Source organism: Ylistrum balloti, unplaced genomic scaffold (assembly GCF_031769215.1).
Source record: "Ylistrum balloti isolate Yb309-2 unplaced genomic scaffold, AGI_CSIRO_Ybal_v1 Utg369724, whole genome shotgun sequence".
NCBI lineage: Eukaryota > Metazoa > Mollusca > Bivalvia > Pectinida > Pectinidae > Ylistrum > Ylistrum balloti.
Window position 1 is genome coordinate 3,328,588 of NW_026781942.1, and position 144,179 is coordinate 3,472,766.

At 35.2% G+C, this 144,179-nt stretch overlaps 7 protein-coding genes and 1 long non-coding RNA gene across 8 annotated transcripts; 3 read left to right on the forward strand and 5 right to left on the reverse strand.

Moving 5' to 3' along the window:
* Window positions 1–10,812: 10,812 nt before the first annotated feature.
* On the reverse strand, window positions 10,813–31,560 carry LOC132565556 (rac GTPase-activating protein 1-like). Its single transcript, XM_060230203.1, has 21 exons — window positions 31,500–31,560; window positions 30,906–30,987; window positions 30,490–30,692; window positions 28,969–29,111; window positions 28,572–28,740; window positions 28,005–28,167; window positions 27,646–27,748; window positions 26,955–27,054; window positions 26,466–26,511; window positions 25,746–25,843; window positions 25,320–25,373; window positions 25,042–25,106; window positions 24,226–24,289; window positions 23,770–23,881; window positions 23,484–23,589; window positions 22,344–22,476; window positions 19,828–19,945; window positions 18,647–18,734; window positions 17,176–17,208; window positions 12,143–12,237; window positions 10,813–11,388 (listed from the first exon to the last, which is right to left on the reverse strand). The coding sequence occupies exons 2-20, from the start codon at window positions 30,985–30,987 to the stop codon at window positions 12,162–12,164; spliced, it is 1,956 nt and encodes a 651-aa protein (XP_060086186.1). The 5' UTR covers window positions 31,500–31,560; the 3' UTR covers window positions 10,813–11,388; window positions 12,143–12,161.
* Window positions 31,561–38,012: 6,452 nt separating this feature from the next.
* Window positions 38,013–47,323, forward strand: LOC132565454 (actin-related protein 2/3 complex subunit 2-like). The gene is made up of 11 exons (XM_060230094.1): window positions 38,013–38,167; window positions 38,605–38,639; window positions 39,677–39,735; window positions 40,768–40,821; window positions 41,631–41,676; window positions 42,003–42,189; window positions 42,575–42,668; window positions 43,048–43,174; window positions 43,688–43,788; window positions 44,044–44,147; window positions 44,483–47,323. The coding sequence occupies exons 1-11, from the start codon at window positions 38,094–38,096 to the stop codon at window positions 44,505–44,507; spliced, it is 906 nt and encodes a 301-aa protein (XP_060086077.1). The 5' UTR covers window positions 38,013–38,093; the 3' UTR covers window positions 44,508–47,323.
* Window positions 47,324–55,034: 7,711 nt separating this feature from the next.
* Window positions 55,035–55,920, forward strand: LOC132565577 (uncharacterized). Its single transcript, XM_060230222.1, has 2 exons — window positions 55,035–55,131; window positions 55,646–55,920. Exons 1-2 carry the CDS (start codon window positions 55,035–55,037, stop codon window positions 55,918–55,920), a joined length of 372 nt encoding a protein of 123 aa, XP_060086205.1.
* A 5,761-nt stretch (window positions 55,921–61,681) lies between these two features.
* LOC132565531 (octapeptide-repeat protein T2-like) lies at window positions 61,682–62,272 on the reverse strand. Its single transcript, XM_060230181.1, has one exon. The coding sequence runs from the start codon at window positions 62,270–62,272 to the stop codon at window positions 61,682–61,684; it is 591 nt and encodes a 196-aa protein (XP_060086164.1).
* A 7,536-nt stretch (window positions 62,273–69,808) lies between these two features.
* LOC132565532 (circumsporozoite protein-like) lies at window positions 69,809–70,216 on the reverse strand. The gene has a single exon (XM_060230182.1). The coding sequence runs from the start codon at window positions 70,214–70,216 to the stop codon at window positions 69,809–69,811; it is 408 nt and encodes a 135-aa protein (XP_060086165.1).
* A 31-nt stretch (window positions 70,217–70,247) lies between these two features.
* On the reverse strand, window positions 70,248–71,078 carry LOC132565533 (circumsporozoite protein-like). Its single transcript, XM_060230183.1, has one exon. It carries the CDS (start codon window positions 71,076–71,078, stop codon window positions 70,248–70,250), a length of 831 nt encoding a protein of 276 aa, XP_060086166.1.
* A 2-nt stretch (window positions 71,079–71,080) lies between these two features.
* LOC132565534 (uncharacterized) lies at window positions 71,081–72,016 on the reverse strand. Its single transcript, XM_060230184.1, has one exon. It carries the CDS (start codon window positions 72,014–72,016, stop codon window positions 71,081–71,083), a length of 936 nt encoding a protein of 311 aa, XP_060086167.1.
* A 9,407-nt stretch (window positions 72,017–81,423) lies between these two features.
* On the forward strand, window positions 81,424–91,940 carry LOC132565570 (uncharacterized). Its single transcript, XR_009554926.1, has 2 exons — window positions 81,424–81,479; window positions 91,486–91,940. It is a non-coding gene; the product is annotated as an uncharacterized LOC132565570 (long non-coding RNA).
* Window positions 91,941–144,179: the final 52,239 nt, after the last annotated feature.

A 144,179-nucleotide genomic window follows, 5' to 3' on the forward strand; every position in this document is an offset into this window, starting at 1 on the left:
TCACATGGTGTGTATAAGGAAGGAACTTTTCTGAAGGAACAGATTCTAGTGGTTCAGGAGAATAGTGAAAAACAATGTAGGTTTCACATGGTGTGTATAAGGAATGAAAGAGACTTTTCTGAAGGAACAGATTCTAGTGGTTCAGGAGAATAGTGAAAAACAATGTAGGTTTCACATGGTGTGTATAAGGAATGAAAGAGACTTTTCTGAAGGAACAGATTCTAGTGGCTCAGAAACTGTCAAAAACATGTAGGTTTCACATGGCATGAAAAAAGAAAAAGAACCAACTTTAACTTGTCGGGTATTTCATTCAAACAGTTTGGTTTATTGTTGCTTTATGTCCTGTTAACACCATGGATCAGTTAAGGATGTGTCTAGTTTGATTGGTGGAGGAAAGCCAGATTTCACAGAAAAATAAACACTGACCTGTGGTCAGTACCTGTAGACTGCCCCACGTAGGCCTCAAATCCACGACCCAGAGGTGGTGGAATAATGATAAAGATGCTAAGAGTCCACCTTAGACCCCTAATTTAAACAGAATATTGTTCTGTTTCAGGGACAATAACTGTGTCTGATATGATTGACTACTGTTTGTTTCGTGTAAACATTTTGTTGCATCAATGATGTCGGTATTGTATTCATTCTCAACTTTCTGACTGTCCTTCACTATGTACTAAACATGATAACTGTCATTGTTCTGACGTTTCAGCTGATATATCACGTCTGTAATGCTTGGTTCTTATGAGGAATTTTATATTTTCATTTTTCCTAATAATAAAATCTTGAACAAGTAGACACAGTCTAAGAGAACAAATATAACTGTTCTTAGTGACAGGCAAGTAGCCTATGATTGGTATTCCACTGGAACTGAATCAGTGGTCTTTACAGTAGGTGTTTATTATATACAATTGACCTTTATAGGTAGGTATTTATTATATACAAGTGACCTTTATAGGTAGGTATTTATTATATACAAGTGACCTTTATAGGTAGGTATTTGTTAAATACAAGTGACCTTTATAGGTAGGTATTTATTATATACAAGTGACCTTTATAGGTAGGTATTTGTTTCATACATACTTTATAGGTAGGGTGACCTTTATAGAAAGGTATTTGTTATATACAATTGACCTTTATGGATAGGTATTTATTATATACAAGTGACCTTTATAGGTAGGTATTTGTTATATACAAGTGACCTTTATAGGTAGGTATTTATTATATACAAGTGACCTTTATAGGTAGGTAGAAAGGTATTTGTTATATTATTATATACAAGTGACCTTTATAGGTAGGTATTTGTTATATACAAGTGACCTTTATAGGTAGGTATTTATTATATACAAGTGACCTTTATAGGTAGGTATTTGTTATATACAAGTGACCTTTGTAGGTAGGTATTTGTTATATACAAGTGACCTTTATAGGTAGGTATTTGTTATATACAAGTGACCTTTATAGGTAGGTATTTGTTATATACAAGTGACCTTTATAGGTAGGTATTTGTTTCATACAAGTGGTCTTTATAGAAAGGTATTTGTTATATACAATTGACCTTTATAGATAGGTATTTATTATATACAAGTGACCTTTATAGGTAGGTATTTATTATATACAATTGACCTTTATATGTAGGTATTTGTTATATATAGGTGACTTTTAAGGCATGTTTGATAATACTTTATAAGATAATGGAAATAATTGTTGTCCATTTTACAATTTAAGTTAAAAATATATTTCTTTAAGTTTCAAACTTCTGATTCATCAAATATGAAAAAAGCTTGAATGGCAATACTGTTGTGTCTCTACCTCAGCAGAAGAAAAAATACTTCGATCTTAGCAAACAACAGCAAAGTAACTGACAGAGGGGAGGCAACTCCATCGGAGGTTTGGTGAGGCATAATTTTTCTATTTCCATCTAAAATACATAATAATACACTAGTTTTGAAGCCTGGCCTTTGGAAATAGCAGTCCTGAATATTATAAATGGTTTATTTTTTATACAGTTTCCTAAGTTAAGAGCAATTACAGATGCTGTTAATATGAGGCTTTTTCAATTCAAAAATGAATATATGAACATTAAAAGCACTCAATGGCCTTGGATGATAATGGATGGTACTTTATATAAACTGTATAAGCGGCTTACACCTTCCCAGTTTATACCATCCGTACTCTCCATATTTTGTGTCATGAACCGATTGCTTATAATTTAATCAACGGTGCAATGTTTTTTACATTTACAACAGATTCTTTTCTTTGAAAATGTCTTAAACCTCCATATAGTCCAATCAAACAAGACGGAAAAAGATGTTTTTTTATATTATGAGGTGATAATATAATTGGCCAATGGAAGTGTTTGTTTCAAAAACGATTAAATTATACTAAATTACCACAAAAAGGATATCACAATTTATTACTGTTTATTCAATGTTACGGTTTCACCACCATTAATTGAATGGTACCCACGAGTAATTTACACATGATTTTAATTGGCAAATTCAGGTAAACAACAAGTATTCACAATACCAAAAGTATTTTTTGCAGCCTTTTTGTGGTACAGTTGTACCGTAAGTATGGAAAGTACTACACCATTAAAACAGGGGAAAAAATTTAGATTTAAGAGAAAAACGATTCCCAGGTTTCTTGTTTATACAGTGTACCATGGTGTGGATTCTGAGAAGATGTAGCTGACTAATTCTCATCTTCCAACACATGTGAATGTTGTAAAAAGGAAGGGTTAGACACTAAAGAAATTTACTCAGGTCAGCAAGTCTTTAGATGACAAAATTAATCAGAACTTATAAGAGGACGACTATGAACACAAAATGAATGCTGATACTCTGAGTTCAGAACAGACATGACCTCCAAAAATGGGTTTTTGAACACGACATACCAGAAAAAGTATTGTAAAAGAAAAATTTCCTTTTAATACACAAAAAACAATGACGTTTTTTTGAAAAAGAAGTTGATTAATTTTATTGAATGTTAATGTTCTAAGCAATTAATTTTTGATGTGTACATTTCACTTTGTTTAAAAATTTCTTGCAACCTATATAATCAACTAACACATCAATTCAAACCAAAGGGTTTCAAAAGATGCAGGTTGATGCAAATTATGTAGATGTTTTACGGCCATTCCAGTGATCTCATTGTGAAATATTCTAGTCCTTTGTGTGGTAACAAACTTGATGTGCTTGATGCTCATTAGTTAACCGGTTGTTATATACCTTGTTCTCTTTTTGCACAAGATTTACATGGTGAGTGTCATCAAAGAAGCAGAAGACACTTAATCTTCCAGAACCCCTGGTCTAATTCTGTGTATTTTTCAGGGGTCTGCATGTAAATCTTTCTTTTGTTCATATTTCCCCCCAATTTCAGTGAATATGAGTTTGGATTATGATGCTGTTTACATGGTACTTTCCAATGGACAATTTTGTTTATATATGTCAGACACCAGAGTACACCTATCAAACATTTTGGTCCAATTGATGAAGTAAAGTCAACCCAAGTGCAAAACTTTACTTTTTTACATGAAAAGATCTCATTTCATTATCTACAAATTCCAAAATTCTGACTGAAATCTGTAATACGTTCTTTAGAAACTTGTCTGAAACCAAAATTTTCACCTGTTTGGAGAAAGATAATTTGTCACTGCCAATTTGCCATGAACTGGATGTGACATCATTGGGGCAATATCATTTAATGGCAGTAGGAGAATTAACATGTTTATTAAGCCATATTTAGACCACTGATGTCGGCAATCTCTACACGCCTTTTGAATATAATTGGAAAAAGTTGTTTCAGACAATATCTAGAGCCATTCCAGACATCTGTCTATTGTGTTTATAACTTTATATATAGATATTCATCTTTTTGAAGAAAGGACACATAGTTGAAAGCTATAGGCACAACTACAATGCATGTTTACTGCAAGAGTTTTGATTTTCCCCTGGACTAAATTTTCACAGTTTAAGCTTTCATGGATTGGTGTTTCACATCATCAATGTAAAGTATTACAAAACAGACCCTTATTGTCTGGCTAATTCCTGCCTCCACATGTTAGTGAAAATCATAATTTAAAAGTTATGCTTGCTGTTTTTCATTATTTTGGTAAATTTTTTTATGTCCTTACCTTACTTGGGTAGCTTCCAGAATAAATATATAGACAGAGCATAACATTTGTTATTACAGCAAATACATTATATATATTGGATTAAATTTTCACTGGAAAATTTCGCAGTTGAAATACAACTGCCAAAAACCACCAAAATTAGAACCACACAAAAATAACAAGTTTTACAGTATACTGACATTCTGTGTTGCATTTACCCGTAGGTTGAACTAATCTGTACGACACTCTGATCTAATAAAATAAATAACATAAAAGAATTGTCTGGTTCAAGTTTAAGACGTTCTGCAGAAAAGAACTATTTCAATCCAAGGGCAAGTTTCAAAGTAACCAACCATTCTCTTACAATATACATAAATATTTACAACAAAGCTTAATATTTAATTCAACAATATTAACTGTTAGCTCGGGAATCAGCAATACATATTTAAAACCCACAATTCTTAAACTTTAGAGGGCATAAGTTTGTTCTGATGAAGCAGCAGGGCAAAACATGTTGATGAGTGTAATAATTGAAGAACTTGAAAGCTGATGTGGTTGTTTTACCCTGAAATATTTAATTAGATACAAAAATAATGTTCCACCCTGGAAATAATGTCTGTAAGTTAATCAACAAGTGTGTGATAGTCTTTGATCAAAATCAAAACTATGTATTTTACTCCTCTAACTTTCTCTAGTTATGCTCAAATTTCAGATGAGTCCATTAATGAACATGTTTGTATATTACCAGTTTATTTTCCCATATTTCAATTGATAAAGATTCCTACTGAGTTTTTTTTTCTATTTCTGTGTTTTACGTCTCACAATCTGGTGAATCCCTCTTCCTGATTTTATGTATATATAAACTGAAATAAAAGGATGCGTATAATAATGAGTAACATTGACTATTACAAGGTAGCCACAGAAAGTATAATGTTTAATGTATTTTAACACATGCATCCTCAGTGTAATTGTAAACATATCTGGCTGACCAGATGTCCCTCTTATCATGTCATGCAGTCAAAGTTCAAATTTTAGGTAATTGCTGCTTCCATACCAGTAAGTTTTGTGATGATCTCTGTAATATCATACTAGAAAACAACTTGTAAAGACACTCAGAATGACCTCTCTAATTCTGGTTTTGACAGGTTTTACTTGTGAATACACAGCACTGGACCTTTATTCAAATCTGCACATAAGAAAGTCTGAACCTAATATCACTTAGTGGTACATAGGCCTGTTTATATATCTAACAGAATTTTTGAAACTTGTATTATTTATTTCATGACTGTTTAACGAATATACAGCTATTAATTCTAGTACACTTTGAGAAAGGTATTCAAACAAATTCCAAAACGCCTGGATTCCTGGCTAAATTTTCGCCATTTCACAACATTAACCAACTGCAACATAAAAATAGATTTTTTGCAATAGTTAACTCATCCCGGTCATGATTGCGCTTGAATCCATTGGAAAATTGTATTTTCCAGATTTAGACAAAAAACGAGATTAATTAAAATTTCCGTATCTATATCAATAACATACGATGTCGAATTTCGATTTTTAAGTGCTGTTGAAACAATAGTTGGCTGAAAATCTTTGCTTACCGTACAAGAATAGGTGCATGAACATAAACAACTCGATCACTGAACGTTACTGCCAGGGAACCTAATACAGCTGTTTTCATGCATAACAGCGGAGGTTGACCTTAAATTCGACTGTGTTTACATGTAAAACTATTCCAAGAAGTCACTTACCTGGTACGCTCGAAATGTAACGATCATTTAACTGTAAATTGCACTCAAAATGTGGTCACCTACAGTCCGTGGTGTTCGCCATTAAAAAACCGAGGTCATGTGACCACGTTTTTCTTTTTATCAACAGGGATTTGTATGGAAACAGTAGCATATCTGGAAGCTGACGTTTATTTCGTGTTTCCTGTAGTTAGATAGTAAGTTGTGCAGAATGATGTCACACTTAAGTATCATTTATCTCAAGTTTGTTTCAGTCTTGAACGGGATACAAAAATAGCTGACCTGTAACAGTACACGTCTAAAAATAGCTCAGAAGTTTAATAATAATATTGAAATCGAACACAAACTAAAAATTGATTCTTCACGTCCCTGTATTTCCGGATTATGATTTCATTAAAATAACATTACTAAATCTCACAGGAATTTATATTCATACTTGAATTGTGAAATAAATAGAGAGTGTTAGTGACATAAATACTGATGAATCAATTACAGGTTAATATAAGTAATTATTACAGATCACCTCCAACTGATATTCAGCACCTGTAACTCATATTCAGCACACATTATACATAAAATTTGTGCTAAGAATTCTGCTGGTGGATAACAAGCCAAAGTATCACACCAACATTGACGTTTGTGGTGCCTCACCAACTCAGCAGGGAATTTCAAGACAGATTAGGACAGTTACAAATGTTAGAATCTATATAAAATTGTAGAGTCCTTTTAATATCATATTTTAGGAAGTTGGACTAAACCAGCCTTGCTATGTTGTAAACCTTTTTCTCCAAATGAACTGCTGAAGAATTTTCATTTTGAACATGCTAACTTTGTGGCAATTTCTATCTAATTTTGATATTTTTTTAGTTAACACCGAAAATATCACTGTATACTACTTTCAGGAAAAAATCTTTCTATATCAATGGTATTTAGAACCTGAGTTATTTTCTGTTTGACACATAATTTCTATGGTAAATCGTTTCAACTTATTTGTATTATTTTTGTTACAAAAGGAGCTTCACATCTCTCAGACCAGTTTATGCTGCATCAGCATGTGTACACTAACTTAAGCCAAGAAGTCAATGGTGCACAGGTAGATAATAAGAATAGATAACATGCTGGAAATGCTGGAAGTAGACGAAAAAGACAGAATGAGTCTTGCATTGATTGGAAATCCTTACAAGCTTTACCATCAATCCTCGGTGGGTAAGGATCTGGGAATTTGGTGGTTAAAAATCAAAATTAAAAACATCTAGAGGAGACACATTCCGATGCAAAAACACTCTGCTGGGGGGTTTACTTGGTTTATCGCAGTGAAGAACCAGGGTCATTCCGAGTCTCCTTTTAGTAGTTGGTGACTAACTCACTGAACAACATACCAAAGGCCCATTACATGCATCCAGAGCATTAGGGTACCAAACGGCAACTACATCAGCAAAGACCAGTCCGTTGCTCAGCTTCTTGATCAACACCATCCACCACGACTTATCACAATTATCACCTAAGCTAATGCTCTATCAAGAGTTATCTTGGCTCCCTCAGCACTAGGAGTGCACCAGAATACTATCAGCAGAGCAACCCACAACCCCATTGTATACCATTGAGGAATGAACATGAAAAGTGACCTTGGATGTGATGAAAGGGCAATTAAGCATCAGCACGAGGACTCGGTTGTATCTTATACAAGGTCCAAAGCTCCTTAAGATAAATGTGGAGACTCTTTCAAGTGATATGGAGGAAGGGCCAAAAAACTAAGTCTGGCTGCAGAGAGCTGGGGTAATATTTGTGCCACAGCAGAAAAAACTTGTTGAACATCAACCAGTTCAGGACAATGTGTAATGTTGGAAATGAAACAATAGATTCATCTGTACAGAAGGAAGCGATACCCGATTTCCGAGGATGCAATGGGCAATACCACTCAACTTATCAATGAAGCCAAAATTAATCATAATGACCTTATTTGGCTTGACCTCACCAATGCCAATGGACCTGTACCAAACCAGCTGATAACCAAACACTCCCGACACAAGCATGTCTCTGACCGCATCCTAGGGTTTATCGAGCTATGACTGTAACATCAAACTCAGATTTACAGTTGGAAAAATCATAACATGACAAGCACTGGAAAAGGGAATAATCACTGTATACATCATCTCTGCAATATTGTTGGTGATGGGATTGAGCTTAATCAGAAGAGCTACAGAACATCTAAACATGGTGGCTATAGACATGATGAAGCAGTTAGATGGGCAAGCATGCAACTCAAATGCTGTAAGTGAAGGATCATCAAACATCAAGAGACTGCAAGTCCAGAAAGGAATGAAGATAAACAAGACCAAGCAAGGAAATTAAGAAGATATTGCTAAAGACTTTCGCATGCACAGACACACAAAGTGATTACTACATACATACACATACCTCCTTAATTAAAGTGAGGGTAATAACTATCATTGAGGATAAATGTTCAAGTAGAGGCTTCAGTGACCCCATTATAGTATGAAACCAACAACATTCTCATGATGTACCCATTTCCCAAGTTTGATGCTAATCATGAAGTGGTGACCAAAATATGCGTTGGAAACCTGTATGTTCTTTTTAAGAATTTACAGTCAAGGTCAAGGTGATATACATATGTAACACAATGCCTCTCTGTGTTCTGGAAGCTATGGCAGCACAACGTAAGACTAAAAATATCATTATATCAACTTATAATTCTTCATATCCATGAAAAATGAATTCAACTTTCAGCTTTTGATTTTTATGTCATAGGAAAATGTAAGGGTTAAACTTCTTAAACAATGCTCACAGTGACAATTAGCCACTGTTATGGTCACCAATGTTACAAAGAAACAACAGGTTATTTACCTTGTGTAGCCACTGTTATGGTCACTCATATTACAAAGAAACAACAGGTTATTTACCTTGTGTAGCCACTGTTATGGTCACTCATATTACAAAGAAACACGTTATTTACCTTGTGTAGCCACTGTTATGGTCACTCATATTACAAAGAAACACGTTATTTACCTTGTGTAGCCACTGTTATGGTCACTCATATTACAAAGAAACACGTTATTTACCTTGTGTAGCCACTGTTATGGTCACCAATGTTACAAAGAAACACATTATTTACCTTGTGTAGCCACTGTTATGGTCACTCATATTACAAAGAAACAACACATTATTTATCTCAAGTTTTATTTTCAGATGGTTTCATAAAACAATTATTTTTCACTTAAAAATTTCTTCATGATGTGATGAATCGTTGTTAAAATCAGATTTGCTTCTCATTAGAAATCTCTCTTAATATTTTGAACATGTTTGTTCTATTTAAAACAATTCAGAAACATCAAATGCTTAGTTTATAGTTCCGATTGATGTTGGCACATTTACTTCAAATTTATAGGTGATGACAATGAAAAAATCTACATTTTTAGTGACGAGATTTCAAAGTAATAGAATTTACAGTTAATACATGAACACACACATCATTTACACAATATTTGTGACCCTGTAAAAACAAAATTGAGTGTCAATTGTAGGATTATTCTGACAATATAAAACCAAAATGGATTTGGCATAGGTAAACACAAATTTCCACAAGGCATGGCAAAGTTTTTAAAAAATTTTCTAAAAAATCACTGGTCACACTACAAGTTGTAAAAGTCTTTACTTGCTGGAAATGTTTAAACCATTTACACCATCATATAAAGATCTGTCATACTTTGAAATTAATATCAAGCATATTGTACATACAAATTATCCACAGATATATAGCATATCTTTAACTAATAAATACATGACATGATTAAATAAAAGTGATCCTAAAAAGACATTTTGGAGTTATCACAAAAATATACAAATATTTCACAGATCTGAGCATATATATACAACAAAGGTTACTAAATGTATTCCAAATATAACAAGATTTGCTAACAGAATTAGAACATACTATAATGTCTATTTGATACAAGGCTCACAGGGTTTATAACGTTTCAAATAAGGTGCATCATGTACTGACCTTATGAACTTTCCTCTGCAAGAAAATACCGTGTAAAATTTCGACTAGATGTTGATGTAAATGAATTGTCCACGGCATCATTCACAACCATTTATATACATATTTACAAGAGATATGACACAGCAGACATGAAATGACCCTGAACAATGCCAGTAATATCCTGGGTAACTACAACCAGTAGTACCTGTGGTGTGTACACTGACATGTCAGTCGATTTAGATATCCTGTCATTCAGCCTTGCTGCATATAGCTAACAGATAGAAAGTCCAGGAAAGGTAGAGAAGAAAACAAAATGGTGATGGTTTCTTTACAAAGTGAAAAAGAAAAGAAAATGTCAAAATCAGATATATTTGACTGAAATACATCATATCATTTGGAACGTTTACAAATTTGGCACATTCCTTATCTTGGTTTGTGACATTGAACCTGACAGTGAAACTACCTTGCCTTTCAAAAACACAAGTGAAGTAAGCAGGTCAGCCACATCTTTCAACTAAATCATTTGAAATAGCAGAAAATAAGTCCCCACTACCTTGAGTACTTGTACTGTTGATATTGTCAAAAAGACAAGATCATGCATAAATTGGATGTTCAAATGCATATGCTACACTTGAGACATGGATTGTATACACACAAACTATCTGTATCCATTACGTGTCTGTACCTGTATACAAAACACGAAACATGTACAAGTGCTAGCGATAGGGCTGCTGGGATGTTTAGTCAAGCTTTACACATCAGGATATTTGGTTTCCATGGAAAAATATATGGATTAATGTCATCTTCAAATCTTATGATTGTTTACAAAGTTTAGAAAAAATTAAAGATTGACAGTTCAAAGATGAAACTTCATCTTCAAGTGATTTCATAGTCATGAAATAAAATTTAATAACATTACCAGTATTCATTTAGAACTAAGAAGTGTTGAATTCGTTGTACATCTATTATGGACATTTGTACCTTCAATAATTCACTAAATACTATTCAAAGGTAATGCTTAATGTTTAAAAACTACACTTTATTAAAGCTTATATAATTTTATGCTCCATAAAAAGGTTGTAAATGTCAGTCGTAAAGGCTTCCCATTATTTAAGTCTTAGGAATCCAATATATACATGAGTTTAAACTTATATTTACATATGAAATACAGGTGATGAATATCATCATTCAAATGTTTGTTTGTGGTTGTCTGTCACTTTAAATATTGTACCTGACACTGCACAATGTGAAATCAGCCATCTTCAGAAGTGTAGAAAAATTCAGAATCAATTTTTCACGTTGATGATATGGAATGTGTACATATCCATCAACACTAATCAACTGTCAATTTTAAAAAGCAGTTCAGACCACTTTGTACAAAGATATAACTCCAGAACACATTACTAGCTAGTTTAACATCAGGAAATCTCAACTGTCAGGCACCATGCATGGAAAATTAGTTTAACATTGGAGAGGAAAAGAAATGGCTGGGTTTCTTGTTGATGGTTCGACTCTTGTTTGAAAATCTGAAAAATGATAAAACAGAAAATTTAAGAAAATATTAAAAGTATTACTGATTAATAACAATTTCTTTTGATGAACAAATATATGGTTTCTTGTGTGGTTTTTTGTTTTAAAAAAAACCCAAGGAAATCGCACAGAACATCTAAATATTGTAAAATAGTTACTTTACGTGGGAATTTACTTTCACTGATTTGAGGGTACTCTTAATCTGTAAATTTATATATAGATGAAGAGACAATAAACATTGACATTGTTTATGTGTTTCAATAAGAAAAGTTATTTGAATACAACATATCCTTTACAACCTCTAAGCTGGATTCTCTGCTGATTCAGACTGCTACAAACATTAAGAACAAGGTGAACACTAAACCATAATATTTACTACCTCACTCGAACAAAATAAGAAAAACAAATAAAAAACATAGTATGATTGATCATCATAACTTCATTTCTGTATTTATCTTGCAATAGGTCCAGTCTTGGAAATATGCCCACTGATACCTACTTCTTTTCAGAACAATAAGGATACACTAACACAATATTGCATTATTCTGTACAAAGCCAAGTCAAATTGTTTGCAAGTTTAACAACATTTTGCTGCAACCCCCCATCCACCCCCTCTCCGAGCTTCTCTTGACTTATTACAGGATCAATGCAGTACTAAACACAACATTCCTACAATCAATACGATTCCTATTACAAACAATAAACACTTTGTCATACAAGTAATGGCTATGTGGTGGTTACAGAGCCTACCTGTGGCCACCACCTCATCTCACAGACAGGTCTCACTCACAGACCTGCGTGGCATCACCAGCGGTGGCATGAGTTTGGGCTTCATCTTGGTGATTCTACAACAAACACAGCGTATCACAAACACATGTGACACCAAGGAACCTAGTGTCTCTCCGCCGGGTGGAAAACGCCCTCAAACCATTGTGATCATCTTTTCATTTATTTTCAAATACAATGAAATCAACAGGTTTTAATCCTTCAAGGCTTTGATTGATTCGACTGGAATTTAAAAACTTCCAACACTTTTAACTGTGATGTGTAGTTTGTGTTATTCTTACAGGCTGTCAACCAAGTCTTCTTAATATAGGAGGAATACAGGAATATTTTGGTTTTTTGCTAGTTTTGAGGCAAAATATAGGGGTTTTCCAAACGAAAATCATTTCATTCAAAGGCATTTATACTAAAAATTCCTACCTTCACTTACTGTTTCTATATTAATCAATGATTAAAAACTACCTTAAAGTAACCATTCATTTCAACAGCATCACAATCCAGGCAGAGAGCTGCTGCATAGTTCATCATCATCATCTGAAGGGACACCTAAAAGGCCAATATCCTGTCGTACTGCCTTGCAAGGTGCCCATACAGGCGATAAAGAGATGCACTGAATCATTTTCTGGTGGCTGGTGATGCTGTTGAAGACTTAAGAATTATCTAACCTGTAAAATAAAGAAGCCAAAAGTAGTATCAAAGAAATGTTTACAATCTCTTCATTTATCAGCAACAAATTTCCTGAAAAATATAGGAAATAATGGAGGTCTTTAAAAATAAAGGAAAATATAGGAATATAGGAATCGGTTGACAGCCTTTTATTATCATCTTATTGGTAAACAAATACAACAGTTGTCTGTGTTGGAAATATGTTAGAAATTGAAGCTTACATTTACAAGTGTTTGCGTCTGTAAACATATAATATCAAAATCATTTTTTTTAAATGTTGTAAATTTTACACACCCCAAAATTAATCCAAAATACACTAATAGATGCAAATTTACAAAAGATTGTTCTAAAAAATTAAAGATTTTACGGGAGTGAGATGAAAGGAACTGGACTTTATGCTATGTATTAATCAAAAATCGTTTCAATCATTTGCTTTTGAATTACATGTATTAAAAAGAAAAAATACACCTGAACAAAGCAGTATAGTACAAGTACAATTATGTTGATGTTGTTTGTTTGTTTTTTTTTTATTTGCTATCAAAGCCAACAAAGTGAAACAAATGAACAGAATAATAAATCTGCATGGCTAACAAATAGATAGCAGAATGAATTTAAATAACTCTAGCAGTATGAAGTTAATCACCAGCTCAAGTCTATTTAGTATAAACATATTGTACCAAGTAATGTTTTTCAGATGTCAGAATTAACTGTCATACATGTTTTGTTGTATTGTAACAGCTAAGTAATCAGTAACATTTTTTAGTATCATACTTTGGTTAATCAGGAATTAGCATACGAAAGGCAAACTTTTACTGCAATAGGCCATCAAAATACATGTCATGCAATAGTATTACCCAATACAGGGTTCCTGTTTACCAGATATACTATTTAATCAATAAATGGTAGGTACACAACCTACTACGAACTCCTACAGATTTGATAGCTGTATATGAATTACCTACAATGCATGGTGATCACTTTGGTGAACATTTTGATACCGTGAAATCTCATCAGTCTCAGAAATTCCAGATATCTTACGATTCAACTTAAAATAATCTATAACAAATTGGCTGGTCCTATACAGAAACTGATATACAGGAACTGTATACTATTTCAATATCAGTGGACTTTCAGATTTCAGATGTATTAACTTATTTTTTAGACAGGAATTTCAACTGCATATTTTGTTTAATATATCCTGACAATGTTAAAATGAAAGCATATTTAACTACAAATCATTACTCTGGTGTTGAAGATTTGTATGTTTCTTCCTTTTCAATGGATGAATTCAATCTGACATTGAAATATTAGAATACCAGAACATTAAAGTCCTTGCCACTTGGCAGCAGGTATCAAATATTTGTCCATTCTATAAGTAGTATATAGGAAACCCTGACATTGACTTTAGAGTCACATACCATGACCTCATCCAAGGTACCTGTGTATAAATATTTATCATTACATCCCTAAAGAAATGAAGTAGCTAGAACTGGTAATAGTTATTGGAAATCAGCTTGACAGAGCTGGACATTACAAATACAACCTAAATAATAATGACTAGCCTATAACATATATTCATCTGATCATAAAGCCAAAGTATTCAATAAGGAAAGGACCTTCAGTCTAAAGACTTTATTTACTTCATACATCGGTAACGGTTATTCCAGTAGAATATCTATCACACCCCTAGAATCCAGATATTGTAGCGTCCATAGACTTCCATCAATAACTTGTACAAGTGATAGACAGAAAATCTAGCCCATAGACTAAACTCCTTTGAGTCATGTGGTCAAGTAAATGTTTTACTGGGTAATGGAATAGCCTTAAACAGTTACTTGTGAATTTAAGAAATTGCATAATTTCAAAATTAAAAGATTTGCAAAATTTCAGTATTTTTGTCATGGTTAGAAAAGACGTGTAGATGTGATACCAATGACAGTAAACATAGTATTGAGACATAGAAGATAAATGATTTGAAGGGTTATTGTTAGATTTGGGCAGTAATAGGATGTTCGTGTCTTTTCAAAAACTAACTTGATACAAGGTGTATTCATTGTTTTCTACTTACAAAAAAATCATTGCAAGTCCCATTATTTAGGTTTAAATTACATTTTCAGAAACATTCTCCCTCTGTTTATTTCAAAACGTTCCTTATTTCAACATAAAATCCCACTTTCCAATATCACATTCCAGCATTCCTTTTACAAAACATGTCAGTGATATGCCAGTATACATGGTTTTTTTCAACAAGAACTTGTTCCTCTACTCATGACATGTACAGGTAAAAACAAATACTGCACTCTCAAAATTTTAAAGAAAGCATTATGTAAACAAACCCCCCCCCCCCCTTTTTTTTTTTAACAAATTTGTCAAATCAAAAAGTAATTGTCTGGTTGTACAAAATGTAAAATGTAAATTCAAATAAATCAATTTTCTCCAAATGATATATTTATGAAACCATGAACAAGTTCTTGTTTATCAGTTGAACAGAATCTATTTTTTTCTTTTTAATATTTTCTGAATTCCCCCAAATGAAAATAGAATGCGAAATTCTGTTCATTGATATAAATTTCCCCAAAAAGTACATAAAATATGACAAATGATATCACTCTCAACAAACGAGAACAAACAATATTTATTGATGATACCTTCTTTATCCTGGTTTTTCCTTATCTATGTTGAAAACCACCCCAATTTTAAGTATGGATCAGATAAAAGTCTACTCATTATCTTTTTCATTGATCATTCTTTTGAAAATAAAAAAAGTTGTATAATATGAAATACAGGAACTTCAAAATCCATTTCAAATATTAAAAATTTAGAAAGACAAATGTTCTTTTTTGTTAAAAAACCTTGGCATCCTGAAGGTTGAAAGTGGTATCATTTGAATGATGATAAATAAATGATGTTACATGATGAGAGACAATGTTACATGAAGATTACACAAGTTGTCCGTGTATATGATGTGAGTGTAGTAGATCCACCAAACCCATGCCATCGCCGATTACTGCCAAATCTACAGATCAAGCTGTACAGACAAATCATCAAACATCACAGAGAATCCATTTATCAAAAAATCTTCAATGAATATTGCAAGTTTCTCTTTAATAAAAACTTTGTAAAGATCATTGTACAAAACATATTTATATTGGCACAATATCTTAGAAGTATCTGGTATTGAACACAGGTGTTGGTAGTTAGTATGCTGTATACCGAGAATATTCACTGCTATTTCACATTCCATACTATTAAAGAGAATGATGGATAGTCATTTCTCTTACCCTGGACTGGTATATGCACTCTTTTTATGGGTGTGAAATTTCCTTGTCACACCCTAGGACTGAGACAGGGGAATTTCCCTTCCCATTCTATGATGTCACATCACCAGTGTCAAGCACTGGAACAAAAAATTTACCTCATAAGGTCAGTAGGATAAGAGAAAAATAATCTTTCACACTCTTGTTGTGAGATAGGGTGTGATCTTTACCCTTGGAACCCTTGAGAAAAGACAACTAAGTTGCAAACACTAGGCAAGCCTTGTGCTTGCAGACATAATCATCTTTCACATCGAGATGAGATTCCCATATTGTACCTCCAAAGGGTTGAAAGATCCTAATAACCCTGGTGAAGGGTCAAGTGATTAAAAATGATTTTCTAAGATGGCAATAAGTGAAAATTTCTCGGTTTACAGATCCACCATTATATAAATATAGATGTGAGCTGTAGCAGCAAGAGCAGCACCATTACCCTGTTAATAGTAGTATACAACAAGCTACTAGTAGCTAATATAACGCTACAATAAATATGCTGTGAAATGTCTTTAAAAAATCAAATGCACATGAAACCTCAGACCTGGAAACTTACCCTACAAAACAGATTCACCTTAGAGCTAGTAATCAAATATTACTTATTGGAGAGGAAAGGGAATCATATTCTTTACAATATTTGAACAGTTCCCATTTTCTTCTATGGTAAGGAAAAGGAGAGAATTTCACTAAGTATGTCATCAAGAATATAAGGGGGTGAAGCCACCATCAGATGATTTGATCACTTTTTTCTTCAAACTCATTTACCAATAGTAGCATATCTGAAAAAACATCTCTCCCTCCAACTCCTTCCTCACGATCAGTTTCAGAATATCCCAAAACAAAATGTTTACTGAATTAAAAATGACCCTTTCCCATACCTCTATGAAACTGATTATCATGAAATATACAGAAGAAATATTTTCTAATGAATGTAAATTCAGACAAGAAGTCTCTACTACACACAACATCTGTTTTAGCCCCGAGCCACTACCCATTCCACACTAGCAGAATATAAACCATAGGTACCTAAGTGATCCAGTCACATAGGGGGCTGCTTTGCTGTAAAGTAGTTGACTATCATTACTTCAGTGTCATTATCGATTGTCTAATCTTAAAACATGCCTTGCTTCTGTGTAACAGCTATACAATTCTTACTGGATTTTCATATGTAACCAACTTGCACAAGATGAGACCACAACTTATGCTATGAAATACAAGTGTATTAGAAACAATACATACATATTTAATTTAATGAATATACACATCATGACATATATAATGTAAATGATTTTCAATAACTTTAGTTTCATATATTTTTAATGCTGATATGACATGTATAACCATGCTGATGAGTTACCTGTCCTTCTGCCTGTATTGTGAAAGAAAACAACATCTTAATCCAATCTAATTACCATTAAAACTTTCTCCCCTTTATAACATTCTCAATACTGTGCACAACTGGTCCTATCAACAAAATTAAAGCTTTAAAGCTCAAAAATATTTGCAAAAGCCCAGGACAACCCAATTTCATTTTAAGGTCAGATTGCTATAAATATATATTTTGTAGCATTTCAATCAAAGCAGTGCACAATTTTTGATCCCTGCTAATAGAATAAAACAAAATAAACATGGGGGCCCACATAAATTTACCCCTACCCCTAATTTAGCACAGCTTTTTTTTGACAAATGGTAAAGGGTGACCTTTGACCTTAAATCTTGACAATCAAGATCTATTCAGGTACAGACCTTGGCGTTGTGTTGCTTTAGTGTGAATCTGAACTACCTGCTGGTAAATCTGTTCAGGGATTGCATAGGAACCAAATCTATTCAAGGGTTGATAGAATATCTATTACATAAGCTTTTTATTTCCAAAGTAGACAAGGTTAACGTTTGACCTTGACCACCAAATTCTAATCAGGTGTAGACCTTGGTGGTATGATGTGAATATGATCCAAATCTGTTCATGAGTTCATGGAATATCATGGAAACGATGTTACCATGGAGGCTTGAACATTAGCACACCAACGCATAAAGTGATTCCTATACCCCTTCACCTAAGTGGGGGGTATAATGACTCAAAACACATGTGCACCAAGTTACTACATACAACTTTGACTTCAATTTCATCTTTACTGTATAGTTGACAATTTCGCAAAAAAGCCTGTGGCTGTGCAGAGTTGACTTAATAGGATAGAGAAGGTTCAATAACATGTAAAGACCATATTAAATAAGCAGTTTGAGTAAATATCTAAATCAAAATCTTTCACACAGCTTAGTTTATCTCCAAGGCATGAAATCCTGCTGTAGAGTTAAATCATATTTGCACTCTCTATTCACTGATGATTCTGGAGTCATGTAACATTTTACTTGGAGTATGAAGTGCATACCATTTATTGGCCAAATTATACAAAAAGAAAAAAAAAAAAAACAATATAATGAAAAGCGTGATGACATTCACACTGCCCAAAATTATGTTGAGTGTAGTGGCAATACAAACCTGGGTGTGAAGGAATTTTTGCCCCATGTTCTGCTCTTGTGCTCGTAGGAGCCAGGTGTGTGGATAGGACCTAACATGCTGCCTGGCACTGAAACCATACAAAAGTTATATATTATCATAATGACCTAGCAATGATAATACTTCTTTGATGGAAATTTTGGTGAATGATTGCTTCATTACAACAAGAAAACTCTGTCGTCCATATAATACTTACATGTATTCCAAATTAACAACAAATTCTCTGCTATATTAGGAACAGTTTAGATAATTTGTATGCAGAACAAATATTCCAGGTTTTGTCCAAAAGATGAGAAAGTTATAGTCATCTATTTAGCTGCGAGGGATAGAAAACTGACCTAGAAGAGATACTGTTTCTACCATATTTTCCAGATTATAAGCAAACTTTATTAAATGTTTCACTAGAGATCTTGATAAATTGCCCTCCATTTTCTGTTATATTAACAAACTTGGGTCAGTGCAGCTTATTTGTGGATCAAATAAAAAATATCTCTAAAAACAGACTCTTTTGCTTATATACTGGTGTCTTATAACTCAGAAAAATGGTACTGCATTTACTTAAAAAAAATGACTTGGCCATGACCAGATACATATGTGTACTTATTTTCAGATATAATAGTTTTGTTTACTCAGTTGTTTTAATGTCTGGTCCATGTTTCAAGCGATACATCACAATCATTTTGATATTTCACACTCGGATAAAGCCAGGGTGACTAGCGTGAGGATGTTGTTATTAACTTAGCATTGGGTATGTTACCTTCAACCTTCTAGTGTCAGTTTAAAAACAAAATGTTAGTCAGAAGTGAGGATCCTGCAATATAGGTGTATTTTACAATCTGGTTTACCTGCCTGTCTCTCTGGTGTCTATCATAAGTGACTTCATTGTTTGACTGTCTGGTATCTGTCATAAGTGACTTCATTGTTTGGCTGCCTGGTATCTGTCATAAGTGACTTCATTGTTTGGCTGTCTGGTATGTCATATGTGACTGACCTGCTCTACTCTTGACTATCATTGCCAGTTAGCTCTTGGTTTTCTAGTGCGTGCCATACATCACTTACCTGCTCTGCTCTCTGGCCTATCTCTTTGTGATTTAGCTGATTGACTTTTTGGTTTCTTGTTATATGTGACTTACCTGTTTGGCTTTCTGACATGCATGACTTACCTGCTCTGCTCTCTGGTGTCTGTGGTGTGTTGAACTGGTTAGGGTAGAGGTTTTCCTCATCAATGTTAAGAAAAGACTCCCAATAATCTATTGGGATCTCAAACAGTTTCTCCATTACCTGTGGATATAACAATCAACTTATTGAATTTTTTCAACATGAATTTAGAACATTTGCAAATTGTTATCTCAAAATGTCCTTGAAGTTAACTGGTAGCAGTGATCTCCACCAAAAGCTATGATCATGAATATTGTAACCTAACTGTGACAGCATTCCTATTAATTCTGTACAGCAAGTTTTTCCATTTGGCCTCATGAAATATAAAACATGAGCAACTTCAAACCTCTCTGTTCAAGCATTTTATACTCTACTATAGGACAGAATTCATGTAATAGATAGTATTACCCAGATAGTATTGAATAATTGATAAAATAAGAGCTCTCTCAATTTTTTTTCATATCAGGAAGAATTGTTTTTCCATATTTATCTGCTGCAAGTTTTGAAGTCCCACAGTACACTTTTTCAGAATAATGTAAAATCATATTTTCACACGGCTCTATTTCTGTGGCTTTTCGAGAAAACACTATTTCATGAACACTTGATTTCCTGGAAAAATATAGTTCAACAAGTACTAATTGTAATGGGGACCATTACAAATGTCCCCCAAACGACCCCTTCAGCAGTAAATGATCACAATAATCAGACCTGCAGTCATGCCAAACATGAACACACCAATTTTGAATGGAAATGAGAACGTAAATTTTTAAAACATCAGAAGAGAGGAAATGGTGATGCTTTTAGTTTGGTAAAAAGAGAAGTGTCCTAACCTCAGTATGACAAAGAGTTTATTTTGTGTCTGCTACTTTCAATATCAAGTACTTCTCAATGGTCCATTTAAATATATAGGGCAAAAGGCGTCACAATAACACCAACCACACTTTATGCATAAATGGCATTTATTTCTTTTTCACAAAGTACAAAGAATCCATCATATTTTAAGCTGAGATGTATTGGGTTGTTTCTTTGTCTTTATGTTTTATTTTTCTTTAAGTAGTCACTAAGAATTCCAGCTTCAGTATGATCTGTTTCACAAAGTGTCAGTTGTGTCCTCAGGAAAGTGCACATACATGACCAAAATAAAAAATGGACTACGCCATTTTGCTCTGAGCGCCACCTAATATATATATACCAATTTTCACAAAAATTGGACAATATCTAAAATTTGGCCAACACGAAAATAGGATAATATCTAAAATTTGGCCAAATTTTGACCACAGCTGTCCGCTCAGATGACCGATTGGAAAAATTCAAGTGACCTGCATTCCACCTCGCATGTATGAATATGTGTGTGAAGTTTTGTTAAATTCCATGCAATAGTTTTTGAGAAACGCGTCGGAAACCTCGCTGGCGGAAGAAAGTGGAAGAAATAAGACTTTGTTTGGGGAACATAATAAAAGTTATACTAATTAGACATTTTGTGATCATATGAATTCAAGGATTAAGACAAGATGAAATCAAGGAAAATACAGAGGGCACTTAAAGATGCTGTGCATGAAGTATCAAAAACAGGAATAAAGCAGGAGATTATTATAATATGACTTTCTGAAACATAAAGATAATCTATCCTACAACTGGAAATTACCACGAAAAGGAATTTTCTATAAATAACATTTATCATCATGACTGATGACACTGTAAACTTGCATTTATGACAAAATTTGGGTGAGACTCAAATTTCAAAAGGTGACCTTGAACTTTAACCTATAATGCATTTACTTATCTAAGGTAGATAGGTCTAAACAAACATACATATGAAATTAAAATGTTGAAACACTGGTTGATTTAAGTTATCACAAAACTGAACAGTGACTAGGGTATGTTGAAGTTGAACAAATTCAGAGACAGATGATATGTTTTGCCAATACAAGGTGGGCTAAACTGTAGATCCTAGAGATACATATGCAAAAATATTGTGCAATTTTTCTTTTTATTGAAATTGGTTCCAAAATCAAACACACATCATTCGCAGAAACTTGAGAATTATACATCCAGTAACTCTCAATGTAAGAAATGAACACATTATAACTGTCAAAGTCCATGAAGGCTACGCGTTATAATGTTACCAACCATACGACAGCATGAAACACGTCATGGTGTAATTTTAAAACAAACTTCTTCACATAGGTGAATGAAGATGTGTGTTGTAGGTTTATTTGTGGAGAAGTCAGGTTGACTTGTTGGAGTCTTTCCTATAGATAATGGTAACTTGTATGTTATAAACCCCCCCCCCCCCCCCCCCATAAATTAATGATTTTACTATAAACAGTTGTCAAAATAGAACCAGGACCATAGGTTTGTTTTAGAATCAAGGTTAAAATTGAATCTAAGTCTGTGAATTAAAGGTAAGTTAACAGAAAAATTACAAATAAACTGACATGATCAATCTTATACATTGCCCTTTCAGATGACACCAAACCATTCTGCTGCACTTTTGTCAAAAAAATCTTTTTGTCCTTACCATGCTCTGGTACTTAGTCTCGTTGATCATCATGAGGGGTTCTGGCTCTGGCACCGAGTAGCCAACTATGGTGGGGCCAAATACCTTAGCCAAATTACTAGTCGGCATCTTACACTCATGGCACTCGCCCACTCTGAAAATCAACACCATACAATCATAGTCAAATGTTTTAATCCCTTCCTACACTCATAAGAATCACAAATTCTGCTTAGGAATACATTATACAACTAATGACAACTACATCAAAATGTTATTAATATCAATGTATGACTTTAACAAGAGGTATATAGGGCCTGTATCGCTCACCTGGCTTTTTTTGACTAAAATTGCTTATCAAAACTAAAGGAAGGGAATTCTATATATCCAAGAACAAAACACAAAATATATCTATTTTCCTAATGAACCTTAACTCTCTGCCCTTAGGGGGTCAGCCAAATCATTCATACTTCAGGCCAAATCATTCCTCAGGCATGTCAGTGAAAAACCAAAGAAATAAGTTTGAAATTCAGTTGATTCACCAGTCCATTGACCAAATGAAGCAAGGGTCTCCCATCCCAGGTAGTCGAGACTCATAGTAATACAAAATTGATTTCCCCATCATCCAAGAACTCTTCACACCAATTTGCGACAAAATCCAATCATTCCTACAGGAGGAGTAGGATTTTAAAGAATTTGCTTTATTTCCCCTATTGACACCATCCCTCCCGCCCCAGGGGGGCAAGACCCTTCTTTTATACAAATTAATTTCCTTTCCCCCAGCAATGCTTCAGACCAAATTTAGGCAAAATGCAATCATTCCTACAGGAGGCACAGGATTTTTACAGAATTTGCTCTTTTTCCCCTTTTCAGCCCCACCACTTTGAGTCAGGAAAGTTAAAAACTTTAATGCTGTTATTGATGAAACAGTGACAAATATTGAGATTTACATACAAATAAGGATTATGAGAACTTAGCTTAGCTGTTGACATCTACTTATCAACTACAGAAATATCTCTTTTTTTTTCTGGTGAATATCCAATTGCCAGTGTTGGACAGCATATCAATCATACAAATGATTGGGGGTGTACTTTTATATCTTAAAAACTTATTTTGCTGTCTGATGCACATATCTTATCTTTTAACAGAATCCTGTAATTATACCTGATGAGATGCAGGATAAGGAAGGCCAGTGTGTCCCTGTTAGACTGTGGCAGCTGACTTATAGCTTGGTATAATTCAGAATCACCCATAGCACGGTCTCGGTTCTCTAAAAGAAAACAAATTTGCTACATATGTTAAATTGTATATTTGAGTTGATATACAATGTATGATACTGAGAAACTCAAACTCTTCTAACCCAGCTAGACAGTTATGACCTTGGAAGTTGCTTTAATGGAAGTATTTATTAAGACAACACTACACTTTTCAGTAGCAATGATAGACCCACCTGCTGCACTCTTAAAGTCCTTCCACAAAGAAAAAGTGATGACAGGTTCCTTAAGGCCTCTCAGGAAATCCTTCAGACAGCCGCACACCACATTGATGTCATCAATATGTGACTGAACAGACAAGAGTTTTATTCATACACAAAATAAGCTGCAGGGTCTTAGTTTACAAGCAAAGTAATTTTAATCACCACCTTTATAACTAAATCAAAAAACACATTCCAATATAAGTCAAATAGTTTCAAACAGAATTTTGTTTTCAAATTCTCTGCAAATGACTGTGCACAAGAATCTTACTAATGACTTTTAAAGTTAAACTTCATTATCTGACCTCTCAGTAAACTGGTATCAATGCAGGGTCTATTTGCATGATGAGACATATAACAATACTGTCCTGATATTCCATCAATGTGAATATTTACAATATTATTTTTTTCTAGTCTGTTAAAGTTACTCACCATATTTGGCACTCCCCTCCCTTTGAAGAATTCCTTTTTCAATTCCTTCACCTGTGATTCAGCTCTGATGCAATAAAAGAGATATGAAATCACATTAAGAAACGTAAGAGACTTAATGTACTAATGTATACTGATTGGATGTGGATATAGTAGGTTACAATATTGTATAGCTCTGACACATATCTCTTAATCCTCTACCAATTTACCAGTTATTGGTCATAAAATCAATACTTTTTATTAGGTGAAAGAATCTTTGTGAAGAGCTGAAGTTCAAGAGTCAGCAAGAAGCTTGCTAAAGCAGAAACAGCCATGTTTGTTTATGAAGAATTCTAAATACTGGAGCTGGATTCCTAGCATTTGTCAAGCTGTCTTTTTTTAATGATATACACATTAAAGCTTTGTTTAATTAAGAGCTTTTCAAATAAATTTGTGAATCAATTTTAAAAACACATTTTTTTAATATTTCACATATTAGTGGAGATATTTGGGGCTAGCAGAATATTGTTTCAGGCTAATGGATTTTAGCAGGCAATTAGCACTGGTTGAATGTATTTTTTTCAAAATAACATCCCTATCTTTTATCTGAAACAATGAAATCAGGGAAAATAGAGAGTGATAGTAAAGTTATTCTAAAAAAATGAGACATCCTAACAAAATAAGAATGGTTTGTATTTCTAACCCTTAAATACCAAGAACATATTTCACTGAAGACCCTTTTTGCTTTCATCAAAATTTTCAAATTACCTTCTCAAGTGAAAGTTCCAGGTTTATTAATTAATAGAAATATCTTTTACAATCACAAGCTTTAAGCCTTACCCTGGAACCCTGTAGATTCCCACTTCTGTGAGTCCTCTTGCCTCCACTTCATTTACGCAGTGAACCTGTAATAAAAGAAGCAAGACAATTCTGATAGGTTATTTATTTTAAAAGTTTTAAAATCAAAAGTTTAATGAACAGGAGCAAATAAAATTATGATATAATTTTCCTTCACAGAAACTAGAATTCTGACAGTGCTCTTGTGATACATATACATGTAAATATATGAATAAGTGTTGTATGTTAAAGTATAGTAAAAGAAAAGAGAATAGCCTTACCACAATCGCTGGAATCATTGGCGGGTCAATAGGAGCATAGTCATTCAACAGGCCCTGTCAAAGAAAACATTCAAATATAGTTCTTTTGTGCAAAATAACTGAATATCCTTTTTGTTTAATATTTGATAGATTCAATAAGATTACATTGCAAAACTATAGCCCACCTCTGTTCCCTGGGAGAGACAAATAATATTTTAATCAAAATTCTTTTTTTATCAATACTGTGCTAGATACATCACAAGCACAGTCATATGCTACATTCTTCTTCAATCATATTCAATATTTAATACAGCTGAAAGATTAGCAAACCAAACTTAAATCTGTCACCCTCTTACATGAAAACTTTTTGATTTTTACAGATATATATAATTGAATCAAACATTTGCTCAAATCAAACAAACACAGATTCTAAAAGTTACAACTTACACCAGACATTTTTGTTGTTCCAGGTGTGCTGGGACAGCAAGGCACACATGGTAATGGAAGATTATCTTTACAGTCCGGATGACATGTTGCTTTACAGTCTACAAAGAAAACATAAGGCAAGTAACATCAGAACCTGAGTCTTAGTTGGACAAAACAAATATAAACATTTTGTATTCAGACTAGTTTTCCATCTCAGTACTAATTTCTAACAAGAGTGGTAGCAAGGATTTTCTTAAAATAGAAATGGTGACCTTGACACAACAACACTGTAAATCAACTCATGTAATATCATGGTCCTTTATATTATGTGAAGTTTGATAAAAATTCATTCCAGAATGAAACTGGCAGTGCTGAGAAATATTTTCTAAAAACAGAAATAGTGTCCTTGACAACCCGAAACTCAAACTTGTCCAAGATATTATGGTCTTTTTTTATGGGTAGATGTGAAGTTTGATCAATTCCTCACATGGAATGAAGCTATAAGGATACTGACAAGGATTTTCTAAAAACATGGTGGTGACCTTGACCCCTGAAATTCACACTTGTTTAAGATACAATGTTCTTAATAAACAAAGTTTTTTTTTATATTCCTGAAGGAATGAAGCCATTAGAGTCCTGACAAGAACAAGTATTGTATGTGTATGTAGAAATAGAAGGATCCTACATCCCCTGATATTTGTCATGTAGAGATAATAAGCAGGTATTGTTTATATCACTTACCTTTACACTTCATTGCTAGCTTGCCAAATCTGATTCTCTTTCCACACTGAAAAATATAACTCATTTTATCAAAAATAATCTGGTAAACCAAAGATGCATAATATACAAATATATAAATGAGGATTAACATTTGTCTGACAATTTTACTGAACAAGAAATACTGCAAATCATATTCATTGACATTGATATACAAATCCCTCAAACTTCCTCCATTCAATGATATATATATATATATAATGAAGTCAGTAATATACTCTTTATTATAATTTCCACAAGAAGGACACACATATTTTGTGTGCAGTTAGAAATTTTATCATATTTTCCAACAATCCTAGTGCTGAGTCTTACTTCAACATTATATGATTGACCCCCTCTTTCTAATTCTGGGTATATAAAGGCTTTGTATTAGTGAACAATTTATTCAGACTTTTATTCAAAAGTAAGTTCTTTCTTGTAAAATTTGTGAGATGTCTATTCAACAATACATACTGGTGCACATGTCTCTGGTTTGATGACCGTCTTAGAGATAAAGAAGTGAATTCTGTTTAAACCTCGACCAGCAGAACTGGCTTTTCTCAGACGTGGTGTTCTGTTAACAAAGAAATGAAATAAAACATTTGTATTTAACAAGTTCAAAATACTTATTTTTTTCTTCCAATTTCAACAGACTTCTTTTCAAAAGTATCATATAAAATCTTCAAACCTCATCATGTTAAATATTTCTGTTATGTAGTTGTTAAAAACTGAGGTTTTCAATTTAAAAGATTTACTGCCTTCATAAAAATTCAGGCACTTAGCTTTACTATAGAACTTAATTAAGGTCTCATAAATTACAAATGACATTAAATTAAGTTAATCATTACTGAAGCTGTGGTTATCAAAACAATAGTCCTAAACAATGTGTCAAAGACTACACTTAGTAGTATGTGTGCCAGGTTAAATTTAAATACCCATTTTCCCCCCAAAAGCTTTCTGAACTAGAACCCCAATTCATAAATATACTAAGGTTTAGGCATAAAATGAAGAAATGAACTTGTTGAAAGAGTCTTATATTCAATTTACAATACATCTGAATTTCTTAATGAAGTAAACATACACTGAATTTGAACATTGTGAAAACTCTGTATTGTAACTTATCACACAAATCAGACTGGTTGTTAACATGGATGTAAATACTCACTTTGGAGTAGTTCCCTTGAGAATTCCTCTAGATTTTCGTCTGGAACTCTGATTTCTGTTGCCAGGTGTACCCAGGTAAGAATCTTCAGATTCGGGTTCACTTTCTGAAAAAAGATGATACTTTATGACATCCTTACAAAATTTCAGTTAAGATGAAATAAACAAGAAGTTCTGTTTTCATAAATATGAGAACTGTAGTTATACAGTTTGATCATTATAAATACTAGGATTATTCTTGTCATTAAAAGGTTGACATGCAACGGGAGGCAATACATTTCAATATTTAAAATCTAAACTTTCATATAAAAGAAAAATTATTTAAGAAGTCAGCACAGATGAACCCTTTTTATTATCTCTTACCAGCATCTCTATTTGGACTATCCAGGTGTTTGTCCAGAGCTGGTTCACTGAAGCTTTTGTTGAGCGTTTTTGTCTGCGGGATAACCTCAGCAACAGCCCCCACAAGCTTACCATCAGCATTAAGGGTGACCGTTGTTGTGGTCACTATGGAGTTGTTTTGTTCCTGTATCATTGAAAAAAAAACAAAAATTCTCAATCTTCCTATGACACTCTTCCAAACTCAAACCAGTGAGTAATGTTTCTGATGCTCTCTAGGAAATCCAGTTATAAACACTTCCTGGTGGTAACCTTGATACACTGCTAAACAGAACTTTGATTACCTGAGCCTAAACCTTTTGTTCTCCATTAAAAAATGTAAAGCAATTTTAACAACATAAAATACATTATTGGTACCTATATTGTTTTAATTACAATGCAAATTTATACCAAGGATATCATTATTTCTACAATATCACCACAAAGAATTTGACCCATGGCACCTGGCTTCCTAGGCTAAAATTCTGAATCAAGTTTACTAGGACTACATTAGAATAAAACCTCTGCAAGCAAAGATTTAGTTGAACCTACATCTTCATCACTCCTCCTTCGCTTCACAGGTTCATCTTCCATTGGTGGTGCAGAGGGTCGCTTGATTTTCCTTCCACTTCGGAGATAAGATGTATCAAGATCATCTTCTGTTTTATCATAAACAGAATCACCAAGTATGGAGTGTGCTGACTCATTTATTGTCCCAAGTCTATGAAGAAAGAAAACAAAATTGTGCACTGATCTTCTGGAACAAATTTCAAGAATTAGTTTCAAAATATTGGTCTTACTGAAATTTTACTTGGCAGAGAAACAGGAACAAAGCGAGATATTCCACACACACACAAAAAAAGAAGAAAAAAACATACTTTCTGCAATGAAGAATACATTGTAAATATGACTGCTATGTGAGTTAATGCAGAATTATCTTGACTTGTACCTTCTTGATGGAGAATTGCCCTCTAATTGTGATTGGTAAGTGTTGTGACTGAGGAAAGCCAATTTTTCTCTGTCCTGTTCATTCAGCATACTTTTTCTATTCTTATCTGTCAGTAATTCCCGAATAAGAGCAATCTGTCTTTCCTGTAAAGAAAAATAGTGTTTAAGGCATTTTCTGAAAGTGTCTTCAAACACTAACTTAACACAGCGAACAATACTTGCACACTAAAACATTATTGAAAGTTGATCCTCATTATTATCCAGGCATTTAGTAGACCCTCAAATGAGTTTCATTCCTAAATATGAAATTTAAATGTCAATTCATATTTAATGACATTTTCTTTTTAATTACCAGTGTTAGCTACAGATACCTTATTTGTTTATGTACAGTCGAGACTTGTTATCTCGAAATTCAAGGGACAGTGAAAATATTAAGACTTACCTGTCGTTCAAGTCAAATAAAGTGTATAAATAATGTTGCTGATTTCAGTTTCCTAAATGAAGAAGGGCTACGATTACAGGCAAACAGTGTATTTGAATCTGTTATTTGAAATGGCAGTAAATAAACAAATGAATTTGTCCTACTTTCCCTTTTTATTTTTTATTCATGCCAATAGCAAAACATGTAACTCCAAACAAATGCAATTGTACTCGTGTCGTTCCCTCCGCAAACATGTACAATACCCTTACTGACCAAGCACATATACATCATACATTTTACAGAATGACATTGAACAAAATTTTAATTCGTTTTTGATATGTTACAAGAAACAATGTATGAAGCCACAGATCATATCAATATGACTTTATTATGACTAAATAAACATATGAAAAGTGTGATACTAGAAAGTTTTTACCTGTTATAGAAAACATTGTACAAGCATTAGACAAATCGCACACAGATAAAGACTCTATCAATGAAAAATACTTTCAGCACTTCATTGTCCAAACACTAAATCTGACAAAGTGCACAGCCCTTAACAACTTCAAAATTGGTTTCTTTTGGAAATGTGGGTATCAGATTTCGTCAAAAAGTTTGTACTGGTTTCAGTTACGTTTTTATCGTTCCAGATGACGCAAACAAGCTAAATGTTGTCGTCTTGAATAAACGCACTACTTTTTGATAGTGTACAAATTAGTCACTGCTACAGGATAATGTGTGTTCACCGGAACGATATGCTGACAATTAGCCACGTGTTACACACAGGTGACTTTCTACTCTTTGTATATATTGACATATTTCGTCAGAAGACATGCCAATGTTTTGATAAATTTTAATTGATTAATTTCGAGACAATAAATGACTTTACCCTTGCTTTACAAATGAAGGGACTGACAAATCGCATCTCAAGCGAAATTTTGATTCATGCAAATTTGAGTCATCTGAACTAAAAATGCAAAGATGCAGAAGGAAAAAAATCCGGACTTGAAAATCATTTTGACTAAAATGGAATTTCAACTCATGCCATTTCGAGGCAAGTTTTAACTGTATATATCATACATCTTAATATTTATCACATACCAATTGGTCTCGTTCCGATTCTAAAAATCTTCTGTGTTCCGTTTCTTTACCAATCTGGCTTCTGGCATGCTTCAAAGTAGTCTGTAGGGAGTCATTCTCTTTTTCAAGGACAGAAATTCTTTCGTGGAGTCTTTCAAATTCTGTTTCTAATGAACACCACTTCTTTAAACAGTCTTGTTGATTTGATACAAAACGTTGGAACTCTGAAAAAAAATCATCATTGGTCCGTTAAACAATGCAGTGCTGTTCCTATTTCAGTATCTAGCTGCCTGTATCAACATGATGATGAAATGGGAAGTACACAGAGCTGGTCTTTATTTCCATGTTTTATTCAAAAGTAAATGCAACACATCTTCCACTTTAAAATCACAAAGGTTAAGAGCTGAACGATTGAACAGGGATCATATTAAACATACCTGGTTCTATTCCAACCTGTAACACTTTCGCATTCCTAGACAGGTCGTCAAAGCTGGCTATGAGTGAAAGTTTGGCATCCATCTGCGGAAAATGGGTGTTGGAGTTCAGATTGTGATGCGCAATCAACTAAAAACCATTGCAACATATTTTCTTTTCTGTCTTTCCATCCAACAATGATTAATTTTATAGTTTATAGTTATCAGAATTTATCATATTAACCTTGGTATTTTGTGTCTGATCACAACAACAGGGCTTTGTTACTGAATATATAACAATCACTGTAATGTCCCTGTTTATATACAAATTACCTCATTGTAAAGTATCGTTGAACATGATTAACATTCGAACATTTACACGAAATGAGCTCGTATCTGCCCTCATCAGGGATAAACACAGCTAAATCTTTTATCTAAAACAAAGATCATCAACACTGTGTAGCCTAGTGGTCTATCATCAACTGGACAGTGATGTTGATGTTCGGCCTCAGAAAACAAAAATACATCTGATGTATAATTCATATTAATGCGATTTTTCCACAGATTTACTAGACCTGAAAAGTAACATCGCTTATACAGTAAATAAATGTAATATACCTTTCTGATTCAGCTGAAAATAACAAATAAACAATTAAATTATCCTTTTTTTCGCCATCAATATTCCCCCTTCCTCTTGCCGGGTGTTTTTGAACTGCTAATGAATTGTCCAATCAAAACCGTAGTTGCAAATGATTACGCCACCTGGTGGACTGGCGCGTGAACATGCCCAGTGTTACCTCCCCTATTTAGTAAAGATAAATAAATAGATTGAAAATGATGCAAATAAATTAACTAAATAATGATAAAGATATATATATATTTTTACAGTTTTTGCTTCAATTACGATCATGAAATTAATCGCATCTGTGTAAATAGAAGAAGGCGTTAACTAACGTTGTTCGAAATTCCCAAAACAGGGGCGTAGCTAGACCAGCAGAAAATGTGTAAGCCCAGGCGAGTGGTCTGAATTTCATAATTTTAAAGATGTTTTGAATCGTTTTCTGAGACAGTTTTTTATTGACTTAACAACAAACTTCAACCCCTGATATTTATTTTCAACCTTAGTTTTGTAATTTTGTCCGACATACTCTTTGCACGGATTTTTTTATGTGTAAGCCCGGGCTTTAAGTTGTTTCTATGGAATATACACTCGTGCAAAAGATATATTTTGAGCAGGAGTAATGAGTGTTGAATACACTCGCATCGATATCATCCGAGGTTGGTACATCACCTTCCACAAATAAATGCAATAAGCAATATTTACTTTTTAATCCATGACAGTATGTTCTATTAGAAAATTTATTTATTTATTTATTTATTTATTTTTGACGGACATATAGGAAACTTTTTTTTTCAAAGCTTATCAATTTTCTTTTGTTGCACAGATTTCTAGACGAGTTTGTTTCAGACACAGGTATATTTTCCAGATAGTCTTGTCATAGGGAAACCTACCCGTTGCCTGATGACAAGTCCACGTTTCAGTGACGTTCTCTAACTGCTCGTGTCTATAAACAGGTAACCTACAATTTTCATTTTGTTTTCTTAATCAGCTATATTGTTTAAAATTTATTTTTTCCACCTCTAGTAGTTATTTACTACGACTGATTAATTAAACATTATATATAACACAATGTTGTTTAGTATTACGTATAGTTTTTTCATACCTTCTACGTTCAATGGTCGAGTTCTGCTGTCTGTTAGAGGACCGGAGGCTGTTGACAAAATCTCACGGCTGATTTTATTTTTTGTTTTAAACAAAACCGACATCCTCGCTAGTTTTAGGGGCTATTTTGACACTTCTCCTCTATTTGGTGTCAGCGGCCAGTGGTCAGTGGTCGCGTGGGATCGTGTCATGTTTAGTTAACACCAATTAGACATAGCAACAGCTGCTTGCCAAGTCATTTTCACACTTCTTTGTTAAACTTCTTTTCTTGTTTTCGTTTGATTTGTTCAAGTCAGTAACTAGTGTGCGTTTTTCATACCACTGAAGTTATGGACAATATAGAATTTGGATTTTTATTCCTACTGTTTCGACGGAAAACTTCTTGAAACATCAAGCCATGATTGTGCATGTAATGTTTCATTTTGTGCATGGTACGATGATCGCCTTCGGTCATTTTGGATAATGACACTTGAAGTTTGTTAGGCTCTACCAGTATTTCTCAAAAATAAGAAAGATAAAAAAAACACTAAAGAGACATTTTAAAATCTTTTTAGCATTCCACACAAGCAGGGTGGCTGACAGTGGCAGTTTACATTTTGATTTTGACATTTGAAGTTTGTCGCAAGTTTTAAGAACAAGTGTAGGGATCTTCTGCAAATTGTATGGGAGTCATCACATGTTCACGATGGGTAACATTAAGTTATGTATCCACATTTCACCGAGTAACACATTGAAGGATCGTTGCATGTCATCCAGAGAAATAAGGATAAGATGTTCTACCAAATAAACACAGACTTGTGCCTTTCTCGGATAACGCGGATACACTGTAAATGCCACGGACAGGGAGTGCTGAGGAAAACAAAGTGGACGAATACATGTATTTCATTTGGTTATTTTTTACATACTTGAGACTAACCAAAACAGCAAAGTAATCACACATGAAATTTGAAAAAGACCTATGCAGTATTTCTCCAGAAATAGCGATAACAAAATTTCAAAGTCAAAATACCAGATGGCCGCCTGTCGGCTACTTTGTTTTGCTGATCAGAACCAAAATCAAATGTTCACAATTATCGAGCAAGGGAAACATACATTTGAAGTTTAAGAAATATCCGTAGAGTACTTCTCAAGAAATAGCGATAACAAACTTGCAAATTCAAAATCAAAGATGGCCATCTGTCGGACATTTCGTATTTTTGGCCAGTTCCAAAATTAAATGAGCACAATTAGGGACAAAGGGGAACTTACAATGAAATTTAAGAGCAATCCGTCCTGTATTTCTTAAGAAATAGCGATAACAAACTTTCAAAGTCAAAATCCAAGATGGTCACCTGTCTGCCATGTTGGCCCAAATCTCATGGACACAACTAGAGGCCAAGGACAACCTACATATGAAATTTGAGAGAGATTTGAGACGACGGACCACGGACGTAGGGTAATTTGAACAGTCCACCATCTGATGAGTGTGGGCTAAAATATAATAAAACTACTAAATTAGGTAAAACCCGTCCACTGTAGACGCCATATTTGTATTACAATTACTAATTCACCGCACTTCAAGAAATAAGCAAAAAATGCGTCGCTGTTTTATCGATTATGTTGTAACCTGGCGATTGATTTTATAAATAGTCGGAATATGTGGTTTGGATTAATATGAGAACGTATAGGCTGAAACAGAAAAACAGGGAAAATGTCAATTAGGCTGCACCACTGGAACATGTATAGCAAAATTGAAGGCTCAAGCGAAGTTTAAAGTTGATTAGTTCCAGGAGAAAAAGAAGTGACCAATCACAGACTGATATCTTCCTTTTGAAGATTACAAACCAGCGACAACCAACTTCAAACCCATTACAATATACCATTATGCGACCTCGAAATTCGTTTGATGTGCAAAGGATCAAACTAGTCTTTTCGTCTTGTCCACAAGGTGTCGCATATGGAACCATCAGTTTTGCCATTATATGTTCCAGTCGTGCAGAGTGCGAAAGTGATCATAACCCTGGAGTATCGAGGATGGTTCCAGGGGTGCAGAGAGCGAAAGTGATCATAACCCTGGAGTATCGAGGATGGTTCCAGGGGTGTAAAGAGCGACAGTGACCGTAAACCCTGGAGTATCGAGGATGGTTCCAGGGGTGTAGAGAGGGATAGTGACTGTAACCCCTGGAGTATCAAGGTGGTTCCAGGGGTGCAGAGTGCGAAAGTGATCATAACCCTGGAGTATCGAGGATGGTTCCAGGAATGCAGAGAGCGAAAGTGATCATAACCCTTGGAGTATCGAGGATGGTTCCAGGAATGCAGAGAGCGAAAGTGATCATAACCCTGGAGTATCGAGGATGGTTCCAGGGGTGCAGGGTGCGAAAGTGACTGTAACCCCTGGTGTATCGAGGATGGTTCCAGGAATGCAGAGAGCGAAGGTGATAGTAACCTCTGGAATATCGAGGACCATTCCAGGAATGCAGAGAGCGAAAGTGATCGTAACCCTTGGAGTATCGAGGATGTATGTACACTTACAATACTTAAAGGCATGGATCTGAAATATGAGGTTCCCATAAAGAAACTGATATGGACAAAATACATACGATGTTCCATACAGTGTGGGGATCCCGCGTGACTTTTTAGTATCGTACATTTGATTAGATTAATGTCTAATAAAGTGGTTTTTTAAAAGAGATACTCGATGAACGGATTTCAGCTCACGGCATACGCCAGAGTACCATACAAATTTCCCCCCACAAACACGGTGATATGTTGTGTTAAAGGTATCTTTTTTATCTACCGTTTATACATTTCGACACATAGATCAAATTATCTTCATGTCACTATTAATAGTTTTAACCGTTAAAAAATGATTAAAACAAACATTTGGATACCTAAAAAGATAAAAACAAACTGATTTTGAGTTCATTAAGTATGAAAGTTCTCGGTAAATTATTTAATTATTGTTTTCTAAATGACTTTCACCTTTGACGATGCCATGACAAGACGGAAGACTACTTAGTCGTTTCCATTCATCGTTGATTTTCGAGCAACTATCATAACGTAATTTCTTCCGGATAGAAACAGTTATATAACATGTACATCACAACAGGATTCCATACAGTATAGAAAAAGTAAGGAATCCCATATACACACATATGTGCACACACACATGTAGCAGCACACACAAAGACAAGGAAAAGTTCATACGCACACTCCACAAACATATATTACATGTATCAGATCGTGAAAAAGTACCGGAAGTCATTTGATTAAGTTTCTAAACTAATAACACACATATGTATTTAGTAGTCTATTGAATCAAACCCTTAGTAACAAAACTGCATTGTAAAAGACACCCGTGAAACATTGAATTATATATAAGTAGAAATGATCCGAGCTTAATTTACATACGTAAACTATGCAGTCGTATATATCAGTATCAACAGAGACCAGCCTAAGATTGTACAACGAAAACACTTATACTCTTTACCAGTTGTGAAGTGTCAAAATTTGAAATGACCTCTGGTTGCCCTCTGGGATGTCTTAAACAAATCCAAAGTATTGTGTGCGCAGTGAGGACTCTTCCTCATCTTGTCCATAAAGATGAATTTTTAGTTGTGATAAATGAAGGGTTATCCTAGAACTGACTGACAAACGGACATTTGACGAAACAGTAGACGCCTATCATCGAAGTTGGTCCTTGTGGTACTAACTATATCGGTTTGTCTATCTACAATTTATTATAGATTCTATTTATTTCACAACAATTAAAAACGAGTGCCATTAATTTATACTTATCAGTCTTCTTGTTGGCCCGGATTGAGGCATTTCAGGGGTCTTACTGAGGAAGGAGACGCCATTCCCTTTTGCGTTCAGTTGGGGAATTGAACTCCGATCACCTAGGTCAAAGACGAGAACGTTACCGCTGCGCTGTCCGACACCCACTTGTTATCTTTTTTAGAAGTCGCCGATGGATCCTTCCCAAATTTCATAATTATGTAACTTCTTGTCCATTTGTTGTGCTCTGTGGATTTTAGGACAGACCAGAAAAACAAAATTGATGACAGGCGACCATCTTCGATTTGATGGTCAAATATTACTATCATTTCTCGTAAGGAAGTTTCAAATTTCATATAATAAGGAAAAGAACCAATTTTCAAAGACCAAATAATGATACGACCACAGTGGGCGCCAATGGTACAGAATACTGCTAAAAATACTAAGGACATCAACTATTTATTGGCGGATATTTGTAGAATCAAAACGAAACTAGAGATGAATATATTGATATAAGTTTGGTGATAAAGCAAACCAAAGTGTTAAGAAATCAAAACTGAGGGAGAAAAATGTCTGTACAAGATTAAAATGATATTGAATCTCAATACTGGAAGGAATTCATGACGGCATATTTCAATATCTTGGTAGTAAACCCATTCAATTTCCGAAGATGTCATTTGAAAACTGCGGAAGGAGATCTCCAAATAAGATTGACATGGTGAAAAAGCAAGAGGTAGATGACTCCTCCAAAAATGATCGAACCGAAATGTTGTTCAGGAAAACAAAATTCTGTGTCAGTTATAAATCATACAATGTTTGAAACAGGTTGGCAGGAAACAAAATGGATATCTCTGCTCAATCAACATAATGTTGTCTTGTCTTTAAATTGTAAGATTTTTTGTACTATGTCCCGGTACAAGGACCCTGTCTTTTGTCAGCGAATCAGTCGCCTACCTCGTTCTGATACTAACGCCCCCAACAGACATACATCTGTAATTCTTAAACGCTTGTTTCAATGGTAGTAACCAACCTGCTGTCTCAATGTATAGAGTGTATGTCTGATTGTGTGTGCCGTGTCAATAGCTGACGTGGATATAACGCGAAGATATTTTCATACACCAAATTTATCTTCAATTATTAATTCAAATCGGAACACATATTTCTTATACAAAATATCATCGCATTTACGTGAAAATTCTATTCCTCGGCGATTTCCTCGAGCCGAAATCGATTGATCATCACTTAAAAACGGCTTTCACTAGATAATAACCCAGATATCTTATCAAATACTACTCTTGGGGCATTATGCGACAATTTTAATACGATCCATTGCTGACCATGAGAGTGGGAGCAAAAATACATTAATTGGGCACCGACTTTGCAAAACTCGTGAAAGCATCGGTAGTTCTTAGCTTGCATTGAACTTTCGCGTTGTTTTTCCTCGGTTAACTGTGCTACGTGATGCAAACAAACTGGCCAGTGTTTTGTTCAAGAAAATCAGTCTTTATGAGTATAGACCCTGTTCAGGTTATTCGGTTATATGATTCATTGACAGGTAGGAGATATCCCATATTGGGCCCCGTTTCCTCCGTCGAATAATTTAACCAATAGAAACGTCCGTTACATATTGACTTCAGTGGTGAGTACTTCCTTTCCAATTTTGCTCACACACCCAACTTTGAAGTCTTCGGCATATAAATTTCGCCCCAGAACTGCCGCCTTTCCATGCAATCATGATTTTGCTGGAAATACAGAATCGTATTGTAGAAGAAACACTCACACTGAAAATCAAGAATGCCTTAGAAGGGTAAGTAATTGAAATATTGAAAATATTAGTCACCGGTGTTAAACTGACTTCCGTCTTCATTGAGGACAGTGTCGCCGAGCTAAAGAATATACAACTGAAGTATAACAGCAGATAACCATCGATACGATATGTTATTGTTGTTATGCTATTTAAAACAATGACAACTATCCTACCTAGTAGGTTTTCTTTTATCGCCTGATTTTACACCGTCATGAAGTTATTTCCTTCCCTTTTCCTGTTTGTTTCTGTAATATGAAATTTAACACGGCCGATCACATGATTATGTTCAGTGCATACACAGACTTTGCGTGGAGATACTCTAACAATATATGCACAGTATAGGTTTTATTATGAAATTCTCAATTCTGCGATTTATTTTTCACGTTTTTTCTCTTTGTGCGTGTTAAATAATGGTATGAAAATAATTTTCATTTCAGTGGTAAACCTGAAGCTATTGACATAACTATTGCAGGTAATGTATAATTTATCTTTCAGACTGAAGGTTTCTGACTATCAATCTGTGATTCTATTTCTGTCTTGGTTGGGGTTAATTATCAGAATTTCTCCTTATATAAAAAATGCCAAAGTTTAGTAACTTGTGTATGGGTCACCATTCAGGCAATGTTTTATACAGTATACAAAGGACAATAGTTGTGAATCATTCATTGATGGAAACATAAAGCGTTCTACTAACATTCATATGTGAAAAAGTAATAGAATGTTGCCAATTAAGTATTTCTACTCATTTTTCTTAACAACTTTACTTTTCAGCATATTTACAATGGCCAACACTATACAGTCTCTCTCTAGACTTGTTCTTGTAAGCCTATTATTTCCGCTAATCTCATGAGAGTTTACTTTGTGATAGATTTACAAGGATAACTCTAGAAAGGTTCAGTACAGTGGCAGTCATTGTAAATATGCTTGAAAATAAAGTTGTATGGAAAATTAATGGAAATACTTAGGCATCAGTGTGAATCTGCTACCTTGGTCTCTTTACAGCAGTGACCTTATTAATTTGACAATTTTCCTTTATTAGTGGCATTTGCATGAAATATTCCAACAAAAGAAAAAATCTAAAATACCTGAGAAGAACCTAGCTAGAACACATTGTAGCTTCACATTACTAAAGGAAGTATTTCCTTATCAGCCATTGACACATATCAGAGAAAATATGATGTCAAATATTCCATCAAGTTAAAGAAAACATCAGAGAGAAGTTTTGATTTCAGCCTAGGTATATAGCATCTCTCTAAGAATACAATTTCTATTCTGTTATTTTGTGAACGTAGATGGTGAAATATCTAGGAGAAGGGTAACTTTATCAACAATCTTGAAACTTGAACTGAATAGTTGTGGTAAGATTTATTTTTTATCTTCAATAAAACATCAGTTCTGAACTCCTCGTGTAGGCACTCATAAAACAAGTTCTCTTATATGTAATACTTGGCAACTAAGGCAATGATAAACGTCTTACTTAATGAATCTAATTTTTTTTCTCCGTTTCAGATTTTGATGGTGTCTTATATCACATATCAAATCCTGAGAATGACAAGTCCAAAGTCAGAGTAAGAAGATTCCATAGTTTTTCAAACTGTTCTTGTTCAACAATATTACAGTTCAAACTGCCATTTTCAATGAATTGCTGATGGCATCATTTTAATTTTCCTTTTTTTTACATTCATCAACGACACAAATATTATGGTATACTGTACGTGTCTGTGTCGAAAAATGAGTCATGACATTATTACATGTTTGAAACTTAAATTTTTTGCAGTAATTTTTGGTTAAAGTTTTGGAGCAGCTTTTTTTCACGGGTCTACAGTTCAGTCAGATACTTTGTTATTTTCCTAATTCTTAGCATGGATGTTAATATGGGGACTAACCATAACAAAATGGATTTGATTTATGATTTTTTTTTTTAATTTCTTAACCATTTGAAACTTTACATTTTATTGATCCTGGCTGACCCCCAAGGGCTGGTGGGTGGGTCAAAAAGGGTTGATTGGTCTTAAATTTACAACAAAAAAAAATTGTCAACACCCAAATATGGTAGAATCAAACACTCTTCCTTGTTGGAAGGATCTTAAGGTGTTTTGTGGAAATGGTGAATTTCATGACCTCTGGGTCTTGTTTTTCTCCCTGGGAAGGAGGTGAAGTTTACTATAGTTTTTACAGGAAAATTATTTTTTTTAGCATAATGTTATTTCTCATTGGAAATATCTTGGTAAGAATAATGAGTATAGGATGACAGTTTTGATGGTATGCATATATTGACATTGGATTTCTATCATCAATGTCATGCAATTCATTTTTCATGGAACTTGAAAGCTACTTACCCTTTAAGCTTTATATTCAGTATTGCTTATCTCAGGTGACTCTCAAGGCCCCTAGGCCTCTTATTACTGTGCCCTAAAAAATGAGTGAAATTGGCAGTTTGAAAATCTTCTTGATAAAGAAAAAGCCCAAAAGTGTGTCTAGTTCATTGTGTCTTGTTTTTATGTCAGTTATCGTGAACTGTAAATGGTAAAAGACAGAACCGTAAAAACTTTGTCATTTTGATTTGTGTTAATAGAACATATGTTTATGATTATTTGCAGGTCAGCATATCATTGAAGTTCTACAAGGAATTACAGGAACATGGAGCTGATGAGGTGTGTTATTTTATCCTTTCTACATTCAGTATCAAAAGCTGATACTGTAATTATACTAAGGAGTATTACAAATGGAATTAACCTAGAATCAATTTCTGTGCAATTCTATGAGGGCAGAATCTCTTTAAGATTCATCATAAATAATATGTGATAAGTATGGAAATATCAAATTGTGCAAACCTTGTCTAAATTTCCAGTTTATTTGTAATCATTTGAAGAAAGTTTTCCAAAGCTTCAGATTAATCATGATAAACTTGATCATTTGTCTTGGTAAATACATCTTTTTTTTCCTGGAGACTATTATGTAACACAATGCTGATTACCTCTTTAATGGAATGTGTTTACATTTTATTTCTGTGTGTTAAAGTCTTTTATACATGATACTGTTTTTCAGAAATTGTTGTTAAATGTTGTATGTAATAATAGTTAACTAGTATTATACCGATTTCTTACCTTCTCCTTGTTAATGACAATTATATAGAATGTCATATATACATATCTTTTACGAGCCTTTGATGTGGTCAATATTTTTCTACCAGGTTGATATAACACAATATTGACTGAAATCAAAGGTCCTTAATTTTAAATCATATTTGTACCAGTAATTTAATAACTACCTTGTGTATATTCATAAAATAAGTCTGGTATACATATGGTTTGGCTGTTCCAAAATTAAAAACTTGGGAGTCTATATGGCAATTGTTTATCTATTCAGACCAAGAGGAAATCTTTACATGTGTCATATTGTATATTATTTTTCTGATATGATAAATGAAAACCATTAAACTTACCATTGTTTCTGTTTACAGTTGATAAAGAGAGAGTATGGGTCCCTGCTGGTGCAAGGAGAAGATGGTATGTTATTATGGCAGAATTTGTTTGGAGATCCTGTCATTATTGCCTGTTTAAGAATTTCTCTTTTACCACAAGGATATGATTTGTGTTTGATAGATATAGTGTTAACTATAGGAATACAATGATACAAAGAAGTCAAAGAATTACAAAATCACAAACAACTTTCCACAGGAAGCCATCATCAATAGAAGGGGAAACGAGTCTCTGATGACCAGGATTACATGTACACATCTCTGACTACAGGGAAGGATTGATTCAGCACTAATAATAAAAGATGGAACACAATGTTGATTTTCTCACTGATTGTTGTCCTCTTTTGTCAACAGGGTACGATGTGTCGTTGCTTTTTGATTTGGAGAAACTGCCAGATGATTGGGAGGAAGCCGTACAGAAGGCTGGACTTCTCAAGAGAAATTGTTTTGCATCAGTGTTTGAAAAATATTTCGCTTTTCAAGAAAAAGGAGAGACTGGAAATAAGCGAGCTGTGATACCATACAGAGATGATGAAACCATGTAAGAATGAAAGATTAACTTTTCTTCTATAGCAATAAGAATTTACACACAATTAATGGTAAAGTCATATTTTAATTTTGACTCTAATCATTTTATAAGAGGCAATAAATGTGAAATGGGTGTGTTTGTTGCTTAATTTGATAATTACTTTGTAAATATATTTACCATGTCTTCTGTTGCAACAAGTTGTGTTGGTTTCCTTGGAAGATTCCTAAAGGTTTCCCTTGTACAGTATTATCACAATGTTGTGACATAAAATTTAGACATCTTGTTAAAAATACAAAACGTGGTTCTGTGTTGTAATATGAAAGTACTGAATTTCTTGTCACTGTCCGTTAAGTGTGTCAGCTTTTTAAAATAATTGTCACATATTAACTTGTTTCAGGTATGTGGAAGCGCTAAAAGACAGAGTCACCGTGATATTTAGTACGATTTTTAAAGATGATAGTGATATAATTATAGGCAAAGTATTTATGCAAGTAAGTATCAAACAATTTCAAATAGCAACAGTAATTGAAAACTTTATCTTAGGGTCAGTACTTGGATGAAGTAATTATTATTAATAATAACCAATGGTGAACTATAACGTTGTGAAAAAAAATGGAAGGAAACAGGAGTTAACTTAATCATGAGTTAGTGAAGGCATATTCCTTACTTCACCAGTTTCTACAGTGTTGATGCTCCAGGACCATTCCGTGTTTATGGGTTACTAACATTTTACGGAATTATTAGTGCTTACAGTGCTAACATGATAAAAATAAAGTCTTTTGAATTGTAAATTATGAAAGAACATTCTACTAGTTTTTACAACAGTTTACTGTGTACTTGGTATGACACTTTTTATGAATATTTTTTCAGGAATTCAAAGAGGTACGCAGGAAGCATCAACAAGCACCACAGGTGTTATTCACACATCGAGAACCTCCTGCAGAGCTCCAAGGCACACAGGCCCGTACTGGAGACAACATTGGCTACATCACATTTGGTAAGTAATGACATACTGGATTGAAATCAAACAACTTTTGAAGGTTATATTTTGGTGAGAGAAAAAAATGGTATTTTCTGAAGAATTTCTCTATGTCTTCAATATTACATGCTTTTTAAACATTTTGACATTATGTTAGTAAGAATGTCTTTTCTTCTGTGAAGGTGTGTTATATTTTTATGGTTTTATGGTTGGAGTTTATAGTTTTATATGCTATCCGCATCTTGTCCTTTATTGAAATCATCACTAACAATTTCCACTTCAAGGATTTCAAATAGAATCACTGGCAGTCAAGTATAGGAAAACTAACAATTGAATTATGTTTCAGGTTTTGAGGTTATTTTTATTGAGTAGGTGGCATTAATTTTCAACGCATGTTTAGTTTGAACTTTGTTGAATAGTTCGTTAGTAGGCAGAGACATATTTAAAAAATATTCCAGTCACACTGTGGAGACCGTTTACATGAGATTCCCTTACCTTTTATGTAAATATCGCCTGAATTATTGTTTACAGTGTTGTTTCCTCGTCACACAAAGCCTGACTGTCGAGACAATACAATCAATCTCATACACACGCTGAGGGACTACCTTCACTACCACATAAAATGCTCCAAGGTAAGGCCCACAGACTCTTGTCACTGTAAAATCTCTATCCTTATCAGTTACTTATCATTACCTTCAAATCTGCTAAATGTGTTTCACTCTTAAAATATCTGCAGGTGGAGAATGCATAAAATTTTTCCTGGATAGTATTTGCTTTTCACTTACTGGAAATATGCTGATAATGTGTTTTACCCAAATCCTGGTTTTTTTCAGAGAGATAAATAACTATTACATGATATTGTTTAACCTTTGTTATGTTGTTTGCAGGCTTACATTCACTCTCGCATGAGAGCAAAGACATCTGACTTCCTCAAAGTGTTAAACAGAGCTAGACCAGAACCTCAGAAGGATAGAGAAAGGAAAACAGTCACGTATGTATACCTAGTTATTTAATCATGATTTATAGTTGTCTGTCAGTGACAAACCCAATTTGAATGAAGTACTTGTTTACCTCAAATAAAAGTTAAATTTCCACAAAGCTTTATGATGTAATTGTTAACTAACACTAATTACGTACTTGTCTACCTCCTAGTTTAAAATGAAGAAAAGATGAGCAAAGTACCAACAGAAACTATCTGAAGATGTTTAAATATACCTAGCTGGCAAGGAGACATCAGATCTTGTTGTGATCAATGTTTTTGATATTACAGACAAATTTACTGTACCAGTATCTAGTTAACTAAAACTGCAACATTATTTTTTGCAGAGGAAAGACTTTTAGGCAGAATTAAGGTGCAAAGAACAATGCAGAGATTGGCGATATTCTAATGTGCATGATGATGAAGGACAAACAGACTTGGTGGGGACTTGGTGTTATCTCCCTTGCATGGGAGGTTGACATGAATGAGAGTGGGAGCGAGGGTACATGTGGAAGCTGATTGAGATAATGTGTCTGTTTCTCTTGTTTTACTTGTCTCTTTAGAACATTCCTTTATATGGTATTATAATCATTCAAAAATATTTGTTATCTCCTGAGTTCTAAAATAGCTGAAGTGCTAATGAAAATGACATCAGTATGTAAAGTGTAAGTATTGCGTTCCTGAGATTGGAGGAGAAAACTTCCTACCCAATACAAATAGAAAGAACTGATATCCCAAAGGATATACAAATTTGGTTCTAGGGATTTCTATAATACCCTAAAAAGATCTAGTGTAATTAAAAGTTATTTCATTAAGAGTGAAAGAAAATGTGATATTTACATAGGTCCTAACATATCTTTATTACATAAGACATCTATATACTAGATGCATATTATTAGATGTTAATTTTTAAATTGTCTGGAAAATATATAATGTGCTAATTCCAGGGATGCATTTTTGTGAATATACTCTTAAGGATATCTAGAACATATTTGTCATGCAAGTTAGTATTGTATATAATAAACAATATATGACAACTAAGCCAGTATATTTAGATCAAGAAATTATGAGACGAGAAATTGGGTGTTATCTCTTAGTTATTTCATAATTATTTACAGGAAATTGTAGCATTAGTTGTGAGTAGATGAATTTGTGGATGACCTTTTCCAAAACTGATTGTTTGCAGATTGATTAATAAAGAGAGTATGTTGGTCTGTTGATAAGTTACATTTTTAGACCCGCATTTCATAGTCCCTGTGGCAAAATGATTTAAGGCAAGGTGTTTTCTTTCACAGATATTTCATATCAATGTATTTTACACCAGTTACACAAAAATACGCATTACAGATAGAACACTCTCTGTACCTGTGTTTTATTATTATTATTATTATTTGCTATATGCCAGAGACATAGTAATGAGAAAAGATGATATTGTGTGTGAGAAACATTGTCCCATTGTTGCAAAATTGGGTACGAGAAGTTTTTGCAGACATAACTGATGATGATGTGGGCAAGCTTCTGGCTGCAGTGAATGTGATTTACCTTGATATCAGTTTCTGATTATAGTGTAATTAATATATGTATTGGAATTAAATTCATTTTGTTTAATACTTAAACAAACATACAAATCATATGTACAATTTTATGTTTTTCAAGATATGATGTATGATTTTCCTAGCAGAAGGACACTGTTTGTGATAGACTAGAAGACATTTGAGGGCTTACTGTAAGACTCTACTAGTACTAACCTGCAGGCAGATTTAACAAAATCACATTAGCCAAACTATACTTAATGCTAAAAATTAAAAAAAGATAAAATATGTAGAGGCTATGCTTTTTAAGCCATTAACAAAGGACTAGGCGCTAGTGAAGTAATCAAGGGAGGTAATCAAAATCAACGGTGACTGTTGTAGAACAGTTATACTTGTGTACAGAAATTAAACAGCATTTATATTCAACTCTCTGAAGACTTTTATTGTGTATGACAAATGTAATTCTGAACAGAATGTTTATGTTTCATGTGAAGTTCAGGGGTATGCATAGCCAGACCTTAGTTAGTGATGAGAAACGACACTCGGAAAATAAACAGATGTGTGAAGTTACACACATGACTTGAAATCGTATCTAGTGCTATCTGTGTATCACAGAATAAGTTGTCTCAAAAAAATATGATAAATGGGCATATAAATGGGTTTTGTTTTGAACTTCTAGTTGGAACATTTTTCTGAAACTCAAATTTGATCTCGAGGGTTCATTTTAGGAGAGAGTTTTTTCAGTGTCCAAAAAAGTCTCTGTCATGTTAGTATTTTGGAAATATAGGGAAAATAGTCTTGTTTAAAGTTTTTAAATGGTGTCTGAACAAAATAGGAGAGGCAACTGTTCTGAGAAAAAAACCACCTTGTGCCATAACGGAACCTCAGATGTTACTGCCAGGATAGATTGATTGGTTTAATTTCTAGTTTGTCTCTTTGTTTTTAAATATGGAATGATGCAAGTAAGAGTGTTTAAAAGAATACATGCAGGTCTTTAGTGTCAGGTTTTACATGTACATTTTGAAATTCTTTCTTTTGGTATTCCTTCTGTATAAGCATTTCATAATCCTGTTGAGACATTATTATTGAACATTTTCAAAAATTAATCAACAGTGATTATTTGAAATCACTGAAATGATTGCCAGAGTAGACAGTTTGTTCCTGAAATTTCATCCATTGTTAAATAAGATGAAATTTCATTAATTGAAAGCTGAAATGAGATTACATCAATTGACTGTTGAAATGAAATTTCATCTATTGACGATTGAGTTGAATTTCATTAATTGACAGGTGAGATGAAATTTCAAAAATTGACTGTTGAAATGAGATTTAATCAATTGACAGTTAAAGAAAAATTTCATTAATTGATGGTTGAGACAACTTTCATTAATTGACAGTTGAGATGAAATTTCATTAATTTGCAATTGAGAGGGAAATTAAAAATTTGACAATGGGTATGTTAAGTATGTCTGTTTGTTGGAAAGGTGGTTCATAGTAAGAGATGAAGTGCTATTATTACATAGTTCTTCTTTGTTCTAACTTATACTGAAATTGTACAAACTTTTGTATTATCTCCATAAGACTGAGCTTCGTTCATACATAATATGCTAATCAATCAGTCTCATTTTATTTCAATAATAAATTTATGATATTCTCTTCATGTTCTTGGAGTTATTTGAGTCTTAAAATCCATGAAATGAGGGCAAAGTTTTAACAAAAGGAATTTACTAGACTCCTGAAAATAAAAGCCAGTGTTCTGGGAGTGAAATTGCTTCTGCTTTATCAAGGAATCTTGCTTTAAAGAAAGACAATTGACAAAATCTGAAGGAACAATAGTAGCTTTGTTTGACATTAACCTTTTTTGAGACATTCAATGCAAATATGTTTTAGTATAATTTCTGAAGAATTTTTGTGTCAAGATAAATTGTTTCTCAATTATTATATACACCAGATAATGTTGACTTCTCCGTGGTTATATGGTAGATAATTGCAGATTACCATTAGGATGAACCTTGACCCCTATCCTACCAGTTTTGATATGGTACTATATAGCATGGTGAAGTTTTGGATTGGGATAAGGTTCCCCCTATGGTAGGTATAGCAATCTTCCCATGTCTCTCTGTTCAAGACAATGTCAGAATGATGGAACTGGAATGAAATAAAAGCATTGGGAATTACCAAATATAAATGTGCTGGATTTCCATCCACATACCAGAAACATTTTGTCCTGGTCCAATAACATCTTCCTCTTGTGCTCTATATATTGTCAATTTTAAGGACGTTTGAACCAAAGGGTAATGATGATCTATAACCATTGTGCTTCATCTGCTGTTTGCTGTGCGTAACCTTTTTACATTTTAAAATCCTCAAGTTCCAATAGTGGGATCGATCTCCAACTTGTCTGAAATGGTCCTAATCAAGTGTTGCTATTTTTTTAGGTTGGTCTGAAATCCAAGATGGCTGCCATGGTCACCATCTTGAAAAGCATATCTTAAATTTCTTCTCGAGTTCCACTGGTGCTATTGAGCTAAAAATTGGTTGGAATGTTAAGGAAAGGTAGCCAACAAAGTGTTGTTATTTTTCGACCTTGTCAAAACTTTGACATGGGAGGCCATTTCGTAACATGAATGTGCAATCATGGTTTTCCTGTGCAACAACTTTTTCAAACTTCTGAAGTTTCACCAGTGGAATTGAGCACAATCTTGTCTGAAATGATCCTGACCATGTGTCATTTTTCAGGTTTGTCTGAAATTCAAGATGGCTGCCATCTTGAAAAACATTTTAGTTGGATTGAGCTCCAATGTTACTGTCACAAAATAGGTAACACTTGTTCCAGTTCCCTTCTCCTCGCCAAAACTACCATCTGCTTAATGGAAAACAGCTTCTTAGTAAGGTATCATTCAAAGTTGAAAAAATAACCCTTCTCTCCCTACTGAAAGTTTTTGTCAGGTGACCTTAAGGCTGAGTGCATCTTGATAGCTGAATTGGCCTGTGTTGGTATAGACAGACCTTATAAGTCACATACACCACTAAGAGTCTTGAAAGAACAAAACTGTGATATGACAACTATACAATATTCGGTATAGATGTTTATTGTATGTACTACTGCAAGAGTAAATGTGCAAAAGTTGACGGACAGTTTGGTTTATTGTTGTTTTATGTCCTATTAACAGCCAGGGCCATGGATGTGCCAGGATTGGGGTGGTCTAAGAAAGCCGGGGTTTCCGGAAAATAACACCGACCTGTGACCACTACCTGGCAACTGTCCCAAGTAAGCCTTGAACCCGCATCTCCGAGGTGGAGGGCTGTTGATAAAGACGGTTATACACCTTCACTTCTCGGCCATCGTGGCCGCTTAACGTCTGAATGGACCGACGGACGCCCTCCGTTATATAATCAATAATCCGACCTTATAAATGGAAAGAACTCCGTAATTTTCCAGAAATACAGCATCAATAACTGCACACGCATCCATTAATCAGACACTGAAAAAGTACAAAAATAACAGGATTTTCATCAAGTTAAACAATTTAAAAAGTCTCTTTTTCTCAATATCACCAGAAATTACATGGGAGTTTAAAAAAGGGGAATATCGTTAAAACTAGGTGGAGGATATCTTGGTACTGGACATAGCTGTACCTGCTATGAAATCAACAATTAGGCGCCGTCATCCACGGTGTCCGCCTTTGTTTTATGTTCCAAGTCTCGGATGTTGTGTTTGGCAATGTTACAGAAAAAAAACATTGAAGAATTCGATGAAATACTCCAGGCGGGATTGACCTCTCTTCCTTTTTATATATGATGTATCTGTTCGTCTCTCGCTTTCATGTTTTCTTTTTCTTGATCTATTTTTGTGTCGAAGAAATACAGACTGAAGTGTAAGTAAGCGTGCGTCTATCTTTTGGTTCACGACGAACATAAACATTAATATTGCTGTGTTGAAATTAATGGAACGCATTAAGGAACGAACATTTTAATACAAGATTATTTACAACGCATGCCTTTGGTAATATAAATGATACATTGTTAGATATTCTATAACCTTCTTGTACAACATTACAAACACTGTCTGTGTCCATGATACTACTGCGGCAGTTTATTAATTCTTCAAAAATATTGTATTATGTCGGAAATACATTGACAGTGTTTTTAATGTAAACACGAGCCATACTGAAATACCTTATTGAATGACACTGGTATCAACACTGTTATTGAAAATGAAATGACATGCCGACGAGTATCACTTCAAGAAGTAGGAAGGACTCCGAGACAGACAATGGTGCCAGCCATATTTAAATGGAGGTTAGTTACCCGATAGTTATTTCTGTTATCATAAGTATTATAAAATTTGCACTTCTGCAACACTTTCGATACTGGTCGTCGACCTGTTTTTGCCAAGTACCAACTCGCCGATGCCTTGTGGGTGATGTTTGTTAATTTGTACATAACTTGCGACTTTTCCAGAATTTTTAAAGCAAAGTTTTTGCATTGTTAGTAAAAATCTTCGTGTCGAAATATCACGATCTTACCGACGAAACGTGGCTGGTTTTTTTTATTCTTGGCGAGGATGACGGTTGACGACTAGTAAATCTTTATTTGATTCAGGTCATGTAACCTAATGTGAAACAAGGATTTTATTTCTGTTTTTCTGGTTTAATTCATCACTTACAATATACAAATATGGGTTTCAGTTCACAGATGAAAACAAATCATCTAGAAGTCATTGTTTTCACGGTAATCTTATATGCTTTACTTACGTTTCCATGGTTATTGTCCATTTACAAGGGTCGTTTGCTGACCTAGTTTCAGTTAATTAAAAACTTACCATTGAGCTTATACCTTCATACTTACCATGGAAGCATCTTTGCTCTTTGTTTCTCAAAATTCGAATGCTTTAAAACTTTTCAACTTGCTGGCTTTGAGTGAAAAAAATAAATGCACGCATGTGCAATAATAAGAAATCAACACCGTGAAACGGTTATCTGTAAGAATGTTAGAAAGACAACAAACGGGCTTCGATTGACTGATGTCACGATCGTCCTTAGGCGAGGTCCAGTCAAAATATCGATTTCATTTATTAATTGACATCTCCCTAGAAACACAGAGGACAAGATGGAAAAATTGGTGTGGATCGGAGAGTGATTTATTTTCTGTAAACTCAAAGCTTTATTTTGTATAGTTTGGGGAGTACCTTATACTCAATCTGATGCGTTCAGACACCCACAGAGATGATGTTTGGTATTGTTTTGTATTTCAGCGAGGCTGTGAAAATGTTGGCAGTAGGTTTCAATGTTTGTAGTATGGTCCCTTCTCAGTTTGGTCGGAAGCTTGTACATCGCTGACCTCCCAGTGATGGCTAGGTTGTATCATTTGACGGGACACTTTATCCAATCAGCCCTATATAACATGCGATGGTCGTCCCGCATGATGTTCAGTGATATAACAACCACTACTTCAAGGATATCCTGTCACAAAATGACACTGTCTGTTCCCGAGCCGACAACGGTCTGGTGCTAGATAGATGCTTTCAACTTCTATTTCCGAAAAGTTTAATTCAATATATTTCATATCACATGACCTGTCATTACAATGTATATCTGTCTCATGTTGCGCTCTTCGTAGTTAACATATAACATATACGAATAAATAACAGAACTTTTTCACGTTTAGTTATAATAAGTGCCACAATGTATGACCGAATTCTAAACCAAACAAAACATTTTACAGATTGCACCTAGTTAGACCAAACTCCTATGCCCCGTGCAATAGAAAGTGAATGCGCCATTTAAATACATACATCTGTATATCGGTTTGTTATTTGAACAAGAGGTTATTACGTGCTATATCAAGCAGAGAAAATCTGGTCGAAGGTTGAAGAAAATTGATAACCTTTTTATCATAGATTGAAAATCGAACGAATTGGTTACTGCAAATTCAAAAATCTTAACCGAAATATCAGCACAATGATAAATACAGATGTCAGAATTTGTTTTCTGGTATTTATAGGCTGTACACTTTACGTTCTAAAGATGTGAATAAGTCAGGATATAGATATAGAGAAATAAAGACCACATGGTTTTTTTCGAAGTTACGCTTTTGGTATAGTCCAACAGCACCACATTGGTTCGAGACGAATGAACATTGAACCATATCATATACCATATGACGTGTTTATATGAACATTGAACCATATCATATATCACATGACTTATTTCTATGAACATTGAACCATATTATGTATCACATGACGTATTTATATGAACATTGAACCATATTATACATCACGTGACGTATTTATATGAACATTGAACCATATTATACATCACATGACGTATTTATATGAACATTGAACCATATTATGTATCACATGACGTATTTATATGAACATTGAACCATATCATATATCACATGACTTATTTCTATGAACATTGAACCATATTATACATCACATGGCGTATTTGTATGAACATTGAACCATATTATGTATCACATGACGTATCTATATGAACATTGAACCATATTATGTATCACATGACGTATTTATATGAACATTGAACCATATTATACATCACATGACGTATTTATATGAACATTGAACCAAATTATACATCACATGACGTATTTATATGAACATTGAACCATATTATACAACACATGGCGTATTTATATGAACATTGAACCATATTATGTGTCACATGACGTATTTATATGAACATTGAACCATATTATGTATCATATGACGTGTTTATATGAACATTGAATAATATTACGTATCTGTCCCAGTAGTACTGGTGTCTCTTTCAAGATATATTTCAAGTCCAAGCAAGTTAATGCTTGCATATGAAGCTTCTATTCGTTGTAATTGAAACACTTTTAAAGTTGGTTGCCTGAAGTTCCTGTGTAAGTAAAGCAGTACTTTATTTCTTGTAATGATTGAAATCCTTTGTTTTAGATGTCAACCGTGGTACAAAAAAAAATCTGTATTTACGATACTTACCATAAAACACTTGTACCCTTACCACACCAGGAGATATTAAAGAGTTTTGTGAGAGCCTAGCACATTTTCCCTGTGGAAAGGTAAAATACACAACACCTATTATACATCATTGTCTTAGCTACCGATTTCATGAAGGATCACATTGCTGCCTGCGAATTCTTTACTCACAGTACCTTGTTGGAGATATATAACCCCGGTGAGTAGGTAAAATGGACAAAAAATGAATATAGAGAGGTGATACATCCTAGTCCTGAAAGGTCAATCAGTCAGACTGGTTGAGTAGCGAGTGACTGCCGTCTGTAGGAAGTAGTCCCTCTTCTTCTTAACTCATCAAACGGTGGATGAAGTTAATACAAAGTGGCAGGGAGAGTTAAGATGATGACTCCTGATCAGGACGTCCATCACCTAGCTAGTGTTGGCCCGGAAATCACTGACACTACACAAACACTAGTGATATGACACCACCATATTACTTATTATGAGTAGGTAGAAGTAGCAGACATATATATTACTCGTCATATTTCATCATAAACTACACAACATGTGCAAGATAGGTCCTAAAAATGCTCTTGGATGACATGAATCATTGGAGAGACATCATCAGCGGAACCTTACTAACTCGATACAACGCCAACCCAGACGATTTTCTTTTCAGAGTTGTTATATGTGATAAAAACTGGCTTTGTCGTAATGACTCGGAGAATGCACAGGAATTAATGAAATGGAAACAAGCCACATTAATTAAAAGACCCCGTGTCCACCAAGAACGGGGACAGTATAGGGGTGTTTCACACCGACTACCTGCCCCATTAGAACCATAATGTATGTAATTTGCCGAACAGGTGCGTCATTCAATCGAGGAGAAACACCGCGGAAAATTCGTGGGAGAATCTGTTTCACTAAGACTGCAATGGAAGCTGTGCCCGACTTCTTTCTCCAGACCTAGCTCTAGAAGACATCCTTCTCTATACCAGTCTGAAAATAATACCATTTAGAACAGGCGATTTGAGGATGATTAGCTGAGTACTGTTGTGGAGGGTTGATTAGGGAACCAAGATGTTGAGTTCTACCGATCGAGTATCAATGACTGCACAAACTGGACAGAATAAGCGTGTGGAGTTCGAAGGGGACTATGTTGAAAAAATAAAGCCGTATAAATCTAAATATCTCGCTCATTCTTTGTGAGACTCCATTTTGATATCCCTTCGTATGCTCATTTGACCCAGTGTGAAGAGAAAAATGTTCCTTTTCTGTAATTAGTTTCAAAGTGTCTGTAGCATTCATCAAACGAATCACACGTTTCAATGGCGAAGTACAATGTTTCACATTGACGGTCAACATCAATTTTGGATTAATATTATATAACGTCAAAACCCTTTTGTACTTATGGGCAAAGATGATTTTCATCCAAGTGCAGAACATTGCACAATAACCCACAAATCCATACCATGGATAAGGCCAGAATGGCGATCGGTACTACCGCTCAGTGTGTTTTGTCATCGGCGTCTTGATATGTCCCCTCCGGACCACGTACACGCCAATTCATACATTTTAACCATATAAGTAATAGAAAGCGCAATATTTCAAATGCAAATGTTCCCATTTATTTTCCATCAAAATTGAATGTTCCTAGCATGCTTTCCATAATTCCCCACGTTACACTTTAAATGTGTCTAAATACGTTGTTTTCCTTCATTTCTTGATCCCGAAGAAAGTCAAACAACATTCCCAGACAATGTGATTTTCGTAGACGTTTTGCCCGTTCCAATCATCCGTCATATATTTTCCTTTAAGTTACAGTATAATTACGATGTATTTCAGAAATCAACGTTAATATGTACATATAAAGTTCATATATGAAATTAAATTTCCACATGTTTCATTTCTCGTTACATATGTGAAAATAAATCCAAAATTAAATGACAGCATTACTTGTGTATGTAATTCTAAAATCAAATAAATAGATAAATAAATTCGTTTAAAAAGTGCTTAGAATAGTTTTGGTTTTATTTTAATGACCTTCCACCGGGCATAGAACATGTCACAATTTTTGAATCAGAGCGACACATTTCCAATTCCTAAAAATACATAAACCGTGTAATCTGCTTCATGCACGTGCTTATAAACATATATGATCACAACCGGGCTACACAGACAGGTAAGACAGACAGACTCACAAACAATCTTATATGTTATAATGTTGCTGCCTTGTTTAAATTATTACTCAGATATTACACGTAAACGAATGGGCCAGGAATGCTACATTGCATCGCAGCCACCGATAGCGGAAATATAACAAGCGCGTGATTCTACGCACGCGGTGATGTAAATTTCTGCCGTGTGTTACAAACAACGATACTGAAAAACAACATGTGCTCATACAGTGCAAGTCCAAACAATCGCCTGACTCCATTTCGAGTAGAACTATCTTCATGTGTGTTCCGAAGTCTTCTTTGTTGCAGTTTAAGTGAGTGGATATATAATGCCATTGTGATAATTATTAGCATCATAACAGTCTCTTAGATACCTGTACAATGCATTTTCTGTATGTAGCCGGATGCACGTGAGCTAATACAGACAAAGTTCACCGTCCCGGGGCCAGTGGTTGTAAATCGACAATGTACAAGTTTATCAGGGGAGGGGTTCTGTCCAAAAAGGGTGAGATTAAGTGGATATCAAATTTTACTTACATTGTAAAAATTTAAAAAGAAGAAAAAGAAATGCAACAAAAAAACAAAACAGATTTCTTTTTGTCCGGATTTGGATTAACCTGCATTTAGTTCTACACCCTCTTTTTCTGAAGCTTAAAGTTTGAAAGGCTTTTAGCATGCAAGAGTAAAAGAAAATATTGAAATTGTTTCATATCTTATATTTAAAGATTCCTTGCAATTAAAAGAAAAAAAATGCCTTAAATGGAATTAAGAAAAGTGAGAAAAAAGACAAAAATATTATTAATGTTGCTATTGTTGGTATGTTTTTAGATCTAGATAGTCCATTGAAGGAAGTAAATGGAGGAATTCCCTTCAGAGGATTTGTATGTGGAAAGTTTCAGCCTTCCACAGGATTAGTGTCTCTACTGGACGCAAACATGGATGGAATTCCTCCACCAGCTCCTTATGCTGACAAGCCAAGTCGGAGAGATCGGTATAGAAGGATTAGGACAAGGGCCACCAAGGAACAGGGATATGGAAACCATTCAGGAACAGATTTTATCCGGGCAGTAGGACCTTCACTTTCCTGTCCAAATAGTAAGTGAAGTTTGTTATTTCCTACAACTAACCCCAAAATGTCTGCATTTGATGACATTTTAAATTTCAGATGATGAAGTAATGTTTTGAATTTCAGTTGATGAAGTGATGTTTTGATTTTCAGTTCCTCACAATACTATGTGCATGTTTTAGTTAGCATGAAATATGTTTGTCATTCATACCAACTATAAATGACATATCAACAGTTCATTGCTTATATATTTACATACTGTCTAGGGCTGATCATGACTTCAAATAAAATAAAGTACTGATTATCAGCTGTGTGATCATTCAAGTTGAACAGCCATTTTGATGTTAAGTCATCACCTTTTTCATCCTAATGGTATTGACATTGTAATGATCACATGCTAGGTGGCATTAATTGTACCGTAAATCACACCATTTCTGGTTAGTTTATAAACATATCAAAGGATTGTCATGCAAATGTAGATGTTTTGAATTATTTCAGCTTCCACATCAAAATCTGACTTCTGAAGTAATAAAAGTCCCTGATTTATCTGGATACAAAAGAGTGTGTCTGTAAAGCCAGAAGTCACAGCAGCTTCACAAGGAAACATTTCCTCTTGAACCACAAAGAATAAAGACAGATTCAGGTGTTAGATTTTATTGTATAAGATACAGTTTGTTGAGAAATGATTACATCAGATGTTTTCACATCTTGTGAATGGTAGTTTCTAAGTACTTTATACAAATACATTAATTAATACCTCTAGTTGAGTCAGAAGCAAGTGACTAGATGGTTCACTACTGTGACACATACCTCTGGCTGAGTCAGTAATAAGTGTCTAGATGGTTCACCACTGTGACATATACCTCTAGCTGAGTCAGTCACAAGTGACTAAATAGTTCACCACTGTGACATACCTCTAGCTGAGTCAGTAACAAGTGGCTAGATGGTTCACCAATGTGACACATACCTCTAGCTGAGTCAGTAACAAGTGACTAGATGATTCACCACTGTGACATACCTCTAGCTGAGCCAGTCACAAGTAACTAGATGGTTCACCACTGTGACATACCTCTAGCTGAGTCAGTCACAAGTGACTAGATAGTTCACCACTGTGACATACCTCTAGCTGAGCCAGTCACAAGTAACTAGATGGTTCACCAATGTGACACATACCTCTAGCTGAGTCAGTAACAAGTGACTAGATGATTCACCACTGTGACATACCTCTAGCTGAGCCAGTCACAAGTAACTAGATGGTTCACCACTGTGACATACCTCTAGCTGAGTCAGTCACAAGTGACTAGATAGTTCACCACTGTGACATACCTCTAGCTGAGCCAGTCACAAGTAACTAGATGGTTCACCACTGTGACCTACCTCTAGCTGAGTCAGTCACAAGTGACTAGATGGTTCACCACTGTGGCATACCTCTAGCTGAGTCAGTAACAAGTGGCTAGATGGTTCACCACTGTGACACATACCTCTGGCTGAGTCAGTAACAAGTGTCTAGATGGTTCACCACGGTGACATACCTCTAGCAGAGTCAGTAACAAGTGACTAGATGGTTCACCACTGTGACATACCTCTAGCTGAGTCAGTCACAAGTGTCTAGATGGTTCACTACTGTGACATACCTCTAGCTGAGTCAGTCACAAGTGTCTAGATGGTTCACCACTGTGACACATAATTCTAGCTGAGGCAGTAAAAGTGTCTAGATGGTTCACCACTGTCACATACCTCTAGCTGAGTCAGTAACAAGTGTCTATGTTGAAACGCTGTCAAAATTAACATCCAATTTTAATTGTCAATAATCTTTAAATTTTCAAAGAGATAAGAATGTTGGAAACTGATTTTTCTACCCAATATTTTATTGTGGTTTTGCTCTAGGCTCTCTCATCATCAATTGAAACTCTGATATTTTAGTCATCATTATAAGTGAAGTGTTTTCCTAACATTTCAAAAGGTCTATGAAAATAGCAAAAGTACCAAGAGATCTGGACTGGAGTCTGTTGAGGTAATTTATGGTTTAAATCTCATAAAAATTCTTTAACACGCTGGTGGTAGCTTGAAGGGAATTCAATTAAGATGTGTAAACATCCTTAGGGAAACAAATATACAGATAGGATAAAAACCATAAAAAACAAATATTTCTGGTATAAGATATGTGATCTCTTAACAAATCCATCGAGAAGTGTTTCAAATTGCCACAAAATATCTACAGTAATGCTCTAGATGTGTTTATGTTCTACAGAAATACAAGTCGTTATTACTGTTAGGATTTCAAAAGGAAAAATCTTCAAACAGATTGACGATCAGCTTTGTGTAATGTTTTCTTCATCTTTCTCCTTCCTTTAATGTGTGATCCTCGGCTGTATGTAGGTTTAGAGTTTGAATGCAAAGGGTTGATATATGATAGAAAGTAAAATGCGGTTTGATTATTCTGGGATTGATGCGAGTATTTGAAATATTGAAGATGTAAGGTATAAGCTATTTTAAGAGATAAGGAATTATCTGTAATATTCATATTTGAGTTATCTTTTTGACTCAGATATAGAAAAGTCAGTTTTATACAGTGTAGTAAGAGTTCTTGAATTTTGATGAGAATAAAATCCCTAATGCTGAAGTATTCTTGTCTATTTTCAAAATGTTTGAATATCTATTATGAGATGATGGCCTTTCTATTCAGTGACTACTGTCAAAGAATCAATTTCTTTGAGGCTCAAATTTTATGGTTTTCCAAAAATATGCGTTTTTGTTGGCACCAAACTTTTTTGATAAATGTTGATCACAAAGTTAGCTTATACTACAATCCATGTCTACTTTATCTGTTTATATCATGGACATATAGATGGTGGTTAAGCATAGACCAATGAAAATAAATTCCCCACAAAACTGATTGTTTTTCAGTATATCCAAAACAATTTTGCATGTTGCACATTTGTTATATTACCTACTATGACACGAGGGGTTTGATGATGAAATGAGGTCACATGCTCAAAGATTACAATGTGACGTGACAAAGGAGACTATAGGTACAGGAACAGAAATACATTATTTTCCAGAATAGTCAACCTTGTGATAAAAAGGATCTAATATTCTGTTTCCTTTTGATATGTGGTTTATAAAACTCTTTACAAATTTTTTTATTTTATCTAGCCAAAGGCTTGCTAAACTTAAGCTCCGTTCATAAATTACGTTATTGAATGGAAACTCAATAAGATTTTAAAAGCCTATGAAATTTGGAAGATAATTTTAATGAAGATTAAATTATGATTGCAATGTGTTTAAATTCTTAGGAATGTTTTGAAGATTTACATTTTTTGATTTTTTTTCTGTTTTATCTTACATAATTGATTAGGTTTCCTTGTAAACATATTTTCATAAGTTCTAAAAATTATAATTATCATATAATGTCTTTCAGATGAAAATGTGGAAACTTACTTCAGTAATAGACTTGGATTTAGAAAATGACTTATTTGTTCTTGAATGTCTTTGGCATTCACCACAAAATTTAAGTTATATTTAATATGATGTTTGGGCAGATCAGTGCTAATGACTTTCATGATCAGCAACATCTGGAATGGAAAAGAGAAGAGTTTTATGTATTTGTAATTATAAGCTAACTATTTAGTAGTTAATGGTTTTCATTTAAGCATTAATTCATTCCTATGTCTCAGAAATAGTTTTAAACATAAAAACTATTGATAATTTCATTTATTTTTCCAACTTGTATATTAATTTGTATACATTTTTTTCATTTATAGAAGTTGAGTCATTCCTTGAAGATAGGAATCTTGGATATTATTAGTAGTATTTAGTGAATTTGTAAATGATTTGATTATGAAAGTCATGTTTCAGTGAGTCAGTTATAGGGGAGATATACTGAAGCCAAGGGAGGTAATTCAGTACATCCTCATAGGATGATGCTTGCATATTTCTTTGAGACAAATTAGATAATGGAGAACTATAATATATCAATTGGGAACAGTATGAAAGTTGGACTTCTAATGTCATTCACTTCTGGTGTAGGAGTCTTTATTAATGGAAGTGATAATTTAAATGACTAAATGTGTTAGTAGTGATTAGGTGTTAAGAATTGTAGTGAATAACTCAAAATAGAATGTACCAGGTAGGACTCCTTTATTTTTTTTTTTTTTATTATCTTTAAAAATTTGTTTGATATCTTTCAGATAGTCAAAACTATCTGATTTCTTCTCTGGATAAAAAAAAGGGAAATAAAAAAAATCTTTGTCTAGGCAAGCAATAGGCCTACAATAGAGTGTTATTTATTTGGCTTTGGAATAGTGCTTTGTCGTAAAAGGGAGAAAAAAACATTGTTTAATATGGAATAGATAAAATTTAGTGGCACTAGATTCCTTCAAATAAAATATATCATTGATTACTTATTTCAGAAGATTGAAATCTGTGGTTGTGTTAGTTTTATTGGTCTAACAGAGTAAATAAACATATCTTAAATGACAGTGTTCTTAGGAGTAAATAAAAGGCTTCATTACAGATAATTATTCCAGAAAGTTTGTTCTCAACTAGAAAATAATTGCTGTGGTTTATTTATAATGTTTAGCTACTGTTAAGATTAAGACACATTTACTTTTCCTTCCCAAATCCTGCTGATGTATTACGATAAAAATTCACTAAACAAGACCCAGATATAGAATTTTGTATAAATTTCACAAGAGTGCATACTTCTTACTAGAAGTTTTCTTTGTGCTGTACATGATTTTAGAGATGAAGGATGATGAGGAAAATTTGATTGGTTTAACCTCTCCTGTTTTGAATACCCCACACAGTTTTTACAGAGAATTATCATGAGGAGATATTGCAGTATTAAGAATGCCAAAATCTACAGGATGGATTAGATTTACAAGAGTACAACAACAAGGGTTCAGAATTTTACGGTGGAAATTTGAATTTTATGTTTTAAAGATACAAGGTTATCTGTTTCTCTTTGAATAATTGGAGGTGCTTTCTGATAAATCTTCATAACAAAGATACTGTGTATATTCTGTAAATTGTGTGAAGTGCAGTTTGATTAGAAAATCCTTCCGAGATCCGACTGCATATGAATCACCTGCAGTTCTGTATCACAGGGTGTTTTGAGATAATCAGTATCATATTGCGGTACAATTGTGGCTCCATGCCTTTTTTCAATTTTTGGAAGAAGTCTTCTCTGTTGCATCAGTTCCTGTTGTGTAGACAAAATGTCTGCCACATGTAAACTGAGCTTCACCCTAATGTTTCCTAACTTAGTGAAATGATACTAAAATAGAGTCATTTTCATATTTAGTCATGATGAGCAGCAACGCTGTTTTCTCTTTACAAATCTATAGACAATAATTAGTCTTAACAGTATCAGAGGTACTGTGCCAACTTTCACTTTATACATGTTGTTTGATAAATGTTTCTTGTCAAATTGTAACTGATAATGAAATTTATTTGTGGGAAGTAATGTTATATGTTGATATGAGGTTCTTATTGGTAAAGGCTGAAATGGAGGATTGTAGGAGACTATGAATAAAATGACAAAGTAAACTCTCAAATAGTGCTTTTTTTTCTTTGTCTGGTGTGATAATTTGCTGTTGGCAAGATTTAAACTTTACTTCCCCTCCCAACTCGCCCCCTCACTTTCTGTCTCCACTCTCCTCTCAACTCTACCCCCTCTCTTTCGATCTCCATTCCCCTCCCAACTCGCCCCATCCCTTTACATCTACATCCCCCTCCTAACCTGCCCCCTCCCTTTCTGTCTCCATTCCCCTCCCAACTCACCCCTCCCTTTCTGTCTACATTCCCCTCCCAACTCGCCCCCTCCCATTCTGTCTCCATTCCCCTCCCAACTCGCCCCCTCCCTTTTCGTCTCCATTCCCCTCCCAACTCGCCCCTTCCCTTTCTGTCTCCACTCCCCTCTTAACTTTTCCCCCTCTTTTTCTGTCTTCATTCCCCTCCCAACTCGCCCCCTCCCTTTCTGTCTCCATTCCCCTCCCAACTCGCCCCCTCTCTTTCTGTCTCCACTCCCCTCTTAACTTTTCCCCCTCTTTTTCTGTCTCCATTCCCCTCCCAACTCGCCCCCTCTCTTTCTGTCTCCACTCCCCTCTTAACTTTTCCCCCTCTTTTTCTGTCTCCATTCCCCTCCCTACTCGCCCCCTCCCTTTCTGTCTCCATTCCCTTCCCAACTTGCCCCCTCCCTTTCTGTCTCCATTCCCCTCCCAACTCACCCCCTCCCTTTCTGTCTCCACTCCCCTCTTTACTTTTCCCCCTCTTTTTCTGTCTCCATTCCCCTCCCTACTCGCCCCCTCCCTTTCTGTCTCCATTCCCTTCCCAACTTGCCCCCTCCCTTTCTGTCTCCATTCCCCTCCCAACTCGCCCCCTCCCATTTTGTCTCCATTCCCCTCCCAACTCGCCCCCTCACTTTTTATCTCCACTCTCCTCTCAACTCTCCCCCCTCTCTTTCGATCTCCATTCCCCTCCCAACTCGCCCCATCCCTTTACATCTACATCCCCCTCCTAACCTGCCCCCTCCCTTTCTGTCTCCATTCCCCTCCCAACTCACCCCTCCCTTCCTGTCTACATTCCCCTCCCAACTCGCCCCCTCCCATTCTGTCTCCATTCCCCTCCCAACTCACCCCTCCCTTCCTGTCTACATTCCCCTCCCAACTCGCCCCCTCCCTTTCTGTCTCCATTCCCCTCCCAACTCGCTCCTTCCCTTTCTGTCTCCACTCCCCTCTTAACTTATCCCCCTCTTTTTCTGTCTCCATTCCCCTCCCAACTCGCCCCCTCCCTTTCTGTCTCCATTCCCCTCCCAACTCGCCCCCTCCCTTTCTGTCTCCACTCCCCTCTTAACTTTTCCCCCTCTTTTTCTGTCTCCATTCCCCTCCCTACTCACCCCATCCCTTTCTGTCTCCATCCCCCTCCTAACCTGCCCCCTCCCTTTCTGTCTCCATTCCCCTCCCAACTCACCCCCTCCCTTTCTGTCTCCACTCCCCTCTTTACTTTTCCTCCTCTTTTTCTGTCTCCATTCCCCTACCAACACGCCCCCTCCCTTTCTGTCTCCACTCCCCTCTTAACTTTTCCCCCTCTTTTTCTGTCTCCATTCCCCTACCAACTCACGCCTCCCTTTCTGTCTCCATTCCCCTCCCAACTTGCCCCCTCCCTTTCTGTCTCCATTCCCCTCCCAACTCACCCCCTCCCTTTCTGTCTCCATTCTCCTCCCAACTCGCCCCCTCCCTTTCTGTCTCCATTCCCCTCCCTACTCACCCCATCCCTTTACATCTACATCCTCCTAACCTGCCCCCTCCCTTTCTGTCTCCATTCCTCTCCCAACTCGCCCCCTCCCTTTCTGTCTCCATTCTCCTCCCAACTCGCTCCCTCCCTTTCTGTCTCCATTCCCCTCCCTACTTGCCCCATCCCTTTCTGTCTCCATTCTCCTCCCAACTCGCCCCCTCCCTTTCTGTCTCCATTCCCCTCCCAACTCGCCCCTCCCATTCTGTCTCTATTCCCCTCCCAACTTTCCCCCTCCCTTTCTGTCTCCATTCCCCTCCCTACTCACCCCATCCCTTTCTGTCTCCATTCTCCTCCCAACTCGCCCCATCCCTTTCTGTCTCCATTCTCCTCCCAACTCGCCCCCTCCCTTTCTGTCTCCATTCCCCTCCCTACTCGCCCCATCCCTTTACATCTACATCCCCTCCTAACCTGCCCCCTCCCTTTCTGTCTCCATTCCCCTACCAACTCGCCCCCTCCCTTTCTGTCCCCATTCTCCTCCCAACTCGCTCCCTCCCTTTCTGTCTCCATTCCCCTCCCTACTTGCCCCATCCCTTTCTGTCTCCATTCTCCTCCCAACTCGCCCCCTCCCTTTCTGTCTCCATTCCCCTCCCAACTCGCCCCTCCCATTCTGTCTCCATTCCCCTCCCAACTTTCCCCCTCCCTTTCTGTCTCCATTCCCCTCCCTACTCACCCCATCCCTTTCTGTCTCCATTCTCCTCCCAACTCACCCCCTCCCTTTCTGTCTCCATTCCCCTCCCAACTCGCCCCCTCCCTTTCTGTCTCCATTCCCCTCCCTACTTGCCCCATCCCTTTACATCTACATCCCCCTCCTAACCTGCCCCCTCCCTTTCTGTCTCCATTCCCCTCCCAACTCGCCCCCTCCCTTTCTGTCTCCATTCCCCTCCCTACTTGCCCCATCCCTTTACATCTACATTCCCCTCCTAACCTGCCCCCTCCCTTTCTGTCTCCATTCCCCTACCAACTCGCCCCCTCCCTTTCTGTCTCCATTCCCCTCCCGCCTCGCCCCATCCCTTTACATCTACATCCCCCTCCTAACCTGCCCCCTCCCTTTCTGTCTCCGTTCCCCTCCCAACTTGCCCCCTCCCTTTCTGTCTCCATTCCCCTACCAACTCGCCCCCTCCCTTTCTGTCTCCATTCCCCTCCCAACTCGCCCCTCCCTTTCTGTCTCCATTCTCCTCCCTACTCGCTCCCTCCCTTTCTGTCTCCATTCCCCTCCCAACTCGCTCCCTCCCTTTCTGTCTCCATTCCCCTCCCAACTCGCTCCCTCCCTTTCTGTCTCCATTCCCCTCCCTACTTGCCCCATCCCTTTCTGTCTCCATTCTCCTCCCAACTTGCCCCCTCCCTTTCTGTCTCCATTCCCCTCCCAACTCGCCCCCTCCCTTTCTGTCTCCATTCCCCTCCCAACTCGCCCCTCCCTTTCTGTCTCCATTCCCCTCCCTACTCGCCCCATCCCTTTACATCTATATCCCCCTCCTAACCTGCCCCCTCCCTTTCTGTCTCCATTCCCCTCCCTACTCGCCCCCTCCCTTTCTGTCTCCATTCCCCTCCCAACTCGCCCCCTCCCTTTCTGTCTCCATTCCCCTCCCTACTTGCCCCATCCCTTTACATCTACATCCCCCTCCTAACCTGCCCCCTCCCTTTCTGTCTCCATTCCCCTACCAACTCGCCCCCTCCCTTTCTGTCTCCACTCTCCTCTCAACTCTCCCCCCTCCCTTTTTGTCTCCATTCCCCTACCAACTCGCCCCTCCCTTTCTGTCTCCATTCCCCTCCCAACTCGCCCCCTCCCTTTCTGTCTCCATTCCCCTCCCTACTTGCCCCATCCCTTTACATCTACATCCCCCTCCTAACCTGCCCCCTCCCTTTCTGTCTCCATTCCCCTACCAACTCGCCCCCTCCCTTTCTGTCTGCATTCCCCTCCCGCCTCGCCCCATCCCTTTACATCTACATCCCCCTCCTAACCTGCCCCCTCCCTTTCTGTCTCCATTCCCCTCCCAACTTGCCCCCTCCCTTTCTGTCTCCACTCTCCTCTCAACTCTCCCCCCTCCCTTTCTGTCTCCGTTTCCCTCCCAACTTGCCCCCTCCCTTTCTGTCTCCACTCTCCTCTCAACTCTCCCCCCTCCCTTTTTGTCTCCATTCCCCTACCAACTCGCCCCCTTCCTTTCTGTCTCCATTCCCCTCCCGCCTCGCCCCATCCCTTTACATCTATATCCCCCTCCTAATTTGCCCCCTCCCTTTCTGTCTCCATTCCCCTACCAACTTGCCCCCTCCCTTTCTGTCTCCATTCCCCTCCCAACTCGCCCCCTCCCTTTACATCTATATCCCCCTCCTAACTTGCCCCCTCCCTTTCTGTCTCCATTCCCCTGCCAACTCGCCCCCTCCCTTTCTCTCTTCTAGACTCAAACCTTCCCTGTTTCTATCTATTCCCTTCTTCATCTTCACCACCTACATGAGCACTGCCCCAGAGTGCTGTTGTAGATAAGAAATATGACAAGACATTCATCACTTGAGTAACTATATATGTATACTGTGTTGTTTGGATTCTTGGGATTATTTTTGCATGAAGGTCTTGTACCCACAATTAATCATTGGATTCCTTTTTCTTTCAATCTTTCTTTAATTATGCCCGGGGACCAAGATTTGGGGCATATTGTTTTTGGACTGTCTGTCGTCAAATTTAACCTTGCCCATAACTATTGGTAGGGCTTTTATATGTGGCATGTGTATTCCTTATGACAAGACCTTTTTTTGACCATGTGAGCTTGACCTTTGACCTACAGTTGGGAAACTTAAAACTATTTCACAAAGTATTCATGCAATAAGCATATCCCTTGCATGGTACAGATTTGATGCCCCACTTCAGAATTTTGTTTCAGCCAGGGGCATCATGTTTCATAAACACATCTTGTTTATCATATCATATCATATCTCTTCCTTTTCTCCAGGTGTCTTTTTTCCTTTCTGAATATGTCCAAGTCATTCTAATATGAGGGTTAAAATTTTTTACAGATCAACTTATTTCACATTCATTGTTTTAGAAAAATTGACCAAACACTGTGGAATGAAGGAAAATAACTATACATGCATGATGTTGTATTCCATTGCATTTCTTATGACCTTTCTTTGACATATTTAGTTTAATCCTATTACACAAATATCTTAATGTTATTTCCATTTTACAATAGATTCTTTTAATTATGAGATATTTGAATTAGTACATTTTTGGGATTCTGAATTTCATTTACTACAGTGTTGTATGTGTGTCAATGTTATTTCCTTCAAGAGAATTTTTGTTTTTTTTTTAGTATACTATCAGTAGAGATAGATTAAGTAAATACATTTAAGGCATTTAATTCATACCACAGAAACTAGGTTACTAAGAATTGGCCACCAGTCTTGGTTATCAGGCTAGTGTCCAGGTCATGATGTCAATGTTTGTGACATAGCCTTTAACTTATTTGAACTTGGGTAACAATTGCTTGACCACTGATTTCACTGTCCATTCAGCTCTGATGACCTATGCTGTTTCAAAACACCTCTGGTGACCCCTTCAGCTCTTGATTTCTTTTGACTTATAATGACCTTTAGTTGACCCAAACAAATATGTTGACCTTTGATGAATGTTGCTATTGACTAACCACCTGTGTTGATTAAGTAAATAAACAGTGATGTAAGAATTACATGTGCTGTAGTCTAAATCAGTGCCAGTAAATACCCCAACAACCATTCCATGTCTCTCCAGAGGATGCAGAATGTCAGTTTATTATCAGCCTAGTGTTTCTGTTGCATATTTATACCCTGAATGTCAGACATCACTTTCCATATGGATTCAGATTCCTTTCATACTTGTTGGATACAGTAATGATGTGACCTTTGACCTGTGTTTCAGGTTAGAGGGTCAAAGGTCACATTGGACTGCTAATTTGCATGAGAGTCCTGTTTTGTTTCTTTTTTTTTCATTTTTACTGTTTTATAATTTTGAAAACGTCATCAATCTTACTGTAGGTTTAGTATGAAAGCCTTTGGCAGAGTTCTGGTATCTGGTTAACACTTAATAGGTAATCTAACAGAGACTGCAGATAGTGATTAATGTATCTTATCTTATCTACTAAGCACACCATGTGCTTTCAGAATTACTAATAATGGTTTGCAAAAAAATCCTTTTTACAAACAAAGTTTTTCATATGAAATTCATTAAGGCTTGAAACCTAAGTAGAAGAATTTTAAAGAATAACAGCAGATATGACTCATACTGCATGTGAGGAAAAGAGGTGAAAATTTGTTATCTTTTATTTTTTCTTTGTTTTGGGGGTGTGGTGAGGGGAAGGGGGTTTGGATACTAAAGCTCAATCCTCATGCTCAGAAAAGAGGTTAAGGTGTGCTTATCAGTGCAGGGGTGATAATTAGGTAAGCAAAACCACATGTTTTTTTTCTGTTCAGGCCAGCATAAAGATACTGATCCTATTACATTTCTTATCAGGAAGTTTATTTCCATTAACTAATGGAGAGTCTGAAATATATATTTATTTGTTTATTTATCTATTTATATGTTATTTATTCATTTGATCTTTTAGCAACCTTTATGTATAGATTAATTCAATTTCATTGGAAAAGATTAGGATTATTTTTAGAAATAAAAATATAGCACATGTATATATAATTGTAAATAAAAGAAGTCCAATCTCTTCTAAAGTGAAACATTAAAATAAAGTAAAAAAAACAAAGGAAAAATAATAAAAAGCATATGGTGATCTCCATATTGATTTTTGTTGATTTTAACAAATCATGGTGACTAACATAGCTGACTGTCAGGGTCTCTGTCAATATAGAATTTTACACAGCAAGAATTACAAACAATGTGAGATGAAGTTATGAAGAAATTGCCACCACCTTTGATATTTCTGAGAGATCTGGGAGATCAATTACAAGGTTATCAAAGTACTTATAGAGTGATAACAGGTCACATACAGTGATACAGAATAGACGTGTGGACATGTACAGTATAACAGAAATCAAGAAAATCTTATGTATACACTCTCCTTACATTGCAATTTTAAATGTCATTGCCTCATGAAAGTCATATTTTTTCTTCACTTATTTTAGCTTATACTTAAAAAGAAACCTGTCCTTTATCATCCCCGGCCATCAAAGTTGACGTGGGAATATTCAAATGGGTTCCATCTGTATGTCCTTCGGTCGTTCTGTCCGTCCATCCTTCCATTCATCCTTCTGTCCATCTGGATGTTGCTTTCTGTATGATATCTTTTGAAGGACTGGTCGGATTTTGATGAAACCTGGTTAGCACACTTATTACCTTAATCCCTTGTACAAGTTTGATTAACAGCAAATTCTTCACATATTTAATGAGGCTGCTGTAATCTGATTGGCTGATTTCTTTAATCAATCTCAGATGCTGCTTTCCACATGATATCTTTTGAAGGACTGGTCAGATTTTTAGGAAACCTTGTTGGGCACTTGTTACCTTAATCCCTTGTCAATGTTTGATTAACGGCAAATTCCGTTCATATTAAATGAGGCTGCTGTGACCTGTTTTGCTGATTTCTTTATAACTCTATGGGAAATCTTTCTGCAAATGATCTGATACAGGAATGATAAAAACTTTCTATGCATATTTTATGAGGCTGCTGTGACCTGATTGTCAGATATCTTTATCAGTTTTCCTGGTTGCTCACTAAAAATGCATTTATTTTGCAAATGAACGTGGGTGGCGGATCTTGATGACGTTGTCCTTGTCTATGGTTGTATGGTTTTAGAAAATATACTTTTGATGTTTTTTTATGACATTTTTAGCTCACCTGGCCCAAGGCTTGTCTGTCAACTTTCACTGCATATTGCAACTATTCATGAACAACGAAGTAGATTTTAATCAAATTGGGTCTGAAGCATCCTTAGGGAAAGGTGAACCAATCTATGTAAATTGTTGGCCTTGCCTGCCCAGGGCCCGAGGGGCAGGGCAAAATAGGGAAATTCAATGAATTTTTTAAAAATCTATCTTGTCCTTAGGAATTGCAGGATATTGTCCAAAATTGGTCTGAAGCATGCTTGGGTGAAGAGAAGCCAGGTCTGGTGACACCAAAGGATAGATTATTTCTTTGAAGCCATTGAGATTATCATCCCATAACTTAATAGCATAACTGGACATCAAGAGATTAACAACTGATCTCTGTCCCCACCCCTTGGGAATTTGAAGCTGTATCTGTGGGATGAGGCTCATTAGGAAAATATTTTCCTTCTAAAAAATGTAAAGTTTTGCTATACTGATTTAAATATCCAGGTGAGCAATACAAGCCCTCTGGACCTCTTGTAATTTTATACCTGTTATGCAGAAAATTGTCCACTGACTTCCATTACAAGTCAATTTTTTAGATTGAGTTATCTCCCTTGCCACATTTTGTCAGTTTTATTCACCATATAGCTGAAAGAAAACCTGTATAGACCAGACGTCTGACTCTGTATAAAAGATAAGGAGGGGGATCAGAGTTTAGGAAGGAGGATAGGATCAGTGTTGGAGTTTCTATTTCAGGGAGTGGGTTAGATCAGGGTTGGAGTTTCAGTTTTAGGGAAGAGTTTGGTTAAGTGTTGGGGTTTCATGTTAAGAGAGGGGGATAGGATCAGGGCTTGGGTTTCAGTTTTAGGGAAGGGAATTGATCAGTGTTGGAGTTTAGGGAATGGTTTGTATTAGGGTTGGGTTTCATGTTCGGGGAAGGGTTTGTATTAGGGTTGGGTTTCATGTTCAGGGAAGGGTTTGGATAAGGGTTGGGTTTCATGTTCAGGGAAGGGTTTGTATAAGGGTTGGGTTTCATGTTTGGGGAAGGGTTTGTATAAGGGTTGGGTTTCATGTTCAGGGAAGGGTTTGTATAAGGGTTGGGTTTCATGTTCAGGGAAGGGTTTGTATTAGGGTTGGGTTTCATGTTTGGGGAAGGGTTTGTATTAGGGTTGGGTTTCATGTTCAGGGAAGGGTTTGTATTAGGGTTGGGTTTCATGTTTTGGGAAGAGTTTCTATTAGGGTTTGGTTTCATGTTTGGGGAGGGTTTGTATAAGGGTTGGGTTTCATGTTTGGGGAGGGTTTGTATAAGGGTTGGGTTTCATGTTTGGGGAAGGGTTTGTATAAGGGTTGGGTTTCATGTTCAGGGAAGGGTTTGTATAAGGGTTGGGTTTCATGTTTGGGGAAGGGTTTGTATAAGGGTTGGGTTTCATGTTTTGGGAAGGGTTTGTATAAGGGTTGGGTTTCATGTTTGGGGAAGGGTTTGTATTAGGGTTGGGTTTCATGTTTGGGGAAGGGTTTGTATAAGGGTTGGGTTTCATGTTTGGGGAAGGGTTTGTATAAGGGTTGGGTTTCATGTTTGGGGAAGGGTTTGTATAAGGGTTGGGTTTCATGTTTGGGGAAGAGTTTCTATTAGGGTTTGGTTTCATCTTTGGGGAAGGGTTTGTATAAGGGTTGGGTTTCATGTTTGGGGAAGGGTTTGTATAAGGGTTGGGTTTCATGTTTTGGGAAGAGTTTCTATTAGGGTTTGGTTTCATCTTTGGGGAAGGGTTTGTATTAGGGTTGGGTTTCATGTTTTGGGAAGAGTTTCTATTAGGGTTTGGTTTCATGTTTGGGGAAGGGTTTGTATAAGGGTTGGGTTTCATGTTTTGGGAAGAGTTTCTATTAGGGTTTGGTTTCATCTTTGGGGATGAGTTTCTATTAGGGTTGGGTTTCATGTTTGGGGAAGGGTTTGTATAAGGGTTGGGTTTCATGTTCAGGGAAGGGTTTGTATTATGGTTGGGTTTCATGTTTGGGGAAGGGTTTGTATAAGGGTTGGGTTTCATGTTTTGGGAAGAGTTTGTATTAGGGTTTGGTTTCATGTTTGGGGAAGAGTTTTTATTAGGGTTGGGTTTCATGTTTAGGGAAGGGTTTGTATCAGGAATGGGATTTCATGTTTAGGGAGAGATATGGGATCAATGTTAGGGTTCATGTCTAGTGATGGGAATGGACCAGGGTTGGGGTTAATGTCTAGTGATGGGAATGGACCAGGGTTGGGGTTCATTACTAGTGATGGGAATGGACCAGGGTTGGGGTTCATGTCTAGTGATGGGAATGGATCAGGGTTGGGGTTCATGTCTAGTGATGGGAATGGATCAGGGTTGGGGTTCATGTCTAGTGATGGGAATGGATCAGGGTTGGGGTTCATGTCTAGTGATGGGAATGGATCAGGGTTGGGGTTCATGTCTAGTGATGGGAATGGACCAGGGTTGGGGTTCATGTCTAGTGATGGGAATGGACCAGGGTTGGGGTTCATGTCTAGTGATGGGAATGGACCAGGATTGGGGTTCATTTCTATTGATGGGAATGGATCAGGGTTGGGGTTCATGTCTAGTGATGGGAATGGATCAGGGTTGGGGTTCATGTCTAGTGATGGGAATGGATCAGGGTTGGGGTTCATGTCTAGTGATGGGAATGGACCAGGGTTGGGGTTCATGTCTAGTGATGGGAATGGATCAGGGTTGGGGTTCATGTCTAGTGATGGGAATGGATCAGGGTTGGGGTTCATGTCTAGTGATGGGAATGGACCAGGGTTGGGGTTCATGTCTAGTGATGGGAATGGATCAGGATTGGGGTTCATTTCTATTGATGGGAATGGATCAGGGTTGGGGTTCATGTCTAGTGATGGGAATGGACCAGGGTTGGGGTTCATGTCTAGTGATGGGAATGGATCAGGGTTGGGGTTCATGTCTAGTGATGGGAATGGACCAGGGTTGGGGTTCATGTCTAGTGATGGGAATGGACCAGGGTTGGGGTTCATGTCTAGTGATGGGAATGGACCAGGGTTGGGGTTCATGTTTGAGTGAGGTGGATAGGATCTAGGCTAGGGATTCCAGTTTTAAGGATTTCTATGTATAGGTATGGGTGGTAATGGAGGAGTAATTCCTACTAGTCATCATACCCTATGTAATCTTATTCAATCACAGAAATGAGAGTGGTGGGTGTTATAACTGAATACAACTTGCCAGCCTTCCTGTACGAGTTAGCTCTTTACGAGGTATATATTTGTAGACACTTGTGTATTATATATGTTTTGGCAATTACAGGAAAATTGTTAAGGTAGCATTCATCCTTCAGTTAACTCAGAATATATATATATATATATATATATATATGTATATATAAACCCTAGATTTATGTTTTTTTTATTTCTATGGGAGGGTAAATGTTAAGTAGTGGAATAAAACAGGAGACTGTGTTAGTTTTCAGTAATTTGATTCTTATTTAGATAGACCTGTACAGATAGGTAGATAATTTTATACAAAAGGGTGGGTCTACTTCAGATTACAAGGATGGGATTAATAACCGAGAAAATATATTATCTTTATTGATTTTAAAATATTGAAATGTATTTTTAAAAATCTGATACTGTCATAAGAGATCACACATGATGACATGTTGGTGGCAGTTTTGATAAGGACACATCAGGGTTCTGAGCAATACAAACTAAAACCTGAAGATTCATGTGGTTTGTTTATGAATGAAATACTGAGAGTATTTAATGGAGAAACATGTGTATTCTGGTTATCATCTGCCAAACAGTTCTCCCTTCTCAGGGATTGAAGTCAAACTTCAGATTTGACAGACTGATATAGAAAGTTCCATAACTTTGATAACAACATAATGCAGTCATATTTTCTTAATTAATTTTCTTTCCTCATTTTGATTTGAAAGGAGTGTCCAGGAATCTGTTGCTGATGTCATCACTGGGTCACACTATTCCAGTTTTTTTTTACCTTGTTACAATCTGCCTTCGTGTTTGTCTCCATCTCTGCCTTCTTGTATTTGTAATATATTCTATATTTTCTGTTGGAGTTTCATTTTCAAAGTAACCTTTGTCTGCTTACAAACATCAGGAACACATTTTAAAGATTACTGTGTTGCAATTCTGTGTTATTGTTTCAATCACGGTCACGTTTGTTTTCTTGATTCTAAACATTTAACTTCCAGATTTAGGGTTGGTTTAGTGATCGTATCCAAAGTGTTTACTTAGAAAAAAATAAATACCTGCTCTATTTGTCTGGTATTCCTTGTAGGCTAGGCAGGGTTTTGATTTGAAGGATTGAATGTTGTATAATGGCTTTTGTCCTGCTGGAATAACTAAACCAATGCTAGACTTGAATATTTCCTACAGAGCAGAATTGAGGCTTTGTCTCTCTCTTCAAAATGGACTAAACTTCAATTTGATGCACATTTGCAGGCATTTACCACATGTAAAGATTTATGTTTGACATAACTTCAGGGCATTTACCTCTTAGCCAACTGAACTGGATTCAATCAATCATCACTTGGTTGTAGGTTTTGTTCCAAGAACAGTAAGGTTTTTGTATTTAATTGTTGGGTGGTTTCCATCGATAAAAAGGCAAACATTTAAGATTCTGTTGTTGTCCAGCAGAGAAGGTAATGCCAGCATATGATTAATACTGATCTTGTTTTTAAAGAAGATTGTTCCTATGAAATAGCATCCTGAGATCCAGTATCATTTCTCTGCTGGAAATTAGTGAAATATTTACATTTCTCTGCTTCAGATGTTAAATGGCCTATTTGTGTCAGTGCTGTATTTTGAAAGATATTGGTCTTGTTGATTTCGTTCCAGCTGACTGGTGGAGTGTTTATATGTGCCACTTATAACCTATTGACTTCAGAAAACTTATAATTTTTCAGGACCTGTTGCTAAAGAAACTGTTTCCAGAAACTTTTTCCTTAAATCATTTGACAATCTCAGTATCTACTTATGTTGTTGAAATCTGTTTCAGAACTATAACAAATACCATACTTATCCTCCAGTAAGCCCTCTCCCTAGTGAAAATGTGCAAAAACTTAAGAAGGGGCTTATTTTCAAGCCTATTTGCAGATAGAAATAACAAAATAGAAAATACTGATGAGGAGCTTTTTTGACTTTTAATTTGTTTGCTTAATTGATCACACTGTGATCAGCTAGTGTCATTTTGGGATCGGATCTTTTTGTTGAGTTGATATTGCCTTCACTGATCAACATATGGGAGGCCCATTCTGTGCTATCATTAGGTATATAACGTACACTGTGTTATTTTCTGATGGTTACAATATTTATCTTTACCAGTAGATTTATATCTATTTAGCTGATGTTGATTTCATCTATCAGTTTTTAATCTACTATGTATGTTGCATACTGATATTAAATAGAATGAGGAATGTGCTCTGCCATCAAGAGCCAATATGTCATTAATGATTGTCAGTAGTGAGTTGTTCCTGCCTGAAGGAGACAGAACAGGTTAGAGTTCTGATATAACCATATTATGTAATGTCAGCAGCGATATTTTGTCACTTGGTGACATTGATGTATGAACACTCACCTTAATTTCTTTGTTTTGTATGATTTTTATCAAATATTGATACAGATTACTGCAAATAAGTCTCGCTGTGGATGCTGAAAGCTTTTTTGGTGGAGACTGTAATGACTTGCTTAGAAAATTTACAAAAATCCTGTTGCCCAGGGGAGTAATTGGGTAAAGTGTCATAAAACATACCATTGTGTTGTTCCCCATTCGGAATCAATGTAATTTCTTTAGAACTTTGAAACAGATTTGGTTCATGTTTACCCTATTGTATCGTAATATCAGATTCTACTTAAGGTTTTCATTAGTCACAATTAAAAGTTTAAATGTCACATCTGATGTCTTTTGCAAATCCATCAAACAGTTATACTTACCTGCATTGGAATGGTGTCATTCAGATCATATAGGCATTTTCTAATTTTCTTAATGTGTATCATTTTAGCTCTATTTTTTTTTCTTCACTAGTTTATAATTATTAAAGGAATTATTTTTTATTGGCACCTACCAATCGTCTTGAGCCAAAACATTTGTGATTAAGTTTGATAGATTAAGTCTTTTTGTGCATGGTTTTAGTACATTGCTCTGACCAGTGGCCAGGCAATTTGACCACAGGCTAAAGCCATCATTAAGGTATTTGATTTCTTTTCTATGTTGTGTTGTATTTGAATGGGATTCATATTCTGACTGATCCATCTCACACACAGATACAATAATGAACAGCATCCCTCCCTGGTCTCCACCAGGTATTAAATGGCTGCCAACAAGCCCTCCTGCCCAGACACCTGGTAAAGCCATTTACATGTGCTGGGTGGTTTTTATGCACCAATTTCACAGGAACACAGAGGGAACATTTGACCTAAGGAGGGTCATATGGCCAGCATTGGACAGAAGATACGGTCGATAACCTGGTATAGTGAAGGCACTAATAGAATCCCACTAAATTTCATATGTTTCATATCAAAACTTTCACAGAGTTGAATATCAGGACCCATTTTTGGATAATAGGCAGTTGGTGCTAGAGGTAATTAGGAGAAATCATCTGTCTATTTGCCAACTCTTAGACAGGAGACATTAGTTCCTGTCTGCAAAATAATCTTTCAGCTTCCTTTAATTGATCCTATCAAATAATTGTTTTACATTTGTGAATTGTAGGCTTAATGCCATGACTATTTACAGAGTTATTGGCCTTTCCAAACTTCTTGTGGACAATCAAGTAAGCCAGCAGAATGTAAGTTATTTTTTTCTTCCAGTCAAAAGTATGTTACTTTATTCAATACATGTATTGCAGACTAAAACTTCAACCTGAATAATAAAACATGAAATAGGAACATAATAGAAAACATGAACCAGAATCATAAAACATCAATCAGAACATAAAACATGAACCAGAGTAATAAGACATAAACCAAGAACATGAAACATGAACCAGGAACATAAAACATGAACCAGAGTAATAAAACAAGAACCAGGAACATAAAACATGAACCAGGAACATAATACAAGAACCAGGAACATAAAACATGAACCAGGAACATAAAACATGAACCAGGAACATAAAACATGAACCAGAGTAATAAAACAAGAACCAGGAACATAAAACATGAACCAGGAACATAATACAAGAACCAGGAACATAAAACAAGAACCAGGAACATAAAACATGAACCAGGAACATAATACAAGAACATGAAACATGAACCAGGAACATAAAACATGAACCAGGAACAGAAAACATGAACCAGAGTAATAAAACAAGAACAAGGAACATAAAACATGAACCAGGAACATAATACAAGAACCAGGAACATAAAACAAGAACCAGGAACATAAAACATGAACCAGGAACATAAAACATGAACCAGGAACATAATACAAGAACCAGGAACAAAAAACATGAACCAGAGTAATAAGACATAAACCAGGAACATGAAACATGAACCAGGAACATAAAACATGAACCAGGAACATAATACAAGAACCAAGAACATAAAACATGAACCAGGAACATAAAACATGAACCAGAGTAATAAGACATAAATCAGGAACATGAAACATGAACCAGAGTAATAAGACATAAACCAGGAACATGAAACATGAACCAGGAACATAAAACATGAACCAGAGTAATAAAACAAGAACCAGGAACATAAAACATGACCAGGAACATAAAACATGAACCAGGAACATAATACAAGAACCAGGAACATAAAACATGAACCAGGAACATAATACAAGAACCAGGAACATAATACAATAACCAGGAACATAAAACAAGAACCAGGAACATAAAACATGAACCAGGAACATAATACAAGAACCAGGAACATAAAACAAGAACCAGGAACATAAAACATGAACCAGAGTAATAAAACAAGAACCAGGAACATAAAACATGAACCAGAGTAATAAGACATAAATCAGGAACATGAAACATGAACCAGGAGCATAAAACATGAACCAGAGTAATAAAACATGAACCAGAGTAATAAAACATGAACCAGGAACATAAAACATGAACCAGAGTAATAAGACATGAACCAGGAACATAAAAGATGAACCAGGAACATAATACAAGAACATGAAACATGAACCAGGAACATAAAACATGAACCAGGAACAGAAAACATGAACCAGAGTAATAAAACAAGAACAAGGAACATAAAACATGAACCAGGAACATAATACAAGAACCAGGAACATAAAACAAGAACCAGGAACATAAAACATGAACCAGGAACATAAAACATGAACCAGAGTAATAAGACATAAATCAGGAACATGAAACATGAACCAGGAACATAAAACATGAACCAGGAACATAATACAAGAACCAGGAACAAAAAACATGAACCAGAGTAATAAGACATAAACCAGGAACATGAAACATGAACCAGGAACATAAAACATGAACCAGGAACATAATACAAGAACCAAGAACATAAAACATGAACCAGGAACATAAAACATGAACCAGAGTAATAAGACATAAATCAGGAACATGAAACATGAACCAGAGTAATAAGACATAAACCAGGAACATGAAACATGAACCAGGAACATAAAACATGAACCAGAGTAATAAAACAAGAACCAGGAACATAAAACATGACCAGGAACATAAAACATGAACCAGGAACATAATACAAGAACCAGGAACATAAAACATGAACCAGGAACATAATACAAGAACCAGGAACATAATACAATAACCAGGAACATAAAACAAGAACCAGGAACATAAAACATGAACCAGGAACATAATACAAGAACCAGGAACATAAAACAAGAACCAGGAACTTAAAACATGAACCAGAGTAATAAAACAAGAACCAGGAACATAAAACATGACCAGGAACATAAAACATGAACCAGGAACATAATACAAGAACCAGGAACATAAAACATGAACCAGGAACATAATACAAGAACCAGGAACATAATACAATAACCAGGAACATAAAACAAGAACCAGGAACATAAAACATGAACCAGGAACATAATACAAGAACCAGGAACATAAAACAAGAACCAGGAACATAAAACATGAACCAGAGTAATAAAACAAGAACCAGGAACATAAAACATGAACCAGAGTAATAAGACATAAATCAGGAACATGAAACATGAACCAGGAACATAAAACATGAACCAGAATAATAAAACATGAACCAGAGTAATAAAACATGAACCAGGAACATAAAACATGAACCAGAGTAATAAGACATGAACCAGGAACATAAAAGATGAACCAGGAACATAAAGCATGAACCAGAATAATAAAACATGAACCAGGAACATAAAACAAGAGAGAATAATAAAAAAAACCTCTGTATTTAGAACTGAATTGTTAATTGAACATCAGCATAATGCATTTAAGACAATCTGCCGAAGACATAAATAAATCTTGGATCCAGAACTTAAGGATATTTACCGTAATGGTTACAAATGAGCTGCATGGTTTGTAATGCAATAGTGTTGAGGGAGGAAAACAATTATTTAACAAAATGTCTGACTCATCCAGACAAGATATGGACTACCTGGTAATTTGATATAAAAACATTTTGATGGATGAATCAAAAGTGTTAAATCAACAGTGATGTTAAAGAATGATGTGTCATGTAAACAAATCATTATCTTTCTTCTAATTATTTGTGTTACTCTAGGTTTCTTGGTGTTTGGTTGATTTGTATTTTTAGAAGCAGAGGAGGCTGTATATTGTTTATGTGAAGTTATGTGGTGAATTACGGTAATACCTAGATGTTATCTGTTACTACAGCTGACAGCCCATAGCTTTGTATTATATAGTAGCTTAACAGAATTTCGATTGATTTTCTTTCGACTATAAAGAGGTTACTTTTTTCATATATGTTCTACACTTAGTCTGATCAGAGAGGAAAAAAAACAGAAATTAAAATGGAAGAAAAATCTATATTGTCCACCACATACAAAAAGAAAAACAGGATATTAAAAAAAGGGAAAGTTGTTCTTTCATAGCATTCAAAGTCGAAATCAATCATTCTGATACAGGGAGTACAAAACAATATTAGACATCCTTTATACCATTATAGTATATGGTATTGTGGTGGGGACTGGTGTCTCCTAAGGATTATTCTCAGGCATAGAATTTCAGTAGAATAAAGAAATGGTAAACATCTTTATACATGTGTGTTCAAAATCCATATTTTTGTTTTTGTTTTTGTAGTCGATAGTGCACTGTTTATATAAACCAAATTTCTATTGAAGTCACCGGATTAATTGTGCATACTATGTATTTAATTGTGTTAATTACAATAATTGTGTTCATAACATGGAAGATCAGAACGGTTAAGATAGCCATCTTATGTTAAATGTTTCATACTGCACAGTACAGTGAGTACAGATGAATCAGATTGATGCTGGGTCGTACAAACGTTTTACAACCACCTAACATTGTACCGTTTGGCATGTGTATAAAAGGCCTGATGCCTGCTCATGATTCCGCCACTTGGATTCATGATTTTCACTAAAGATATTGATTTCTGACCCGAGTTTTTACAATTTATGAATGACACCTACGGCAGAATATCAGAGCATCACTGCAATGTGGCGATCGCTCAGGCATGCGGAAACCGCCAATCACCTTGGAGATCGATTTCAATTTCTTGTGTTGTCGTGGATAACTGATCCTGTTTTAAAGTTAACCACTAAATGTTAATGGAATGTTCAAGTTTTCGCTTCCCTTAATTAGATGTGTTTTAAATGTAACAGTTGCTCGCATAGAAATCACTTAAAATGTTGCAGAAAAATAGATTATAAAAGAAATATATTTGAAATACAAAATCCATGTTAAAAATAGCAAATCTGAAATAATAATGTCATCATTTGAAAATAGATTGATATCTGCATATCAGTTAATGTGCAACATAGAATAATCCTTTCACTAAAAGTGAAATCTTTATATTCAGAAAGGTAATTCTGATTAAATTTCCCTAACAAGATTTAATAATAAGTGTTTTAGATAAGATTTTTTGTGTCTTTATAAAAATAATTTCCCATGATTATCATGTAGGTTCAACTAGTTCATTTGAAATTGGGACCAAAAAAAAAATGAAATAATTAAATTTTTTTACATGTTTTTTTAAAAAAAATTTGTGCATGCTCTTTATTCAAATGGTAACATGTTATGTATATTGTTAGTTCAGAGATAGGTCTGTTCTGGTAGCTGATGGGATCATTTTAGGTAGTGGTTGGTTTTAAGTGGGAAATTCACCAAAGGAAGTCTGCAGTGAATATTGAATCCCTAAGGGTAAGAAAATTGTGGATTTGTGCCAGGAATATTGACTGAATACAGAATGTTATAGGTTTAGACATTTAACTTGATCTGGAACCATGGACATCACGACGCCTCTTATTATCACAAACCTGGAGTTTGTCGCAGTGTTGCGGAACTATTTCAGCATCCAAGTAGTGTTCTCAACGACAATATCATTGTCGTGTAAATACCAATAGTTTCAGCAAGTGGGAACCTGTCTGCTGTGGGATTTCACACTGCTGCCAGAGTATAGACTTAGTGGAGGATGAGAAGGGCTACGGAGTAGTGATACTCTTCATCATTTAAATATTAATGGATCCTAAGTCAGCTAACCTGGAAACGTATTATTAGTGAAACGATTTCTGGATGCTGCTTTTTCAGTCCTCATTCCGGCAGATGCAGGTTTTGTACATTATGTCTGTGTACTGGAGTGTTGTGTAGTCGGTGATTAGAGATGGACGGGTGAAGAGACTCAAGGTGTGTGTGTAGCGACTGTGTTGTGTCCATGTGTATCTGTGTGCTGACTGCATCTTCAAAGACACTAACATACCAAATTGTACTATTATTGTGTCGCATAATACTTAGGTCAGCTGATACCATGTACTGTCTCTGTATACCTGGATTAGGCCTATAATTTACAGAGGTAATATTCTGATAGAAATATCTGTCAATGTTATCTGTGAGTGAATATATCTATCTATATATATTCCAGATTAATAGACCATTCATGTTGTCTATCTGATCCGGCTCATGTTATTAGAATGCATGTTTACTTAAATGCAAGTGCATTACAGGAACAGAATTTCTATTGCACATATCTATAAATAGATTGTCATCACAGAACTTGATTATTTGAATCCTGTATTTGTAAGGAAAGCTTGAAAGCTTCGAATGAACATTGACAGAGGAATCTTTGCGTAAACATTGTATCTGACCAGTGATGTTTGTTAGCAAACAAATTAGCACGGGTTTGTGGTCATTGAGATGGGAGATTCTGGAATAATACCATTGGGAATACACTGATGTTGGTACACGTGGTGGATGTGTATGGATAGGAGTACAATCTCTCTTTAAGTACTTCAACATATTGATTTCAGATATGGTGATTAATCAGTACTTCAGAGGTATGCTGTCTACATGGGATTTCTCAGGTAAATTAACTAGGCAGAAGGTCAAGGTATTGTAAACAAATAAACAATGTATATGATATGAGGTGAAGAACTTGAAGCTTTTTACCTGCAACACATATTTACTCTACTTCTGTTTTAAAAAGATTTAAAGCTATGGTTTGGTAATTTGTGCTCAAAGTCTTGTATATTGTGTGTTTGATAAACTTTTGAAGCTTGCACATGTAACTATTATAGGCTGTTTTGATAGCTTATAAAAGTTGTTAAGAAAATGAAATTATAGGGATTTTGTAGAAATTTGAAAACACTTTAAAAATGATTGAAAATAGAAATATTTCATTTAAAAAAGATAGAAATATTTTCTATGAAATGGAATGTTGTGAAGTATTTCCAATTTGCTTTTTAAGCAGATTAAATTTCTTTATTCAACTTTACATATTGAATTCATAGGTAAAGATGTCGGAAGTTGTTGTCATGGAATGCTTAAATTTGAATACTCTTAACACAGACATGAAATTCTATTTTTGGAAAGATTTTCTTCATTTATTTTGCTTGTTGGTATTTAGTTTCTTTATGGCCTAAATTAGCTGGATATATAAACAAAAAGTAAAGTTAAGACAACATGAATTTATTCTCAGTATAGCCTCTGTTTTGTGGTCTTACTCTGACAAACTGCAGTAGACCTATTGTGGGTTGTGATGTTTGGAGTACTTTGGTAAAAAATGTATTAGATTTGATCAGTATTAAGTATGTTTTTCCTCAGATCTGTTGAAGGTATCATAGCTGTCACGATGTTGAAAAGTTTTAGCAAAAATAGCTTTACAAGATCCTGCATAACTACTTTGTTGATTCTGAAAGTTATTTTTGTGCTTTTGCCAAGATGCTTGTTGGAAGGGTTTGAAATATAAGTTTCAGAATTTGTGTGTTTGTTTCATAGCTCAGGCTTAATAGAAAACAGATGAGATTTCAAATCAGAATGGAATTTTCACCTGTATTTGATGGCTTACCTGTAATATCATATGCAAATGATGGACATTTTATTTCATTTTGATAGCTCATTTTTGATAAGACATTGTGTTTAGCTGTTCTACAAAACATGTGCATTGTGAAAGATAGGAGTCCAGTATTAAGAGTGTATGCATACAGTATGTTATTTGTGGTTTCTTTTCTAAAAGAGTTCTTGTGAATAATGTGTACACCATTAATGTTTTACAATTTATCCAATTTATCTCATAACTTGGGTATGGTGTGTCAAATATCATTCAATCTTTAAACATATATTCAGTTAGATGTAAACTCAGATGAAGGTCTGAAGTGCCCGGTTTGATGCTCCCTACCCTGGCTATTTTTGTTTCTCAAGAAACTTAGAAATGGTTTGGTTTGTCCTGATATGGTTGTGTCCTTGTGGAAGACACTTTCCTGTGATTGCTCTGAAAGGCATACACCAGGTTTGCTGTATGATGTTCGGTAAAGTAGTCACAAGCTATTGTAAGGAGACACCTTGCCTAGACACCTTTCCTAACAATAACCCCATTAAGAATTAAACAAGGATGAAGAATGAACCTGTGATCTGTACAGATGACAGGAGTTTTAACTGATAAGTTACACAAATTAGAAAACACATTTTAACTTTAATAACAATGCCAGAGTGAATTACAATCAATTTGAGCTGCTAATTACTTTGAATGCTTTCTTATTTCAAATTTGTTTTTACCAGGATATCAGAAATTTAAGTTTTGCACATTTCATATTTTTGTGTTCAAAGGTCAAGATCAGAGCGTCAAAGGTCATATTTGAACAAATTTGAATCAGATAATGATACATCTATATACATATTTAAAGATTAAATTGTTTGCATTGATTATTGGTATACATATAAACACATTCAAAGTTACAAATTATTGAAGTCAGCATTGTTTTTTTTCCCCAATGGTCAAAGACACAAAGAAAGGTCAAAGGTCAAACCACTTATTGTTTTGATGGTGAATTGATGTTTTGTTTTGGTAATTTTGTTAGTCCAGCTAATGGAACTGGATATAACATTTGTCTAGAAACAGAAGTCAATTGATTGCAAAGAGAAAACCAAATAATGCTTACATTACCGTTGGTCACCGAACTGTAGCGACACCGACAAATCTTTTATGCTGAGATGCACGGAGAGAAATAGATTGGTGTACACAGGTTAAAAGCAAGCTAATAGGATCTCTGTTAGCTGAATATCTATAGTTATACCACATACACTGACAGTGTATACAGTCTTGTGTTTTATCATCTGTTCTAAAGCTTGGATGACTTCATAACAAAACCCACAACACTTCACAATGACAGTTTCATCACAAAAATTTAGAACTCTGTGAAATATTGATAGATTCAGTCTTGTCTGAATGAACTGTTGTTCATATATTTTGTGTATCTGGTAAATTTATTTTGTAGAAATCAATGAGAGTGATTTGTGTGTGAGAGATAGTGTTTCTGGATGATTTACCCCGACAGACATATTATTACAGTTGATTTCAGTGAGAGATTGCTATGATTTAGTTTGTATTTAAATTAATTGAGAGAGATATCAGAGAGGTTAATAAAAATATATGGCTCTATCTTACTTAAATTTAAAAAGTAAAATTTGTATCTTGTATTTATTGTCGGGAACGGACAATTGACAAAATCTGAACATCATTATCTCAGTTCAGTTAAAACTTGCCTTGTGCATACAGTTTTGATTAGAAATCGTTCACTTAGAGCAAGTGAATGCTTCAAAATATGTCTTGGTTCGTAAGTAAAATGTGTGTTTCACCTCAATATTGGATCAATTTATATATTTATGTCAATATTATCATGTGTCATGATTCATCTGGGTCAGTGTTATGTGTTTAATGGGTTAAAACATCCATGTGTCAATATGACAGAGGGTTAAAATGTTAATGTTTTACTGTATCAGTGTGTCAATATGGTATTGAGTCAAAATGTTAATGTTTTACTGCATCAATGTGTCATCAATGTGTCAATATGGTCTTGAGTCAAAATGTTAATGTTTTACTGCATCAATGTGTCAATATGGTCTTGAGTCAAAATGTTAATGTTTTACTGCATCAATGTGTCAATATGGTCTTGAGTCAAAATGTTAATGTTTTACTGCATCAATGTGTCAATAAGGTCTTGTGTCAAAATGTTAATGTTTTACTGCATCAATGTGTCAATATGGTCTTGTGTCAAAATGTTAATGTTTTACTGCATCAATGTGTCAATATGGTCTTGAGTCAAAATGTTAATGTTTTACTGCATCAATGTGTCAATATGGTCTTGAGTCAAAATGTTAATGTTTTACTGCATCAATGTGTCAATATGGTCTTGAGTCAAATGTTAATGGGTTTACACATTAATGTGTCAATATGGTCTTGAGTCAAAATGTTAATGTTTTACTGCATCAATGTGTCAATATGGTCTTGAGTCAAAATGTTAATGTTTTACTGCATCAATGTGTCAATATGGTCTTGAGTCAAATGTTAATGGGTTTACACATTAATGTGTCAATATGGTCTTGAGTCAAAATGTTAATGTTTTACTGCATCAATGTGTCAATATGGTCTTGAGTCAAAATGTTAATGTTTTACTGCATCAATGTGTCAATATGGTCTTGAGTCAAAATGTTAATGTTTTACTGCATCAATGTGTCAATATGGTCTTGAGTCAAAATGTTAATGTTTTACTGCATCAATGTGTCAATATGGTCTTGAGTCAAAATGTTAATGTTTTACACATTGATGTGTCAATAAGGTCTTGAGTCAAATGTTAATGTTTTACTGCATCAATGTGTCAATATGGTCTTGAGTCAAAATGTTAATGTTTTACTGCATCAATGTGTCAATATGGTCTTGTGTCAAAATGTTAATGTTTTACTGCATCAATGTGTCAATATGGTCTTGAGTCAAAATGTTAATGTTTTACTGCATCAATGTGTCAGTATGGTCTTGTGTCAAAATGTTAATGTTTTACTGCATCAATGTGTCAATATGGTCTTGAGTCAAAATGTTAATGTTTTACTGCATCAATGTGTCAATATGGTCTTGAGTCAAAATGTTAATGTTTTACTGCATCAATGTGTCAATATGGTCTTGAGTCAAATGTTAATGGGTTTATACTTTAATGTGTCAATATGGTCTTGAGTCAAAATGTTAATGTTTTACTGCATCAATGTGTCAATATGGTCTTGTGTCAAAATGTTAATGTTTTACTGCATCAATGTGTCAATATGGTCTTGAGTCAAAATGTTAATGTTTTCCTGCATCAATGTGTCAATAAGGTCTTGTGTCAAAATGTTAATGTTTTACTGCATCAATGTGTCAATATGGTCTTGAGTCAAAATGTTAATGTTTTACTGCATCAATGTGTCAATATGGTCTTGAGTCAAATGTTAATGGGTTTACACATTGATGTGTCAATATGGTCTTGAGTCAAATGTTAATGTTTTACTGCATCAATGTGTCAATATGGTCTTGAGTCAAATGTTAATGGGTTTACACATTGATGTGTCAATATGGTCTTGAGTCAAAATGTTAATGTTTTACTGCATCAATGTGTCAATATGGTCTTGAGTCAAAATGTTAATGTTTTACTGCATCAATGTGTCAATATGGTCTTGAGTCAAAATGTTAATGTTTTACTGCATCAATGTGTCAATATGGTCTCAAAATGTTAATGTCAATGTGTCAAATGTTCAAAAATGCATTAATGTGTCAATATGGTCTTGAGTCAAAATGTTAATGTTTTACTGCATTAATGTGTCAATAAGGTCTTGTGTCAAAATGTTAATGTTTTACTGCATCAATGTGTCAATATGGTCTTGAGTCAAAATGTTAATGTTTTACTGCATCAATGTGTCAATATGGTCTTGAGTCAAATGTTAATGGGTTTACACATTGATCAATATTGTATGTTTATAGGTTAATGTGGTATATCTATGTACAAACATGATAGAGAGTCAGTATATACATGGATGAATGGCAGTACTTGAGGATGTTCAGGATACAGTTTGTCTACTTTAACAGTACAGATTTTCCTTGTTCTATCAAAATAATGAATTTCATAACCATAGATAAGCTGTAATGATTTAGCCTTGACCGGTGTAAAATCAGAGTTACATGTTAACCCCAGAATTAGATACATTTAACTGGTATTGGAAACACATTGCCTTTATTTACTTTAACCTGTAAAAGAATACCAATTTCCTTTTGTCTATAGACCACATTACTAGGGAAGTCAAGGTCATTGGTCCGGGTCGTCAGACACAATTATCTTGAAGTACACATGGCCATCGATGAAACATAAAATTTTCAAAAGTATACAGTAGACGAAGCTATGTTTAGGGATAGAGATTCCAATTTATACATGGCTGCTGGATATATAACACAGTATTTAGTGTACAGAACTCTCAGACATTCCAGGTAGACTCGAACACATATGGAAAGAGATTATATGTCTGGTCATTTTTGACTGAAATCAATGATTTTTCATCAGACCATACATTCACTTCTTTTGGGGAAAGGAATGGAGAAAAATTTCAATTTAAAGTATTTTAACCATAAAGTCCACAGATAACTGTAAAATAATTAATTTTTGTGTGAGTTTTATTTTGTTGAATTTTTCATCATTCATATTCCACAAATTTAAATGGATATAAAATAATTAGTATCTGACCATCGAAATAGATTATAGTACTTGGTCATTTTTACAGATTTATCAACGAAAGCAGATAATCTGACCCCAACAAATATATACAATTTTACAATAATCCTACATTTGAAAGTGGATAAACATTTCTGGGACACAAATATAAACAAAAAAATGAAGAAATGTATCCTTAATTGTTGAAAAAGGTATCATGACATGTATCATTTAAATTATTTTGTAAAGTATAAAAATCAGTGCAAAAGATAAGCTGTTAATGAGAGTATCCATATTTCACTAGTAGGGAAAGGTATTTCAAGGTCTTGATTAAAATGCAGTGAATGAAGTAAAGAGGATAATGGGTAATTTACCAAAGGTGAAACACAGGTGTAATTTGCCCTAGAAACATTGATTGTGGAGTACACATTAGGAACAGGCTGGTAATGAATTTCATTGGTTTGATTTTTATTGTCAGTTTATTTTGTTTCAGAACTTAGTGTGAAAACTCTTCAGGAAATGCACATTCATTGCTGAGGTAAATTAAAATGTGTTGAACATTTCCTCAACAGAAATAATTAAAGATGTGACCATGATTGGAAATAAAATCAAGTGAAGGGCTAAATACTCTCTGTTGGGTTAAAAAATGTAGTGCAAAAATTCATGCCATAGACTAACAGAACTGTTATCATGTGCAAAGACTGTGCAGACAAGATTGTATGTACCACTTGATATAGAGTTATTGCCCTTTGTTGATCAAGATTTTCTTTGATCGGATCATGCATTCTTTTTACCCATCTGTTGATCCCTTGGCGTTGCTATAAATAAGTATTATGGGATGCAATAGGCTCTAAATTGTATATCAACTTCTAAGTGATATGTATATTAGAGTCAGTTATTGACAGTGATATTCAGAAGGAAAACACAATTTGTTTATAACATCAGTATATGGTTTGTGTATGTGTATTTCCCATGTGTATTGGACGTATGTATAGACATTAGGACATGCTATGTCTGTGTATTAGACATATGTATAGACATTAGGACATGCTATGTCTGTGTATTAGACATATGTATAGACATTAGGACATGCTATGTCTGTGTATTGGACGTATGTATAGAGGACATTAGGACATGCTATGTCTGTGTATTGGACGTATGTATAGAGGACATTAGGACATGCTATGTCTGTGTATTGGACGTATGTATAGAGGACATTAGGACATGCTATGTCTGTGTATTGGACGTATGTATGGGCCTATGGACATTAGGACATGCTATGTCTGTGTATTAGGACATGCTATGTATATGTATAGAGGACATTAGGACATGCTATGTCTGTGTATTGGACGTATGTATAGAGGACATTAGGACATGCTATGTCTGTGTATTGGGCGTATGTATAGAGGACATTAGGACATGCTATGTCTGTGTATTGGACGTATGTATAGAGGACATTAGGACATGCTATGTCTGTGTATTGGACGTATGTATAGAGGACATTAGGACATGCTATGTCTGTGTATTGGACGTGTGTATAGAGGACATTAGGACATGCTATGTCTGTGTATTGGACGTATGTATAGAGGACATTAGGACATGCTATGTCTGTGTATTGGACGTATGTATAGAGGACATTAGGACATGCTATGTCTGTGTATTGGGCCTATGTATAGACATTAGGACATGCTATGTCTGTGTATTGGACGTATGTATAGAGGACATTAGGACATGCTATGTCTGTGTATTGGACGTATGTATAGAGGACATTAGGACATGCTATGTCTGTGTATTGGGCCTATGTATAGACATTAGGACATGCTATGTCTGTGTATTGGACGTATGTATAGAGGACATTAGGACATGCTATGTCTGTGTATTGGGCCTATGTATAGACATTAGGACATGATGTGTGTATAGAGGACATTAGGACATGCTGTGTCTGTGTATTGGACGTATGTATGCTATGTCTGTGTATTGGACATTAGGACATGCTATGTCGTGTGAGAGGACATTACATGCCTGTGTATTGGACGTTGTATGAGGACATTAGGACATGCTATTGGACGTGTGTATTACTGTTGTTTGTGTATGTTAGAGGACATTAGGACATGCTATGTCTGTGTATTGGACGTGTGTATAGAGGACATTAGGACATGCTATGTCTGTGTAGGAATGTATTGTGTGTCTGTGTATTGGACGTATGTATAGAGGACATTGACATGCTATGTCTGTGTATTGGACGTGTGTATAGAGGACATTAGGACATGCTATGTCTGTGTATTGGACGTATGTATAGAGGACATTAGGACATGCTATGTCTGTGTATTGGACGTGTGTATAGAGGACATTAGGACATGCTATGTCTGTGTAACACAGACATTAGGACATGCTATGTCTGTGAGAATAATGCCATTGATGAGGAATGTTTTACTGTTTTTGTGTATTATACGTTTGTTCCTGCTGGTGAGGAAGTTTGTGTGTCACTGATATCTATGACAGTCATGAAGGAAATGACTGATGCGTAAGTAAGGAAAATCCAACACAGTCAGTGATTAGATGATACACATATTGTGTGAAATGGCTCCATTTTGGAAAATTGTAGTTCACGTATATAATATGTTTAGGTTAAGTGGTCAGAGCTCAGAGGTAAGGTTTAGTTAGAGATCATAACCATTATACAAAGTTAAGTCAAATTGAAGTAAAATGTATCTAGAAATATTATATAGCTCAATATCTCAAAACGACTTTTGATTATGAGTAAAGGGTTTGGATTTAGAGGTTTGAGTTCAAAGTTGAGAGATAAGCTTATACATTGTCAGAACTTTTATACAAAGTGTTCAATCAAATTGAAAGAAAATGTTGGATTTCTAGAAATGTCATCTTGTTGAAAGCTCTAAACTCTATTTGATTGATTGTGTGGATTATGTGGTGGCAGTTTATCGATCTATGATGACTGCACTGATGAGGTTTTTAAAAAAAGGAATCCATTCCACAAAATAGATTATCAGCCAGTTGATTGTAAATTACTGTCACTGACTGGGGTGTTAAGCTGTTTCAATTTTATATAGCAGTTCATGTGGAAATTAGTGTGATATATTCGTGGAACAGTTTTGGTCTCTGGGTTGTGAATGTTAATTGCAGTGGTTGGTTTTCTTGTCAAGTGTATTGCCCTATGAACAGCCAGGGTCAATTGAAAAGCATGTGGCTACCCCACTGAATAACCTACTGAAGGTCTGTTACATAACATCCTTTTGGTGTTTAGTAAAGGACACAAACACTTCCTAACACACACAAACTGCCACAGGTTATCAAAAATTAATACGGTTTGTATAGTTGATTTACAAGTTTTTTTTTTATATGAAAATATGGTTTATATACATGTATGTGTGCATGTGCTTTTCAAATGATCAGCCTTTAATCTGTATCATTCATTGGAATATCTTATTGTTGCGGATTATTTTGTTGTGTGTCGGTCTTTAACGTGGATCATAGTACTTCCCTGTCAGCATTAATCCTCAGTAGGTTTGTTTGCCTCTGTGTATTTCAAATCCAACCTGCAATGTCTGATGGTTTCAAAATCAATACAACCCATTTGACTTACTGGAGTGTGAAATCCTTGGTTTATCACAAGCTCATTAACAGGGGCAAAATGATGAGAATATCAACCTAAAAAGAACTATGAATGATATGTGATTCACTGATAATTGCATGTGCAAGCTCCAAGGTCACCATGTGCAAGCTCCAAGGTCACCATGTGCAAGCTTCAAGGTCTGAGGTCAAATTACAATGATACAAAAACTTTGATTTTCATTATGAACAAAGTATGGTTAGTATGAGAAAGACTTACATAGAAACATTTCTGTCTATTCTTTATTCAGAATTGTCTGTCAGGCAAGTCTTTAATTACTGCAATATTCAAATTATCTTAATTTTTCCAATTACTCGCAGATTTTATTTTTGTACTGATATATTTAGATTTTTTATAACTGATGCTTTAAACCTGCTTTGTATTAAAATAAATTATGAAACTTTTTAAAAATAATTTGTCAGAACTGATTTATGATACAAAATTTGGGTACTCCAGTGTTGTATATGATGATCTTCCTAAATCCTTTCATCAGAAAGCAGAATAAGTAGACATTAAACCCATTGACAATTTCTGATACAATTATAGAATCTTTCCATTTTATTTGAATATTGAGATGCTTAAGAAATAGCTTTATAAACTGAATTTGTATTTAATATTTTGAAATCCTTATTTAAGATATTTAAATTTTTTATTATTTTCCCTGATAAATTCGATATCATCAGATAAGACTATCCAGGCTTTAACGGTAGATGATTGATTGATTTATGTATATTGCAGCTGCTGGTGAAATTACTACAGGTGCTAAACATGCTGAAGTAATTTCTTGAACTTTGACCTGTAAAATTCTCTGATGGATTTTGGATTAGTGCGTGTTTTTGTCTACCTCGTCATCTCCACTATAATACTATACTGGTGAACAGTTTACCTCAATTTTCATTGATGTGGAACCCACAACTTGGCGTTTTAATCTACCGATCAAGTCATCGGACGCTGGTAAATATGTTTTTGGGGTTCAGTTATTCATGTTTCTTACCCACTCTGATTTAATGAAGTTCCTGCTTTTCAGTTCAATGTCAGAAATACAAAGAAAAATGCAAATGGTAAATGTTTGGTGTGATATTGATTGGTAACTCTTACATTGGACAAATAAAGGAGAAAGGAGACGCATCTGAAGTTGGATTTCAGCATTTACTGTTCTTGTTGAAATAAATCTTTCATATTTTATATATAAATCATAGAGTTTATTATCCTATATACGATGAAACGTGGCTTGCTACAAAGACATCAATATAACTACAAAGAAAAAATAATGGAAATTTGTGTATTGGATTTTACCATTAATGCGGAAGTGAAAGCTACTAATATATATCGTTCATCAACTGAAGCTATGCAAATATAGAGTGGAACTCCGCATGAAAGGATGTAGATCAGTGTTATAGAGAAGCTTGTGTCAGGGTGGATGATTGATTTGTATGTAGTAGTATCAATATGAGCTCAATTCATGGTGTTAAATACCAACTAGGAGGAAATATGGAAGGTAGCACTATACAATCAAAATGTCCGAAATGGAATGATAGATATTTGTGTTCCCTTTGGTTGTAGTGATTTATTTAATGTTAACTGAATCCAAATGAGAAATAGACAGCTTGTGGTAACTGTACTTTATTATAGTCAGTAGATGTAAATGTGTATATTAGTATAAAGAAGGAAATAGCAGATTGTATTGAGTGTATATATGTGTAAATTACCATCAAAAGTGGATAAAAGTGTTCCTAGAACTTTATTTACAACATGGAAATCTACAAACAATCATCTGCAGACAACAAGGATTCCCCGAAAAAGGGAACCAAAAATTCGGCAAACAAGGACAACAAAAAAGATGGAGGAGTTCTGTCACTGCTTGGAAAGAAAAAGAAACCGGCCAGACAAAAAAAGGCTCAGGAACTAAAACGACAGAGTCGTGTACTAACAACAGATACATCGTCTGCCATCGGTAAGAGGTATGGAAGTGTTGATTCCAGTCCAACAAGTCCTCCTTGGCGTGGTTCAGGGAGGGGCTCAGGGCGAGCATCTATGAGTTCATGTCCAAACAGCCCAATGATGACTGGATATCAGGGGCCAAAAGGTAATATAATGACAAAGTCAGCTTTTGAGGCATTTTGGAACGGTCCTGAGCCCCTGTTTGATCCTACACAAGGTCCAAAGGAGTACAAGAAGGATCTATCACCGGAGTCGGAGTCAGGAAATAAGGATATACACTTGAAACCCGGCGGAAGTCCAGAGGTACATCGAATTCAACTTAGAGTCAGTGCAGCTGCTCCTCCATCTAGAGCCCCACCGGTGTATCAAAACTTGGCCCAACTACGATCCCCACCCCCAAAACCCAAACATACTGTGGACCATAACTGTACTGCAGGACATCACACTCGTTATAGGTTTCCATCTCCCGGAGTCAGTCCGGAGATTCAACGAAGTAATACACCAAGTTCGTCTCGGCAAAGTTCACAGGATAATGAAATCCCTGCTGATGCACCAAAATCCACTGCTACTAGTGTGTTACCAGACCATTATAAATATCTTAGTGATTATACATATAGTGAACTACCTGCAAAACCCAAACATAGTATGCCTCAGCAGTTTATTGTACAGGAAGGTGTTTACTCTGATTCTTGTACGGAACAAGTTCGACGCAATGTAGTTCCACAGCAATATGTCGCACCGGATGAAATTTATTCGAAAGCAATGCCCGAAAAAATACAGAAAAATGTCAGTCTGAAAGACTGCAATCAGGAAGAGGGAAGTCCTGATAAGGTCGCGCGTAACCCAACACAACAAGTGGTGAGTTCTGATGGAGTTTATTTTCAGGGAAGTCCTGAAAGAGGTCGACATAGCACAATGTCTTCTTCATCCCAATCAAGTCCAGAAAGTCCGCGAGCTCAAATTATTCGTGCTTCTCAACATATTCATTCTGGATCTGGGATTATATGGCGTCAACACAGCCTTCCAACTCCAGGTAATAGTCCTGAGATCCAGCGTATTTTACGATCATGCCCTCCTCCTGTAGAAAGTCCATCTCCTCCGTCTCAGCGAGCTAGATCGGCAATGGATGAAGGAATCTACTGCACAGCGGGTGAGTGCTTTTTTCATTTCCTGACGATTTGTTAGAACTTTTTTACTATATTTATCCAGTGATAAGCCCATGTCACAATGGAGACCATCTTAAAAAAAATGGCAAGGAAAACTGAGATGTAAAATAAATGGTTTATTTGATATAAAAATATCAACTTTATTTTCTTTTATAGCAATCCCAAAACAATCTTTTAGCTTTTAGAAGTCAGTCTTGTTTGCCTGGATGGAAGTGCACGAAGAGTCTCAAAACCACTGTCATGAATTTTTCATTTTGGGTCATCAGTGTCTTGCTGAAGTGAAAAATTCTGCAGTGTATAAATCATATTTGAAATGCAAATTATTGTTATTTAAACATCTAAACACCAATTACAAACTTTTACACAACGATTAAAGATATGGTTTCACCAGCACTACCTTTATCAAAGTTTATTTTGCTACATGGTATGTCTTTAGCATTTTTACAAAAGTTTCTAGATGTATTTCCTCAATGTTTACTGTTACAAGTCGTTATTTGCATCCATTAAATGACTTGTATTCATTGTTTGTTTCAAAAGTAAGAAAAAACTTGTATTTTTAAGATTGGTGAAATTTGAACTGTTGAGAAATTACAGTTAAAATTTCACTTTTAACTGCTGATTATCTTGCTGGAAGAACTTTTTTTTATGTTTTAAGATCTATACAGGAAACTCTGTTGATAGCTGAAGAAATATATACATTCTGATGTTTTCTAGTGAAAGTCTTTTTAGATCAAAGAGAATAATGTAGGAGTATTAATACCCTTCTGTGTTTTGCGGTACACATGTACTGCCTTTTAATCTTTGGGATGTCAGCGATACCTATCACTTGTGTTAAGTTCTCCACTGCTGTCCTCCATTAGAGATATACTCTTATTCAGATGTAATTCTCTTGGGATTTTTGTTGATTAAGTACACTTTATCCACAAATTCCTGTCCATGAACTGTTAAATTAGTAAGTGGTAATTTTTTGAAAACAAACGAACAAATTCAGCCTCTCAAAAATTTGTGAATTTTCAGTATTGGGGAAATCTTCATATCCTGTGAGAACTTACAAAAGATATGGATAGAGAAGTGAACATCTTGATGTTGTGTTCTGGGGCAAACACCTGGAATCTCAGGCTTTATTCACTATAGAGAAATATAGAGAATAAATATTAACAGTATAACAATCAAAATGGGCCCTGGTTTCCTTTAACAAGCCCACCTCTGACTTAAAAAAAGGTTTTATGTTGGCCTCTTGAGCTTATGGCACATGTAATACAGTGCTTTCAATAATCTATAAATAAATGTTCAAAGGATATCAGGATAGGATTTTGAACGGAGGATATTAGAAAAGAGATTTTTCATTATTAGTGTCACCAACTGTTGTTTTAAGGATTAAAAAAATGTAAAATGATTGTAAATCTTGTTAGTGTTGCCCTGAAGCACTCAGAAATTTCAGTTTTCACTTTAGTAATCACTGTAGTGTGTTCTTATTAGGAAGGACTTTGTACAGGCCATTTTTGCATCTTGTCCTGAGATTTCTTCTACAACATATGAGGTCGTGCAGCTTCTCATAATTAATATGGATTTTTTCCGAACCAATTTTTAGAAAAGACAATGAGCGACATGGTTATGGATGAAATTGTCCCAGTTTATTGATTTGATGAGAATATTTGTTGTGGAAGGACAAAGCTGGCTTGACTGGACAATGGCTAATTTGACGCTTGACCAGAGGTGGGTTTGACTTTCACCACCTGTTTCAGTTATCGATGTGACCTATTATGAACCCCTGTCATGCTTGAGAGGGTTGTGTTGACATATGGTGTTTTAATCAGTTGTAAAGTTGATGTCAGAATAAGATGATAAAAGTTGGACCTTTCAGGGTAAACAAAATAATCTGATATTTCAAGGCAGACCTTCCTTGATATGCAGGGCATAGGTAGAATTAAATCCTGCAGATACTGAGGTCAAATTATCCATTGGAAATACAAGGTACAGTTTTGATATGTAATGGTTTGGAGTTTTTCCCTTTGGAAAAGCAAGGTGCTATTTCATTCAGTTTGTCATAGAAAAAATAAGAGTGTTTGAAGTTTGATATCAAAATTATAAATTTCAAACATCTATAAAGAGTTGTAGATTTGAATTCAGATGAATTTGTTTTTATGTGTAATAGGACGAGTTGGAGTTCCAGGCAAATCTCACAGATATCCTAAAATTAGTGGCTCCTGAAATCCCACATCATGGGGGCACAAGCCAATTGAGTTCAATATTTGCTATTTTATGATTTTTGAACTACATTGATAAAATAAAGCACTCTCTGTGTATAATTCATTTGCAAACTTAAATGTTCCATTGACGATCTTGATGAAGTGCCTTCCATTGTCTGTTATATCTAGAATCTTCGGTCAACATAACGGTTAACATATTATAAGAAAGGGTGTGGCTTATGTTCCAATTCATCTTATATGTGGATCATATAAAAAAAAAAATTGCTAAAAACCAGCTCTGCGGCTTATACTCAGGTGCTGTTTATAGACTGGAAAATAGGAAATGGTGGGTCTTGAGCCCTTAAGGCCAGATGGGTAGGGTCAGATGGGTGGGGTCAGATGGATGGGGCCCAGTATGGAAAATCTATTAAATTCTTTAAAATCTATCTTGCTCTTCAGGAATTAAAGGATATTGTCTGGACTTGGTCTGAAGCATGCTTGGATTGTCTGTGTATAATTCATTTACTAACTTTATTAAGTTTCACTGACGAACTTGATATATTGCCCTCAGTTGTCTGTTATATCGATGCACTTCGGTCAATGTAACAGTTACCACTTTGTACCACTTCTGCCGAAACTGATAGGTGGATCAAATCGAAAAATTTGGTTAGAAAGCAGCTGTGCAGCTTATATACGGATGTAACATATAACCCGGAAAATACAGCATAATATAGACAGTGATTTACAAAATTATAAATGTCACTTTTCCTCCTGTGTGGAAATTCACATGGGAATACTAGAAAAAGAATATATATATAAATTGTCAATAGCCTATTCTAGGAACATTTCTCCAGACCTGCTGATGTCACAATTGGACTTTTCTCCTTTGGTTGTTGTTTGTCTCTCACCCTTACAAATCTGAATGGCCAGCCCTCCACCATCTAGATACCAGCATCATCATCCCTACACTGGAATACAGGAGGAGGGCAATGCCTGTGCCCCCACCTGCTACCTGGTAACTCCTGTTCTGGCGTCCTCCGAGGTTTGCACCTTCCTTTTGTTCATAAGACCACTGAGCAGCATCCGTCCTTCTGTGAGTATGTACCTGATATTTTCCCTGTCCAGGTCTTATGAGTGTTTCTCATCCTCTGCAGCCTCCTCTCTTCTCAGCCAGTGATGTTACATGTACTACTGGAACATCTGCTGCATATACCTGCCCACACCGACCACCGACCACTCTGCAACTTGTCTAGGTCTGGAAAGTGTATGGCATTCCAGTGTTTTCAGCTTCTTGTGTGTTGTGTGCAATTTGCTAGCACTGGAACAAACCTCCATGGGGCACTTCTTTCCTTCAGGGACCCAGACAACCCTCATATCAATTTCCTTAGTTTATTTCCCTCCACGATCAGGCCTAGTATATCTGCTATTGTGTAATTATGACAGCATTTTGTTTTATATTAGAAATGCTGTTAGAGTGAACATATAAACCAATGTAAAAAACAAGTCACTCCATATAACCATCTACAGGGAGAATATTATTTTTGGTTTATCAATTCTTCCAGCCCTTGTCCTAACAGGGCAATTTATTTCTGCTAGTCTGGTGGCACATTCTAGTTCTCCAGAAGAATCAGGATAATCCAAGGTTTGGAAAACCCTCCAACTGAGGTTTGGTGACAGCTGCCCTTTTCCAACATTTAGGCACAGATAGTCCCTGATAGGGTTTTGTGTCATCAATGTGTATGTGGTATTTCCTTCCCCAAGGGAATTTTTGAACCACACACATACTTCTGATACTTTCCCTGTAACTTTATAAGGCCCTGTCCATCCCAGTCGCTTCACCGGTTTGTGATAGGAAGGAGTAATACATAAGTATAATGTGTTTGTCTTAACTTTGATTCATTCCAAATTAGAACTAGCACTTTTTTTCTGGTCTGTTGCCTCAAAATGATCATGGCTGTTCATGGGAGATGAACTAAACCCACAGTTCATGGGGAGATGAACTAAATCAACAGTTCATGGGGAGATAAACTGAACCAACAGTTCACTGGGGGATAAACTGAACCCACAGTTCATGGGGAGATAAACTGAACCAACAGTTCATGGGGAAATAAACTGAACCCACAGTTCATGGGGAGATGAACTAAACCAACAGTTCTTGGGGAGATAAACTGAACCCACAGTTCATGGGGAGATGAACTAAACCCACAGTTCATGGGGAGATAAACTGAACCAACAGTTCATGGGGAGATAAACTGAACCAACAGTTCATGGGGAGATAAATTGAACCAGCAGTTCATGGGGAGGTAAACTGAACCCACAGTTCATGGGGAGATAAATTGAACCAGCAGTTCATGGGGAGGTAAACTGAACCCACAGTTCATGGGGAGATAAATTGAACCAACAGTTCATTGGGAGATAAATTGAACCAGCAGTTCATGGGGAGATAAACTGAACCCACAGTTCATGGGGAGATAAATTGAACCAGCAGTTCATGGGGAGATAAACTGAACCCACAGTTCATGGGGAGATAAATTGAACCAGCAGTTCATGGGGAGATGAACTGAACCCACAGTTCATGAACAGAGAGAATACAGAGTTTATTGCATAGATTCATACACAGGATATGTTGTTAACTTGGTAAATATTATAAATTGCCAGAACATCTCTACACTCCCTAATTAGGTTCAGGTGTTGGATGTAGTCAGGGAATTCATGATTGTATAAAAGGTGTTAACTTATTACTTATATTATTCAGAGAATGGTCAGCATGTCTTCTGAGAATGGTCAACAACATTTCTGAAAATGGTCAGCACATTTTCTGAGAATGGTCAGCACATTTTCTGAGATTGGTCAGCATGTCTTCTGAGAATGGTCAACACATTTTATGAGATTGGTCAGCATATTGTTGGAGAATGGTTGGCATATTTTTTCCCTTGACAATTGAACATCCATGTTAAGATTGCTGCTTTGAGGATGAAAAGAAAAAATATAAAAAACCCATATATCCAATTATAATTGAGTGAGTATGACGTCTGTGTTTGATTTCACTGGTGCTGGGTAAAAGTGTAAGACCGCAAAATAGAAAGTTATAAAATTATTGACCCATTTGGATGTAAATTCAAGGATTTACAATCCCATCAAGGTGGTATTTCTTTTTGGTTTTGAACTCTTATATTCACTTCATTTTCACAGATTCTGTTTTGGTGTAGCATTGCAATATAATTAGACATAGTAAGAGAAGTGTTTTGACCAATCAGTGTGTAGGGAAAAAAAATTCTATTAGAAATTATCTGGGTTAATTGGCTTTTTGGAGACAGCAAAACTACTAACAACATCAGGATAATCACAAACACTGAATCACCAGCTATCTAAACATTCTCGTCATGTGGAAGTAAGATTTGGATATAACTGGATTTAGTTTTTTCCATTTTTTTCTTTCTTTTTTTTTCGATTTTGTCAAATTTAGGCAATAACAGTTGGTTAGAATAACAATGGAGTTGGCTAGATACCAGAGGTAGGATTGTATCAGACTCGGAATAGCTGTACATGCTGTCTTGAAGTCTCGGCTTGTACGTTGTTAGACAATAATATTGCATGTTGTATGTTTTGTCCCGGCAGTTTGGCATCATTATAATACAGTGTAAAAGTCCTGGGAATTTCTAGCCAATAAATGTCACTGTTTTAGATGGTTTGTGTAGGATTTTTGTTTAAGCAAGAATACATTTGTCTCACAGGTAATCATATTAATGGTGGACCTGCCCTACTTTGCCAAGGAAATATTCCAAAGTGTTAAAGCAAGTTTTTAGATATTGTACTATTCCCTTCATGGTAATGAGTATATAGCTTTAGCTATAATTATGTTGATATAGGACTGTAATTATAACCACTGCAACAAAGTTCCAGGGTATATTGGAACCTCCCTGTCTGACCGTTTGATCTTTGTTTGTCATGAATATTGTGTCATGTGTATATAAAATAGTGTTGAAGCAATATAATAAACTGGACGTACCATGTTCTTATGATATATGGTTGTGTATTTTCTTTTTTTTCGTAAAATTTTGACACGTTTAGTAGATGATGACCAAATGAAGACCGCTTGAAGGAATCTTGTTGGGACAACCCTTCCCTAAACCTTCAGTTGATTAAACAGAGGGAGGGGGGTGGGGTTTATTGCCTAACCATCCAAGTGGCAGTTCTAGTCTGGTATACAGTCGTCAGTTTAAGATTTGGTTATGTTCCCTTAATTTGACCCAGAGTTACATTAACTTAATTTGGGAAGTTTTAATTGAAATTATCACAGAAATAATGACCAGAAGTGGAGAGCCTTGTCTAACTCCAGTGGGGAATATAAAACACCCCTTGACATAGCAAATAACAGTAAAAAGTTGTATGTGTCACTTCAACAATTTTTGTAAGTTTTCAGACTTCCTCAAAAAGATTTACGTATTTTGATAAAACCTGTTATCCTTGGAGAGTTGTAACATCTTATTTAATCTATTATAGTTGTAACCCATTTCTTGAAAAACTTTAAAATATAGAGATAGCAGGAACAATTACACAATCAAAATATATATTATATATATAATCTTTATATTCTAGCAACTTATTCATTCAAAGAGAAATGATAAAGAGTGATAGAGTGATAAGAGAGGAAATTCATTCAAAGAGAAATGATAAAGAGTGATAGAGTGATAAGAGAGGAATATGTAAAAGTTTCTGACAGCAAAAATAAAGAAAAAGAAAAACTGTTACCATGGTACCCAAATGAATAATTTCAAGTTAAGCTGGCAATCTTGTTTGAAGAAATAATGGATTTTCAAAAGATGTAAGAACTCCATAATTTAAAACTAATTTGTAAATGTGCCTCCATGCCGGTTGGTGAGTACAGTTGCCTCCCTTGTCACCCAGGAACTTCCATGGATGATGACGTTAGCTTAGACCAAGTTTATGGTTTTCGGTTCACATCATCTACAACTTTTATGAAGATTTGATGGGTGTGTTACTGAGAATTATGTTCTACAGGGTGAAGTTGAAACAAAGTGCAAGACACACAGACATAAATTCTACTTCCTGGAAAGGAGATCTGTTTAGATTTGTTCAGAGGATTAACCAATACTATTAAAAGCATTATTAAGTTTTTAAATATTACATAGTAGTGCATTGGGGAATTTGCATGCGTCAATATGTATTGGAGAAAATAAAATGTTCAAAGTCTCCATTTATCTCAATTATGGATTGATGCTTTAAGCATGGAAGTGTCAAAATAAGTTATTGCCAAACTTTATACATAAGTTTTATTGTGAGAGAGAGTAACTTGAAATATTATTCGACCTGAAACATGACTTGAAAATGAATTGTTGTATGCTTATCTATGAACACCAAAATTTATGTCTTCTGGAGCAAACTTTTCCTTCTGCATTTAGTCACTTTTGTTGCACATTTCTCTGCTAAAAGGAATGCTATGACCTTGGATAACCTTGGATGTAGGGAAATCCTGACAATCATAAGAACTTTGCTGTAAATAAGCTGATTTAAAATTTAGAGCTATAAAGTCATTAGAAATTGTGCTTACATAGTTATTTACAAAAGCCAAACCATCATCTTGATAGAAATGTTTGAATTGGTAGATAATAGATACTCTCCATTCTGTGCAGTTTTTGACTGTATATTGTTGAAATGGCATAAAGCTGAAATTCACCTGATCAGTGCCATGGAGTCCAACTTTTGTTTATCTTCTATGTAGAAACTATAAGCAGGAACAGTGCTGATACTGTATTAAGACCTGTATAATAAGGAATCCATTACAGTTTTTGATACATCTGTTTGAAAGCATTGTGACTTGCTGTTTTTCAGCATGAAGGTTTCAATTAATCATTCTGCTAGGACAAATTTTGAGGTCCTCTGAGACAACGTTTCAAGTGACCTCGGATGACCGTGACCATGTATTGTCCATCTCTAACAATTTACATTTTACAGTAAGACCTTGACCTTCATTCACATTGGTCAAATATGCTAAACTATAACAACAGACAGTGTTATCAGTTCTGTGTGGTTGAAAGTTAAGTCCTTTGAAACAATGAAAACTTTGTAAGAATGCCTATATCATTTCTGTTTTGTCTGCCAAAATGCTGGGAATGATGGACAGGTTCTTTAACTGTCCAATGACCTGAAATCCTCAGATGACCATTAAGGCCCATGGGCCAGTTGTTGAAATATTAAGATCAAATTCTGAAATGACAATAAAAAAATTGATACCTATATTGGAAAGATGGCTAAGATATAAGAACATGAACCTTCTGCTGTCTTAATTTGTTTTAATTGTGAATTTGAAACTCATTTTTCTGTTAAATTGTTGAAATTTATGCATCTGTTTTTTTGGTTCTATTTGTTGCTTAAGAAAATATGCTCTAGTGTTTTATTTTATTTAAGAAAGGCTTTATTCACTAGAGACATTATTTTTTTGTACAAAATTTCATTAGATCAAATCATCCACACATACAGAAACATTCCAGCATGTTCGCTTTGCTAACAGAACCAGTCTCTGTAGTGAGCGATCATGCGACAGAATTACCAGGACGAAGAAAGGTCATTGATTTTGGAGCTGGTCTACCATAGGTCTGCCAATACTCAAGAATGCAAGTTTACAGTCCTAGGAGAATTTCAACCAACAAACACTGATGTTTTGTGTTTTTTAAACATAAAAATAAACAGATGTACAAGCAGCATTTTCGTCCTGCAGACATCACAACAGTTGTTCAACATCTTTTTGTTTGCTCTTTCTATTCTTTTTCCAATTCTGTGGCCTTTTTAATGATATATTTTTCTGATATTATGGTTTTTATTAAGAGTACTTTCATTTAAATATGTTTTTTGGGGCTTTTCATTTTCTATTCAATTGTTCTGCTGTGTTAATTGCTCCATGAACTACCATGTCATTTTGGAAGGGTTTTGGGATGTAGGGATGGTTACCTCCTCTTGTAATATCTGGTGACTACCACACTGAACAACATTAGGGAGGCCAATGCCGTTACTAGCAGTCTTGGTTAAGTGACTTTCCAAAGGCCATAACAAAGATGGTCCCTTAGCTTCTTGAAAGACACAAACCACCACAATATCGAACACCAACCACATACTTTGGATTTTCACCTGAGATTTGACTTTCACGTGAGATTTGAATTTTGCCTGAGATTGCTTAGTCCAATGCTGTACTGAATTAGCTGTCACAGTCCATCCTTTCTGATTTGTTCTTATTTAAGGCAGACTTGAAAATAACTTTCAATCTGTCAACTTTAAATGATTTGGGAAGTATATGTCATGTCAAAGATGTTTTGAACCTGCTTGGATTAAATAAGACCATGCGTACTTTTTAAAAAAAAAATGAAATCCTATCGTCAGAATAATTTGACATTTATCAAACTGAAATTTCAACAGAGAAACGAATGAAACTGACAGAAAATGTGTCTTGCATAATATTCCAGATTTACATGGTAAGGAATTAAATGTTTAAAGGACAGGTTTTTTTAAAATCCCTATTCTTTCCAATGCATTTGCTGTGGTAGTTATTACACAAAGCTATTCATAAAAATTCTATTCAAAATACATTTCATTGAAAAGGGTTTAACATACTGACATTTCCACGTGAAGGATAAACTTTAAAAAAAATGGTGAAACCTTTATATCAGATATAGCTTCCTGTTGTACTTCATGTGATTGGAAATGTAATGATTTGATGGCTTTATTGGTAAGATATACTCTATAGCTCATGTACCATCCTGAAACATCAAATATAAACAAAATTGTCCTAGCACCAACCCCAAATAAAAGAGTGCTTATTTTGATACCGTATATAACATAATAAAGGCTTTCATACAGCATTAGTGTGTGTTAGAGATTATCAAGGTCATGATGTTGTTGAAAGGCTATAGCTGTCTACTGAAAGGTGAAGGATGGGAGAGGTGGAAAAATTACACCAATATATGTACTGATCCTGAAAGGTGAAGGAGTGAAGCGGTGGAAAAATTCCACTAATATATGTACTGATCCTGAAAGGTGAAGGAGTGAAGCGGTGGAAAAATTCCACTAATATATGTACTGATACTGAAAGGTGAAGGAGTGAAGCGGTGGAAAAATTCCACTAATATATGTACTGATACTGAAAGGTGAAGGAGTGAAGTGGTGGAAAAATTCCACTAATATATGTACTGATACTGAAAGGTGAAGGAGTGAAGTGGTGGAAAAATTCCACTAATATATGTACTGATACTGAAAGGAGGAGGAGTGAAGTGGTGGAAAAATTCCACTAATATATGTACTGATACTGAAAGGAGGAGGAGTGAAGTGGTGGAAAAATTCCACTAATATATGTACTGATACTGAAAGGAGGAGGAGTGAAGTGGTGGAAAAATTCCACTAATATATGTACTGATACTGAAAGATGAAGGACTGAAACGGTGGAAAAATTCCACTAATATATGTACTGATACTGAAAGGTGAAGGAGTGAAGCGATGGAAAAATTCCACTAATATATGTACTGATACTGAAAGGTGAAGGAGTGAGCGGTGGAAAAATTCCACTAATATATGTACTGATACTGAAAGGAGGAGGAGTGAAGTGGTGGAAAAATTCCACTAATATATGTACTGATACTGAAAAAGGAGGAGGAAAGGTGAAGTGGTGGAAAAATTCCACTAATATATGTACTGATACTGAAAGGAGGAGTGAGTGAAGTGGTGGAAAAATTCCACTAATATATGTACTGATACTGAAAGATGAAGGACTGAAACGGTGGAAAAATTCCACTAATATATGTACTGATACTGAAAGGTGAAGGAGTGAAGCGATGGAAAAATTCCACTAATATATGTACTGATACTGAAAGGTGAAGGAGTGAGCGGTGGAAAAACTCCACTAATATATGTACTGATACTGAAAGGAGGAGGAGTGAAGTGGTGGAAAAATTCCACTAATATATGTACTGATACTGAAAGGTGAAGGACTGAAGCGGTGGAAAAATTCCACTAATATATGTACTGATACTGAAAGGTGAAGGAGTGAAGTGGTGGAAAAATTCCACTAATATATGTACTGATACTGAAAGGTGAAGGAGTGAAGTGGTGGAAAAATTCCACTAATATATGTACTGATACTGAAAGGTGAAGGAGTGAAGTGGTGGAAAAATTCCACTAATATATGAAGGAGTGTACTAATATATGTACTGATACTGAAAGGTGAAGGAGTGAAGTGGTGGAAAAATTCCACTAATATATGTACTATATACTGAAAGGTGAAGGAGTGAGCGGTGGAAAAATTCCACTAATATATGTACTGATACTGAAAGGAGGAGGAGTGAAGCGGTGGAAAAATTCCACTAATATATGTACTGATACTGAAAGGTGAAGGAGTGAAGCGGTGGAAAAATTCCACTAATATATGTACTGATACTGAAAGGTGAAGGAGTGAAGTGGTGGAAAAATTCCACTAATATATGTACTGATACTGAAAGGTGAGGAGGAGTGAAAAATTCCACTAATATATGTAAGCGGTGGAAAAATTCCACTAATATAAAAATGAAAGGTGAAGGAGTGAAGTGGTGGAAAAAATATATATGTACTGATACTGAAAGGTGAAGGAGTGAAGTGGTGGAAAAATTCCACTAATATATGTACTGATACTGAAAGGTGAAGGAGTGAAGTGGTGGAAAAATTCCACTAATATATGTACTGATACTGAAAGGTGAAGGAGTGAAACGGTGGAAAAAAACCCAATAATATATGTACTGATACTGAAAGGTGAAGGAGTGAAGTGGTGGAAAAATTCCACTAATATATGTACTGATACTGAAAGGTGAAGGAGTGAAGTGGTGGAAAAATTCCACTAATATATGTACTGATACTGAAAGGTGAAGGAGTGAGCGGTGGAAAAATTCCACTAATATATGTACTGATACTGAAAGGAGGAGGAGTGAAGCGGTGGAAAAATTCCACTAATATATGTACTGATACTGAAAGGTGAAGGAGTGAAGCGGTGGAAAAATTCCACTAATATATGTACTGATACTGAAAGGTGAAGGAGTGAAGTGGTGGAAAAATTCCACTAATATATGTACTGATACTGAAAGGTGAAGGAGTGAAGTGGTGGAAAAATTCCACTAATATATGTACTGATACTGAAAGGAGGAGGAGTGAGCGGTGGAAAAATTCCACTAATATATGTACTGATACTGAAAGGAGGAGGAGTGAAGTGGTGGAAAAATTCCACTAATATATGTACTGATACTGAAAGGTGAAGGAGTGAGCGGTGGAAAAATTCCACTAATATATGTACTGATACTGAAAGGAGGAGGAGTGAAGTGGTGGAAAAATTCCACTAATATATGTACTGATACTGAAAGGTGAAGGAGTGAGTGGTGGAAAAATTTCACTAATATATGTACTGATACTGAAAGGTGAAGGAGTGAAGCGGTGGAAAAATTCCACTAATATATGTACTGATACTGAAAGGTGAAGGAGTGAAGTGATGGAAAAATTCCACTAATATATGTACTGATACTGAAAGGTGGAGGAGTGAGCGGTGGAAAAATTCCACTAATATATGTACTGATACTGAAAGGAGGAGGAGTGAAGTGGTGGAAAAATTACACTAATATATGTACTGATTTTAAAGAAAATAAAACTTTATTGAGAAATAAAACCATATCGGGGAATAGGATGACCAAAACTATCCACAGTTTGCTTGGCTTATTGCCCAATCAACGGACAAGGTCATCTTGAGTCTTTGTTGTATCTATTTAAAACCTCAGTGAACATCATAAGGGAAGCCCATTGCAAATCATCCAGATGATTGGTCTAACATGTTTTGCCACAGGACACAAACACAACATTGCAGGTTGGTCCATTTCTCAGCTTCCTGTGAAACACCATGAGTAGGATTGGTTGAACCATGCACCTTAACTTGTCATCTGAGGTTATATGAAGGTCAACAGTCTAACTTGCTGAGCTATCATTGCCTCTATTTTCCACATACCTTGAATGATTATTAAAAGAAGGGAATATTGCAACCAGATATTTGACATTTAATCATCTTTGCCTGCATGTTACTGTCAAATATAACATGTTGTTTTTTATCTACATATTCTCTATGCCTTGTACCAGATAGTGATAAGTACCCAACAGACTAAAACCTTGTAGTCATAAAATGTGTTTTATCATTTCTTTGATACAAAAGAAAATGATTCAATTTCAGGAAAAAGTAAAGAAATAAGATGGATGGAGTGACAGGGAAGTGTGATTGAATTTTGATACATTTCTTTCCTGGTTTATGGTATAAGGGTTTACTGTTTAAATTTCCCAGGAGACATAAACATGCATTTTGATTCTGTAATTTATTTCTTCAATGAAGATAATGGCAAAAATTCAAATTCAATTTTGAGGCTAAAAATGTGTAAAAATGGTTACTTATGGCTTTGTCATAAAAGAACATGTGAAATCAACCAAAAAATCTATCACAGACAAGATTTTAAGATTTTAAATGATTGAAGGATAATTTTATCTTCATATTTTTAAATTCTGATGAATGTCATTAATTTTGCCAGCTATTCTGCTGATTACTTTATCTAGTACTTTATTAAGACTGTATCACACTGCATACAATCTACCTTATGAATTTATATACATTAACCATACAGACTAATGTTAGGGTCCTCTCCCTCAGCAGTACATGTTTAACATTGTACCTATTGTGACTGTTATAGAGTGGTCTCATCCAAGCATACATTACTATCATACATGCATACCGATGTCTGAGTACAAGTTTCATTTATCTTAAGGGTGTATGCTCCCTCAAATCAATATAGATTATTTCCCTGGGAAAACAGTCAACCTTAAACTTATAACTTATATTTTACATTACATGTGCTATGGTTTGTTTAAATTTTTTTGTCTGTCTTAAGGGTGTATGTATGCTTTCATTAAACATACTGTCAAAATATGTTGGGAGTTATTTTCCTGAAGGTTACAAGCTACCTTGCAATTCATATTGTGAGTCTGTTAGAGTTAGTTTCTTAGTATGTATGCTTCCATATTAATGTTTTAGCCAAATTTTTATCTGTCTGAAAGGTGTATGCTTCCTGAAACATTTCACTGGTCAGTATAATGTAGAGTTATCTCCCTGAAGGGTACAGTTACCTTTGGTTTGATGTCTTGAGTTTCTGTCAGAGTTTATCATACTGTTTGGTCTTAATTCTTCTCTTATTTTTATGGTAAATATGGTACCAGAACAAAAAATCTATAGCTTTCCTCCACAAATGCACCAGTCTGATGATGGGAAGTTCCTTTGTAACATAATACAATGTTTCCTGGGATCAAATTGCACATTCCTGTAGATACTTTCGTATTAAAGTGAAATCGATCAGAGTGGATGCAGGATGAAATTTAATTTTTATCTTGATACCAACTCCAGAACAGACAGTTCTTCCTGAAATCTATAGGTGTTCTAAAACAGTTGGAATTTAGGGAGATACACATTTACACTTTGGAGAGAGGTGTTTGGCTAACATTTGAATTTAAATGTTCTAGAGGTAAAATACAATATGTTTGATAATAGTAACTGCTATTGCTTGAAGAAAGGATTTTGTTTCTTAAGGCCAAGCTATCTAAATTGTTGAGTGTTCTTGCCTTCTAAAATATAAATAGAAAAAATTATAATTTCTTTTTTCTGTATAAAAGTGAAATTTGTAAATAGTGAATATTCTTTTAAACACCATGACTATTGCATCATAAAGGAACACCCCCCCCCCCCCCCCCCCCCCCCCACAAAAAAAAAAAAAAAAAATCTCACGAAGGATTCACATATTTTGCTGAATACTTGCCACCTTCCCTATTTCTGAGGAAAACTGACAATTTTCCGCCTAAAGTTTTAGATTGTAATCACCACGGAATCTTTTAAATTGTTCATAATTTAAAAAAAACCCAATTAGTTTCACAGAAGAAGCATCGTAAATTATCTCCATTTGTTTTTATGGCATTAACTGTTTCAAAAATGGAGTCTATAAATGCATGTTTTTCATTATACTGAAATTTCGAAAAGTGCACAATCTCTCATTTCGAAATTCCAAAAGTTCCAAAAGATTTTACCATTTGGTGTTATCATGGCTGAGTACTAATGCTACACAAGCTGTGAGAACATGTGGATGAGACCAAAGGTTAATGTTGAATTAGAATTTGTCCTAATGAAATTGAATTTGTCGTCATTGAGACATTAGTGACTGAAATAACACTTAAAGACAACCATGTATATAATATTGTTCATTGATGATTTTTTCTTCTATCTTTGGATTTCTTACATTACCTGTTTGATTTTACCTTGTGACCTGTATGAATGACCTTATTGATTTTACCTTGTGACCTATATGAATGACCTTATTGATTTTACCTTGTGACCTATATGAATGACCTTATTGATTTTACCTTGTGACCTATATGAATGACCTTATTGATTTTACCTTGTGACCTGTATGAATGACCTTATTGATTTTACCTTGTGACCTACATGAATGACCTTGATTTTATGTTGTGACCTGTATGAATGACCTTATTGATTTTACCTTGTGACCGCTCCACTCAATTCACAAAACTTTCTTTATTTATTAGGATAGTGCCCAAGTTAAAACAGATAACTGTCAATAGAAATTTCAGTTTTTCTTGACCGATGCTCTGAAACCATTCAATATGATTGGTCAAAACTTATTATATTTATTAAGCTAGTATTATCTTTTGCTATGGGGAAGTTCTCCATTAAGATACTTTTTCTGTTACCATGGAAACAGATAGGCCAAAGCACAAAGTTAAGTTTTTTCAACCAGTTTTCCTTAAACCATTTAAAGTAATTACCTGGTACTCAAAACTTTGTACTTGCATCAATCTTGCTTTCTAGCAGAAGTTCTCCATTTCAATACTTTGCAAGGAACAATTAGAATTAACAAATAGAAATAAAACTTCCTGTTATATTAACTTATATATAACTGTGTCTTTCTTTTAAACAGTGGGGCGTGGGGGATAATGTCACACTTTGCATTATCTTGTTGACCTTTCCTTTTGTGACCTTTGTGAATGGCCTTGTTGACCTCTTCATCTGTGACCAGTATGAACAACCTTATATTGACCTTTGAGAATGAACTTTTTAAATGATGTGTCTTTTCTCTGATGTTTTATGCTCTAGTCTATCAAGATATCAATTAGTCTTTGGTAATATATTGCTTGGTGCAGATTAATTTGTACTTAAAATGAAAATAAAGCTGAACTCTCACCAGGAAATTGATTTAGTATTGTGCCGTGAAGTGTAATTTGGAGTGCAATTCAAGCTACCATCTCTTTTTAAAGTTTCTACATGGGCCTCTTTATGAATTTAACTTTGTCAAATATCTTTATTTACTTTTGTCAAATATCTTAATTTACTTTTGTCAAATATCTTAATTTACTTTTGTCAAATATCTTAATTTACTTTTGTCAAATAATTTACTTTTGTCAAATATCTTAATTTACTTTTGTCTTTATTTACTTTTGATATCTTAATTTACTTTTGTTAGATATCTTTATTTACTTTTGTCAGATATCTTAATTTACTTTTGTCAGATATCTTAATTTACTTTTGTCAGTCAGATATCTTAATTTACTTTTGTCAAATATCTTAATTTACTTTTGTCAAATATCTTTATTTACTTTTGTCAGATATCTTAATTTACTTTTGTCAAATATCTTTATTTACTTTTGTCAAATATCTTAATTTACTTTTGTCAGATATCTTAATTTACTTTTGTTAGATATCTTTATTTACTTTTGTCAGATATCTTAATTTACTTTTGTCAGATATCTTAATTTACTTTTGTCAAATATCTTTATTTACTTTTGTCAGATATCTTTATTTACTTTTGTCAGATACTTTTTTTGTCAGATATCTTAATTTACTTTTGTCAGATATCTTAATTTACTTTTGTCAGATATCTTAATTTACTTTTGATATCTTAATTTACTTTTGTCAAATATCTTAATTTACTTTTCAGATATCTTAATTTACTTTTGTCAGATATCTTAATTTACTTTTGTCAAATATCTTAATTTACTTTTGTCAGATATTAATTTACTTTTGTCAGATATCTTAATTTACTTTTGTCAGATATCTTATTTACTTTTTTACCTTTTGTCTTAATTTAAATATCTTAATTTACTTTTTTACTTTTATAAACTCTGAATTTGTACTGTTTCTAAAATTTGTTGGAACTTTTATTTCAGATTAATGTAAGGTGTTTTTGGTCTTTAATTTTGTAGAAATGCATTTTTACTACTTTCTGAAGTTAGTGTGAGAGTTCAATTTATTAGCGTGACTTAAAGAAATTATGGACAACAGACACAAAACAAAAAGATTCAGGGATTTCATAGGATGGAGAGGAGAATTAATGTTTCGGATACAATGGATATTCATTTTGTTTTGATAAATAAAAAAAAAATAAAGAAAAAAACAAAACAAAACAAAAAACTGAATCAGGAAATATATGTAGAATGAAAAACACAAACAGTTTAAGGTCTTTTATTGTAAAATTTAGAATATGTTTATTGATGAAATTTCAACATTGACTGGAATGGCAGAAAAAAGTCTCAAGGGTCTTATAGTTATATATACCAGGAGGGAATCAGTCTTTCTGTTTTTACCTATAGTAATGTCAATGGAAAAAGATAAGATTTGTGTTGATGCAATTTTGCTTTTTTCTGGGAAAGTTGGGGCATAAAAGTGTAGGATTCATGAAAAAATCAATACAGGAACGATATAACTAAATTGAATTATTGTCACACACAAACATGTGTGTCATGGAGAGTCACAAAGATGTTTTAATAGAAAGGGATAGATAGCACTGACAAAAACTTTTTGTATTCTTTCTGATGCTTTCAATAAGGTGTTCTTTGTTAGGCCAACGTAGAGAATTTGTTTTCAAATTGCTACTTCTTTCTGCCACACTGGTTATTTGTTTGATGAAGGTGACTGTTTAGTCATGGAAATGTTAAAACGCTAATCTTCTTCTGGTTGTGTTATAGGAACTTCAACTTTAAACTTTTGTTTTGTCTTCTTAGTGCCAGAACAGAATACTTCAGTAAACAGACTTAATTGATAATAAATAAGGATAACAATGGCTTTGGCCTTATAGTACCAAATACACTTTAGTAAAAAGAATTTACACTAGTGATGATAAACAGAGATATTCATTACCTGGGACTTAAAGTACCAGACACACTTCAGTGAACAGACTTTATGCTGGTGATGATAAACAGAGATATGTATTACCTTGGCTTTACAGAAGCCAGCACTTCTGTTAACAGAACTTAATCTGGTGATGATAAACAAGGATATCTATTGCCTTGGCCTTATGGCAGTCTCTGCCTTGTGTGCCATGCAGTGGTAATGTACTAGATATACTATGTATATGTTTCTTATCAGTTTGTGCCACAGAGAATACTTAACCATAGATAATTCAATAAATACAGACATCAATATATATATGTATGCATGAGCAGCCAGCTGTAAGTACAGGCAGACATGCAGAAATGGCAGAAATTGGTTGACCAAAGTGTGAATCCATCTTTATCTGTAACCATTGTAACAGTGCCATCTTTCTTTCATTGGACATTTAAAAACATTTTTACTATGAAATAACAGGATGGTAAATCATTTACTGGGCTTTTTTGGCAGTAAGATATAATCTTGTCTGTTACTCATGAAATAAATTCTGTTATGAATGACATTCATAGTGACTACTTACACTGATTAGCTGTCTATTCAACAGATATTCATGGTTTTTGGAGGGTTAATCACTTGGTTTTGGGTCGATTAAATAGACAATGCTGCTGTCAGAATTTTACTTTCTATATTTATCATTTTCTTTTTTATCCATTGTTTTCATTTCATTCCCCTCCCTTGTACATTGTTGTGAATCTTTGTCTGATGATGGTCAGTAAAGCATTTGAAAATTTGAAGCAACAGAAATAGGTAAGTCTAAAAGTTTTAAGTGATTTATTTTTCATTTTACAAACAGTTAATAGTGGTTTGGACGCCTTGCTAGATGGAGAGTGCTAAGGGTGAAATTAAGTATTTCCTACTGATATCAACAAAAAATCAGATCTGGTTTCAAAAATATCTGGTATACAGAATTATTTAGAGACCACGGTATACAGAATTATTTAGAGACCACGGTATACAGAATTATTTAGAGACCACGGTATACAGAATTATTTAGAGACCACGGTATACAGAATTATTTAGAGACCACGGTATACAGAATTATTTAGAGACCACGGTATACAGAATTATTTAGAGACCAGAATTATTTAGAGACCACGGTATACAGAATTATTTAGAGACCACGGTATACAGAATTATTTAGAGACCACGGTATACAGAATTATTTAGAGACCAGAATTATTTAGAGACCACGGTATACAGAATTATTTAGAGACCACGGTATACAGAATTATTTAGAGACCACGGTATACAGAATTATTTAGAGACCAGAATTATTTAGAGACCACGGTATACAGAATTATTTAGAGACCACGGTATACAGAATTATTTAGAGACCACGGTATACAGAATTATTTAGAGACCACGGTATACAGAATTATTTAGAGACCAGAATTATTTAGAGACCAGGGTATACAGAATTATTTAGAGACCACGGTATACAGAATTATTTAGAGACCACGGTATACAGAATTATTTAGAGACCACGGTATACAGAATTATTTAGAGACCACGGTATACAGAATTATTTAGAGACCACGGTATACAGAATTATTTAGAGACCAGAATTATTTAGAGACCACGGTATACAGAATTATTTAGAGACCACGGTATACAGAATTATTTAGAGACCACGGTATACAGAATTATTTAGAGACCACGGTATACAGAATTATTTAGAGACCACGGTATACAGAATTATTTAGAGACCACGGTATACAGAATTATTTAGAGACCACGGTATACAGAATTATTTAGAGACCACGGTATACAGAATTATTTAGAGACCACGGTATACAGAATTATTTAGAGACCACGGTATACAGAATTATTTAGAGACCACTTCAATGTTGTACATTTATTAGGTAAGAGTAAAACAGTGTCAGAAGATGTTGAACATCAAATATTTATCGAGTTTCTTATTGGTTTAAGCAAATAACACTATTGACAGATCAAATGGCCAACGAACTGGATATCTTCATTAGTCTGCAATAGTCTTGATTTTTGTTTTTCACTGGTGAAAGAAATTAAAAATCATTCAGGATAGTCATATATCTGAATCCACTACAAAATTAACAGGAGGTGAATTTACAGGACACATACATCTTTTGTTAAGATATACCATGTTTATCCTGCAGTAACTTGCGGGAACATAATCTCCGACTAATTGGTACATGAAGAGGGTAATGAAACAGGCTTGTTTTGTATCTGCATAAATATATTACAAGTTAGCCTATTATTACCAGATGTGGGCCTATTAAAGAATATTGTAAATCATTATCAAGAATATGTGGGTGAGTGAAGATTGGTAAATATTGCCTTGACCAGTGTGATACAGGTCACATAGGCCTTTTTGTCTAAAGCGCAGCCTGGATTACACACTGACCGTTCACTGACACCAATGTTACACTGACCACAGACATTGATGCTGTTGGATTGACCAATAGACTGACCTTCTACTGATTGGTACAGATATTTTCAGGCATTAGTGTGAACATCTTGAATCAATAAGTCTCATCCAATCGATTTCAACTGGTCAAGCAGTGGTCAGTTCTCCCACCCCATATACAGGAACAGAAGGTTTGGTCAGTCCTGGATCAGGGCTTTGGTCCGCTGGGACATATTAGTTCAAATTAATGATGTTGGATATTATTAAGTAGTTCAAAGTTTATTGTGTCATTGATTTGATCATCATTCAAAATTAATTTGAAATGTGATCATTTTGATAAATGAATTCAGAAAGTTTCCTTCACATAGATATTCCTGAGAGGAAGGCACATGCTTTTATCATACACTTCCTTTTCAGGAAATTTTCTACACTAAATCAAAAAGCCCTTGTCCATGTCATAGACCAGATAGGCAGTCATGCTACTGGGCAACTATCAAATCATACATTTTTTAGGTGATTTATTTTTGTCAATTTCATGGGCAAAATAAATTCACAAATTCCTATGTCTATGAATCGGTCTACTTTTAAAATCAGTACAAGTAGACTTTTTGAGTACTTTTCTGAAAAACCACAAAATTTTAACTCACCAAAATATATGATTTTACAGTATCGCTATTTAAGTGTGATGGCACTATAAAAGTCCAGTTAGTGGCTCTGCCTTCTATGGAAATCACCTTCATTTAATCTTGTTGTTGGATGTAAAGCAATAAATTAAGCAATCAAAACATCAGGTAGAATGTTATTTAATAAGATGCTTAAATAATATATTAATTCATTTTATAAGTTTGTTGATAGTGTTTATCACCATGTTAACTACAAGGGTCATTTTGAGGTAGGGGATTCCTTGTGGTAGCTGGTAGGTGACTGACTGAACAAAAAAAGCCCATGATATGCAATCCAATACAATTTGGGTACAGATTCCGACTTGTCCAAGGACACCAGACAGCCCAGACAGATTTTTCTCTGTTTCCTGAGAAACATGAATTGATAGATAGGGAGTGTCATTAATCTAGGAGACACTTTTGATAAGATATAAGGGAGACAACTCTGCTAAAATTTATATTTCACTGTAGCATGCAAATTAAGTAATGACACAATATTAATAACCATTGAGTGATTGTTGTGTAAACTTTACACTGACCATGTGTGCTAACACCGTAAATAAGAAACAGATTTGTGAATGTGTTTGTGCGGGCTGTATCAACATCACTAATGAGTCACAACACACATCATCAGAGATATGAATGTACAAATATACTCCACACTTTCCCTGGCTATCAGTTCTACTTCTGTGGAGGAACAGCTCATTTCATCACTTGTTTCTAACATCAAACAGAAAAAGTCACATGACCTTGCATCAAATAAAAAAAAACATGACAAATAACCATCAAAGAAATATCAAATGACACACTTCCCACAAGTTTAGGGTAGATGTACAGATGCTGTTGACAAAGATGTGGTTTTTTATACAAACTTGAATATTGATTATAAATCAGCATGATGTTCTTTATGTTTATTTATAAACAAATGTGATGCACTAGTTGAATATTGCCAGAAAGTATGAGGCTTTGATACGATATTTCATTGGTGTTTTTTATGGAACAAAACATTTCTTTCCCCAAGGGCAGACAATACACTTTGAGGCTTCTTGTGATATGGGTAATCATATTGTATCACGCAACTCTGGCTTTGCATAAACACAATTATACAAGTTTACTGTGTCAGGCAAGTTGTAATAGGGCAGTGAGTGGGATCAGTATGCCAGTGTAATGGAGAGCGGTGACGTGAGGTTAGGAAATAGTGATGAAAATCACTTTTAGAGAATTGATTCTACTGTGTTCAAGATGAGATAGAAAGACCAAGACCTGATGATGATTGTGGAAGATTTTTTTAAATTTTTAAGATGAAAGTTATCTGTATGATAGAAAAAAATTGTAAATAAGAAAAACAAAGTTTTAGAGAAAGATTTAAAAAAAAAATTCTTATTTCTGACAGATAGTGAAAAAAAAGGTAAAAAAAATCTTTGGCTATACAAAATACAATCTTAACTGTAGAACCATAAAAGTTGCATTCAGTTTTGAAGAAAATATTCAGAATACAATCTTGGAAAAGAGTTTGGCAATGAGATTTTGACCCTTGATTTAGTTTTTTTAGCTCACCTTAACCAAAGGGCCATGTGAGCTATTGGCATACCGTAGCATCCAGCGTCTGTCGTCATCTGTCAACTTTTTCTACAAATCACTACTAGTCATGAACAACTAAGAAGATTTTGTCAGAAGCATTCTTGGAGGAAGAGGGGAACAATTTTTTGTAAATGATGAGTCTCAGCCCTAAGGGAAGGGAGGGGTGAGGCTCAAAAGGGGAAATAGAACAAATTCTTTAAAATCCTAATCCTCCTGCAGAACTGATTGGATTTTAGCTAAATTTGTGTTGAAGCATTGTTTGGTAAAGTGGAATCAATTATGTATAAATGGTTGATATAAACAGAAGGTCTCTGCACGCTGGAGAAGAAAGGGCAGAGCCCATAGAGGTTATAGAACAAATTCTCTAAAATCCTACTCCTCCTGCAGAACTGATTGGATTTTAGCTAAATTTGTGTTGAAGCATTGTTTGGGGAATCAATTATGTATAAATGGTTGATATAAACAGAACAAATTCTTCAAAATCCTACTTCTCTGGTATGAATGCTTGTATTTTGCCTCAATTTTGCCTGAAGCATTGTTGGATGAAGGAGAATATTTTGTATAAATGGTGGATCTCAGCCCTCTGGGAGTGGGGACCAGGAGGGAAAATAGCAAACAGCTAATTCTTTAAAATCCTATACCTTCTGTAGGAATGATTTGATTATGACCAAATTTAGTCTGATTCATTCTTTGGTATAGAGGAATCCATTTTGCAAGGTGAGTCATACCAGCTTCATGGGCCTCTTGTTTCGATTCTGGGAGACAACCCTGCTACAAGGTGTATTTCTTGTTACAATTCATAGACCTGTGGACAATTCAATCAGAAATTTCATGTTTTGTCAAATACTTCCTCTTTGAAGAATTGCATGTGTTGGGGTCATTTATTAGAATAAACAGGGTAGTTTATAACAGATCTGATTTGATTCAAATGGATGAAGATAGAATTGACTGGATAACAAAATGTAGAGGGGCCCTGACTACAGGCTTTAGAAATAAGATTCTTAAATACAAGCTTATTAAAAAGTTATTTGCGAAGCAGTTAAGATATAAACATTAATTTTAGGAAATGTCTGTCATTGTTCATTGAAAAATGGATTAAAAACTTTCTTGGTTTGCAAGATGTCTGGGAAATTATTAAAATTAAGATTTCCTAAAGTCATTAATACACTACATGGTGAGATGATGGGTTTCTATATGTTAATTTAAAATGAATGATTGAATGATTTTCTTATGGAATGTCAGTTTTATTCCGGTAAAACTGAAATTTAACCTTTAACATTTTGAGCTGCTGGTTCCTATAACTTATGAATTACTTTAGACTGGATTGTTCAATCATCGGCCCATGGGTTAAAAAGTTCCTTAGTGAAACTCTTGCAGAATATTAAAGAGCATTTTTAAGACCTGTATGCATGCATGCAAAGTTTGCCATATCAGTTATCATGAATCTTAATTTTACTCAAGCTCCGGAATTTCCTCCTCGGGGCATTAAAGTAGAACTGCTGAATGAAGACAGACAGATTGTTATGCAAAATTTACAATCGTGTGTTGGAGAAGGTTCTTGCTCTGTTCTGTAGTACACAAGTGTAGTCACAAAACATACCACTGATCAAGATGTTGTAAGCCTCTCTGCGATCGGCTGGTCATAGATTAATGGAAATTGTTGGAATCTCATATTTCATAACCAATCTTGTAATTTGGAAACCATGAATTATTTAAGGTTAACAAAAAAACGTGTTTTAAATTTCAATTTTGGCTAATTTTACTGAACTTTGACTAATAGACTTATTGATCAGTCAGGACCATTAAGCATGATATTTGGGCTAGGATCCAGAAATTTTTTTATACGATGGAGTAAAGTTTGATGTACAGACCTCAGACCTGAATTTTAATTTGACTCAACAAAGCTTTTGTAAGAGGTGAAGGTATTTCCTAAGGTCTCACAGACTTTTTGTCACATAGAAGAAACTCATTTTAGTGTTGGTATATTCTTTTTTTGCAATTCTGTCCCCCACTTGATAGTTTCCAATATCATCCTTGATCTTGTTAATGTAATTCAATGCAACAGAAGTAAGGACAAAATCCATCCTGTCATTTCATTCAGCTGTACGCAGGCGACAAAATTTGACACTCTCTTCCATTTTACAAATTGTCTCTCATGAAGTGGTGCTATAATGCAATTTCCCTGTCACCGTGTTTTGAAAGCTTGATTTTGTGATATTCTTCCACATTAGAATTAGACGAAAAATATATAACAGAAAAAGAGTTTGATTGGACTAGATAGAATTTACTCTACTAAAAGCTGGTTGCTTATTAAGTGACATCACAGGAATTGTGCTCCTTACTGTACTTTGTTGATTCAAATCATCGTTTCTCTTATATCAAATATGATTTCAGGATTCTTAAAATTTGTGGGAGACATTGCTTCTTAGAATTGAAATCTCGGTCTTCACCATTTTGTTGTCATTTTGGTGGCGTTGATGTTTTGTAGATCAAGTCATATTTAAGATTTAATCCTCCTTGTGTGTTTGCTGGGTTTATCTCCCCTTGGAAAGCAATGGTAATATTTAAAGTGAGGTCTCCTTGTAGTAGCTAGTGGTGAACATGATACGAGAGGCCTGTCGCATCCCTAGAAACGAGGTGGCCATACTGGGACACAATCACAATAGCACAGGACAGTCTGCAGTCTCTGTTTACAAAGCACCCAGAGCAGGGATTGAATCAAGTATTTTTCATGGATGGAAAAGCCTTCAGGCCTTCAGATGCTTTACCAATAATTGTAAATTTCATAACCCCAGGATTTCTCATTTTCCCCCTGAAGAGAGTGTAATGTAGTTCATGTAAGAAAATCACATTTTTGAGCATTTTATTTTCTATTGGAAATAGTTCAAACCTAGATAGAACTATTAGTTTAAGATGACAGTTTAATGAGATGCACATATTGACCTTGGCTGGCGCCCAGGGGCAGTTGGGCAGTATCAAAAATGGGTCAAATTGACTGAAATTTTCAAAAGCTTCTCAAATTCCAGGTATGGTAAAATCAAATATTCTTCATGGATGGAAAGGCCTTCAGATGCTTTACCAAAATTGTAAACTTAATGAGTTCAGGGTCTCACATTTGCCCCAGGGAAGCGGTAACATTTGCTGTAATGTATATAAGAAAATTACATTTTTCAACATTATTTATTTTCTTTTGGAAATAGTTCAAACCTGGTTAGAATTATTGGTTCATGAATTTTTTTTAAGTGAATTGTAAATTCCTTCAGTTGAGTTTACAGAAAGTAAATGTGAAGGATAATACCATGTGTCTTCTCGGAGGTAGAATAAATAATATATGACCATAACTACCAGGTGCATGCTACTATCCAGTCTGTGTTTAGGGGTGAATAGATTTCCCCCCCAACAAAATTGCACCAGGAATCAGACTGCGTCATAATCCTGCCAATTTTTGTTGGAAAATAAAATCTTGAACACTGTAATCAAATCCATGAAAGTTTTCCTTGGAGAAATAGTAGGTCAGAGAATTCTACCTCATTTTCTCTAGGAGGGTTTTCACTTGATGAAATAAAGTCCGTTGGAAACATGAGAAATAGTTAGATGAGAAACACGAGGTGTTACTTCAATCCTGCATACCTTGTAAACAAAACCAGAGGATTTCAATGACCAGATTGACTTGTCTATATGTAGTTTTTCAGAAAAGGGAGATCAGCTGTTTGAAGAATGCAAAAAGATGATAGTTTACTGAAGTCTTGGGATTGGTAGCCATTCTACTTGTGTCCATTCAATATTGAATCTCTGGACATGACTTAATTAGTCCCTGACAGAACGGTTGTGATGTATATTAGAACACTAATGTACACAAAGGTACAATAAGGAGGATCGGGAGAGCCTGAATGGGGTAATAATACTCCAGACATTTACTGAAATCAATAACACGATGCTTAGGCAAATAACTATTCCAAGGATATGTGATGGACAAAATTGATTGGGGACCAGAAAAGGCTCAGCTGTTTTACGCTTTCTTGACATTCTGAACACATTAATTACTTTAAAGTTGAAAAATTCTGTATGATGTCAAATTAAGATTTTCCAGAAAACAAGTTGGTTCTCAAAGTAAGTGAACAAGACATTATTTTATTATGCTAGTGTGTTGATATTCAGTGAATTTGCTCATGTAATGTCCTGACATTTACTTGTGGAATATCACATATTGTGACTTACTGTTTAGATAATGAAATGATGTCACACACACATTATTATTGTGTTGTGAGGTAAGAACAGAGATCACACACATTATTATTGTGTTGTGAGGTAAGAACAGAGATCACACACACATTATTATTGTGTTGTGAAGTAAGAACAGAGATCACACACACATTATTATTGTGTTGTGAGGTAAGAACAGAGATCACACACACATTATTATTGTGTTGTGAGGTAAGAACAGAGATCACACACACATTATTATTGTGTTTTGAGGTAAGAACAGAGATCACACACATTATTATTGTGTTGTGAGGTAAGAACAGAGATCACACACATTATTATTGTGTTGTGAGGTAAGGACAGAGATCACACACACATTATTATTGTGTGGTGAGGTAAGAACAGAGATCACACACACATTATTATTGTGTTGTGAGGTAAGAACAGAGATCACACACACATTATTATTGTGTTGTGAGGTAAGAACAGAGATCACACACATTATTATTGTGTTGTGAGGTAAGAACAGAGATCACACACACATTATTATTGTGTTGTGAGGTAAGAACAGAGATCACACACATTATTATTGTGTTGTGAGGTAAGGACAGAGATCACACACACATTATTATTGTGTTGTGAAGTAAGAACAGAGATCACACACACATTATTATTGTGTTGTGAGGTAAGAACAGAGATCACACACACATTATTATTGTGTTGTGAGGTAAGAACAGAGATCACACACACATTATTATTGTGTTTTGAGGTAAGAACAGAGATCACACACATTATTATTGTGTTGTGAGGTAAGAACAGAGATCACACACATTATTATTGTGTTGTGAGGTAAGGACAGAGATCACACACACATTATTATTGTGTTGTGAGGTAAGAACAGAAATCACACACATTATTATTGTGTTGTGAGGTAAGGACAGAGATCACACACACATTATTATTGTGTGGTGAGGTAAGAACAGAGATCACACACACATTATTATTGTGTGGTGAGGTAAGGACAGAGATCACACACACATTATTATTGTGTTGTGAGGTAAGGACAGAGATCACACACACATTATTATTGTGTTGTGAGGTAAGAACAGAGATCACACACACATTATTATTGTGTTGTGAGGTAAGGACAGAGATCACACACACATTATTATTGTGTTGTGAGGTAAGAACAGAGATCACACACACATTATTATTGTGTTGTGAGGTAAGAACAGAGATCACACACACATTATTATTGTGTTGTGAGGTAAGGACAGAGATCACACACACATTATTATTGTGTTGTGAGGTAAGAACAGAGATCACACACACATTATTATTGTGTTGTGAGGTAAGAACAGAGATCACACACACATTATTATTGTGTTGTGAGGTAAGAACAGAGATCACACACATTATTATTGTGTTGTGAGGTAAGAACAGAGATCATACCTGTAGAGATAAAATAACTCAGTTTTATATGGAAATTTTCTGCAATATTGGCCTGAACCATCAATTTTGTAGTATCAAAATTAGTTCTCATTTGACATGTGATTTTAAAAACTTATTACAGATGTTTCATTTTAGTAAATGTTAGCTAAAATTACAAGTTCAAAGATTTGTTTCATAAAGTATGTATGAAATTGACATTCCTGTAAGTGCTCTATATGTTTTACCTGGCATATGGTAGGTTATTTGGAAAGGTAAACCTGTACATAACTGATGAAATAACAAAAAAATAATTAAGCTTCTGGAACTAGGGATCTATTTTGAAATTTAGTTTTTAGCTTAGCATTCAGATTTCAATACAAATCATCCTTATTACATTACATCAAAAGATCTTATTTTGGCTGGTAAAGGGTCATATTAGGGTGACTACATGCTTACTGTAGAAGATTTTTTCAAATGATATTTGGCTGGTATATGTATACCAGGTTAGTGCTACAGGCCCATTGGGCCTCTTGTTACTAAAACCATTTAAACACAAAAATATTGTTGACATTTTCTGGTTGTTGAAACACTTGTCTTCAAATACCAGACAAGGTATTTAACTTACTCAGTGTTACATTCGATGTCCATTACACCAACTTCTACAGCCATGACCTTTCTTGACCTTTCCGTTATATCTTTGTTGACATGTTTTGTTGTCTTTGTATTGACAGAATTATCCTGCTGACATTTTCAAATAATGTTTGTAAGTATCAATTCCTGTCATCTTAACGGTAGAGAGCCATTTCCTTGTCAGCTAGACTTTTCAGCAATTGTACTTTTGATGACTTGGTAGGTATTTACATGTGACAGATAATTGTTGGCTTCTAAGGAATGGCATTCATAGCTGTGTACATGACGTAGGTCATTGATTACACACTAGGGGACTTGGTAGAAAGCAGTCTATTCTATGTTGTTGTACTAGAGGACTTTGAAGAATAGATGCCAGTTGAACATGGACACAGAATTTCTGTAAATTGTAAATCATTAAATGTGTCCTGGAGCCTAAAATTAACGTCTGATTTATCAAGTGTACTCCTTGACTCCATATATTACTGTAGCCAGTGTTAACTGCCATTGAATGTAACACTCTGAACTGAGCCTGCCAGGAGTTATTCTGATATTGTGTCAGAATAAAACCTTTCCTTTTGTTTCCGTTTGTACAGTTTCAATTTTCAGTGTTGACTGACAGAAACTTTTGAAGTCTTCTTTTCATTATGAAAAGAATACAGAAAACTTGGATGAGTGAAAAACGATAGTTTTGTGTGACTAAATTTAAGTTTACATTGTGTGACTTTACACAGTATAGCTAAGTGTTAGAGTTTTATTTTATTCTTTTTTAAGTTAGTGACATCTTGAACACTGTGATGCTTTAGTGTTGTGTCCAATCCTAATATAAGTTAGTGTTGTGTCCAATCCTAATATAGGTTAGTGTTGTGTCCAATCCTAATATAGGTTAGTGTTGTGTCCAATCCTAATATAGGTTAGTGTTGTGTCCAATCCTAATATAAGTTAGTGTTGTGTCCAATCCTAATATAGGTAAGTGTTGTGTCCAATCCTAATATAGGTTAGTGATGTGTTCAGTACTATCATTAGTACATTTCCAGCCTTATCATAAAAGTTTGCTTGATGTTGTACTTTTGAGCTGTGTCCTGTCTTATGATATGCCAGTGTTGTGCTCAGCGGTACTTAAATATTAGTAGTGTCTTTCCAAAGCCTTTGACAGTTACTGCAGTATCAATGAAAACTGCTTCACAGTGTGTAACTTTGTCTGTATCATGGATGTCTACTTATCAGCTCATATAAGGTGTAATAATCCATTTAAAGAGAAATGATGGACCATTAGAGCTTGCTTAGGGTTGAAGAGTGGTCCTAGATAGAGGGATAGCAGGACAACCATAGGTGTTTCCTGACATCTTGTCAATATTGACCTGAGATAAGGAAAATAGAGGCTAGCTAAGGGATATGCCAGATATCCACAGAGTTGTTGAGAGGTGTGAGGTGTACCCAGTGTTGTTACATTTGAAAGATAATTTAACCTGCTAGATGTGTTTCTGTATCAGCTGAGGAGAGAATTTATTTACTGTTGAAATTTATCAAATATTTAAAAAAAAAAAAAGTTGACTTAACATGGTCATGAGAAATGGACTCAATGCTGGACATTATAATATGTTTTTAATTTAACAGAACAACTAAGTCATGGGTGGGCTTATTACTGGACATGGGTTTATGAGTAGATAGAAAAATAATTTTGATCTTCAGTAGTTGTCAATTTTTATTGTTAGTTCAGGTCAGATTACTTTTTCTTTTCCAGGGTTATGACCATTTAACTTTAATCAAAATTTTGCTAAAAGTTGTAACACCATAACAGCCTTGCCAGGACTCCAGTTTTACTAAATGAGTAATACAAGTAGCTAGTACACATCTTAACAATGCTGATAACACTAAAAAGCTCCATTCGTCTCCTGTTGTTGCTGGTATAAACATTGACACATCTCAATTTTTTTCTGAATTAAATTGTTGTACCTCTAGAAAATTTGTAACGGATATGAAGACAGGACACTGTGAAGACAATTTATTACTGACAGCAATAGCCTGTTAATTGATCTCTATAAATGATGCTTACTGATTACCTTAGAATGGGATGCTATAGATATATAATTGAATGCTTTATAATTCAATTTAAAACTGAAAATTTTTAAAGTTAAACTTACAATAGGTAAACATGTTTGTTTGTTTACACAATTATACAAGATATGATTAACTAAAACGGTAGATTTAAAGTTAATGTTACCGTATTTACTACTACTAATATCATGTTTATCTAACCCAATTATAGAAAACAGTAATATATACATTTGTAGCTATCAGGATTTGATTTGAGATTGAAGGCAAAAAATCATTTCAATGTCATGAAGATTTATATGATATAAATAAATACATATATATATATATATATATATATATATGTATATATATAAAAAGTGGTCACAATAAGATTACCCTCAGAACTTATCCAGACTTGACAGCATCTAAATAAAAGGGAAGTCATTTGACAAGGGAAGTAACTTTGTCTCTAGAACTTCAGAAACCATCAATATAGTTGAATTCTATATTTGAATGCATCTGATGTTGTTGCCATTTCTAGCTCACTTGGCCCGAATTGCTGCGCTATAGGGATACCGCATCGTCCGTTATCCATCCGTCATCTGTTGTCTGTCAATTTTTCTTATAAATTGCTACTGGTCATGAACAACTGAGCAGATTTTAATCAAATTTGGTCTGAAACATCCTTGGAGGAAGAGGAGCCAATTTTGTGTAAATGGTGGGTCTGACCCCAAAAGGCCTGAGGGATAGCGCCTTGCAGGAAAAATCTATCAAATTCTTTAAAATTTTTATCTTGTTCTTCATGAATTGCAAGATATTGTCCAAATTTGGTCTGAAGCCTGCTTGCGTGAAGGGAAAACCATTTTGTATACCCTTTGAGTCTCGGCCTCCTGGAGCCCAATTGGGGAACGATAGCAAATTCCCTAAAAAATCTTCCTTTTCCTATAGGAATCAATTGATTTTGTCCATATTTGGTCTGCAGCATTCTTGGTGAAAAGGTATAAGTTTGTATAAACCGTTGGTCTTGTCCCGCTGGGGCCAGAGAGGAAGGGCCCAATCGGGAAAATCTATCGATTTCTTTTGGTTTCGGCTCTTTTGGTCTGGTGTGTTGGTCCCAAAAAGGGTAATAGAGTAAATTCTTCCTCTGTAAGAATACATAGATGTTGTCCCAATTCGGCCTAATGGATACTTGGGTGAAGAGGAATCCATTTTGTAGAAACGATGGATCTTAGCCCTGTATGGCTAGAGTGATGGAACCTAAAAAGCGAAATAGGCAAATTCTTCAAGATCATTCTTCTTATATGGAAATGCCTTGATTCTATCCCAATTTGGTGTGAGACATGCTTGGGAAAAGGGGTCAATTTTGTATGAACAGAAGATTCTGGCCCATTGGGACCTGAGGGGTGTACCAAAATATTGGACATAGAGCAAATTCTTTTAAACCTCTATTATGCTGAAACTGAAGATATTCCTGGTGGAGAGAATTAGGTATATACAAACAGCTGCATCAAACTCCACTTGGAGCGTTAAACATGTTACAGTGAAACTGATACAAGTGTTGTAAATATTTTTCCCTTGGTTAAGATAAATCAATTTCAATAAACGTAACCAAGTGAGTGATGCAGGCCCCATGAGTCTTTTGTTCTTAGATAACATGGGTTTTTATTAGGGACATTATGGTAGCTGTAGGAGACATGCAAATGAATGACTCAAAAAAAGAGAGAAGAAAATGTGTATAGTGTGGCGTCTTGGTATGACTTGTGTGTGTATGTTTCTACATCAAGGATGGTTTTGTTTGTATTTTGTATAATAATTTGTATATAAATGTATTGTTTACCTTGTTTGCATCTGAAATAAATAAAGCTGTTTTAATTACCTTTGCTGTGTTTCCTTTATTCATGTCAGAAAATTGCCTGCAGTCATTAATTTTCTGTGAATTTCTGGTGTCTGTTTGATCTCGGTGATGTTTGCAATGGAAATACACTTTGTGATTAATTATTCAGACTTTTGTTTTGGTCGTGGTGGCTAAATGTTCACACTCTTAGTCTTTAATTAATACCTACAGTGTAGTTGTGTTGAAGGAGTGTTTTCTTTTGAGTAAAGCGAAGACAACAACTGGGAGATGTGCTGTGCAACTTGAAACAAATCTGCTGTGTTTTACAAAACAGAACATTTCTATTTATTATTTTGTAATAGTCAGATATTTGATTTAAATATTGTTTTTTTTGGTGGGTTTATTACACGATAAACAACCAGTCATTTTGTAGGAGCTGGTAGCTACCTCTCTGAACATTATATGGGAGGCTATCACATGTTACAAGATTGATTAGGGTAAAGTGTGTTACTTGTGAAGACAACAGCACAGAGCAGACCATTTCTCATCTTCATGAAAAAATACAAACCGTCATGGGTAGGTGACATTTAAACCTCACTTCTGGGATTGTCACTTAAAGTTAAGTGGACACAACATTCTACTGAGTGAGCTATCTCTGTCACAGATTTAAATGAAATGGTAGTTGGTTGAAATTAACAACTCATGTTAAGAAAAAGAATGACTATTTAAGGAGATGTGATAGAAAGTTGATCAAACTTTTGGTATTTTAGATACAAAGAAATTGTTGATGATAAATAGTAAATGTTGACTTCTACTGGATTTGTTAAATTTCTGTTCAGCCCAGTCAAGTCCTTCTAACCTAGTCCATCTGTGACTGTGTATGAAAAAATATTAGTATTTAATAAAGTATTTGGAAAAAGCAACATGTTTTCAGTTTGTTCAGTTAGAGATATGTTTAGACATTCTTCCATGTAGAGGAAATTTTCATTCAAACTCTGCAAGGGTCAAGTATGTTACAAACTTTAAACAGATTCCAGTTGATAACAAAAGGCATGTGTAGGGTGTTGTCATTTGACGGGTAGAATGCTTGGATGAAGGGCTAACAAGTTTATCCAAATGGTTGACCTTGACCCACTTTCATTGTCAAATGTGTTAAAATCTTCAATGTCTTTTTGATAACCAAAATAGGTTGTTATTAGTTCTGTTACATAATAGGCCTACCAGATGAATTCAGTAGATTGACATTAGCCCACTTTCAAGGTCACTGAGGTCAAATGCATTGATAACTTAAAATATCTTCTGTCAACAACCATGAGGTTCTATGTCATGGTATCTGTGTTCTATACATATCATATTTTCTGCATTATAAGCTGTGGCTTTTTACCTAAGCGGCCCAGCATGCAGTTTATATACCAGTGTGGCTTAAATGTTGACAAAAAGAAATCTGCAGAAAAAAAGGTGTATCGTTTAGACATTAATTCCAGACCATTAGGTATTTCAGGTCATTTTGTCAAGGTTTATCACATGCGCTATTGACCTGCATGACCTCGCACCCTGATTATTCTGGTTGTTGTAATATGTCATGCATCCAGAAAGACTAAAAATTAGTGATTTAAACCAAGTATACCAGTAGAGGAGAAAACCAGTATGAGACATCGGTACCAAGTTTTTTACGAGTACCTGTCCATCATGTGTTTGTGACTGAAATCGATCGTCTAGAACTGTCATTTGCAACCGTATGCAGGATTATTTTAAGATTGAAATAAAACCAATATTTACATGGATTTAATTAATCATACCCTTTAATATGAATCATAATAATATCTTCTGAACTTTCATGGTCCCTACAGAAGCCATTTTGGAAGTTTACAGTAGCCTGGTGCATCCTGGGATTGATAGGTCATCAGGTCAAATTCTAGAACGACCGCCATGCTTGTTGACTATAAAAATTGCTTCCTGTAATTTGCAAGAAATAATATGGAACAAAAGAATTTTGTCAATATACAAGAGCCTTTGCTAATATTTAACAGTACAGACATCGATGAAGATATTGTTAAGTAAACCATACGTAACGTCAGGCCCTAATATCTGTGCATAGACAATATTTACAGACTCCAAAGCCAAATGAGTTTGATAATTGCTGTTTTACATTTTTGAAAAACATTAATGAAATAAAGGAGTATCTGTGTATAATTCATTTGCAAACTTTTTAATGAACTTTGGTCAATGTAATGGGTACATTGAAAGAAAGGCTGCGGCTAATATTCAGGTACTTCTTATATGTGGATCATATTGAAAAAATTGCTAAAAACTAGCCCTTCGGTTTATACATCGGTGCAGTTGATATCCTAGAAAGTACGATATATATGAGGAATTGGGTTTCAAATTTGCAAAAATTGAATTTTTATATGAACAGACAGTCTTCCTTGTAACCTGTAGATCAGATGAGCAATTCAGGCCCATTGGGCCTTTTTTTATACTGGTCTTTATGGTCAGATGACCACTAAGGCCAATTGATCTCTTGTTCATTATTTCTAATTTTACAGTGCATGGACAGAATTTCAACCTGTCCCTTAGAATTATTTAAAAGTCTCATTGATGTATTGCAGTGATATTTTGATATCGACCTTAAGTCCTTTATTCTTTAGTGAGGCAGGTCTCTGGACCTGTATCAAGATTTAGATATAATTGATAGTAAGATTCACTTCATTTTGTATTGAAATAAAAAGCTTTTTATTGTTGAAAAATAAAGGGTGATCAAGTTAACTCCATTGAGACCAATAATTGACTAATGATAAAAAAGATCCTGATTGTTTTGACCCCATGTTTACTGAAAAGGGATCATATGATAGAATGTCTGTACCAGTTGTTCAAATGGACTTTGACAATTAAATGAGATGTTTTTTGTACCCTTAGGGAATTGATATTCACAGATTGTTTTGACCCCAAACACCTGCACTGGAGTATTTTTTCTTCATTGTGTCCCCATTTAGCCTATTGAACCAAAGACATGTGATAGAGATACACTGATTAAACAAACTCTAAAACATTTTACCATGACCCTTTGTAACCTGTTGACCTCAGTGCATGTAAAACTGGATGGTGTACATCTTTAGTTTTTCGATTGTCCTGACCCTGTATGACCTTGTGACCCCTTGAAATGTGATGACCCCAGCTGGGTTCATGAGTCAATGAATCAGCAGTTGTGTAGCATTACACCTATTGGAGTTTATGTATCTAATGAAGCGTACCCGACAGTCAACAGACTGTGTATACCTACAATAATGTACCTTCACACTACAACAGAACATCTGTTACTTAACCATGTTTTGTACAGAGAGGATTAAAGATGCATGCTACTATGGGAAACAGACAAAAGTATTTCTGATCTAGATAGGAATTCAGAGGGGTAGAAAAAACCACCGTTATACTTGAAGGATGTACAGGTAGAGGTTGTGTGTTATCAGGAGGACGATGGTGTGTCAATATTCGTGGATATATATATACCTAATGTGATTCTGATGGCAGTGTGATAGAATACCTGTGTGAAATTGTCACCTGGACAAAGTATAAACAGTATGTGCATGTGCCAGGCGTTGAAATTCCTACCAGGATTAGTTTTGAGTTTATGATGAAATCTTTTAAATATTTACATTTTTGTCAATTTCTTACCTGGAATATGCAGAAATATTGTGTGAAATTTTTACATGGAGTTATCTTCATTAAAAACTGCCTGGAGTAATTGATTCACCTATAAAAATTCTTATCTTGATTTGATATGTCCAACTAAAAAAAAAATCATAAGAAAAATATATAGCTGTTATCAATGTTCTTGGATGTGTTTGTACCTGTACTTAGTAGTTAATTTTTCCTATCAGGGACAGAAAGGAAAATCATCATGGAAAAGTACATCATCAAGAAAGGTAATTATTTTTTAAATATTATTTGTTATTTTACAGTTAGAGTTTTCAGAATTTGATGAAATTTGTGTCTTAGTAACTATATATACAACAGTTCTAATAGACTTACAGGACAAAGACGTTTGATGTCAGAGTAAAGGATCATCATATGATCCGCCTCTCATCCACTGAATAAGCCTACGTTATGTTTTTGCATGTCACTGTTGTAATATACCCAGGAAAATTTATTTATCAGGTACTCCAGTCAGAATTTGATTATAATGTCATAATACTGACTATCACATTTGGTCATGACTCAACAAAATAGCTGTTTTACTTGATTTTGTTCTCTAAATCCTGACCTTTAACCTACCACAATACGTTCACATGATAAAAAATATTTTGAATTTGTTTTTATTTCCAAATAGATGTTATCAAAATCATCTTAATTTAACTTAATCATTGCTCACCAGGTGTTGGAAAAATATACATGGGATTGTCTAGTGTCAGTATACAGAGGTCACAGGTATTTAATTAGTCTATGATGGGCTTTCATAATAATTAACAATATAAGAATATAGTCAATATGGATAGGTACTTGTATTTTGTCTGTGAACACACGTACAAATGATTTAGCTATCGTTAACAAGGATTTCTGAATAAGGATATGATAGAATATGGCAATGTTGTATTGCATTTAAATGATGTATATTTCATAGAGGGGGTGATGTCTATTTCATAGGATGACATCAACTGTCAAAAAGGTTAATGCTTTCAAATCCTTGTGATTCAACACTTTGGTTGATTTTTTTTTTGTAAATGAAGATTGAGCTTGTAAATCGTTTAGCACAAATATAAGCTAAAGCTCGAGGCTTTCCCATATCTCAGAAGACCATGGGGAGGCACAGTGCATTTGTAGGTATATATATAAAACTGTGGTAGTTGACAGTGATATGGTTGTATAATTTTTAAAGACTGTTAAAGGTATTAGTGTTTGAGGAATTATCTAGTAGTTTCTGCTCTACAGGAAACTCTATTAAAAGTATCAGTGTATTTACATATGTAATCTTGTTTAATCTAACAACTGCAATATTTGACTTAGTTAATATGTATATGTGGATTTTTTTTTATCATTTTCTAACATCAATATAATATAAACTTACCATATTGATTCTAATAACAGCCCACTTCTCATTTATTTTAAGAAAAACCTGCAAATAGAGTAAATACTTTAAAAGTATTTATAGAAACCTTGGCTGAACTTCATGACAAAATTTAGGCCGTCTATGGACACTTGTTATGTTTTACTCTCAGAAAAAAGCCCCCTTGTCATTGGTCCTGGCTTCAAGAAAATATTTTTTGAAAACAATACCAAATTTTGCCGTCTGCTCTGATAAAGATCTTTGATATAGTGGTCTGGATTTCCCCTTGTAGACTTTGAATAAGAAAAGTTTAAATCTCGGCTGTTATTGGTAATACTGGTTCTTACAATGGTGATGGTCTGAATAGAATGGAACCCTCTCATGATATAGGTCTCATGATATGACAGTTGCTGAATCTAAATCCACATGAAAGTTTGTCTTTTTAATACATGTAGTACTGCTGCATTCATCCTGGAATAAGTCAAAAAGGCCAACTTGATTTAATGTCATGGGGTGGGCTTATTAAAGGACAATGAAATATCATTGGTTTTGTTATACAACAATAGATTTTGGTATGGGGATGGGGTGCTTATTACCAGACATTGGTGTAACATCGCTGAATAAATATAGTAAGTAGGTTGATGGCCTTAGAAGTCAAACGTATTCTTTGTGATGTCTTCATTCGGTAATGAAGTGCTGTAGCAAGACACTTATCAACTAAACTTATGATTGTTGTCAGAAGTAATTACTCCAATGTGGAACTAAGCATCATTTGTTTCCATGGTAACCAACAGTCTATAGTACTCTCATGGGGACTAGGCAGTGGATGCTATCTTGGTCCACTGAAATCTTGACAGATATCTTGATAAATGAAAAGGAATATAGCCATGCATGTCCGTTTGAAATAGAGCTTGTTCCTCACTGTGAACTTGGTATTATATACCATGTTGCCTGTACACAAGATTTTGGTGAAGTCTCTACTTCCGTGTTGTCCTGAAGGTAGAGTCCAAAAAGGAAAGCAAAAAAAGAATATGCCTTAAAATGAGGAGATTTACATGTAGATCAAATTGTCTTGGTTCAAGTTTAAGATTCTTTCCAGAATTTTGGCTCTTGAACTTGAACATTTTAAGAATTTATCTGTCTTCATTTATTTTCTCAGAGTTGAATGTGGAGATGTAGATTGATTTTATTTGAGTTTTATTTTCTTGTGTAATGGTGCTAAGTTTCAACATTTTTTACCATTAGCATCAGATGTATGATACAGTGTAATTCATTATATGGCTTTACACTAACTTTATATTTATATTGAAAGGTGCTGTTCACCTGTGTGTCTTTTGTACTGTCTTTAATACGTGTTGTGTGTAGATTTGTGTGACCACTGACATTTTAGCTGTAGCAGTGTTTGTCTGGAGTACACCTGTGTGACCAAGCTGTAGCATTGTTTGTTTGGAGTACACCTGTGAGACCAAGCTGTAGCATTGTTTGTTTGGAGTACACCTGTGAGACCAAGCTGTAGCAGTGTTTGTCTGGAGTACACCTGTGTGACCACTAACATTTTAGCTGTAGCAGTGTTTGTCTGGAGTACACCTTTGTGATCACTGACATTTTAGCTGTAGCAGTGTTTGTCTGGAGTAGACCTGTGTGACCACTGACATTTTAGCTGTAGCAGTGTTTGTCTGGAGTAGACCTGTGTGACCACTGACATTTTAGCTGTAGCAGTGTTTGTCTGGAGTACACCTGTGTGACCACTGACAATTAAGCTGTAGCAGTGTTTGTCTGGAGTACAACTGCGTGGTCACTTTAGCAGTGTTTGTCTGGAGTACACCTGTGTGACCACTGACATTTTAGCTGTAGCAGTGTTTGTCTGGAGTACACCTGTGTGATCACTGTAGCAGTGTTTGTCTGGAGTACACCTGTGTGATCACTGGAGCAGTGTTTGACAGGAGTATACCTGTGTGACCACTGACATTTTAGCTGTAGCAGTGTTTGTCTGGAGTACACCTGTGTGGCCAAGCTGTAGCAGTGTTTGTCTGGAGTAGACATGTGTGACCACTGTAGCAGTGTTTGTCTGGAATACACCTGTGTGTCACTGTAGCAGGGTTTGTCTGGAGTACACCTGTGTGATCACTTTAGCAGTGTTTGTCTGGAGTACACCTTTGTGACCACTGTAGCAGTGTTTGTCTGGAGTACACCTGTATGACCACTGACATTTTAGCTGTAGCAGTGTTTGTCTGGAGTACACCTGTGTGATCACTGACATTTTAGCTGTAGCAGTGTTTGTCTGGAGTACACCTGTGTGACCAAGCTGTAGCAGTGTTTGTCTGGAGTACACCTGTGTGATCACTGTAGCAGTGTTTGACAGGAGTATACCTGTGTGACCACTGACATTTTAGCTGTAGCAGTGTTTGTCTGGAGTACACCTGTGTGATCACTGTAGCAGTGTTTGACTGATGTAGATCTGTTTGCTGCTATGTGTACACAGTAACACTGTGCCAGTAGGTGACTGTCATTGATAAAACACAACATGCTGATGCAGGCATGTAGCAGAGATGAGATAGCGAACAATATGATGATATGATACTTAAGGGAAATACCAGACTACATTATTTATTCTGCGGTAAACCCCTGCCAGGTAATAAGCCCACCCATAGATATTGAAATATAAATATATACTATTTTTTTCAGAAAATCTTTAGGAAATAGGGAATAGTGTATGTATTGTTCATTCAATTGACAGAGCATGCCTCTTGGATTCAGTAAACAGAACCCATACTGGACACTTGGTAGGAAATGTTCTGTTTCGTTATATAGACGTATTAACCTGTGATATCACAGGATATAGATGGCTTAATAGAAATATTTCTGTTTATTTATAACACTTCAGTTTGTCAACTACAGCTCAATATAGTATATTTGTTTAGGAAAGGATTTCCGGGATTATTACACCTTACCTACAGCGGAAGTCTCACTGTATCACTCCCTAGTAATGTTTACTGTTGAGATAATTTGTTTGCTATCAGAACTGATTTCCAAAGCATCCTATAAGTTCTACAAGTCAACAAGTTGCTAGGCTATGATTACAGTTTATCCTTCATTGGCAGACGGTATGGGAGGGAGATAAGACGGACATCTTTAATGATGTTTGTTGGGAACAAAAAACTTTATTCATTGATAACTATAAATTGTTAGGTACTTCGTGTCAACAAATTGATGTAATTGCTGTGTATGTTGATTTCTACTCTGTTAGAATTGCTCATGTCATTATTTCTGTGTGATGATGGTGATGTTCAAGAGGAGTGCACTAACAAGGCTTTTTCCCACTTCCCTCCAACATGAAGACCAAAGTCAATATGTTTTATTGTGGTCTTAAATAAAAAAGAGAGTAAAGTGATGTTTAAATCTATATTCACATGTGTGTCTTTTGTACTCTCTTTGTATAGGTACCTCTTTTCTGAGCTGTATACTTCACAAGACTCAGCTATTGTTGCTGATAACTAATCAGTTTTGTTAGACTTGCTAAAATTCTAGTCATTTGTGCAAGACTGTCTGTCTAGCTGTACAAAATGAAAATGGTACATAAGGGAATTTGCCATTGATGGACTGGTGTTCCCAGAACAGACAAACATTTGTACTTTCAGTAACCATTATGGATTGAAACTGTTCCCAGACTCTGATCTCCATTAAGCTGTTTCTATATTAATAATTGATCTTTGAGATTCCCTTGGTTGTAAGCCTGTTTCTTACAATATATATATCCCGAACATTGAAACATTATTGTTTTTTCCTGCAGTATTTCTTTACATTAGATTTACCACATTTTTCTGCTTCAACAAAATTTATGGATGAATGATTAAAAAGTGAAAATGATGTAAGCATTGATATATCCATTACCGGATTTATGTTGCAAAAAGTTCATGTCTGGAAATAAGCCCAGCCTACTTCTATTACAGTTTATTAGCAACAAATGCTTCATCTCTGTCCAATGATATGCCCATTTATCCCAATTCAAGTTAGTAGGTATGTATTGAACCAAAGGCTTATTTGAAGATAAACAGGGTAACAATTTGGTTGTTTAACTGCAGTATAAAACTAATCAACCATGGGCTTATTAGAGGGAAAGTATGCTACACAGTATAAATCTAATCAACCATGGGCTTATAAGAGGGAAAGCATGGTACACAGTATAAAACTAATCAACCATGGGCTTATTAGAGGGAAAGTATGGTACACAGTATAAAACTAATCAACCATGGGCTTATTAGAGGGAAAGTATGGTACACAGTATAAATCTAATCAACCATGGGCTTATTAGAGGGAAAATATGGTACACAGCATAAATCTAATCAACCATGGGCTTATTAGAGGGAAGGTATGGTATACAGTATAAAACTAATCAACCATGGGCTTATTAGAGGGAAAGTATGCTACACAGTATAAAACTAATCAACCATGGGCTTATTAGAGGGAAAGCATGCTACACAGTATAAATCTAATCAACCATGGGCTTATTAGAGGGAAAGCATGGTACACAGTATAAAACTAATCAACCATGGGCTTATTAGAGGGAAAGTATGGTACACAGTATAAAACTAATCAACCATGGGCTTATTAGAGGGAAAGTATGGTACACAGTATAAATCTAATCAACCATGGGCTTATTAGAGGGAAGGTATGGTATACAGTATAAAACTAATCAACCATGGGCTTATTAGAGGGAAAGTATGCTACACAGTATAAAACTAATCAACCATGTATGGTATACAGCTTGAGTTTCATCCTGATGCTATCTGTAGAATAAGTGGATTCTAAATGATGGCTGTTTGTGATATATGTTTTATTTGGGTTGGTTTGTATTAAAATGTTTTAGATATGTTGATGGCCCTGACCTATATAGCTCTAGGATTGTTGTCTTTCCCGATTCCCATTTTCCAAGCCTTTTCTCACCTTTCCGCACTGGTTTTTGAGACTCATGTATGTATATCAGCTTTTAAAGCATAAAGCTGTCAGAAATTTAGGACTTTAAAATAGTTATATAAATCATTAATGGACATTAAATGTTTTTTATTAGATTTGTTGTGGCTGTTCTACTGTTCATATATGTGTTGGTTTTGTAGAAATTTCTCTGTTGCCATGGAAAGTGAAATGTTTCTCAAATATTTAAAACTATTGTTTTTAGATGAATTTCACAATAGGCTACTATTCTGTAGTACAAATTGCTTATTCAATAACATCCAGTATTAGTTCATTTGCTGTAATAGCACTGAAGTAGGATAAGATATTGAGAAAGATTAGGGGACAAATAACCATTGATATGGTACTATCAATATCTTCTGGGTTTCTGGAAAAGATATTTTACAGAATTGTATTCCATCTAATAAAAACCTGCCACTGTTGACATCCCCTCCCCCAACCCACTCTTCTTTGTCAGTATCTGTTTCCAGCTTTTCTTTGAAAAAGAAGGTTAATTACATTACATCCAAACTGTTACACTTTAGAAAAAAAAAAGAAATGATGAAAAACAGGAAGAACATGAATGAAATTATGAATCCTGTTTTAGGATTTTCATCAATATTGCTAATGCTTTGAGATGATTGTATCATGCACAGTAGTGATGTTCTTTGAAAAAAGTTTGCCTTGGAGATATTTGTTCCTTAGAAGATTTTTGGTTTGTGAAAAATTGATTTTATTTTAGATATTGCTGTGTAAGAGACAATAGAAATGGTCAACTTAAGGGAGATAACTAATTACTTATAGCCTTTAGAAGTGGATATATATATTGTTATCTCTCAATTTTCTACAATGTTATCTAGATGTACAAATGGTAAGGTAGTCATCAAATAGTATTTATTATGGTCCCTGCACTTCAACATAGACTACATAAAATATAAAATTATTTTGACAAACAAAAACATTTTTGAGTTGGTCAATGTGCACTTCACCATGGACACCATGTAAATTTAAAAAATGGAAAATAATTTGTGAATATATATTTTTGAGATGGTCGAATTCACCATTGACAACAAGTTACTTGTCTGAAGCAATATTTTTTGACATGGTCCCTGTGAACTTCACCTCTGACACCATTTTTATTGTACAGATGTTGTAAGACTCAGGTATATTTTTACAACTATCTACATTTATCAGTGTGTATGATGAACTTGGTAGTGTTGTAGATATGTTACTGTACCCCATGGGGAGTTGGCCAAATAAACCTTCAGGATATTGCCCCCATTGCTTAAGCTTCTCTCCAGAAACCTGTTGAAAACAGTAGGACTGAATTCTTTAACAGTAGAAAAAAAAAAAAAAATGGAAACAATTTTGGTCTTATGCTTACAATATATGTACATGTATATTGTAAATGAGGTGATCATTTTAACATCTTTTGCCTGCAAATGATATTGAGATGTGTGGTTGGCCAAAAATTCTGTGAAAAACAAGAAAATGCAAATGGCAGAAAACTGCTAGAAAGGATAGTATGTTTTATGTGGGGAAACAGTCTTTCTGTACAAAGACATAAAAAGGTAATGTTTATTTACGTAAGAGAAAGGTCAGACAGCCAGAGACAAGAATTACAATATCAGGTGTTGACATTTTAATGGTGTTGGTAACTTTCTTTCATGACTTGCCTTCAAAATCTGATGAAAAATTAAGTAACAAAAAATAGGACAGGACATGAAGGAGCTCATCAAGTGCTGACAGCTGATGTAACAGAAATGTTGGCATGTAGTTGTGATATTGATGCTTATGTCAATTTCCAGTCGTGGTTGAAATTGCAGTGATTCAATTTCACGGAATATATTTTTTGCTTGTGTGTTTTCATTGTGTGATGTTTGGGTACAGATTTTCCCTTGATGTCAATACGCACCTGTGTAACCTCGGCAGTGTAACACTGTGGGTCGTTATTGAAATGCCCAGTTCATTTGTCTTGTTTTATCTGAAGGATTAATACTTACGTCTGTTACACAGGTAAGTAGGTATATATAGATGTAGTAGAAACAGGTAAGTAGGTATATATAGATGTAGTAGAAACAGGTAAGTAGGTATATATAGATGTAGTAATGTTAAAGTGGAAATGTTACAGGTGTGATATTCCATATTGTGTATCAAGGAATATTTAATTTCATAATTTAATTCTCAGCAAGTTTACAGTGGACATTTAAGATTCTAGAAGAATGTGATGACCCATATAGAGGGAACTCGGGCTAGGACCTTGTTCTGAATTTATCAATTTAACTGATAATTCATGTCCGTCTTTAAACAGTCAATGATATAGAAACAAGTTACTTCAATAGAAGTAATAACATTGTCATGTTGTTCCCTCCCCATCACACACACATACACACACACCCTCACAGGTACGAACACACACACACATACACACACACGCATGCACGCACGCACGCACGCACGCACACACACACACACACACACACACACACACACACACACACACACACACACACACACACAAACGCATGCACACACGTACACAAATAAAAGGTGGAAAAAAATACCCCCCCAAAAAAACAAAAAAATTGGGAACATGTGTGTTCAACCATAAATCAAATGCAATTAGGAAAGTAAAATAGATGTTTTAAGAAATTGGAAAGTAATAATTTACAATATCTACTGTTCTTCCAGTTTTACAGTTTCAAAGACATGATTTCATGTTTACAAATGTTGAGAATTGTCAGTGAATTGCTTTTCTTAATTCCTCCATGACTTATTTTAGCAGAAGACCATTTGCTGATGTTCACTTCATGATACAATGATACAATGATACAGCTTAGAAATGATTAACAAAAATGGTAATTACTTTATAGCTTTGGGCTAGAGTTTTAGTTATAGCCTTCTTCAGGGTCACATGTACTTTGATCAAGAAATAGCATGTATTTCACTGCAGGGGATGTAAACACTTTCAACTTTGTGTTCTGTAATAGGGGATAGTCACTTTCATGTTTGTTTTCAGTTGTCCATAATATTGACAATTTGTTTTTCATTGCAAGGGATATTGATACTTTGTATTTCACTACAGGGGATATTGACACTTTGTATTTCACTACAGGGGATATTGACACTTTGTATTTCCCTGCAGGGGATATTGACACTTTGTATGTCACTGCAGGGGATATTGATACTTTGTATTTCACTGACTGGGATATTGACACTTTGTATTTCACTGCAGGGGATATTGATACTTTGTATTTCACTACAGGGGTTATTGATACTTTGTATGTCACTGCAGGGGATATTGATACTTTGTATTTCACTACAGGGGTTATTGATACTTTGTATTTCACTACAGGGGATATTGACACTTTGTATTTCACTACAGGGGATATTGATACTTTGTATTTCATTACAGGGGATATTGATACTTTTTATTTCACTACAGGGGTTATTGATACTTTGTATGTCAATACATGGGATATTGACTCACATGGGATATTGACTCTTTATAATCCATCTCTTGGGATGTTGACATGTTGTGATCCTTAGCTTGGGATGTAGACACTTTTTTATCCCACTGCAGGGGATAGATCCTTTTTATTTTATTCAACCACCACTGCATGCAATATGGTCACTTTGTATTTTGCTGATTATGATAAATAGGTCTCTATCAATTTTATATCTTAAGTTCTTGTTTATGAAAAAAATTAAACAATAAAGACAATAAAGACTTGTATTGGTTGTGCCAGGTGTTGAAGTTAAAGGAAGGTTGATGTTGCCTAAAGGAGAAGAGAAAAGGTTACTGGGGAGGTGGGGGGAAGAGGGGGTGGGGGTAGTGGAGAAGAATATAGTAGGAAGAATTTTTGTGGAGGGATACAGAAGTAGGGATACCAGAGGGGTACACATGGGGAGTGAAAGGGAATAATGAATACAGGGAGGAGAAACCATGGATCAGGGGTGGGGGAGGGGTGTGAAGGGCACTGTAAGAATTAGAGATTCTTGATTTTAGAGATGTAGAAGTAGGGATACAGACAAGGTATAAGGGAAGAGATACCAGAAGGGTACATCTGGTTGAGGGAGGATAGAGGGGGAGAGTTGAAGGGTATAGTAAGAAGGAGGGATACTGGTTTTGAGGGATAAAGGGGAGGGATACCAGAAGGGTACATCTGGTTGAGGGAGGGTAGAGGGGGAGAGTTGAAGGGTATAGTAAGAAGGAGGGATACTGGCTTTGAGGGATAAAGGGGAGGGATACCAGAAGGGTACATCTGGTTGAGGGAGGGTAGAGGGGGAGAGGTGAAGGTTATGGTAGGAAGGAGGGATACTGGTTTGGGTGGATGAAGGAGAGGGATACCAGAAGGGTACATTTGGTTGAGGGAGGGTAGAGGGGGAGAGTTGAAGGGTATAGTAAGAAGGAGGGATACTGGTTTTGAGGGATAAAGGGGAGGGATACCAGAAGGGTACATCTGGTTGAGGGAGGGTAGAGGGGGAGAGTTGAAGGGTATAGTAAGAAGGAGGGATACTGGTTTTGAGGGATAAAGGGGAGGGGAAGGGTACATCTGGTTGAGGGAGGGTATAGGGGAGGTGAAGGTTATGGTAGGAAGGAGGGATACTGGTTTGGGTGGATGAAGGAGAGGGATACCAGAAGGGTACATTTGGTTGAGGGAGGGTATAGGGGGAGAGGTGAAGGTTATGGCAGGAAGGAGGGATACTGGTTTGGGTGGATGAAGGAGAGGGATACCAGAAGGGTACATTTGGTGGAGGCAGGGTAGGGAGGAGAGATGAAGGGTATAGTAATAAAGAGGGATACTGGTTATGAGGTATAAAGGGGAGGGATACCAGAAGGGTGCAAGGTATCCAGAAAAGGGCAGGGGATGGAGAGGGGTGTAGAAGGAGGAATGCTTGTTTTGTGGGATCTAGGGGAAGGGATACCAAAAGGGTGCAAGGCAAGGGATTCTGAAGTAAGGTAGCATTAGATTATAGTCATGATTATACTTTATATACAGGTGTAAGGGAATTGTTACATTGCAACATTTGTTTATTTTCAGATATAGCATACATTCTAAAAAATGTTTGTATATAGCTCCTTAGTCACCTCCCTATCAATCTGTCACTCCTGTCCACCCTACTCTGGTGTACAGTATATATTAGATAGGTAGGCAGGCAACCTGTGCAGGGTTTGATTTCTTACACAGCAGTCTATCATGGCTTATATTACGGTAAATGTGCAGCAGTTAAGACAGAAAAAATGCTATATTATAGAATATTTCTTGTTGTCAAAAATGTTTGGTTTCTGTTGATTTGCATCAGGGATTTTTTATTTTTCATTTTTCTTTCTCTTTTTTTGTTGGAAGGTGGGGGGGGGGGGGGGTCTTGTGACATATTTAGTTACATTGTAACAACCAGCTTTGTTAATTCTTGACCACATACAATATTAACTATTGTTACCTCCATCTTTAAGGAAAAGTTCCCATCTGTACCTAATATCTATTTCTTGTGTCATTATTTTGAAAATTGCATCCCATCCTGCCTGTAATATTGGCCTTTGCCTTTTCATATACAGTTTACAAAGGACAATTTTGTTTTAATTAAAACTATTGTAATTTGAGGAAATTTACAGTAATTGTGTTTAATGGTCCATCACAAAATAACATCAGAAAAACAGATTGAGCACAGAGTTCATGTTTACAAATATTCATGTCATGATTCCTATTGATAAAAAAAGATAAAAAATGGAATGACCATGTGTTATATTTTAGCTCGTAAACATTCTTTGTTGAGAATCGGTGTCACCTTTCATGACATGGAAACTGGTATCATTTTAACTTACTTCCATGTAATACAACAACAAATTTATAGAGGACAATAGGACAACATGGAGTTAGAGGGCGTTCAAGGACATAAGATTTCATTTATTGGGCCATAAACAGAAACAGTGAAGTAGCTCTGGTCAAAGACGCACTTTAATTGGTCATCAATATTTTATGTCATCCTGATTGATCAAGGTGTGAATTTCAACAAAATTTACAATTTTTGTCCGATGAAGTTTCTTGTTAATGAGAAAAAATATGTATATTGGATTAATCAGCGTTCGGCCTTATGGTGGAAGTTATGTATATGAGTTTGGTAAGTAAATTTGGTAACTGAGCAGTAAATAATGGTGTTCTGTTTGGAATTATGTATGTGTATTTAACTGAACTTTAAGTTGATGTCAAAAAATGTTTTAAAGAAAAAGATATTGGACTTCTTACACAAAGAGGAACAAAATGAAAAATTAGAAGTAATGAAACAATTTAAGTGATTAAATTCTTTTAATTATAGATGGAAACAAATTTAATTTAATTAAAAAAAAATGTTATTATGAAGAGCCCCTTGAGCTACTCCGCTAATTCTAACATTACAAAATTTTAGGAGTGAAAGGCTATAACGAAAAAGATGTTTTAAAATCCTGTTTCTTTTGAATGAGATTCTGGCATATTAGTTTGTCACTGTGGACCATTGTATCTTGAAACTGAACAAATTTTCATTGTGTAATTTATCAAATAGAAGTTAAAAGAAAAATAAATATGTACAAAATGTAGAAATATTTAACTTGGTATGTATCTGAAATTGATGTAATATGTGTGAGATTGGTGGCTGTAAATCTGAACTAGGTGTGGATGGAGACTTTTCCAGGTAAATAATGGATGTACTTTGTATCGTCAGCATTGAACGTCTACATTGCTGGGCAGCATTGAACGTCTACATAATAGGCTATACCTAGGTACAAGGTGTAGAATGTGTATACCTACCAGGTGTTGTAACTGCTCGCTCAATTAACTGCTGTAGAGAATTCAAAGGCAGATATTCTCCCCAGGTTTACAGTTATGTCAGAGTGCTCACTTGTATATTGTGACCCCCTGTGTATAATGACAGTTTTGTAAAAGTCTCAAATATGTTTACTTTATTATGACAGAGTATAATGACCATATTCTGCTGTATTTATAATCATATCAAACTACAACCTATCTAGCTATAAAAATGGGTAACACTATTCCGAGAAATAATACTTTGAAACACTGGCAAGTACTTGTTTTAAAGGAAGTTTGTTTGCTTTTGTTGG

What these genes read in the sequence shown, in the direction of transcription:
- LOC132565532 (XM_060230182.1), bottom strand. Translation starts at nt 70,216, where the DNA reads ATGAAACCAAACCCTAATAGAAACTCTTCCCAAAACATGAAACCCAAC.
- LOC132565577 (XM_060230222.1), top strand. Translation starts at nt 55,035, where the DNA reads ATGTGCTCATACAGTGCAAGTCCAAACAATCGCCTGACTCCATTTCGA. An exon ending in TCTTCTTTGTTGCAGTTTAA is followed by an intron (nt 55,132 to 55,645) that starts GTGAGTGGATAT and finishes GTATGTTTTTAG; the next exon opens with ATCTAGATAGTCCATTGAAG.
- LOC132565534 (XM_060230184.1), bottom strand. Translation starts at nt 72,016, where the DNA reads ATGAACCCCAACCCTGGTCCATTCCCATCACTAGACATGAACCCCAAC.
- LOC132565454 (XM_060230094.1), top strand. Translation starts at nt 38,094, where the DNA reads ATGATTTTGCTGGAAATACAGAATCGTATTGTAGAAGAAACACTCACA. An exon ending in ATCAAGAATGCCTTAGAAGG is followed by an intron (nt 38,168 to 38,604) that starts GTAAGTAATTGA and finishes TTTTCATTTCAG; the next exon opens with TGGTAAACCTGAAGCTATTG. An exon ending in ATGACAAGTCCAAAGTCAGA is followed by an intron (nt 39,736 to 40,767) that starts GTAAGAAGATTC and finishes GATTATTTGCAG; the next exon opens with GTCAGCATATCATTGAAGTT.
- LOC132565531 (XM_060230181.1), bottom strand. Translation starts at nt 62,272, where the DNA reads ATGGGAGGGGGCGAGTTGGGAGGGGAATGGAGACAGAAAGGGAGGGGG.
- LOC132565556 (XM_060230203.1), bottom strand. Translation starts at nt 30,987, where the DNA reads ATGGATGCCAAACTTTCACTCATAGCCAGCTTTGACGACCTGTCTAGG. An exon ending in AAAAATTCCTTCACACCCAG is followed by an intron (nt 17,209 to 18,646) that starts GTTTGTATTGCC and finishes ACTACTTTACAG; the next exon opens with CAAAGCAGCCCCCTATGTGA. An exon ending in TATGTGACTGGATCACTTAG is followed by an intron (nt 12,238 to 17,175) that starts GTACCTATGGTT and finishes TGTTTGTTGTAG; the next exon opens with AATCACCAAGATGAAGCCCA.
- LOC132565533 (XM_060230183.1), bottom strand. Translation starts at nt 71,078, where the DNA reads ATGAAACCCAACCCTAATAAAAACTCTTCCCCAAACATGAAACCAAAC.